This window comes from Chenopodium album, chromosome 3, assembly GCF_948465745.1.
Source record: "Chenopodium album chromosome 3, dcCheAlbu1.1, whole genome shotgun sequence".
Taxonomy (NCBI): domain Eukaryota; kingdom Viridiplantae; phylum Streptophyta; class Magnoliopsida; order Caryophyllales; family Amaranthaceae; genus Chenopodium; species Chenopodium album.
The window spans coordinates 82,626,652-82,769,695 of record NC_137836.1 but is presented as its reverse complement, the minus strand read 5'-3'; the positions used below and the strand labels follow the sequence as shown (position 1 = coordinate 82,769,695).

At 33.6% G+C, this 143,044-nt stretch overlaps 16 protein-coding genes and 1 pseudogene across 23 annotated transcripts; 8 read left to right on the top strand and 9 right to left on the bottom strand.

Moving 5' to 3' along the window:
- The window catches only part of LOC145625527 (putative xyloglucan endotransglucosylase/hydrolase protein 28 pseudogene), an 891-nt pseudogene extending 726 nt beyond the window's left edge, over positions 1-165 (bottom strand).
- Positions 166-4,546: 4,381 nt separating this feature from the next.
- Positions 4,547-5,203, top strand: LOC145620153 (17.4 kDa class I heat shock protein-like). The gene has a single exon (XM_081674793.1). It carries the CDS (start codon positions 4,547-4,549, stop codon positions 5,024-5,026), a length of 480 nt encoding a protein of 159 aa, XP_081530919.1. The 3' UTR covers positions 5,027-5,203.
- Positions 5,204-14,072: 8,869 nt separating this feature from the next.
- On the bottom strand, positions 14,073-17,323 carry LOC145620136 (uncharacterized). 2 transcript variants are annotated; one of them, XM_081674784.1, is made up of 12 exons: positions 17,130-17,323; positions 16,902-17,036; positions 16,228-16,294; positions 16,060-16,147; positions 15,936-15,986; positions 15,600-15,696; positions 15,330-15,413; positions 15,093-15,133; positions 14,880-14,939; positions 14,724-14,783; positions 14,426-14,477; positions 14,073-14,269 (listed from the first exon to the last, which is right to left on the bottom strand). In XM_081674784.1, the coding sequence occupies exons 1-12, from the start codon at positions 17,287-17,289 to the stop codon at positions 14,202-14,204; spliced, it is 963 nt and encodes a 320-aa protein (XP_081530910.1). In that variant the 5' UTR covers positions 17,290-17,323; the 3' UTR covers positions 14,073-14,201. The 2 variants fall into 2 exon arrangements, with proteins under 2 accessions (XP_081530910.1, XP_081530907.1); XM_081674781.1 differs by having other exon boundaries at positions 14,074-14,284.
- Positions 17,324-25,832: 8,509 nt separating this feature from the next.
- On the top strand, positions 25,833-30,718 carry LOC145624549 (U-box domain-containing protein 13-like). The gene is made up of 4 exons (XM_081677600.1): positions 25,833-26,302; positions 27,572-27,688; positions 28,202-28,657; positions 29,182-30,718. Exons 1-4 carry the CDS (start codon positions 26,030-26,032, stop codon positions 30,307-30,309), a joined length of 1,974 nt encoding a protein of 657 aa, XP_081533726.1. The 5' UTR covers positions 25,833-26,029; the 3' UTR covers positions 30,310-30,718.
- Positions 30,719-36,818: 6,100 nt separating this feature from the next.
- On the bottom strand, positions 36,819-39,188 carry LOC145624548 (uncharacterized). Its single transcript, XM_081677599.1, has 2 exons — positions 38,916-39,188; positions 36,819-38,611 (listed from the first exon to the last, which is right to left on the bottom strand). Exons 1-2 carry the CDS (start codon positions 38,964-38,966, stop codon positions 37,367-37,369), a joined length of 1,296 nt encoding a protein of 431 aa, XP_081533725.1. The 5' UTR covers positions 38,967-39,188; the 3' UTR covers positions 36,819-37,366.
- A 15,725-nt stretch (positions 39,189-54,913) lies between these two features.
- LOC145620126 (uncharacterized) lies at positions 54,914-57,351 on the bottom strand. The gene is made up of 3 exons (XM_081674773.1): positions 57,220-57,351; positions 55,405-55,594; positions 54,914-55,292 (listed from the first exon to the last, which is right to left on the bottom strand). Exons 2-3 carry the CDS (start codon positions 55,573-55,575, stop codon positions 55,221-55,223), a joined length of 243 nt encoding a protein of 80 aa, XP_081530899.1. The 5' UTR covers positions 55,576-55,594; positions 57,220-57,351; the 3' UTR covers positions 54,914-55,220.
- A 5,853-nt stretch (positions 57,352-63,204) lies between these two features.
- LOC145620118 (uncharacterized) lies at positions 63,205-64,926 on the bottom strand. Its single transcript, XM_081674766.1, has one exon. It carries the CDS (start codon positions 64,450-64,452, stop codon positions 63,613-63,615), a length of 840 nt encoding a protein of 279 aa, XP_081530892.1. The 5' UTR covers positions 64,453-64,926; the 3' UTR covers positions 63,205-63,612.
- A 15,519-nt stretch (positions 64,927-80,445) lies between these two features.
- LOC145624547 (uncharacterized) lies at positions 80,446-83,301 on the top strand. 6 transcript variants are annotated; one of them, XR_014110445.1, is made up of 3 exons: positions 80,446-82,380; positions 82,532-82,584; positions 82,958-83,301. XR_014110445.1 is itself a non-coding variant. In XM_081677598.1 (2 exons), the coding sequence occupies exon 1, from the start codon at positions 80,812-80,814 to the stop codon at positions 82,357-82,359; it is 1,548 nt and encodes a 515-aa protein (XP_081533724.1). In that variant the 5' UTR covers positions 80,446-80,811; the 3' UTR covers positions 82,360-82,380; positions 82,532-83,301. The 6 variants fall into 6 exon arrangements, 1 of the variants encoding a protein (XP_081533724.1); XR_014110446.1 differs by having other exon boundaries at positions 82,955-83,301; XR_014110447.1 differs by having other exon boundaries at positions 82,929-83,301.
- Positions 83,302-87,817: 4,516 nt separating this feature from the next.
- LOC145624546 (heat shock 70 kDa protein 4-like) lies at positions 87,818-91,045 on the bottom strand. Its single transcript, XM_081677597.1, has 2 exons — positions 90,773-91,045; positions 87,818-89,871 (listed from the first exon to the last, which is right to left on the bottom strand). Exons 1-2 carry the CDS (start codon positions 90,987-90,989, stop codon positions 88,130-88,132), a joined length of 1,959 nt encoding a protein of 652 aa, XP_081533723.1. The 5' UTR covers positions 90,990-91,045; the 3' UTR covers positions 87,818-88,129.
- Positions 91,046-93,849: 2,804 nt separating this feature from the next.
- On the top strand, positions 93,850-103,947 carry LOC145624545 (inner membrane protein PPF-1, chloroplastic-like). The gene is made up of 11 exons (XM_081677596.1): positions 93,850-94,332; positions 95,775-95,885; positions 96,332-96,406; positions 97,078-97,138; positions 99,029-99,102; positions 99,208-99,312; positions 101,638-101,745; positions 101,858-101,958; positions 102,273-102,422; positions 102,514-102,628; positions 103,641-103,947. Exons 1-11 carry the CDS (start codon positions 94,012-94,014, stop codon positions 103,740-103,742), a joined length of 1,323 nt encoding a protein of 440 aa, XP_081533722.1. The 5' UTR covers positions 93,850-94,011; the 3' UTR covers positions 103,743-103,947.
- A 593-nt stretch (positions 103,948-104,540) lies between these two features.
- LOC145620106 (CLAVATA3/ESR (CLE)-related protein 46-like) lies at positions 104,541-105,691 on the bottom strand. Its single transcript, XM_081674756.1, has 3 exons — positions 105,161-105,691; positions 104,925-104,992; positions 104,541-104,814 (listed from the first exon to the last, which is right to left on the bottom strand). The coding sequence occupies exons 1-3, from the start codon at positions 105,261-105,263 to the stop codon at positions 104,737-104,739; spliced, it is 249 nt and encodes an 82-aa protein (XP_081530882.1). The 5' UTR covers positions 105,264-105,691; the 3' UTR covers positions 104,541-104,736.
- A 5,056-nt stretch (positions 105,692-110,747) lies between these two features.
- Positions 110,748-111,685, top strand: LOC145620096 (osmotin-like protein). The gene has a single exon (XM_081674745.1). It carries the CDS (start codon positions 110,788-110,790, stop codon positions 111,529-111,531), a length of 744 nt encoding a protein of 247 aa, XP_081530871.1. The 5' UTR covers positions 110,748-110,787; the 3' UTR covers positions 111,532-111,685.
- A 2,549-nt stretch (positions 111,686-114,234) lies between these two features.
- Positions 114,235-117,342, top strand: LOC145624542 (ubiquitin-conjugating enzyme E2 7). Its single transcript, XM_081677595.1, has 6 exons — positions 114,235-114,462; positions 114,611-114,713; positions 115,229-115,326; positions 115,427-115,527; positions 116,205-116,282; positions 116,853-117,342. Exons 1-6 carry the CDS (start codon positions 114,414-114,416, stop codon positions 116,928-116,930), a joined length of 507 nt encoding a protein of 168 aa, XP_081533721.1. The 5' UTR covers positions 114,235-114,413; the 3' UTR covers positions 116,931-117,342.
- A 1,190-nt stretch (positions 117,343-118,532) lies between these two features.
- LOC145624541 (ubiquitin-conjugating enzyme E2 7-like) lies at positions 118,533-121,073 on the top strand. The gene is made up of 6 exons (XM_081677594.1): positions 118,533-118,689; positions 118,799-118,901; positions 119,384-119,481; positions 119,773-119,873; positions 120,409-120,486; positions 120,771-121,073. The coding sequence occupies exons 1-6, from the start codon at positions 118,641-118,643 to the stop codon at positions 120,846-120,848; spliced, it is 507 nt and encodes a 168-aa protein (XP_081533720.1). The 5' UTR covers positions 118,533-118,640; the 3' UTR covers positions 120,849-121,073.
- Positions 121,074-121,454: 381 nt separating this feature from the next.
- Positions 121,455-122,772, bottom strand: LOC145624540 (jasmonate-induced protein homolog). 2 transcript variants are annotated; one of them, XM_081677592.1, is made up of 3 exons: positions 122,568-122,772; positions 122,037-122,428; positions 121,455-121,789 (listed from the first exon to the last, which is right to left on the bottom strand). In XM_081677592.1, the coding sequence occupies exons 2-3, from the start codon at positions 122,415-122,417 to the stop codon at positions 121,604-121,606; spliced, it is 567 nt and encodes a 188-aa protein (XP_081533718.1). In that variant the 5' UTR covers positions 122,418-122,428; positions 122,568-122,772; the 3' UTR covers positions 121,455-121,603. The 2 variants fall into 2 exon arrangements, with proteins under 2 accessions (XP_081533718.1, XP_081533719.1); XM_081677593.1 differs by lacking the exon at positions 122,568-122,772 and having other exon boundaries at positions 122,037-122,546.
- Positions 122,773-125,287: 2,515 nt separating this feature from the next.
- On the bottom strand, positions 125,288-126,446 carry LOC145620086 (uncharacterized). Its single transcript, XM_081674736.1, has 3 exons — positions 126,232-126,446; positions 125,552-125,714; positions 125,288-125,426 (listed from the first exon to the last, which is right to left on the bottom strand). The coding sequence occupies exons 1-3, from the start codon at positions 126,354-126,356 to the stop codon at positions 125,292-125,294; spliced, it is 423 nt and encodes a 140-aa protein (XP_081530862.1). The 5' UTR covers positions 126,357-126,446; the 3' UTR covers positions 125,288-125,291.
- A 2,065-nt stretch (positions 126,447-128,511) lies between these two features.
- On the top strand, positions 128,512-133,988 carry LOC145620075 (phosphatidylinositol/phosphatidylcholine transfer protein SFH8-like). The gene is made up of 7 exons (XM_081674728.1): positions 128,512-128,640; positions 129,908-130,509; positions 130,675-130,826; positions 131,036-131,131; positions 131,539-131,795; positions 132,646-132,866; positions 132,961-133,988. The coding sequence occupies exons 2-7, from the start codon at positions 130,174-130,176 to the stop codon at positions 133,324-133,326; spliced, it is 1,428 nt and encodes a 475-aa protein (XP_081530854.1). The 5' UTR covers positions 128,512-128,640; positions 129,908-130,173; the 3' UTR covers positions 133,327-133,988.
- Positions 133,989-143,044: the final 9,056 nt, after the last annotated feature.

The following is a 143,044-nucleotide window of genomic DNA, read 5'->3' as shown; positions in this document are numbered from 1 at the left end:
GGATAAATAAACGGTGTTTCCATCATCTTCAATGACTATGTTTTCTTCTCCATAGAGCTTCTTTAACCCTTCATCGAAACTCGTTGTTGTAAAGTTTTGGACACAACCATAGCAGTACGAAATTAGCGTGCAGATCAACAAGAAATTCAACATGAATTGATGCATTTTTCTCTAATTTGTTGTTGTTGTAGCCTTTGATTGAGAGGTCGGTCTAGGTGACCTGTAAATTTGAAAAACAATGTTAAATGAATAAAAAATGTATGTACATGTACATCTATGAAATTGACAATGAATATAGTGAGATTATTTTTTGTATTGCTAATATCAAAATATATGTTACATTTACTTTTTGATGGGGAGATATATGTTACTTGAATGCTTCTTCAATATTCATAATCTTAAATATTACAGTAATAAAAAGTCATTAATGTATGTTATTACAATGCTAGTACAATTGGCACGAGTGGAATTAGTGTCTAATTGCACACATGAATGTATTTCAATTAGTATATAGACAGACAAGGATACTAGAATTAATTTTAGTCTAGCGCATGGGTGAGACCAGGGTACAATCGAGCTTGAACCGGTATAGGGGTGGGTGGTACGTTAGCCAAAATCTGTGCCGGAGTTGAGTAATTTTTTCAGTTTTGCCGGTTTGAATTGGGCATGTAAAAGTGATTCCGCTAATTAACTCAACTAGCAGAATCACATACAATATATATATTACACAGTAAAATTGACAAAACACTAGAATTGGTGCGAAATTACAAACTTTGCCAACATTATATAACTATAACTATAACACACTCCGCGCTTTAGAAAACATCAAATATTATGTGCATTGGTGCATGTAACGATTTATTCATGAACATGGATGTATAATTTAAATAGATTGAAGCATTATTATTAATATAAAGCACAATGAAATTAAAGTATAATAAACACCTTTCATAACTCTACTTACGTACAAATGTGCATTTATAATTACGGAGTATAATTCATTATAAAGTAAAATAAAATTCCAAGATAAAGTAGAATATGAAATTTACCTGAAAATTGAATTGGGTGTTTGATCAAATCAATATGTCTTCTTAGTTACTTGCACTGCTCTAATGGTGTTCCGGCTATTAGACAAGGAGTTTAGAGATAGATTGAGTGTGGAAAGAAAAAATTTAAAAAGAATTTAAAGAATAATTAAGATTATATTTGTATACTAATATAGCTAAATACAGAATTTATATAGGCAAATGAGTCATCAATTATGCAACCAAGGAATTAGGACAATTGATATTTTTTCTTTTATTGACTAAGGTAAACATGATTCTAACAGCCAATATATTATAATTATAAAATGATTTTTATTGATACTCTATCTTTATTTCCATATATATATGTATGTAACAATAATTGTATAGATAGAGCTTATAATGGACCAATACAAAAATATAATGAAAAGATTTTTCAAATTTACACCTAAGTTCCTCCATTGCTACAGCGTTGAGCTAGTTGGAATACACGAGAGAATCTCCAGTTTCCTTCTTCATAATATTTGCACACCTAAAAAAAAAATTCTAGAGAATATACTTTAATCCATCCAGCCTTAGGATTTATAATAATTAAGGATTGAATTAGATTGATGGTGCCTTGAATAATGACTAAGCTAAGGAAAGTCTTCACAAAAAAAAAAAAAAAAAAAAAAAAAGGTCTTTCACAAGATCAAGTTAATGAAATAGAGTTTTGCGTTGTAAAATTCGATTTGGTAATTGAACATTATGGAGTAAATTTGTACAAGTATATAAAAGCCACTAGTCTTTTGGCCCGTATAATGTGCGGGCTTGTTATTAGTGTTTTTCTTTAGGTGCATGTATGATTTAATTATTATGGAGACGACTGAGACGTGGTTATTTTTTGTTCGTGAGTTATCTTATGTGCCTCTTTGACTTTTTTTATTTACATTTTATATCAAATATGACATTAAAATGTATTTCTGAAAGAGAATATGCATGGTCTTTTGGAAGATAGATTTGCAAAATATAATTTAATATGTCTAATAAAGTAACTAAGTTTACATAGGATATATGGGGTATGAGATGTCATTCTTCATTGTGTCGCATCCACATTTGTATGTTCTTTTTGGACTCCATTTTCATGTTGTGCATTTTGCGTTATGTAGTATTAATGTCTTGAATTTCTCCGGGCTATTTTTGGGATTGTGTCGTCATTCCTGTGAAATAATATAAATATGAGTAAGGATTTTTTTTTACTGCTATTAAAAAACATTAACTTTGACTCACTATCAATCAAATATTATGAGACTACAACCACAACCGATTATTCACTCAATTATTTGTTAGTTAGCTTGCCAAAGTTCAAAATTCAAGATTTATGCATGACTTTGTAGTTTTGTACAACCAGACACACTATCAATTTGGGGCCTATTTTCAAATTTTAAAATACTTTAATCATATTAGATCCATCCAAAGATAATTGCAATTATAATTAGCAAAAGGGGTTTGCGCTACTGCAGTGACTTGTTTTCTGGCAAGGAAACGGAGCTAACATGGGTAGCACCTAAGATGTTTCAAATATTCAAATACCAAGCTAGTGTGAAATTGAGGTATAATGAGCTTATGCAACAAACAATCTCAGTTCAATGGTATGGTATTTGTATAAACTTTGGATTGATTTAAACAAAATCCCAAACAAAACTGATTTAAAATGCACACACAACTTCAATTCCCAAAAATGTTAAAGCTTATACCAAAATTAGAATAATTAACCAAAGAGCTTTACCTCAAGCTACCACCTTCAATTTGCATCAAGCTCTCTACAAAGCCTACAACAATTTCTCAATTTTGTTAATTGGGGTTTCAATATAAATTCTACAATAATAAGAAAAATTAATATAAATTATTAAAAAAAAAACACAAGATAATAATAAGTTTTAATTAATTAATATTCTGTCAAAAAATGTTAATATTAATATTATTATTATTATTATTATTATTATTATTATTATTATTATTATTATTATTATTATTATTATTATTATTATTATTATTATTATTATTATTATTATTATTATTGGTTTTTTTTAAAAAAAATGTAGTATTATTATTATTTATTTTAAATGTTTAATTCTTAACTACACATTCCTTTTAATACTGATATGAATAATTAAATGAATATGTGAATTGAAAACAGAATATTGAACATGTGGCACATTTGATTAGAATAGTGAACACTTGGCACATTGAATTGGAAAAAGTGAACACTTGACACATTGAATTGGAAAAAGTGAACATAGGATAAAGACACGTGTGTATCATGGTTAGAGTTTTTAAATTCTAAGTATAGATTTGTGAACATTGGGCCTTTCCCTTTCCATTTCGTACTGTAATATACTCCGTATGAAGTTATACTAATATAAAATATTTTTCCGTTCATTCTTTTTCCAGGTTTTTTTTGGTGCAACAGAGGGGCAAGCCCCTAAGGCCCTAAACAAAGAACAAAACACAATGAAAATAAAGAAGCAAGAAAACTAAAACTAAGCTACTGGCCATAGGTTAAGAAACCTAAGGCTTTATTCTATTCTTTGCCACCATCCGAGGTAAAGACAAGCCATCAAGTCCTCTAATAAAAGGCTATTCTATTCTCCGCCACCATCCGAGGTAAAGCCTAGCCATCAAGTCCTCCAATATGTCTTAAGATCCCTTGGGACCGCTTCAAAGAGAACAAGTTTTTGATCCGAAGTAACACCATAGTTGGCAATCAATGGCTAGTAACACCATATTTTTCCGTTCATGGGTACAAGTAACTTTTACTAATGTTTAAACATCAATAAACTGTGGATCCTTAATGTTGTATCATATTATTAAAAAAAAAAAAAAAAAAAAAAAAAAAAAAAAAAAGTAGGATGAACAAGGTGCATCCAAATCTCCAATTTTCACCTCTAAACTTAAAAAAAAAGGACTAAGACATTAATATCTTGTGTATTAACATGTGTAAATTTTAGTACTACAAACTACAGCGTGCATATGAAAAAACATGAGAAATCATTTTAAATCTTGTTTTTACAAAGGAAACTTATACCTTGTATAAATTTTTGGTCCATTCTAGACTAAACATCTGCTGTAAGATATTTTTACGCATTATTAAGCTAGTGAATAAGTTTGTATTTTTATTTTTTTCGAGTCTGTAAGGTCGTAGAATGTTGTAGAACAGGATACAGGAAACAATCATCATAATGAACTAGGCATTGATGGAAAATCAGGATAAAGAAGCTTTCAGAAGATTGTAGAAAAGAGAGCTGCACTATCACTAACTGGGTCCCTCGAAATTGATTTAACAAAAACATCATAGTATTAAACTATTGGAGGAAATGCCCAGAAACTCCGAGATATCTCATTAAAATCATGTATAAATATATATGCAATGCACTTTCAGTTCTATCATCAACGTAGAAAACACACTTAAGAAGTTCAATCCCAATCTCAATTCAATAAACTCTTAATCACCCGTGCACAGCTCAAACAATCTTCCAAAAATGTCGCTTATTCCAAGCTTCTTTGGTAACCGAAAAACCAATGTCTTTGATCCATTTTCCCTAGACACTTGGGATCCATTTGATGGCATTCTCACTTCAGCCCTAGCCAATGTACCCAGCTCAGCTCGTGAAATGTCTCAATTCGCAAGCACAAGGGTGGATTGGAAGGAAACACCAGAGGCACATGTTTTCAAAGTTGATCTTCCTGGGCTGAAGAAGGAAGAAGTGAAGGTCGAGGTCGAAGAAGGCAGGATCCTGCAGATAAGTGGAGAAAGAAGCAAGGAGCAAGAAGAGAAGAACGACAAGTGGCACCGTGTTGAGAGGAGCAGTGGGAAGTTCCTTCGCCGCTTCAGGCTACCTGAAAACACAAAGATGGATGAAGTTAAGGCTAACTTGGAAAATGGAGTGCTTACTGTGACTATTCCAAAGGTGGAAGAGAAGAAACCTGAGGTCAAGAGCATCGACATCTCTTCTGCTTAAAAAGGTCCCAATATCTGTCAGGAGTGTGCTCAATGTTAATTCCCGTCATTTCGATTGAATAAGTTTGTTGTTGTGTCTAGGTAATTTGCTTGTTTGGAAGTGAATCCTGTGATGGAATGAGCACATGTAACTGATGTAAGATGGTGTTTTTGTGCAATTAAATTCTGTGTTTATTAATTGCAGTTGTATACATGCATTCTTGCAAACCATTATACTACTCGCAACAAATAGCCATAGATCCAAGGCGATAGGCCAAGCACATTTCCTTTGAGAATCTTAGAACAAAACTTCGTAAGTAGAACAGTCCAGATACATGAATAGATTCGATAATCATAATAAAGCATCACAAAAAAATGGATACGGATAATGTCACATGGAAAACACAAAGGGATATAGTTAGGGCAGATAGCAGTTGCTCCAGTACTCCACAAACTCAGAATACATAGAAGAAAAATACAGGTATAAATAGATTCAGTATGAAGTGTAGCTACAGAATTCGATCTATGACATATATCTAAACATTTATGAAAATGCAATACATGCAATATTGTCATGGACATAATGCGTTAAATAACTATTCTGAAAGGTATAAATTGAAAAGGCATCCTGCAATGCTGCAAATTCACATCTGAGCTCATAATGAATTTAGCTGAAAGAACCATAAGAGCCACTAGCTACGAATACAGAAATACCAGAATATCTAGAATAGACAAAAAGATGATCCGGAAAGACGGCTTACTAAATAAATATAGAATTTAGGTGTCATACATATATGAGTAGAGCTGTAAATTCGGGTAAATGGGTCGGGTTTGGGTCCGGTCAACTCGGATTAGGTCAATTCAGATTAATTCCATAACCTATGCGGGTCAGGTCGGGTTTGGGTTGGGTCATGCTTGAGCCGGGTCATGTCGGTTCATACTTCTTATCAACTTTGGGTCGGGTTAAGGTCAGGTTACATTCGGGTCGGGTGAACAATAGGTCGGGTTTAATTCGGGTTTTCACGGGTTAAAACGAGATAGGGTAATTCTCGGGTTCGAGTTGGGTTCGGTTCAAGTCAATAATTTGCGGGTTAGAATCAGGTCAGGTCATTCTCGGATTTGAGTCGGGTTCAGTTCAAGTCAATAATTTGCAGATTATAATCCAGTCGGGTCATTTTCAAGTCGGGTCATTCTCGGGTTCAAGTCAGGTTCGGTTCAAGTCAATAATTTGCGGATTATAATCAGGTTGGGTCTTTTCCAAGTCGAGTCATTCTCGGATTCAAGTCGGGTTATGTTCAAGTCAATAATTTGCAGGTTACAATCAGGTCGGGTCATTCACGTCATATTCGGGTTCAACTAACTATAAATTGATAATTATCAGTTTTATCAAGCTAAATATTTCCTTTGACTATAATATATATGACAATATACTAGGGAACTATAGTCTATAATTTAATAAGATAATTATCTCCTTTGACCATACAACAAATATATACTATGTTTAACTCTTAAATTTGAGGATGATGCTCCTTTCTTTTGCTCGCCAGGATCGACTTGGTTTCCCTAAACAAAATGTTTTGATCAACAATAATAAGATGGTCTAAATTGCATTTAAGGTGATTTTAAATCAGGTCAAGAACGATTTGGGTTGAATTTAGGTCCGATCAATAATAAGTCGTGTTAATTTCGAGTCGGGTTAGAAACAGGTCGAGTTGAATTTTTGGGTCGGGTAAGTAATACGTGTGGTAAAATTCGGGTCAGGTCAATAACAAGTCGGGTTGAATTTGGGACAGGTTAATAAAAAGTCGGGCTGATTTCGGGTCGGGTTTGTAACAAGTCGGGTTGATTTCAGGTCGGGTTTGTAACAAGTTGGGTTAAATTCGGGTCATGTTAAGAACAGGCCAGGCTGAATTCAGTCAGGTTAGTAACAAATCGGAATAAATTCGGGTTTTGACGGGTAAAAACGGGTTAAGGTCAATTTCGGTTCAAGTCGGATTCGGTACAAGTTAATTAAATTGGTCGTTGTAAACCGGTAAATCAGTGCAACTTGTAAACCGGTAAATTAGTCGTTTAACACAAATTGGATGGTTTCACACACCCAATTGGACTCCCATAGGGTATTAAGAACCATGGTAAAGATTTCGACAATTTTTATTTGCGAGCAAAAAAAAAATCAAAATATTCCAAAATTGAAGCCTAATATCCACGTTTTTTGAGAAATTATGGAGGTTTCGGAGCTCGGTGTCGAAAAATCATGAAATTCTATGGGATACATCTCGGGGTTATATAATGCCGCTTGGAACCATATATGATCATTATTTGTTGTCATAAATGTTCGTGGTAGGCTTGAATTAATGAAATCGGTGCAAGTTATAAACAGGTAAATTGGTCGTTTAACAACATATTGGATGGTTCCATACACCCAATTGAACTCCCGGAATGTATTAAGGACCATGGTAAACATTTCGGCAATTTTTATTTTCGGGCGAAAAAAAGTCAAAAAATTCCAAATTTGAAGGCTAACATCCACGTTTTTTGAAAAATTTTGGAGGTTTCAGGAACCATATATAATTTTTATATGTTATCATAAATGTTTGTGGTAGGGTTGAATTAATGAAATCGGTGCAAGATATAAAAGGGTAAATTGGTCGTTTAAAGGATAATAGGATGGTTCCACCGACCTAATTGGAATCCCGGAGAGTATAAGAGACCATGGTAAACATTTCGGCAATTTTTATTTCCGGGAGAAAAATAGTCAAAAAATACAAAAATTGAAGGCTAGTATCCATGATTTTTGAGAAATTTGGAGTCTTCGTGGCCCGGTGTCTAAAAGTCTTGAAATTCTAGGGAATACATCTCGTGGTCATATAATGTCGTTTGGACCCATATATGATCATTTTTTGTTGTCATAAATGTTCATGGTAGGATTTAGTTAATGAAATCAGTGCAAGTAATATACCGATAAATTGGTCGTTTAAAAGCAAATTAGATGGTTCCATCGACCCAATTGGACTCCCGGAGGATGTTCAGGACCATGGTAAACAATTCACAATTTTTATCTCCGGGCGAAAAAAAAGTCAAAAAATTAAAAAATTGAAGTCTAATATCCACACTTTTGAGAAATTTTGGAGGTTTTGAGGCCCGTTGACGAAAAGACTCGAGATTTTAGGAGATACATTTCGGGGTCATATAATGCCGCTTGGAACCAGATATAATGATTATATGTTGTCATAAATGTTCTTGGTATGCTTGAATTAATGAAATTGGTGCAAGTTGTAAATTGGTCGTTTAAAGACAAATAGGATGGTCCCACCCACCCAATTGGACTTTGGCAGGGTATTAGGGATCATTGTAAACATTTCGGCAATTTTTATTTGCAGGAGAAAAAAAATCAAAAAATTCAGAAATTAAAGGCTAATATCCATGCTTTTTGAGAAATTTTGGAATGTTCGGGGCCCGGTGTCTAAAAGATTTGAAATTCTAGGGAATACATCTCGTGGTCATATAACGTCGCTTGGACACATATATGATCATTATTTGTTATCATAAATGTTCGTGGTAGGCTTAAGTTCATGAAATCGGTGCAAATTGTAAAGCGGTAAATTGGTCGTTTAAAGGAAAATGGGATGGTTCCACCAACCCAATTGCACTCCTGGAGAGTATTAGGGACCATGGTAAATATTTCGACAATTTTTATTACCGTGCGAAAAAAAGTCAAAAAAATTCAAAATTTGAAGGCTAATATCCATGCTTTTTGTGAAACTTTGGAGCCTTCGGGTCCGGTATCTAAAAGTCTTGAAATTCTAGGGAATACATCTCGTGGTCATATATAGTCATTTGGACCCGTATATGATCATTATTTGTTGTCATAAATGTTCGTGGTAGGCTTTAGTTACTGAAATCGGTGCAAATTGTAAACTAGTAAATTGGTCGTTTAAAGAAAAAATTGGATGGTTCCACCCACCCAATTGGAGTCCCGGGGGTCTTACGGACCATCGTAAACATTTCGCAAATTTTTAGTTCCGTGTAAAAAAAAAGTCAAAAAATTCCAAAATAAAAGTCTAATATCCACGTTTTTTGAGAAATTTGGAGGTTCGAGGCCATTTGACGGAATGACTCGAGATTTTAGGGGATACATCTCAGAGTCATATAATGCCGTTTTGCGGGTTATAATCAGGTTGGGTCATTTTCAAGTCGGGTCATTCTTAGGTTCAAGTCAGGTTCGATTCAAGTCAATAATTTGCGTGTTATAATCAGGTTGGGTCATTTCCAAGTTGGGTCATTCTCGGATTCAAGTCGGGTTATGTTCAATTCAATAATTTGCATGTTACAATCAGGTCGGGTCATTTTCGAGTCACGTCATATTCGGGTTCAACTAACTATAAATAGATAATTATCATTTTATCAAGTATTTATTTCATTCTTAGGTTCAAGTCGGGTTCAATTCAAGTCAATAATTTGCGTTTGGAACCATATAAAATCATTATATGTTGACATAAATGTTCGTGGTAGGCTTGAATTAATGAAATCGGTGCAAGTTGTAAATCGGTAAATTGGTCGTTCAAATTTGCGTGTTATAATCAGGTTGGGTCATTTCCAAGTCGGGTCATGCTCAGATTCAAGTCAGGTTATGTTCAATTCAATAATTTGCATGTTACAATCAGGTCGGGTCATTTTCGAGTCACGTCATATTCGGGTTTAACTAACTATAAATAGATAATTATCATTTTATCAAGCTAATTATTTCATTCTTAGGTTCAAGTCGGGTTCGATTCAAGTCAATAATTTGCGTTTGGAACCATATATAATCATTATATGTTGACATAAATGTTCGTGGTAGGCTTGAATTAATGAAATCGGTGAAAGTTGTAAATCGGTAAATTGGTCGTTCAAAGGCAAATAGAATGGTTCCACCCACCCAATTGGACTCCGGGGGGTATTAGGGACCATGGTAAACATTTCTGCAATTTTTATTTCCGGGCGAAAAAAAGTCAAAAAATTCAAAAATTGAAGGTAATATCCATGCTTTTTGAGAAATTTTGGAGTGTTCGGGCCCAGTGTCTAAAAATCTTGAAATTTTAAGGAATACATCTCGTGGTCAAATAATGTCGTTTGGATCCATATATGATCATTATTTGTAGTCATAAAAGTTCGTGGTAGGCTTCATTAATTCATTAAATCAGTGCAAATTGTAAACTGGTGAATTGGTCTTTTAAAAGAAAATTGGATGATTCTTCCTACCTAATTGGACTCCTAGGGGTATTAGGGACCATGGAAAACATTTCGACAATTTTTATTTCCGTACGAAAAAAAGTCAAAAAATTCCAAAATTGAAGGCTAATATCAACGCTTTTTGACAAATTTTTGAAGTTTCGGGGCCCGGTGTTGAAAAGAGTTGAGATTTTTGGAGATACATCTCGAGGTCATATAATGCCGTTTGGAACCATATATGATCATTATTTGTTGTCATAAATGTTCGTGGTAGGCTTGAGTAAATGAAATCGGTGCAAGTTGTAACCCGATAAATTGGTCGTTAAAAGGCAAATTGGATGGTTCCACCCACCCAATTGGACTCTCGGAGGGTATTAGAGGCCATGATAAACATTTCGTCAATTTTTATTTCCGGGCGAAAAAAAAGTCAAAAAATTGCAAAATTGAAGTCTTAATATCCACGCTTTATGAACAATTTTGGAGGTTTCGGGGCCCGTTGACGAAAAGAATCGAGATTTTAAGAGATACATCGGGGTCATATAATGTCGTTTGGAACTATATATAATCATTATATGTTGTCATAAATGCTCGTGATAGGCTTTATTTCATGAAATTGGTGCAAGTTGTAAATCGGTAAATTGGTCGTTTAAAGACAAATAGGATAGTTCCACCCACCCAATTGGACTCCCGGAGGATATTAGGGACCATGGTAAACATTTTGGCAATTTTTATTTCCGGGCGAAAAAAAGTCAAAAAAATTTAAAAATTAAAAGCTAATATCCATGCTTTTTGAGAAATTTTTGAGTTTTCAGGGGCCCGGTGTCTAAAAGTTTTGAAATTTTAGGTAATACATCTCGTGGTTATATAATGTCGTTTGGACCCATATATGATCATTATTTGTTGTCATAAATGTTCGTGGTAGACTTTATTTCATGAATTCGGTGCAAATTGTAAACTGGTAAATTGGTCGTTTAAAGGAAAATTGGATGGTTCCACCAACCCAATTGGACTCCCGGGAGGTCTTAGGGACCATCGTAAACATTTCGGCAATTTTTATTTCCGTGTGAAAAAAAGTCAAAAAATTCCAAAATTGAAGGCTAATATATCCACGCTTTTTCACAAATTTTTGAAGTTTTTGGGCCTGGTGTTGAAAAGGCCTGAGATTTTAGGAGACACATCTCGGGGTTATATTATGCCGTTTGGAACTATATATGATCATTATTTGTTGTCATAAATGTTTGTGGTAGGTTTGAGTTAATGAAATCGGTGCAAATTGTAAACCGATAAATTGGTCGTTTAAAGGAAAATTGAATGGTTCCACCCACCCAATTGGACTCGCGGGAGGTCTTAGGGACCATCGTAAACATTTCGGCAATTTTTATTTCCGTGTCAAAAAAAAGTCAAAAAATTCCAAAATTGAAGGCTAATATCCACGCTTTTTCACAAATTTTTGAAGTTTTTGGGCCCGGTGTTGAAAAGGCTTGAGATTTTAGGAGACACATTTCGGGGTTATATAATGCCGTTTGGAACTATATATGATCATTATTTGTTGTCATAAATGTTCGTGGTAGGTTTGAGTTAATGAAATCGGTGCAAATTGTAAACCGGTAAATTGGTTGTTCAAAGGAAAATTGGATGGTTCCACCCACCCAATTGGACTCGCGGGAGCTCTTAGGGACCATCGTAAACATTTCGGCAATTTTTATTTCCGTTCGAAAAAAAGTCAAAAAATTCCAAAATTAAAGGCTAATATTCACGCTTTTTCACAAATTTTTGAAGTTTTTGGGCCCGGTGTTGAAAAGGCTTGAGATTTTAGGAGACACATCTCGGGGTTATATAATGCCGTTTGGAGCTATATATGATCATTATTTGTTGTCATAAATGTTCGTGGTAGGTTTGAGTTAATGAAATCGATGCAAATTGTAAATCAGTAAATTGGTCGTTTAAAGGAAAATTGGATGGTTCCACCCACCCAATTAGACTCGCGGGAGGTCTTAGGGACCATCGTAAACATTTCGGCAATTTTTATTTCCGTGCAAAAAAAAGTTTAAAAATCCCAAAATTGAAGGCTAATATCCACACTTTTTCACAAATTTTTGAAGTTTTTGGGCCCGGTGATGAAAAGGCTTGAGATTTTAGGAGATACATCTCGGGGTCATATAATGCCGTTTGGAACCATATATGATCATTATTTGTTGTCATAAATGTTCGTGGTAGGTTTGAGTTAATGAAATCGGTGCAAATTGTAAACCGGTAAATTGATTGTTTAAAGGCAAATTGGATGGTTCCACCCAGCCAATTAGACTCTCGGAGGGTATTAGGGACAATGGTAAACATTTCGGCAATTTTTATTGACGGGTAAAAAAAGTCAGAAAAATCCAAAATTGTAGACTAATATCCACGCTTTTTGAGAAATTTTGGAGTTTTCGGGTAGTGCTATCAATTCGGGTAAATAGGGCGGGTTTGGGTCGGTTAAACTTGCGTTGAGTCAATTTGGATTAATTCCATAACCTATACGGGTCGAGTTTGGGTTGGGTCATGCGTTGGTCGGGTCACTTCGAGTCATACTTCTTATCGGGTTTGGGTCGAGTTAATAACAGGTCGGGTTACATTTGGGTCCAGTGAACAATAGGTCGGGTTTAATTCGGGTTTTTACGGGTTAAAACGGGTTAGGGTAATTCTCGAGTTCAAGTCGGGTTCGATTCAAGTCAATAATTTGCGGATTAGAATCAGGTCGGGTCATTCTTGGGTTCAAGTCGGGTTTGGTTCAAGTCAATAATTTGCGGGTTATAATCAGGTTGGGTCATTTTCAAGTCGGGTCATTCTTAGGTTCAAGTCGGGTTCGATTCAAGTCAATAATTTGCGTGTTATAATCAAGTTGGGTCATTTCCAAGTCGAGTCATTCTCGGATTCAAGTTGGGTTATGTTCAAGTCAATAATTTGCATGTTACAATCAGGTCGGGTCATTTTCGAGTAACGTCATATTCGGGTTCAACTAACTATAAATAGAAAATTATCATTTTATCAAGCTAATTATTTCATTTGTCTATAATATATATGACAATATACTAGGGAACTATAGTCTATAATTAAGGAAAATAATTATCTCTTTTGACCATATAACAAATATATATACTATATATTTAACTCTTAAATTTGAGGATGATGCTCCTTTCTTTTGCTGCTAGACCGACTTGGTCTCCTTAGACAAAATGCTTTGATCAACAATAATAAGGTGGTCTAAATTGCATTTAAGGTGATTTGAAATCGGGTCAGGAATAATTTGGGTTGAATTTAGGTCGGGTCAATAACAAGTCGTGTTGATTTCAAGTCGGGTTAGTAACAGATCGGGTTGAATTTTTGGGTCGGGTTAGTAATAGGTCTGGTAAAGTTCGGGTCGGGTCAATAACAAGTCGGGTTGATTTCGAGTCGGGATAAAAAGGTTGGGTTAAATTCGGGTCGGGTGAGGTTGAATTCAGGTTAGGTTAGTAACAAGTCGGGTTAAATTCGGGTTAAAACGGGTTTGGGTCAATTTCGGTTCAGGTCAATAATTTACGGATTACATTCGGATCGGGTCATCTCCAAGTCAGTTCATGTTTGGGTTCGGGTCTCACATACTCGGGTCAACTCGGGTCTAGGGTTGGTTTTGGTCGGGTTTGGGTCACCACTTTTTCGGGTTCAGATGGGTTGGTTAACAATCGAGTTTGAGTCGGTATTTCGGGTTGGGTCAACTTTTGACAGCTCTATATATGAGAATCTACAAGTTTACAATTGCTGAACAATTAACAATAATATATACATGAGAACTCATTGATAGCAGAGTTATAGGGACCCTCAGACAACCTCAACACATGCAAGTAACTAGACAGAATTCAAATTTAAGACTTAAGGTTTGATATATCCACAATCAAAACCATTGTCAGGCCACTAAACCAGAACAGGACGTAACTTACCTAAGAGACTGTGTGAGTAGTGAACCATTGGTCTCAACTCAGCAAGAACTCCTTCAAGTTGCAGAAAAGTCCTTTATCATACGGATTCTTGAACCTCGTATCTGACAAAGATTGATCTATTTAATAGTATAATAACTACATTAGGCAGATGTGATATACGTAGTATACTAGTATGTATGAAGACAAGAATTACATCATCAAATGGAAGCAGGAGGCAGAACTCACAGAACATAACAAGAATCAGACTTTTAAATTACCTGACATAGGCTGAACAATGACATGGAACTCCGGGTATCTTCTCCAATTTATCTACATACACATAAGCATGCAAATTATAGACAATGTTAGCAAATTACAAAAATTGCTAGCCAGTTCATTTACCAAATCTCTTGCATGTAAAGTGTCAGCTCTCTGCTAAAATTCCAAGCAAATCTTTCGAATTTTAATCTTTTTACCATGAATACAACAATTTTTGTCTTTTAAGTTGTGCTGTTGTGCTTATGATAATTGATAAGATGTCTACTTATTGATCCACATGTTACATACAAAACTTACCCATTCTTCAGTTCTTATATTGAAGCAAACACAATATACATGCCATGCAAAAAAAGCCACCTGTACAATAATCAGAGTTAATCATGAGTAAAGTCAACTAGTAATTCAATTCTTTTCCCATCACTGAATCCACTATTCGCCATGAACTGCACAAACCTGCCAAAGCACTTGAAGCAAAGAAAAGTTCATCGTGCTCAGGACCAAGCTGTATTGAATCTGCAACAAAAGAAAATTCCACCAGCAAAGCTACATTAGAAGAACATGTGAATAATATGTCAGGGAAAATACCTGCCCTGAAGTTCCACTTATACATAGATGATTTTAAATAAATAAGATTCTCTAAACGGTGGGAAACAAGGAAAGATTTACCTTGGAGGCCCTCTCTGTCAAGATCAGATTTCTGTTGATCCCTGGAATCCAGGCAAACTTGATGCTCAGTACTTAGTATTGGAAGGGGAGGGGGGTATTCAAAATACCAAATGGAATTATGGAATTCAGCGCTAATTCCTCTAATTACTGTAACACTCACATGTTAATTCTATTGAAAGAGAGAAAGAGATTATGCAACAGATTAAGAAAATCATTCAAAAGGAAAATAAAGCTTACACTGATGAGAAAGCATTGTATAGGAGGCCTCGATCATTATGAATATAATTAAAAGTGACATGAAAAGCCTATGATTTCTCTGGCCTGCAGACAAGTACATGATCAGACATAAATATTCTGATTTCTGAAGCTGAAGCAAAAATGAGTAGGAATAAAAAATGGTACATACACCACATTCTAAAAATACAAAATCTAGTGTAGTGTAAAACGTCATTCAATTTTGAGCAGCATGTTTAAGGTCTAATTTTTAAACTCATGCTCTGTTGTTACCTATGCAATTTCCAAAAGCAGGGCAGTGGTGATCAAATCCAATAACATAGGCTTTGCAAATTCTACAATAGCGCGTCCTTCTTGAAGATAACGAAGTCTAAAAAGGGAAAAAGGCAACATGAACCATCTTCTTACATGATAGTTTAAGACTTAAAGTCAAGGTTGATCTTAAATTTGCAATTGAAATCCGGAGAAGATATAAAAAGGACTGAATTTTACGTTCTTAATGAGCAAAAGAAATGGATCGAAGACACTAGGATAGCATATATAAGTAACAGAAAGTATTAAAACAAGGCATAATAGCCCTCAAACAGAATATGGCATACGTAAATTTACCATATCACTTGAGTTGTGCAAGCTTGTGCTTCTTGTTGTAGATGATACTTCCTGTAAACATTCAACATCAAGCTCATTAAGCATATTATAACCAGAACAATAAGCGTTGTTCCTAATTCACAACCTCCAGATGATGCCCATCTTCTGAATTTGAACCCTCAACTGAACTGGGAGAGTCATGGCAAACAAAACCAGGATCACTTGATAAGATCCTGAAGCCAAGCAAGTATTTGCTAGTGTTAGGAGCACATCATTGGTGCTTCAAAAGCAGAAGAGTGATAATTAACTTCACCTCAAAAACCCAATAAGAAGAATTGCTAGCTCTGCATTGAATACAACATTTGACAGAATTGAAACAGCTGCAAACCAAGCAAACCAAAAGTCGAGTGATGATCAAAAGAAGACAAGCCTTAATAAACTTAATACATTTACATTTGCACCAGTGATTATTTTTCAAATGAACATGCAATGCCTATTTTCTGAACAATGTGATAAAGCAGGCATCAAAACAAGCTCCAATGGTAAGCAACATTAGATTACCACCTAGCATCGAACACAAAACGTACCCAACCAGGTATTTGAGGTTTCAGCATAGTATTTACTCTCTAGATTGCATAATCAATCCAATTAACAAAACAAAATTTTCCTACTCTATAATTACCTCGTAAATTACTAATACGTGTGCATAACCTTAAAAGATACGAGCACTTGATTTGAAATGGGAGAGAATGATATCGTTTAGTTATCCAGGTAAAACTGATCATGCATTAAAACATAGCAACACGAGAACGAACTAAACTTAAATCTGATAATCAAGCAGAAAGACTAGTAAAATTTCACCCAATTATCAATTATGCAAATCATATTAAAAAATAATCATCAACAATAATAATCTTCCCAATTATTAATTAACTTGCTTAAAGCAAATGTTAATCACACATTCAAAGTACGATGAATCAAAATTACCTTGACTAATCACGCTAATATAAACAATCCAAAAGAAGATCGTGTGAAAAAATACAAAAGCCGGGGCTGAAGCATGAATTCTAAGCAAAAGCTTGATAAACTGGCATAATCCAATAGCAATTGCAAGAACTGCAGCTGCAATTAATGATTAAATATGAATAATCAAATAATTATAAAAACCCTAGAAATTGATTGAGCTTCTTATTAATGGAAGTAGGGCTAAATTACCTGAGAGGAGGAATTGAAGTAGGAGAGAGAATTGTGGGAAGAAATAAGGTATGAAAAGTAGGGAAAATTGAGTGATGATGCCGGAAATACAGGAAACAATACACCGGAATGTTAGGCCCGGCGACTTTTTCCGGCCATTTTCGTCTTTTAAACCCGCCATTTTGGTCGCCGATTCAACGAGTATTCTTTGAATAAGGAAATCAGAAATTAATGTGACGGCCCAAAGGCTGGGAAAAAAGTAAAGGTATAAGATGCGGCCCAAAAGTTAGCAATTGTTCGACCCAAACAAAGTACTCCCTCAGTCCCTCCGTCCCTAAAACTTCGACCATTTTGGGTTGATTTCGCGATTATTAAGAAACTTAAACGTACATGAAAAGTAGAGAGAAAGAATTAAACGTACATGAAAAAATAAAATTTTATATGGAGAAGCTAATTTTGCACAAATATTGTTGTACATTGGTGGGTATTTTAATGCAAATGGATAGATTATTTTGGGACTAAAAGTAGGCCAAAAGGGTCGAAGTTTTGGGGACGGAGAGAGTACAATTTTTAAAAAATAATGTTTTATCTGTCTTCTTAAAAAAAAAAAAAAAAAATCTATGGTAGAATTAATAGTTAGATAAAATCTTGTTTGATTCGCCTTAACATATACTTTTAAAATATTAAAATTAAACTCATGGTATAAAATGTGCACATGCAATTATGAAAATACGAGTACCAACTTTGCAATAAAAAATAAAGGAAGTACCTTGTATTTCAGTACGACTATAAAAAAAAAACAGATAAAATAACATTTGAATCATTAGATTGATAGATGTTGGTTTGGCTAAACAAACCCAACACGATTTTTTTAATATGTAACCATAATGGTTACATCATAATTAACCTAAGGCCCCAATAAAAAACGGACTATACTCAAAGCAATCTTGTTAAAACACTTAAAAGTGCTCAATCAACCATGAGTCCATGACAATACACTATGTAATGAAATACTTGAGAGTTGCCTAATTTAAACTTGAAATAATTTTTAAATATATCACATAGTCTTGTTGCCACAGTTAAGTAGTAAATATATCACATAGTCTTGTTGCCATAGTTAGTAGATGGTGAAAAATAAACTCTCCTTTCAAAGTTAATAAAAGTCCAACATAGTCTTGTTGCCATAGTTAGTAGATGGTGAAAAATAAACTCTCCTTTCAAAGTTAATAAAAGTCCACTTGTAATTGTGTTTGTATTTTCAAATGACCTGAATCAAAACATCACTATTGTGATTCAATATTCAATACCAATGTAGTTGTAATGTTTCAATTTTTAATTGTTTGCCAAATCTATACTTCATATTAAATAAATCATATCATATCATTCATATAACTAATATATAAAGCTAAACTTTTAGCCAGGTCACGAGACAGCGACACTTGGCGTTCCAACTTTTCGCCAAGTGTCGCGCCACGTTGGATAGATTAAAATAAACTTCATAAGATAAAAAAAAAAAAAAAAGTTAGTATAGAATTCTATTTGGATAGAATTTTAGGATAAAATTGTTAGTTTATAGTTTTATTTTCGATAAAATACCAATATCAAATTGAATTATAATTTTATTCAAAATATTACTATTAGTTTTTATTACGTACCTACTACATAATGTAAATAAAAATTATCTTAAATTCAATAAATACCCGGGCATCGCACATGACACCAAACTAATTAAAATAATAAAGTGATCTATTTAAAACGAGGCTTTAATATAAAAGATGGATCTTCAACACTGGCTCTAGATCCAATCAGATGGATCTCTTTTCCCTCTTTTGAATATCGTCAAGTAATTCAATGACAAATTTTTCATTAGCTACTATTCAAATACGAAATACAGAGTATAAGAATTGGAAATTTGAAACTTTAATTTGCCAAAAAATCTTGCGTGGACCTGGTCCACAATAATATTCAACATAGTGTCCTTAATTTTAATATAGTAACCTTATTTTTAACATAGTAACCTTTTTAAAAACTTGTGCGACCTTTAATGTTATCATGAAATTAAAGTACGACATTATGTTGATAGTAACTTAATTTTAACATAGAGGTGTTTATTATTCATATTGACCATTGAATTAAAAATTTCATTAAAAAAATTAATTAACCTCTTATAGCTTATGACACAGTACCTTTTATTTCAACATAATAACCTTTATTTTAATATAGTGACTTTTTTTTTATTAACAAAACAATCATATTGTCTCTAATATTGGTGGTCCACAATAAATTAGTGTGAACCAGGTTCATTTAAGAATTTGTATTAATTTGCATGTTATATTACTATTGTTATGGATCATGGCAAAAGACAATAGAGACTTCACATAATTTCTTTGGCTCTCTTTGTATTAATGCAATGTCCCACCTTATACTACATTATCATTATTGTATTTTGGCAATTTTATTTTTGATGACAAATTCAATTATTAAGGTTATAAGATTTTTTGGATTGAATAAAGGCAAGAAGCCAATTCAAGGATGGGCTTAAGGAAATCTATTCGTATAATCCATTAAGCTCCCAAGTTGGGTGTCAAATAGAGCAATATCAAAACACAATCCCAATGACTAATGAGTTGTCAAATACGTCACTAGGGCTCACTACATCTTTTTCTTCAACGGATTCCACCTCAACAATCCTAATCTTTTTATTTATTTTGGATTATCCTTATTTTAGATTTTAAGGAGGATTCTTAAAAAATATCATTCAATGAATATTCAATGACGGATGATACAAGCTAAGTTACAACCATTACACTATTTGAAAATGTTCAATATCGTTACATTATCGAAACCTCAATAAATATTTTAGCTACTATGATGTGTCTAAACCTTACATTATTCTTTTTAACTGACTTAATATGTATAATTTTACGGTTAAATTTCAACTATTAATAGTATACATGTATATAACCTAATATGTGCAATTTCAAACTTCAAATGTTAATTTTAAAGTATGTACATAGTTTGGGAAAATGTTAAAGAAAAACATTTCTTAATCTCATTCTACATTAGTTCACATGAACTTGCATTTTTTCATAAGAACTGCTAGACTTTTGGCTATGGATGTATTAATAATTTATTTATAGAAATTTATTAACAATGTTAAGTACTCCGTATCTTTATTTTGTTTAGTCCTGTACTAATTTTTTTTAAGAAGTAGATATTCAAATTTGGTACCCAACACCCCTCAAAAAAAAAGAAAAAAAAAAAAAAAAAAAAAAAAAAGAGAAGGTAATTTGGCATTTTAGCTGGGCCCTGGTTAATCCATAATCAAGGTGTGTGGCCCATCCAAAGTCAAAAACCATGGGATGGCTTTAGCTAAATTAAGCCAATTATCACGAATATGTGATGGGCCCACCTCGATTTAGGAAAAAGAAAACTCATTTCCATGTGGGCCACGTGTATGCTTACGATGAAAGTCCAGGTTCAAGGATATTCTTAATCCTTGTTTAAATTACCTAAACAATATAAAAATCTTGATTTGGTGTATAAAATTTAGCCCATAGTATAAAAAGGCTTTTTAACAGATTATAGTTGCTAATTAGCTGTACTCAAATTAACATGCACCACCTGTATAAAATCAACTCTAATCACTCCTTGATGTTTTGCTTGCTTAATTTACATTTTACACGTATTTTATTATAATTAAGTTTGAATTAATCATTACAATTTACGTAATACAATGTCGTTTAGTGAGACATGCTAAATGTGTCTATTGAAAAGGGCTTTTGAACCTACCATACTTTATTCTTGTGAAATATCAAGTACGTTTAAACATAGTTAAACCTTGTTGTGGGTTCACATGTCTTCTAAAGATAATCCACTATAAGTTGGACTCGTAGTAGAGAAAGTTACGATAATGATCATAAATCATAATCATATGCATTGTTGCCAATGTAATTTCTCTTTGATAATTTTATGATAAGTGTAAAAGTAGCATTAAGCTTATTTAGGCCCAATGACTATTACCGTGCGCGTTGGATTATGGACCATGCATAAATCACTTTTTTATTTTTCTTTTCAGAAAATAACATGATACGATATGATAAACACTACGTAAAACAAATGAAATTTGACATACTACATGTTATGTGTGTATAGCCTAAAAACTTATGTGTTTAAAATTGTTTGACACTATAATTTAAATATGATTTAACTTACTAATCGCAAACATTAAATAACAACTGCGATAATAAACTAATAAATCAAACAATAATCGAGAACGGAAGGGATAAATGTTAGAGACTTAAATACTCCGTGATAAATGTTATTAGGATATTTGTAACAATTTGTTATTGTGTAAGTTTCGCAAACCATCCTAACTGAAAGATAAAATGTACAGCTTGTAGCCTTGTACAAGTGGTACTACAGCTAGAAGTCTAGAACATACTCGTACATACAATTGCTGTAGACAGATCCTTGAAGTTATACTAGATTAACATAACACATACTATTATATGGTGGGTTGATTATCCACGATAGAAAAGTCTGTAAGGTTGAGTAGTTGGGGATGCAATACAATTCATAAAATATACTTGTAGAAAAAAATAATAATGTAGTTGTAATAACGCGCAGATAGATGTTCGAAAACCGCTATTTTCTGGTAGGAGTGCAACATTTATGCGCGTATATATATATTATTGTTATCTTAATTTTCTTATTATACTAATTAATTTGCTATTAAAAAATATAATTACCAAAAGAGGAAGGAAGTTTATAATCCACAATATAAAAAGGCTGTAAGGTTGACTGACTAGTTTGAGATGCACTACATACAGATCATTATCTGTCTTTTGCTTTACAAAAGTAGAATTGTACGATTGTTTACCTTAATTACCGATTTTAATAAAAGAAAGAATAATCTTATTAAGGTAATGATTGTTTTTTTATTTTTTTTGCAATGATCTTAAATGAATCTGATGCTTTTTCTTTTTACTTATTTCTATTCAATTTCTATTGGACCAGAATATTGAATTAATTAATTTATTGTTCCACTTGGGCAAAGTCTTAGTAATAAAAGGCTAAAAGCTTAAATTAATATTTGAAGTATCAAAATCAATTTTTGGTTATGTAAAGGTACAAAAACTATTTTTTCAACGAAGAAGAATATATTACTAGAGGCAGACCATTTTTTTTTTTTTTTTCATGGTAGAAAGAGAAGTCACATTTTCTCACCTTCCATCCATTATTTCCTTTAAAACTCAATTCATTTTTATTCTCTCTTTTTGTTTTCTCAGAAGGAACCAGCCAAGGACAAATAATTTTAAATTGTGTTCTCCTTTTAAAACATGTTTTTCATATATAAAAAAATAAAAAATTACGAAAGCTAAATCGTAACCTAAAGCTGTGATACCATGTTAGATAAAACTTCTTCCATTCGAGTGAATTCCATTGATACGTATATAAAGGGTAACAACCGAGAGACCTAATCTTGTTAGGAAATCTCCCAAGATATTTAAATAAATACAATAATATATCCTTCCATACATAACAATACTAGAATATTTATCATATTTTATCAAAAAGTACATTTTAATCATTTTATACTAATGTTTGCTATTGATCTAAAAATTGCGTGGTCTCATTACTCTCATGGAATCTTGGGTAGTAGTGCTCAATAAAAAATTTACCAATAAATATCATGGTGTATTAGGAATGTAGGATTCTTATGAATGATCTGACTGTATAAAATAATGATTAAAAATTTTTAAATGTCTAAAAACTGCCTATAATTTGCAATTGTTGCAAGTGTTTACTCCAAATACCAGAGTATTATTTTTTAAAAGTTTTGGTTATAAGATATGATGCATATCTTGAGACACAACTTTGTTATTATCAATTCGATTCTGATTGCCTCCTTCAATCATGTTCTGTCTGTCTTCAAGATTCCGTCTTCTATTTCTGATCGTATTGATGGTCTCTTGTCTCGATTTTGGTGGCGCTCTTCTTCCTCTTCTAAAGGCCTGGCTTTTCGTTCTGCTTCACTGTTGCACCTTCCTAAAGGTATGGGAGGCTTAGGCTTCGAAGTGTTTCTTTGTTAAACTCGGCTCTGTTAGCCAAACAGTGTTGGCGTATTCATCTTCATCCCCAGCTTCTAGTTTCAATAGTCCTTCTCTCTAAATACCCTTCTCTTACTCCGTTCCGAACGGAAGGTATTTCTAGATCCTCATGGGGGTGTCGAGGACTTATGGATGGTATGTCAGTTTTGTCCGCAGGCCTGGCTTGGAAGGTAGGTTCTGGCACTAAAATTTGTATCCTGGAGAATAATTGGGCTCCAGGGGGTTCTATCTCTTTTAAAGCTTCGGCTGTTGGGTCGTCTTTGTCGACCCATGTTTCATCTATTATTGATCCGCGTACACACGCGTGGGACACTTCCTTAGTTCATCGTTTGTTCGATTCATCGTCTGCTCAGCGTATCCTTTCGCTTGAAAGGCCCCATTGTGTCATGGACGATTTTGTTTACTGGAAATTTACTAGGGATGGTCAGTTTTCTACTAAGACGGCTTACGCCCTTTTGGTTCGCCGTTCCTTGGCCTCTGTGGTCAGCTCTCCGGCTTCAGATTTATGGTGGAAACAGTTTTGGGGAATTTCTATTCTCCCTCGGCTGAAATTTTTTGTTTGGAAGCTGTTACACGATGCTTTACCTCTAACGAGTCATCTTAGTCAGCGGGGCATTCCTGTAGCTCCTGTTTGTGTTTTCTGTCATCAAAATTGCGAAACAACTGCTCACTTATTCCGGGATTGCGGCTTTACTTCAGGATTGCTGGTTCAGGGTCCGTTGTCCTTCACCCAGGCTACTCTGCAAGTTACTCCCTTTCATGCTTGGTTCACTGACATAGTCACTTCATTCAAAGAGACTAAGCTATGGGATGATCTGTCATATTTCATCTCCTTAATGTGGGCCATCTGGTTGTCTCGTAATCACAAAGTCTTTCGCCACGCAGTTATTTCTCCATCTTTGGTCCTTAGTTCGGCTGAAGAATGGGTTTCTAGGGGTTCGGAGGCATTGGCCTGCCTTCAACGTCTGCTTCCTACTAGTCAAGATCATAGAGTTAATCGTACCCCTCTGAGTTCAGGTTGGATACGAGGTTCTGACTCGGATACTCTGGATTGTTGTCTTATCCTGGATGGGGCCTGGAATGCTCAGGATAATACTGCTGGCATAGGTTGGGTTTTCCGAGATCTCTTCTCAGATCAGGTGTTGGGAGGTGGTCTTCGTGCTCTGAGAACGGCTTCCGCTCTTCAAGCGGAACTTCATGCTTGTTTATGGGCGTTTCGGTCTACTAAGCATAGAGGGTTTGTTCGACTTCAGATATTTATCGATTGTGCCCAGATGGTCTCTCTTCTTACCCAAGCTAGTTCGGATGATATTTCCTGTTTTTGGTTACTAAGGTCAATTCGGGAGGAAGTTCAGGATCTTACAGCTTGCAGGATTCGGAAGGTTCCTCGTTCTTGGGTTTCGCCGGCTCACTGGCTTGCAACTCAGGCTCGCAGCCGTAATTTTATTTCTTGGTCTTTTTAGTTGTCTTGTTTATTTGTTAGGTATCTTTGTCAAAAAAAAAAAAAAAAAACTTTGTTTATTAGTTTCTATAATTATGTAAAGGATATTGCTAACGAATGCCCCCGAGGCGTCGGATAAGCATTTAAAATCTTACCTAAATTGGTATTAATTTGGGAAAGCATGACAAAATCACACGTCGATCAGTGTTATTAATGTTAGTTTTAATTTAATCTTTCTACTTTTACCTAGCTTATCTAACGCCGCCGGGGCGTTCGTCAACATTTGTCTTAGGGCATGTTCACATTTACTGAATTGAACTGATTGGAGTTTATCTGAACTGAACTGAACTGAATTGATTGGAGCTGAGCTGAAATAAATATTTTATGAGAGAGGGAAATTAAGGGCTAAAGTGAACCGAACTGAACTGAATTAAACTGATTGGACCTGAACTGAAATTAAGTAAATGTGAACAGAACCTTATATGAAAATTGATATTATGAAAGTTATACACTATCATCAACATAATACGAGTATACAATATTGTTTATCTATGTATTACTCTGTTATTATATAAATAGTGAAAAAAGTTACCATAACACTTACAAGGATGGAGAGATTAGTTAAATTAGAGAAAATACCAAGTTTATCTTCATGATAAACAAAAACGTTTATATAGTAACATTTTTATAAATAAACCAACAAATTTTTATTAAATGAAGGTTCACTAATGTTGACTTTTTAATTTTATGTTAATTACAGAAATGTCATGAGTAAACGTTTTTCTGTTTATCACAAAGATAAATTGAGGCTCCCTCGTTAAATCAACTTAGGGGATATTCTGATTTACTGAACTGATTGGAGCTTAACTAAACTAAATAGAGGTGAAATTCTGAAACAAATATATTTTATAAGAAAAGGAAATCAGAATCTGAACAGAACTGAACTGAATTAAAATTAAGCTAAAGAGAAGAGACCTTTAAAGAGTTCAAATGTTCAAGTCTTCAAGGCTCCAAAACGGCAAAACCCCCAACTCCAACTCACCAACTTCACAACCAAAGTCAAGTGGTTATCCTTAACCATAGTTAAACCTGCAAAAAAAAAAAAAAAAAAAAAAAAAAAGAAAGAAAAAAAAAAGGTTGTAGTAATAAAAATTTGAGCGCGTATGTCTGAATCTCCATCCTTCTTCTTCTTCTTCATTTTCTGCTTTCTCTCTCTTTCATGGAGCCTACCTTCTCTACTTCCTCTTCTTTTCTTCTTCCAATCACTCTCACCTAAATTTCTACTTCCATTTTCTCTCTCCTCAACTTCTGCTAAAGTCTGCGCTGATTTTTTTTCGCCATTTTTGTTCCCCATTTTTTCTTCTTCAATGGAGGATGAAAACGAAGCTCAGTTGCTCAACAATTTAATTGATAGAATCAATGAAATTGCTTCTATTTCAGATTATCGTCCTCCTGTTAAGAAACAATACTGTAATTTAGCTCGTAGGTTGAAGCTTTTGACCCCAATGTTCGAGGAATTGAAGGAGAGTCAATTGCCGTTAGATAACGATGTTGTTATTAATCTCGTTGCTTTTCTCGATTCGCTTGTTCAAGCTCTTGATTTGCTCCGATTTGGTTCTCTAGGCAGCAAAATTTATCTGGTTTGGATCTGCTCATTATATACTGTTAATTACTCTCTATTTACACCAATTTTGCTTATATATTTGAAGTTTTAGTTTGATTATTGAGTTCTGAGTAATTTTCCCCAAATTTGGTTGATTTGAGATTGTCCGTTGAAATTGTAGGGTTTGAAGATATTAGGCTAAGAGTATTGATTTGTTTGTGTAAATTGACTGTATTACGGTAGTTTTCAGAATTTGAGATAGAGATTTTAGGGAAATTCCAGGATTGCAGGGGATTGTTGATGGAATATGAGGAATTAAGTGAAAGACTTTTATATTTTAAGCACTGATGATTTATGATCAAATTTATCTTTTTGGGTTGTTGTTATGTGTAATTATTAGTGTTTGTTACTAAGATTTAGGTGATTCATAGCTCGATTAAGCGGTACTTGTCATGTTTAAGTAATACAGTAGCATGGATAAGCGTTGCTTGTCCCCAAATTTATTGAAGTAAATTTAGAATCAGAATAGTACTTGTGTGCTGCTAGAGGAAGAATTGTAGTGGCTATTGGGGATGTTGAGAGTTGAACTTTACTTGAGGAACGATAAGCAAGTTAGATATGGATCAAGATTTTAGTTTTTGACAGCCAATGGCATAATAGCCTGTAGGCAAACACGTTACGGATGTTGAATTGATTGAATGATATGAACACATAATTGTTGTATTAGGTTGGATGAATGACCATGTCGATCTTGACTATTTACAAAATTCTGTGCGCATAAGTGTTAGCAGTGTTGTGTGTAGTAGAATCACTGGTCCTGATCAGATCATCTGGTGTTTGCAATGGAGGAGCAGGGCCTAGGAGAAAAATTACAATCTTATACTGATCAAAATAATGGTTTGCACATCATGGAATAGCTCTTTTTGGAGGTGTCCTGTTAATGGCTGTAATTGACATGGAACATTATGTATGTATTCGTATTGATTGTAAATGTATAATTTGTGAGCTGTATAGCCTGCTTTGGCTATGTTGGTTGATAGACCATATTATGGCTCACAAACTGAAAAACTGATAAAGTATTATTTGATCGAGGCTTTAAACTATTATGTTGGGGGACAACAAAATTGTTTACTAATAGCATTAGTTTCTTGGGTATTCCTTTTGATTTGTACTTTTGTTATGCATGTCAGTCAAGTGCGATGAATACTCTTCCAAAATTTCCTATGACAATATATTATCTAACCATTTGATGTATGATAATCCCTTGCTGATGTTTCATTGTTCACATTTGTCATGGTAATGGCAGGCCCTTGAGAGAGAGCAGATTATGATGAAGTTTTATGAAGTGACATCTAATTTGGAGCAAGCCCTGGATGGAATTTCCTTTGAAAAACTTGACATTTCTGACGAAGTAAAGGAACAGGTAGAATTGTGTTGCATGCCCATGATGATCGTTTGACTAACTGAGTGAGTTTTTAAGAAAATGTAACTTACTGGAGGGATTTTGTATTTTCAATGCTATACTCCTCCTGGCCTCTGTTTCCATTTGATGTACCCATTTACTGTAGACTGTTGTTTCTAGGAGAGTTGAGTGGGTTTAATGTGGATATAGGAAGAGAAATTTAGTGAAAAGGTGGATGGGTTTCATAAATACTTGGATAAAGTAAGAGAGAAAGAGGGGAAAGGTGTAACTATTGTGGGGTAAAGCCGCAAGGGAATAGTAAAATATGTTTGCCAATAATAGAATAACATAGAAGTATAAATAATAACACCTCAAGTAAGATTAGGTACATCATTAAAAAATCAGAGGGGAGTAGTATATCTTGCGGTATTGCACCATGCCCTTAACTTCCCCCTCCCCACTCTCTAGTGAAACAAGGTAAGTAAAAGAAATACGGCCAAGTATAAGTTAATGATGCAAACTTTATTCTTTCAGGTTGAGCTTGTTGCTTCTCAGTTTAGAAGAGCCAAGGAAAGAGTTGATGCACCTGATGCAGAGCTCTATGAAGATCTTTTATCTCTATACAGCATCAGCAGTGATACAGCTATGGACCCTGACGTAATGAAGAGAGTTGCTGAAAAGTTGCAGTTAACGAGAATTGATGATCTGACACAAGAGTCTGTGGTTCTCACTGAGATGGTTTCTGCAACTGATGGAGATGCTGACGAGAGAATAGAGAAGATGTGCAATCTACTAAAGAAAATCAAGGATTTTGTTCAAACGGAAAACCCTGATTTGGGAACTTCTGCAGGAGAGAAAAATTTGTCATCAAGTTGTAGTGCGCAAACATCTACTGATGGGAGCCCCAAGTCTGTTGTTATACCAGATGATTTTCGCTGCCCAATCTCATTAGAGTTGATGAAAGATCCGGTTATTGTCTCAACTGGGCAGGTATTACCAAGTAAATTATGTTGTAGTAACTTGTTTTCTGCAGCTCTTTTCCATCCAGCTTAAGGTCATAATACATACCTTACACTTAAGGTGTAGAGTTTCGTGTACAGTTTGTTGAAACTTCTCAAATGGCAGTATTCTTCTGGGTGTGTACTGAGGGTTGGGGAGAGGGGGGGGGGGGGGGGAGAGAGCAACTGTACTTGTTGGTATCTTAGTATGGAGTAACAATTTCCATAGCACATTGGCTACTTCCTAATGACATGCTCTTTAAACTTGGGTTTACTAGTATCCAATTTGTTAAAAATATTCATTTTTTGGGTTGTTTAGCTCTTGCTTTGAATCATACTTTTTTCCAGATAAGCAGCAGTTTTGTCATACTCAGCTGCTGCTGATATAAAAGAGCTCTCTCTTTTTGTTTTTTCTTTTCACACATCATCATTATCTAATACACATTACACAGTATATTCTTTTCTAATATTATTCTACTTTCACTTCTTAACTAACCGAAATTATCTCTCTTACAGACCTATGAACGTTCATGCATTGAAAAATGGATAGGAGCAGGTCATAATACATGCCCAAAGACACAGCAGTCTCTCCAAAATTCCTCTCTCACCCCCAACTATGTTTTGCGAAGCCTTATAGCCCAGTGGTGTGAAGCAAATGGAGTGGAACTTCCCAAGCGACCAGGCACTTCCAACCCCACCAAAACAGCGTCTGCTTGTTCATCTGCAGAACATTCTAAGATTGATGAACTCCTCCGCAAGCTTCATTCAGGCTACCCTGACGATCAGCGATCTGCTGCCGGTGAAATCCGGCTTCTCGCAAAGCGTAATGCTGATAATCGTGTAGCCATTGCTGAAGCGGGGGCTATCCCACTTCTCGTGGACCTACTATTAACGACAGATTTACGTACTCAAGAGCATGCTGTGACCGCTCTTCTTAACCTCTCTATATGTGATGATAACAAAGGAAGCATCATAAACTCTGGGGCGGTGCCTGGTATAGTTCACGTGCTGAAGAAGGGTAGCATGGAAGCAAGAGAAAATGCTGCTGCTACCCTTTTTAGTCTCTCAGTTGTGGATGAAAATAAGGTAACAATTGGTGCGTCAGGTGCTATACCTCCTCTTGTTATGTTGCTGAGTGAGGGTACTCAAAGAGGGAAGAAAGACGCTGCTACTGCACTTTTCAACCTTTGCATATACCAAGGTAATAAAGGCAAGGCAGTTAGAGCTGGTATCGTGCCCACACTAATGAGGCTATTGACAGAGCCTGGAGCTGGCATGTTGGATGAGGCGCTGGCTATTCTCGCTATACTAGCTAGCCATCCCGAAGGTAAAGCAGCCATTGGATCTGCAGATGCATTACCCTTTTTGGTAGACGTTATTGCAAATGGATCACCCAGGAATAAAGAAAACGCAGCTGCAGTTTTAGTACATCTTTGTTCAGGGGATCCAAACTACCTAGCAGCAGCACAGGAGATAGGAATTATGAGCCCATTGCTTGAGATGGTACAAAATGGCACCGAGAGAGGGAAGAGAAAGGCCCAGCAATTATTGGACAGAATGAATCGGTTGCTTGAGCAGCAAAAGCAGGCCCAGGCACAAGCCGAGGCTCAAGTACTTGAACCTCCGAATGTCGATGAGGACTGATAGGGTCTTTGTTTTTCTTGATTTTCCAATCCTATATTTTTAAATATATATAATTTATTTCTTATTTTAATTAAAGGGAAGGAGGGTGGGAGAGGGCCTTCTGTTGATTCACAGGGAGGCCGGAGGTGGAAGGTCATAACCCTACGGGTGAAATTCGTTGTTTTTGGCATTCGGGTGAGTGTTTTTGGAATGGGACTGAGGATAGATCTTATAATTCTCACAGGGGGCACGAAAGGCATACAAGAAAAGAAGAAATTGGCGTCAGTAGTCATGTTTATCGAAATGTAACTTTGTAAAATTTGTATCAACGCTAATCATCCTCAATTTTTACTGAAGGATACATTCTTCTGTACTTCGATCCTCCTCTGCGTTATTTTCGGATTCATCTATTCAAGGCCTTTTACTAGTACTTCGTTTCTCAAAGTACGGGAACTGGGAAGCCATATGAGAACTTGAAACCATCACATTTAATTACCTACAACCTAAGGACTTTTTCAGCCATTAAGAGAACTTGTTACTTACCATACACTGGCTTTCTTATTGTTGGTTTTTATGGTAGTTTGCTCTTCTTTCTTGCCAAAATTAGGAATAGTTTTTACGATGGCCAAATCTACGAATACGCCTTTATTTTAAAGGCACGCCTTTTACTGCTAACCATTGGCCAACAGTTTGATCAGGAGTAGTTTACATAGAACTATAGAAGTATCTTGACAAAACTGATCCAATTCGAATTATCTTGATCTGAATTACAAAGTACTTGAGTTGAACAATACCCTAAAGTGAATCGAACAAAATCAAAATTGCTTATATATTGGCTAGTTTTCCATAGGCCATAATTAGCTAGATGGAAAGACCTAAAATTGACCCCAACTCGACCCATTCCTTAATCCTTATACCCAAGTGAAAATATCACTCGAATATTATCCAATCCAAACATGAATAGACATGACAATTTTTATTAGAAATTTAAGGGTGTGATGTATACTTATTATGCACTTATATTTTCCGAGTGTATAATTTTAAGTCTCGTTCAAATAGTAAGAAGCCTATTATCAATCATAGGGCATAATAATTCAAAACAAGTCTCCAAATCAATTTTCTTGTAAGTAGGTTGGGGTTTTACAATCTCACACACAACTGTCACTTAGATTTTACATGTGCATTGGATTTTGTAGGACCTCAATCACCACTCTATAATTGATAATTAGATATTCGTTAGAGAAACGTATATTTTTTTAATATTAGATTTTGGGGTTTTATATGAAAATTTATTTATCCTCAAATTTAAATTGCATTATGAAGTAGACATAATTTGTACTTTGTAGGGACTCTACCAAATTGCGTTAAGGGAGCGTTGACACTTAATGCTGTCGAACATTTATCCTTTAAAGCTGATGTTTCCATTGGGCTTAGCCGTTTCAAATTTAGGCCCACTTATTGACCTGTTTACTTCCTAATTGGGCCCATTGTTCATATTTGATGGTACGGTTCTTGTTAACCTGTTGTCACTGTTGGGGTGACCCGTTTTGGTTTGGAATATCCTCTGGGCTCCATATATGGCCTGAGATGTAAGGAAAAATAAAAAATAAAAAAAAACCCTTGGAGACTGTAAAAGAAAAGGGTTAGGTTACCAGTGTTTAAATTGTCCGTTTATCTTCTCTTATCGACTAGAAATTGTTATGTATATGCTTCCAAGGGTATTGCTTGTTCATTTCGATAATTATTGTTAATTTTATCATCAAATGAGTAAACAAATACGTTTGGGTGCACCGTGCACCCGGGTGTATATAACAATTTTATCATCATATAACATGTTATGAACATAGAAAAAGACGGGAGGTTTTTAAAGTAAAATATGATCTACTAATCAGTTATTTAGACTATATATGGATTAAAGGATATGTATGCATAATTTAGGGGTGTAATCAGCCTTACTTAAAGCTTAAACATAGGTAGGCATCAATTACTATCCAATAGTAATTTACATGTGGTCAAATTATGTTGGTGCTACATGTCACTAACATTACACGTCCTCATCTATCCTCATGTATTTCACTATCGAACCCCTAATTCTTTTCTAGTTAGGGCTCACTATGCTCTATGCACGTTTTTGTCGGCAAATTCTAATTGGCAAAATTCGGAAATTTAAAAATTAATATAAACTGTTTTATTTTGTAAACAAATTATTTTATATTTGTTGTTTTAAAATATTATTTATGTTTGTAATTCTATGAGGATATTGGATATATATAAGTTTTAGTCTCAAAGAGCTATTACATGATTCAATTATAGATACAGTGAAACAAATAATAATATTTTCGTATAACGGAGGACAAGGAAATGATATAGATTCTAATATGATGTTCATAAAGCAACATGAGTGACTAGAAAAATCGATTGATAACTAAGACGAGTTTATATATTACTCCGTATATATAAGCTAAAAAGTTTTATAATTTCATGATCTCAAATTATATGATATATAGTTTTAAAAAAAATACCAGAACTCCAGAAGGGTGTACTTAAAGCTGGAATTAGATATTAATCCTTCAATTCGTATATAATATGGTTTGAAGGCATATTGAACCCGTTAGTCCATTACTCGAATAATATATACTCGAATTAGTTAGTGAAAAATGGCTGAGAAACTGTATACTTAGGGCAGGCTTTTGATGTTTATCATAAGGTAAATAGGGAAATATATAATCGCATAAGATTGATTAGTGACTTTTAAAGTTATGGACACGGATTAAGAATTGACATGTATACATAGTAATCACATTATCATTTGAGATAACAAGTAGTAGTAGTGCATTAAGCATAATTGTCATTAGAAGTGATAAAAAAAAGTAGACGGGATAACATGAAATAGATAAGAATAGACATTTTTATATTTGTTCATTATTTGCATGAAAGATGTGTGTAATGTCAAAACTATAAATCAATTACATGATAAAATTAAACTCAATTATGGCGAAAATATTCCTTAACATAAAACGTATACAAAATAATATATTCCATATATGCACTCCCGACCTTCACATATACATGTAGAGCAAGAAGGATACACCAAGCAAAGCTTAATTTAGTCGTATGGTTTGCATCTCCCAACTTTGAGCTTGTGGGATCAAACCCTACTAATTACATTTTGGGGTAGGAATTCCCTTACCCTTTCCCCCAATCCCGAAGTGTCTAGCCCGCTAACTTGGACCGAAAAGACTTGTGAGAGATTCCGACTTAGTAGGGCCTTTCTCCTTACTAGCGCCAAAAAAAAAAAAAAAAAAATGCAAGAAGGATACTAGTCATTCACTTTCTTTAAGAGTGGATAGGGTCGGACTTTAAGCTTAATTTAGTTGTATGGTTTGCATCTCTCAACTTTGAGCTTGTGGAATCAAACCCTACTAGTTACACTTTGGGGTGAGAATTCCCTTACCCCCCCCCCCCCCCCCAAAGTGTTTAGCCTGCTAACTTGAACCGGAAGGACTTGTAAGAGTATCCGACTTAGTAGGGCCTTTCTCCTCAGCTCACTAACCAAAAAAAAAAAAAAATATTGCAAGAAGGATACTAGTCATTCACTTTATTTAAGAGTGGATAGGGTCGGACTTTAAGCTTAAGGGACAATATTTTTTAAAGCCTTTTTTTATAAAGCACTCTCTACATGCAATTTTAATTTTTTTTTTTTTGAAAACTCTACATGCAGAGTCATGAAATTAAAGATCTTGAAACGCCTATAGAAATCTGCCAAAGCTTCTCAAAAATGTTGAAACAGCACAATCCAGTGACTCCACTGCCAGACATCGTAAAACATCTGGATTGAAATGTACTTAATTATACTGGACCTTATTAATCTAATTTAATACTATAACTATGTAAGTGTATAAATTGCTACTCGTACTATACTATACTATACCAAATTAAATCTGAGTCACCCAAACATACACATGCTCCTTTTACATACAAATAACAAAAAGCGAAAGCTGCATACATAGGGCGACTATGATGCGTACATACGATCTCAGAATGAAGAACATTTTCACGCCTACCTATGCCCATGTGTTGATGTGTATATCTCTGCCATCAACATTAAACTAAGCAACAAGACAATCTACGTGACTAAAAAAGCTGTATAAAACAAGTATATTCACGGAGCTTATAGTAAGCAAGGTTAATTATCAGTTATCATAAACTCCGTAAAAAAATCTAAATGTACCAAACTGAACTTGTTACATACAAGTACGTGGTAACTTAAACCAACATAAAAGTACCGAGTGTAACATTAGCATAACGTACATAACATAGATTTCCGCACCCCATTGGTTTTGGTGCTCTCTACATGAGTACCCTCCACTTTCATTCAACATATATAGCAACCATAATAATAGAGTAATATGAATCAACAACGACATTTACGTTCACTTTATTTTTCTTTAGTTACCTCATATTCTTCTCTTCTTTCACTATCCCTTTTTATAGACCATTTACGTCTTTCTCTAAATTTAGCATCCCATATTATTTTTAACAGTTAAGGTTCACCCTATTCAATTCATTCATCACAAAAGAGAGAAAGAGAGAGAGAGATGGTACATACTACTGTCTTGGTCCTCGTAAAAGCAAAGCAAAATCCAAGATTCCTCTTCTCTCCCTTTTTAGACCATATAATAGACATAGCCACCCATATTTTTTTTTCAAAAAAAAATAATAATAATAATAATTGTGTAATTATCAACTTTTTAAATACTATTTCAATGAAGAGGGTGTCTTTAAATATTAACAAAAATAAAAATAATTAAAAATGTATTAATTGGATGCATATCTTTTTATGTTTTACCCCTAGAAACTAACTTTCCCAAAGTTTGAAAAAGATTGAGTCAAGTTTGAACAGCAATGTGGGAAACATTGCAATAATTAGCCCATTAGAGAATAGAGATCAAGTGAGATTTTTTTTAAAAATAGAAAAATAATAATAGAGTAGGATTGCAATGAGCAATTTTGAAGCTTTAGGTCCCAGTAGCAACCATAAGAGAAAACTTAATAATGAAGTATATGCCCTTTTTTGACGAGAAATTAATTTATAGGATTCTCCCTGTCAACTCGTCACCATTGCTTACTACTCTAAGTAACGATTTATATGTCTCGTGTTTTTACATTAACCCGTCCTAATTAAGTTCATATCACTTTTAAACACTGTAATTCGAAACGCAATTATGACAGTCAAATTATTCGAATGGAGACAACGATTCTTTATTCTCATAATTAACGAGTTGAACATCCTAAAGTAACATGTGGTCATTCATGAATGACTAGTCCAGGTAAATTAGACCGTTAATTAATCATCATACAGTCATACACCCATCTCATACCAGAATTACAAAACGCCGAGTAATATAATTTAACTTTTAATTTTTACCCTCCCATCATCCTCCTCTATCAAAGCCGCTAAATCATTGAACATTTCATGACATTAATTTACTATTAGTTTGAAATGAGGATGCCCTATTTTCTCATGGTGAGAAACAAATTTTGTTTCTCACATGACATTTTTGTAAATAAATCAACAACTTTATTCAACTTTATTCAATTGTAGAGCCCACAATAATGAAAAAGTTGTTGATTTATTCACGAAAATACCATTATGAGAAACAAATTTGTTTCTCACCATGAGAAATAGAGAATTTCCCGTTTGAAATAATAGTTGGAGTAGAAGTCTCTCCACAGTCAACACACTGATTACTACTCACTGCATACTAGACAGTTAAGAAAGAGAAAGAGAAAGAAGAAAGATTTTATGTTGCATGGTTTTGAGTGGAAATTTGGCGTTTTTCACATAATCTTGTTCAAATCCTTGGCTTTCACACTCAACAACAAACAAAGTACTTGACCTTAAAATAAGTATCATCAAATCTTCCTTATTATAACGAAATTATGAGTTTATGACACTTCTGCCAATTTTGCTTCTCTAGTTAGTTGCAATAACTACTTACCTACTGTCCTTACAATCTTCCGTACAACATGATTTCGATCTTATTATCTTGCATTGGAATCATCTCTACGTCGTCGTCTTAACAACCATACTCTCTTCTCTTTGCTACTCTATCTCTGTGAAAATTACCCTTGAACTGTGTGTAACTATCTGTTTTCTCGGGTTTCGGAATTTCTATATAAAGCAAACGTGATGAAATCCCGTTCTTAAAAAAAGCTCCAATTTTGTACTTCAAAGCCATGACTTTGTTGAATCAGTATCTTTATTCATTATAGTATGAGTTGTAGTGTTGTACATACAATTTACCAACGTAATAAATACTGTTATAATTATATTATCTCTTACATCTGAGTAATGTACTTATGATCATATTATTATTGCAGTTCTTACTTCTTAGGCAAAACACGAGAAATATTGCCTTAGAAGTCCACTAAATTACACTATCAACTTGACAACTAGATAATTTCGAGTGAACATAATACAATGGAGATCGGAGTAGGACTAGTTAGTTTTACAAATTAAGAAGAAATTAATTAATTTAATTAATAATTATAAATTTATAATCAAAAGCTAAGTTTAAAGGTTTGATTCAAAACTCTTACACACCCCACAATCAAAATACAAGTACCATACATCCAACAAGAAATTGAAGGAAGGATAAAGAAAAAAAAAACAAAGTAATAGAACATTAAAAGAGCTTAGAGTATATAGATCACTAACTTCTAGTAGTAGTACGTATTATCTCATCATCATGGCATTGAGAGATTGAGGAAGACCGCGATACACATCTCAACCCTAGCTAGCTGCAGTAGTCATGATGAAAGATTGGTGACGATCATTGATCACCTATATGTCGGTCATCTTGAAATTCTTGGATGGAACAATGACTTTCATACACTTAATCATCTTCTTCCCAAGATCGAAGCCAAATATTATTTAGTCAGATGAACAAATTAGCTAGACGAACAAGCTAAGTTGGAGAGCTAGCTTAGCTAAAATATACATATACATATATATATATATATATATATATATATAGCTAGCTACTACCGACGAACCAATAAGTTACGAAACAATTCATAAAAGATGGCTAGTAGAAGATGAATTAAGCCCGGAGAGATCAGTCCACATGCTAGTAGGAGTAGCCGAGTTGTTACCAATGTTATTACCACCCCAAAATTGATGACCCGTTGCATTGTTATTGTTATTGATATTGATATTGTTATTATTGTGATCGGAAGATGAAATTCCCATGAATTGTTTGGCTAAATTTAGTCTTTGACCATCACCTTCCATCTTCACTGGCGCGAGCTGTGATGTCATAGTTGATGAGCAACTCTTGAGAAGATTACTATTGACTTGATCATCATCTTGGTCATGATGATGTTGATCATCACTACCACCACCGTCGATTCCTTGATGATCATTTTGAAAAGATGAGGTGTATAACCCAGCACCAGCTGAAGAGCCACCAGGGATTTCGAAACCCCCTAAGAAGTTAGGGAATTGATGATGATGTACTTGTTGTTGTTGATTATTACTCGGATTCGGGTTAAGTTGATGAGGATATTCCATTTGATGATGATGAGGAGGATGTTCACTACCAGACAACCCTCCTAACCCTCCTAGAGGGTGAGGAGGAGGTGTGTTGAGGCCCCCACCAAAGTTGAGACCTAAATTTCCCATCCCTAATTGAGCTATGTTTTGTAAGGAGGCCATGAAGGACGACATCCCGGTCCCACCCCCGGCCGAGGGCATGCCGGGGAAACTAGGGCCGAGACCACTTGTGCTTACTAAATCCATATGTAGAGGTAATCTCTCCCCTCCAATCATCCCGGTTGGAGAGGAGAGAGAGGACTTAGAAGACGACGAACCACCACCACCACCACCACCTCCTCCTCCAGAGGACTTACTGGAGGACCTTTTGTTCCTCCGACATCCTCCACCTACCGGAACATTCCTAAGAGCCCCGCCACGTGTCCAATACCGTCTACAAGCCTTACAAAAGTGGCGGGGCTGTGATAGGCTATAGTTGTTGAAGTAACAAAACTTGGTGTTTGAAGAATCACACCTAGGGCACTTTAGTGGAGCTTCCGGTGGGGGGATCTTCGCTTGGCGGGCTCTCTCTGCCATCGAGTTAGGGCGCATAGGCTGAGCCCCCGGTCCTCCGCCACCACCACCCATCCCCATCTGGGGCTGGCCCGGCTGTTGGCCGGGCATCGGTGGTGGTGAAAGAAGGTGTTGTTGATGATTTTGGTGATCGTGTTGATTACCACCAGAACCATTATTATTACCTTGGAGAAGTTGTTGATGATTAGGGTGCTGCAATAAAATGATGAAAAAACAAGTAGCACCATATATTAGTACAAACCAACAAATTTAATTAAAGCTAGAAAAAAATAAAAATAAATAAAGAATCACCCAACTTTAAATGGTTTGAGGTATATTCAGAAATGAATGAAAGTTATTTATCATAAGAAGATCGAATAGGGAATAGGGAATAATAATCTCTCATCAACTTTTATTTTTTGTTCTTCCTTGAAATAGAAGCTGAATTAAAATTAAGTAGGAAGATGTAAAAAAGACGAACTAACAAAGTCGAAAAATAAAACCATGAATAAATTACCTGTTGCCAATTGGGAGGATCTAAATAGTGTGGAACTGAAGAGAAAACCATAGTCTCTCTTTTATTAAGGTATTTTTTTGATATCTATCTTTAATTCTTTCTATCTTTTTTTTTTTTTTTTTAGGTTCTTTCTTTTATAAAAGTTTGATGGAAGAAGAGGAAGGTGGGTTCTTTGGGGATATGGTGGAGAATCAAAGTATATGATGAAAGAAGAGATATAATCAGATAACAATTTCAAAGGAAAGCTAAGATAGAAAGGGAGAGGAGCAAGAGTAAAGCTTTTTTGCTAGCTTCACAAGGGTTTTTTGAGTGTGTGTTTTCCCCTTTTTATTCTCCCTCTTTTTGTTTTTATTATAAATAATACTATACATTTTTTTATATTAGGGTTTTTTTTTTTTCCTTTTTTATTTTATTATTATTGTTTACTTCCTTAACCCCGAAGCTTATTAGTGTTGCTTTGAACTGTCAACATGTACTACAGTATTATGTTGTAGTAGTAGTAGTTTTAGCTAGTGGCGCTCCTACTAGTGCTTTTTTGTTTTTTTATTTTTATTTTTGTAGGGTATCTCATCCCTTGATGTTTTAATGCCTATTAAACTCCGACTAATTTGGTTTAGGTTTCATCAGACACTTCATATACATCTTAATTTGAAAAATAATATAGAAAGCTTTCTGAACAAATGTTGTTGCATGCATTCATTCTTAAGATTTATATTTTAAATCTCTGATTAAGTTGGAACAACTCTCTTATCAGATCGATGAACCGATTAATGGTTGTGATAGATATATAGTTAGACTAGTAGTACGTGTGCTTGGTGATGAGCTTAAGAAAAAAAAGGTGAAATGATGAGAGAGAAAGGGGGAGAGGGGCTGGTTTTGCCTCCTCGTGCATGCAAGGAAGAGAGAGAAAGTGAAAAATGAAGAGAGATATTATTAAGATGATAATGAATGTCTTGATGTGTCCCCCATTGGCTATTATTGGTGGGATCATCTCACGTAATCAAAAAACACCTTACAAAATTATTGTTATAATGTAAAAAAAATTTAACAGTGGTGTAATCTGTAAATATTATAATGTGGATTACCTTTTTTCTTTTCAACTTTTTATAAGCTAAGACAATTATGGTTATTGGTTAGTAATAAAATTAATATAATTAACTTACCAAGATTATATTATATAGTATAATATTAATTGCTCTTTACTGACTAGGAATATGTTTTTATGCTGCAAAGTCCCATGCATTTTGTGACCACATACCCCACATTACTCAGGACACAAATTAGCTTTTATAAAATTAAAGCAATGCAAACAAGTAAGGGTCTTCAAATTAAAGCAAGGAATTACAAAAAAATTTGCAAAGTGAAAAGTAGAATGAAGAATGAACAATAAGGGAAGTTGAATAAAAACAAAAATAACCCTTAATTTTTATTTTATTTTTTTTTTTCCAAAGTTTTGAATGAACTTTAAGAATCAGCATTTTTTTCTTCTCCATAAAAGCTAATTAGGAGCTGAGAGAATATCATAGGACAAAGATTTAGTACTATATATGCACTGGTTAGATAAGCTAGCTAGCTCAGAATTCTGTTGGCTGAGCATGAATTTACTTCATTTTAGTAAAATTTTGAAGATCGATCAAAGAATGTTTTCATAGCTTAGAATATTTCCAACCTTTTTTTTTTTCTGACAAAAATTTCCATCTATAGAGTCTTTGAACTTGAATAGGTTAATAAATAATACTGAATAACAATTAAGGTCAATTTATTGAATTTTGATGTTCGAAATACATACTACTTCGTATTTATGATCGATGAAATTTACGCACTAATTTTTTTATTTTTATTTTTCGCCTTTTAATATCTATAAATAGCCCGGCCATTAAGCTTTTTTCCAAAGGATCCGTATGTTATAAAAAATACTTCTTATATTTCAATTTTTGTTTATGAAAGATACCACGTAGACAGGTTGTATGTAAAATGATTAAAAGGCCAGGGATTTTTTTTTAACTTGTAATAATCAATTAACTTTTTTTTTTTTTTTTTTAAATGGAAATAGAAAATGAAATTACTTTTTAATAATAAAGGGACCATGCAAAAGTAATTGCATATTCCGTACCTCCTAAGCTAGGATAGTGATTTTAGATTATTTATTTCAACTCCAAATATTTACGAAGTATAATTAAACTCTCATACTTATATTTTTCTCCTGTGTTTTTTTTAAGGAATACAGATCATTTCTTTTAGGGGAAAAAGTGATTAAGTGTATCAAGTAAAAACATTTAATTAAACTTGTTGTAAATAAATGAAGAAATAATCATGCATATGGCGGCTATCATGCCCTAGTTCTTACCAGCATGTATCTTCATCAGAAAGAAAATTAAGATTAATCAGAGCTTAAATAAAGTAATTAGCACCAACGAACGTGTGGCGTTATCTCTGGTTGTCCATACTAGGGAGAGGGTTGGGCCGATGATGGAGAATGTTCTTTAGGTATGTAGAAAATGTTTGCTTTCATATAATTGCTTCTTTTAATCTGCACTTTTGATGCTACATACTTTTCTCCTCTTTTCTTTTTTCGGCTTACAGTTGATGATGATGCAAAGGATAAACTAATGGTTTTTCGGCTTACAGTTGATGATGATGCAAAGGATAAACTAATGGAATTGACTACATAAACTTTAATCAACAAAGTCTATAAACATTACATGTACCCCAAAATTAAATTACATGTACCTTAGCTTGTCTATTTCAGTGTTTAATTTATGGTATCTGGTGTATATTTGTTTAAGAAGGAACTAAAAAAAAAAATCAAACACATATATGATATATATGATGCATGGGGATTGATAATTAATTTCTAAATTGTCTTAATTAATTCATAATATTGAGAATGAAAGAGAACGGGAAAACAGTTTCATCTTATCATCTTATGACCAAACAAAAAATTAACTTAAATCGTTATATATATATCTAGCTCACACAATATTTAAAAAAAAAAAAACAACTAATTAATTTTTTGGTACCCTAATACAAATAAATCCTATTGTATATAGGTTGCTCACAACCGTTGTATAGAAAATCTTCCACATGCATTGATTACCACCTCCACGTTTAAATTTGCATGCTAATACAACAAGTCACAAGTGGACTTAATATACATGATTGAGTTATCATTGAGTAAGAATTTAGGTACGCTTTTGGGGGAGTTTCATTTATTTCGCATGCACGTAAAATCTTAATTTTTGGATGCATGGTTAATTGCCTTATGTAACCCTCGAACGGACAAATGAGAGAAAAAAAGGAAAAAAAAAAAAAATTAACTAAATAAAAAGGGTTTGTGGAGAAGATGGACCTGATGTTGCCATCTAAGACGGGGTACGGCCATAAATAAGGACCACTACATGAAAATGAGTTAATGACGTTCAAAACACAGGTTGAAAGAAGCTGCTTCAAGATATATTCATATATCACTTATATTACATTACATGCATGCACATCAGCTTTTCTTATTACTTATCATTGCAAAGATAGATACGAATCCCTCAATCATCCATCCATCAACATTATGTGAATTTTACAATAACCGTGATTATACTACGTTACCACCCCTTTTGCATTATTGTTTCGTTGATAAGTCTGTTACGTTACGAATCAAGTTGAAGCTTAAAATGGCCAACAAATGTATGTTACACCTAGGAGTGTTCAGAATGATGCTCTCCCTCCAGCATTTTCACATTAGGTCTTGTTCTTTTGAGTTGAGCTGAATTGAACTTAACTAACTGAATTGAAGTAGCATGCATAATGAGTTGAGTTAGTTGAGTTGAATTGAACATAAATGAGTTGGATTGAAATAAAATAATGAGCTAAGCTGAACTAAATAAGTCTAATAGAACACATCAGGGCCTAACCATGCATGCATGACTGTATGTTGTACTCTTGGTCTTGGATACATGAAATAAGGAAATGCACTTTATATATGTCATGCTTTAGTTTAGATAATCAAAAACCTAAACATGTTTTTTTTTTTTTTTTTTTTTTTTTTTTTTTTTTTTTTTTTAATTTCAGAATACCTTTGATTCTCGCTCTAATATATATTGATAAAATTATTGATTATAATGTAGCATACATGCGTTCTTTTTAATGATAAGACAAACTATATATGTTTCGCCCTCCTGTGAGTTCATGATAATTAGTGATGATCACTGAGCTCGGAGTTTTAATAATAATTGTATTGCTCTTAAAGATAAATTATAAAGAATTTTATATGGAGTACTAATTAAATGTTTTTTTTACACTAATTAGGCTAATGTCTTTCTTGGAAAAAAAATTAGCTTCTTAATCACTTATTAAGACAAATCCTTTTAGTTGAAAGTTTTACATCTTAATGAGTGGACGGTGGATATTGGTTCTTGAATGAGTAAATAAAGTTATATAGTATGACTTAGGGTTTTCAACAAAGCTATTAGATATTGGTCATCAAATCGAACGAAACGATACAAAAATAAAGTATCCTACAATAGAATTGTAGATCTTTCCACTAAGGAGGTTACGACGGACAAAAATATCGTTGTCTTAGCCATCACTATTGTTAATATTATAATATATCATGCAACAGCCGTATCTTAGATTAATCTACTTTTGCTTATTAATTTACCTGAATTATTCAATGCACATGCATGGTGGAACCAATTATATTTTCAATAATCTCAAATTTTAGTACATGTATGTCTTTTATATGATTACCACAATTTCTCGTTAATTAAGCAATTGTAAGAGGTGTGATTGTGTGTAATACTAATTGATAAATAAGGAAATGTTGGGCATATGTATTATTGAGGCTTACCTAGTTAATTCCCCAGATAAACAAAATTTGTTTATGTTGGGGTATAATTGTCTTTTTAAGTACTAGTGGAGGGGTATATGCGTCTTTTCATGTACTAGTTGAGGGGTACATGTGTAATTTCCCCATCAAACAGTAAAAGCAAGTTGCAAACAGTACTTGGACAGCTCACCAAAAGTACTGAATAAATGACCCTGTTTTTTCAATATATTTACAAAAATGTCATCGGATTAACAAAAATTTGTTTATTTGGCAGATTAACGTGTATTTTCCCTATATTATTTATAGATAATATAATCGACTATAACTCTATAAGTTTTTGTAAATTTACCTTTTTTTTTTGTTTAATACATGTGAATTTACCATTTATCATATGATGAAGACTACAATTCTATTTTAACTTTTAAATTTCTTTTGTTTTTTTAATTTATCCCATGTATCATGTATAGGAGTATTTTTTTTTTTTTTTTAGGTTTGAAAGATAATAACACCCATTGTAGAGCTTTAATTTCCTATTCTAAAACTGCGTGATTCCCTATATATCTTTTAAAAAGTTTGAGGTAACTCGATCTTATAATTAGTGTTTGGATGATTATACCCTTTAAAATGTTTATCTACTTATATTATTTGCTTAATAATGTTAGTTGACTCTTTTACATACTGAACTCTTAAAAATAGTGTGTGTGGAAATTTGTATCCTAATTTTTTTTTTACATAATTTCCCTCAATAATAATACCAACTACTAATGTCGTAACCTAAAACTAAACTGAAAGAAATTTTCGAACAGGCTAGCTATGTGCACACATTAGCTACCCTAGTAAAATATATAATGAAAAAAAAAAAAAAAAAAAAAAAAAAAAAAAGAGGAAAGCTACATAATACTCCGTAATATGTAACCACCGCGTTAAAAACTTAACTTTACAATTTATAAAATTGTCTTTCCAATCCAAATACACAGTATAGAAAATTAGGGCAGTTTTTTTCAAGTTATGAGATTATAAAAAGAAAATTGCAATAAATTTTTTTCCAAGTTTCCCCAATGTTCCAACTTTGACTAAATTATCTGATCTACTAATTGAATCAAATAAATAGTTGTTATCATACGTTATTGAAATTATTTCAATGTGTATTTTCAAAATATATTTATTTATACAGTACATCTTCAAAAATTTAAATAAGAAGATTATTTATAGACGGGAGAATGTAATAAGGATTGGATAATGTATAAAAACAAGGTTGACATCTGCCTAAGTAGTAAAATTTAATACAAATAATTTGTTTATTTGTCATTCCGTCACGACATAGATAAAGAGGAAATGAGGAAATGGAGGAGAGTAAGGAAAATTAGGAACGCCAAAAACGCATTAGATTCACTTTTTAAGAGGAGAGCAAGTGAAAGTCGCATCAATCCAAATCATGAGATGCTAACGGTCGGCTAAATCATGGTGCCAACCTTAACAAGATATACCCGCTGCGTCTGGTTTTTGGCCCCACCTTTTCATTCATTACTCTATTTTCATCATACTATCGAGTACTACTACTTATTAATTATTATCAAAGAAACCCTTTACTTAGCCATGGCTATCTCAATTCCATCACACCGTCGAGTTTTTACTCTACTTATTAAACTCTACTTATTTTAAAATTAGTTGTCACGTTGTTTCAAGTCATTATCTACTTATTTTAAAATTAGTTGTCACGTTGTCTCAAGTCATCATCACATATTTAAAACAATAATAATATGACAAAATTTTTAAAAAAATAATCATTTTTTTTTTAATAATTGATCATTTCTTTTCTTTTATTTCTTACTCTCTTCAATCAAGTAATTATTGACATATTGAGATATTTAACCATAAGTCATTAACACAATTGATTGGAAAGTGTCAACTTTTCCATTACATGCATACTAATTTAATATATGCGACTAAGAATGCTACTTCGGGACAAAATAAGTATATAGTTTTTTTTTAGTGAATGCTAATTGGCTTAGAGCCTGTTTACATTTACTGAAATGAGCTAAACTGAACTGAACTGAACTGATTGGAGCTTAACTGAATTAAGTTGAAATGAATATTTTATAAGAGAAGGAAAGTAAGAGCTGAACTGAACTGGACTGATTGGAGTTGAACTGAACTGAAATTAAGCTGAAACGAACAGGTAATTAGTTGATAAAGCTTTCAAATGTATAGTAATACCCTACACGTGAAAAGTAAAGTCGATTATGTCTAATCATTCAATTCATTATCTTTTGAATTTTGACTCCCTACTCTATATGTTGCCTCTCTCTATAGAGAAAAAAAAATGTCTTTTTACTACTATAGCAAGAGAGCTAGAGTTCAAGTCTTCTGAAAGAAGTAAAGAGTGAGCAATTTATAATTAAGCTTCAAGCTAATTCTTCTACTCTTTATATTTCCTTTTTGGTTTATTTGGAACCATAACAACTAAGACAAACACTATGTGAGAAAGGAGACTCAAATTTTGGAACTAACACACCAAATATCACAATTATATTTTAAAATGTTTCTTTAATTGGTAACCCTAATTCTATATAGTGGAAAGTATGTAAGAAGTCATTGATAATATATGAAGATATTTAATTTTTTACAGACTGCATAATAATTTAGCTCTTATCCTCAATAAGATCCAAAAAAAAAGGTACAGTACTAATCAAATTGCTTAGTTATTGATCAAGTTACTCCAACAAGGTCTTTATTATTTATATATGTGAAATGATCTCTTTAGACTGACTTGAATTGCATAATAGAAAATGAATTTTCCTTGCAATTGATTGTTTAAATTTGGCTATATTTTGATTCTGCCAAATGATTTATTCGTCTTGGATTTGAATATGAGTCAGTCATTTAGTTCATTCTATACAATACTTTGTAGATATTTCATGTTTAGTTCAGTCTAAATACATAAGAGTTTAATTTAACTTATTTGTACTTCAAATTTTCAATAAGACTTTGGATAATTTAACTCTAGATTAAACTTGGAACCCACTTCAATTTTTTTTATTATGGCCAGAAAATAAGTTTTGAACAGTTTTTTTTACTTATATTTTATTATTAAAATTATACTTAATTTGCTAATTACATCAACCTGCTAATTTAGAAGTACAAGTATGTAGTAGTATCTTGAGTATATGTAAAAAAAGTGCAGTGGAAAGATATAGAATTGGCCAGTCCCCAATTTTAATATATCATAGTTTTTCCTTTAATTTTGAAAATTTCACCATTCATACCAAAAGAAGAAATTCATAATATGGTGTGAGATCTTACAACAAACTTATTAATCAAAACTTGCAAGACATCATCCATCAAACTTTTACATTTGGTTTTGCTTGAAGAGGAAAATCTAAAATTAAATAAGTAAAAAAACAGAAATTCTCATCATAAAGGTTACAAATAAATATTCTCCTTAAGAGATATAACATGCATAATGCATTATTATTGATCTCATTTAGCATTGAGCACGTGAAAAAGGAACAAAGTTTAACAATTTTCAAAGCACCTACATACACTGGAAAAAGAAGAAAAAAATCAACAAAAATGCTTAATTAATAAATGTTCCAAGGTGATTATGCAGCAGCTAGGGAATATGAACTATAAGGTATACTTATACAATCGTTAAAAAGCTAAATGATCGAATCATTGTCATGTCATGTCGTGTGTTACTACTCTTTCAATTCATGTTATCATGTACTACCTCCGTTACATATTATTTGCAACGATTAGACATTTTTGCTCTCTACTTTATGTCAAATCGTTGCAAATAATATGTAACGGAGGTAGTATATCAGTTCAGATTTAGTTATCGCATCACTAATTAAATTAATACATAATAAATCGCGTTCACGTGTTGATGATGGATCCATCATGCAATCAACGTACACACAAGTGATCCTAATATAATGGTTGTTAGAAAACAAAAATAGTAACAAAGACATAATAAGTTAAGAAGAGGAATGAAGGGATTGGTTGAGTGGCGTAGGAATCTAATTCCCTGACAGATGGAGCCATGATGTTCTTTTGCAAATTTTCATGCAAAAATGAAAAAAGCAGTCCTTCTCTCTAAATATTTTTAGTTGGAAAGTTGAGCTTACTGCAGCTTTAACTCATTTCCCTTGACCCCTCCACATCTAATATGGGTCCATTTTATTGCATACCCTTTTTCATTCTTAATTTAATTTATTAATCTACTGTATCAATTACTAACATGCAATTAATTTGATTGTATGCTTTGACATATTTTATGTATTGTTATAGTATTATTTCAGGTCAATAATTAATTAAGTATATTGCTGAATTTTAGTCATGTTAGGTTATTCTGTTTACATTGAAATTTATTTTTGCTAAAGATAAGATGAGTAGAATGATGAACCTATCTTACTTTATACAATTACTACGAGTAAATGCAACAATAAAATCATATGTATTGTTATGACATATTTACAACAATAACAGTGCAATATGATTTACCATATTATAATTACAAGCAATTATCTTCATAAATTCTCTATCCAATAACCTCAATATACTCTGCCTTTAAGTGGTTATATTAATCGGAGTTAAGATAAGAATAACTTTTAGAGACAGAGGGAGTAACTAGCTAGTTTCGAGAGAAGTGATAGATGTGTTTGTTGTAGCATAGCAGGCCGGGTTCCCACAAACTGGCAATAGAAGGTACCTTTGTCTGAGTGATATGGGCTCTTGTACATAGTAGCTACCACTATTACTGAGAGACTGCGCATTATTTTCTGATCCTAAATAAAGAAGATTCACTGTTTTTTTACCAACATATTCAACTCCACATGTTTTTCTGACCTTTTTTGATTTTGATGAATCCACGCTCAATCGACATGTAAATGTATATTCAACCACCTACATATTCCTACAGATTACCAATATATACCCTAACTTTAATTTGATTGATTTTATTTGTTTTACAACATAATTTTCTGCAAGTTTGGTTCATCATATACTTTGATATATGAACACCAAATCAGAACAAGATATCATTACCAATGCGCTTAATTGTAAGGTGATCTTGTAAAATTCTTCCCAAAAAAAAAAAAAAAAAAAAAAAAAAAAAAAAGAAGGTGATCTTGTAAAACATTTTATTGGACTAATCACATGTTCTATTTTTAAGAGCCAGAACATCTCACAGGTTAGCAGGCTAGATACTTTGGGTTTTGATCCCAAAGCCTCTTGGTTGTGAGATGCAAACTTGATCACTAGACCAAGCTATGCTTGGTAATTAATTGTTCTATACATTGATAATCGGTTTTCCACTACTATAAACGCTAATATAGTTTGACAATCATAGTATTCATGTTCAACAAATACAACTCTACAAAGAGATCGAATAATGAGAAAATAAGGAACTGGAAAAGATGTCAAATGTGATTAGGGTTTTAAAAATGAACCATGAATATACTTTAAATGTGTTTGATTTCATATTTAAACAAGGAAATTTGATTTCATACTACTCTTGTACTATCACACCAAAAACCAAACTAAATTTTATCATATATTTTTTTTTCTTCTCCCTAAATATATTCTTGACATAAACACAACACTTTTTGAATGACAAAATGTTTTCCCTTTAAGAAGTTATACACAATCAAAATTGCATAAACGCGTATATTCAGCTTCCCATAATTTGCTCTTAAAAAAAAAGGGTAACCTTTACACTGTATAAGTGGCTGAAACACGGGAACTTGGTACCTGCTTGAAGATCATTCATCATCATCTAAAAATGTGCTGTCTCAAAATAAAGCTATACATCCCAATTTTATTTTATAAAACTCAGCTAAAAAGTGAATTTGATGCTACCTTCAATATACACTAATTAATTACACCTTACAATAATGTATTTAATCAAATTAAACATAGTATATACGCCTCATTTTGTCCTTAAGCATAAATTATATACATAATTAAATACGAAAGCATCTTCTTTTTTATAGCGCGACGAATTTAATAAAATAGATTGTTATCCTTTGATTGGTAATGACTATTCGTCTGAAAGAGAAGGCGAAGAAAAAAGTTAGACAAGAAGAACCAAGGATAAGATGGTGGACCCTAAGGGATGCAAAAGCTAAGGTTTTTACAGAAAAGGTAATTGAAGAAGCGGATTGGGATGGAGAGGTGGATCCGGACATGACCTGGTTACGAATGAAGAACTGTTCCCTAAGAGTGGCCAAAGAGGTCTTAGGGGAAGTAAGGGGAAGAACTTCGGTACAGAGAGATACTTCGTGGTGGAATGAAGAGGTGAAAGCAGTAATTAAGCAAAAAAGGGAATGCTATCAAGCCTTAGGAAAATGTAGGAGTGATGAAACCTTTGCAGCGTATAAGGAGGCTAAGAGTAAGGCAAAGGCAGCTGTTCGCCAAGCAAAAGAAAAGGCATATCAGGAGGTTTATGAAAAGCTTGATTCCAAGGAGGGAGAAAGGATCATTTATAAGATGGCAAAGAGAAGACAAGAGGCAAGGAAGGATATTGGCATGGTGAAGTGTGTCAAAGATAAGAACCAAATGGTCCTAGTGCAAGAGGAGGGCATCAAGGACAGGTGGAAGGGGTACTTCGATGAATTATTTAATGGAAGTAATGGAGTTGTGATAGGAGATACCTCTATGAGTGATGAAGAAATCAACATGGAGTATGTGCGAAGGATTAGGAGAGTAGAGGTGGAGATTGCACTGAGGAAGATGAAACCTAAGAAGGCGGTTGGCCCTGATGGGGTACCGATAGAGGTGTGGAGGTGTTTGGGTAAGATTGGTATTGATTGGTTAACAAACCTTTTCAACAAGATATGGACGGCTACAAGGATCCCACAAGATTGGAGGAAGAGCACCTTGGTCCCGGTTTATAAAAACAAAGGAGACGCTCAAGATTGTTCTAACTATCGAGGAATTAAGCTTATGAGCCATACTATGAAGTTGTGGGAAAGGGTGATTGAACAAAGGTTGAGGGCATGCACAAGCATTTCAGATAACCAATTTGGTTTTATGCCTGGGAGATCTACTATGGAGGCAATCCATTTGATAAGACAAATGATGGAGTTTTATAGGGTAAAGAAGAAAGATCTTCATATGGTCTTTATTGATTTAGAGAAGGCATATGACAAGGTGCCAAGAGAGATACTTTGGTGGGCAATGTTGAAGAAAGGTATCCCACGAAGGTATGTAGACCTAGTTAAGGATATGTATCGGGATGTGTCAACAAATGTGAGGACATGCGGAGGGTTGACAAAAGATTTCCCTATTACAATCGGATTGCATCAAGGGTCTGCATTAAGCCCTTTTCTTTTTGCAACGGTTCTAGATGAATTAACTAGACCAATTCAAGATGAGGTTCCATGGTGTATGCTGTTCGCAGATGATATCGTTTTGGTGGATGAGACTAAGGATGGGGTTAATGTCAAGTTGGAGCAATGGAGGCAAAGGTTGGAATCTAGAGGGTTTAAGCTAAGTCGGAGTAAGACTGAATATTTGGTATGTCGTTTTGGCACTCAGAGGGGGACAAGCAATGAAGTGGTGAGTTTGGATGGAAAGGATTTGACCATGAGTGAATGTTTTAAGTACCTAGGGTCGATCATCCAGAAGAATGGTGACATTGATCAAGACGTGACCCACAGGATTAAGTCAGGGTGGCTTAAATGGAGAGCGGCCACGGGAGTGTTATGCGACCGCAGCATTCCCTTAAAGTTGAAGGGAAAATTCTACAGGACTGCCATAAGACCAGTGTTGCTCTATGGTACAGAATGTTGGGCTTCTAAGAAAGAGCATATTAAAAAGATGGAGGTTACGGAAATGCGCATGTTAAGGTGGATGTGTGGAAACACTTTAAGAGATAGAATCAGAAATGAGGTTATTCGCAAGAAAGTAGGTGTGGCGGGCATTGTAGATAAATTAAGGGAAAATCGTCTGCGTTGGTTTGGACATGTAAGACGGAGACCCGAGGGTGCACCGGTGCGAAGAGTGGAAGAGTGGGACCATGGAGGGATTAAACGAGGAAGAGGGAGACCAAAGATGACTTGGTTGGAAGGAGTGAGGAAGGATATGAAGTGCATGGATTTACGTGAGGATGAAGTTTTGGATCGTAAGGGATGGAGGAGAAAGATTTATGTTGATGACTACACGGAATAATCAAATTTGGTTCATGTTAGCCGACCCCACTTTTGGGATTAAGGCTTTGATTGATTGATTGATTGATCCTTTGAGATCGGACAGCTAAATTTATGCCATGCAGAAACTTCTGGGATTTCGGCCATGCTATTTTTTTGATACTTAAAAATTGGATATTGTTTTTGTACGACAATGCAAGTGCGTGTTTTATAGACCGGAATCTGGAATACTTCATCAATACTCCACCTTTCTTAATTAGTTTTGCTGACTAATTCAGGATTTTTATCAAGAATTAACATTACACGAGGTTCGTTACTTTTGCTATTAATAATGTAAAGTATATATAGAAAGCTGATTGTTTTATAATGTTTAATTTTTAACCTTAATGGGATATTGGGGTGAGAGTGGAAATGTTGTGGAAAAGATCAAGATTAAAGGTGATCGATGTATGCATTTCAATTAGGGTCGTACTCTTAATTAGGTCATGGTTTTATCACAATCGATTTTACAGTGTACGTAGTTAATTAATGTGTATGTAGCTTAATTAATTAGTATAAGATTGAAGCGCGATTATTGGATTATTACCTAGTTCAATGAGATAAATGTTAAAGATGCAATTAGGATTAAAAGGCTTAATTCGAAATGTGTTTAGGATATTGCATGTACATGTAGAAAGTTGTGCTTATGAATATTCATCAAGAGTTCTTATTTTAGTGACAGCTTATGAAGATATCGCGTGTACATGTACAATTCATCTGGTTTTTCTTGGTAGCTAGTTGTAATTGTGCATGAACCCCTTGATTGGTATTTGGTAATGTGAAAGGTAGCTTGGTTTTCCTACAAAAGGGAATCCTTCCTTGTAGAAGTAGGGTCTCTCCTCTTTACTGATTGGAATCAATGCATCATGTCAACTTTTTTGCTTCATGATTTACGTTAATGTTATGTAGTTGGTTGAAATCGTGAATGATGTGGTAGTTAGAAATTATATTTATCAAGTATCTAGAAGCAATAATTATACATACGGTTATATCTTGCACCCAAAAGCACTAAATTAATCATGTTGCTCTTAGCTAGATCCATATATAGTCACACGCGCAACACAATTGTGCTGAAAGAGTCGTGTAGTGTGAGGTGCACATTCCTCCATCAGCTCGTGCACATACAATCAATTTGCTCAATGTTCATAAGGTGCCCTAGGAACACTAGGCTTTGTGGTTTCATCAGATCAAGTGCATCTTAAAGGTAGCCACATATAGGTGCATAATGTGTCATGATGGGCTATATATTGCAATAGGGATGGATAGTAACACTAATTAATTAATTGAATACTACTATGTAAGAAGTATAAAAACATACTTCATTCGTATAGTGGAAATATAGATCAATAATTTAAAGCTATAAATTTGTAAGTTTTGACTCACAAATGTTGTAGATAGTTTTACCACGTACTACAAATAATACCACAATATGCAATATATAAGGTGTAGCACATAGTTTGATTTATTAAGAAATGATTTTAAGAATGACAAAAATAGGTAACTCTTAATTCTATATAATACCCCAATAAATTACTTTCACATAATATGAAATCTACTGAATTTTTTATGGTGTTAAGACCATGGACCACATTGAAGTTAGAGCATATTTCAAGTTTCAACTGATGTAATTTGAGCAGTTAGCCTTGCCAAGCAACTTTTTGATGGGATCCTATGTCACTATGTTTAAAGTGAGAAAATGATCTCTTTGCTAGCTTCATTTAATTCGAAGCCCTACTGCGTACATACATAAAGTTTCAAATTTTATATCACTGTGATAAAATGTTTGAAGCGAATAAAAAGGTAATAAGAAAATTATTTAAAAGTGTTTAAACGAGTAAAAAGGTAATAAAAAAAATTATTTAAAAGTGTCTTTAGTGGAATTTGATTCCACAACCTTTGTTTCTATTGAAGCAAGTATTGAGAAAGGTATGAAAATCCCGAATTGAAGCCTCGATTTTCATAGTGAGACTAATAGACTATGATAACATCTTATTATTGTTATAACTGATAGAGTATAAAACATATTCATGGGTCTCAACCATCAACTTAAGATTTTGGTTGAGTTGATCCTCTAACATGGTATCGGAACCAGCGTGACACAAAGATCACGGGTTCGAATTATGAAATTATTGATCTAATTGCAGGAGAATAATGTAATTTGTAAATAGCTAAGTACATACGAATGCTTTGGCGAATATTGGAAATTTAGACAGATTTTAGGGCCTTGTTTGTCTAAATGAACCCTTCTCAACTAGTTCTAAGTTCTTCAACCTTAACCATAAAATAGGGCCTAAAGTTGGCCCATTAAGCACTGCTAACTAGTAGTCAGCGCCCACCACTGTAAATTGTTATTAAACCATTCGAGGTGTCAAATTCTCCTCGCTGAACATAATTCCTGTCCCGAGGTATTTCGTACTATAATGAAGAATTTAAAATGGAAAATTCTTGACTCCCTATTACTCAAATGGTAACATATGGATTGAATTTTCAGTAGCGTCGGATATTGCCCTGTTTTTTTGAGCTTTGAATCAGAGTAGATTATTAATGCTTAGCAGAGCAGAGAAAACCACAACAGTTCAAATTAATAGGACCTACTTGTATCATGTTAACTCGGTAAACACTACCACAAGACTGAAATTACATTACCATACTTCCTCGGTAACGAGTATATGTCATGCATGAAGAAGTCCTAAGCCCCAGTTACCATGAAGGTCCTTCAAAAGATTATCCACAGTGTGATGTACCCTGTTTTCGACTTTGCTCCTGCCTATATAGTAAGGCTCCTAAGTTATACTCCAAAGTACTTTGACCTCCTAATCTTTTTCCGAGACTTATCTCAATTACAGTAGACAGTGTCATCTCTACGAAGACCAGCAATAAATTATCATCTCGCCATAAAATCACTATCCCCTGGTCTGTTAGCCTATTAGAGTCAACAATGGGATTATGCAAGAACTAGAGTATTGCAATATTGCATTTGGGAAGATGGATGATACATGAGTTGAAGCATTTATTTCCAATAATAAGGATCAGTTGGCATATTATCATTCTACATAATACATGCTATCTTGTACACTAAAATAATAAAGGCGGTCTGATTAGTCCAGAAATCATCTGGATGGATGAATGTCAAACAAAAATGATAGCATGCCGGAGAATTTGGACAATCTTTCTGCAATAAAGCTTACATAATGCATATTGGTTCATCTTCCACAACGTGCTGATGTAAAGCTGCAGCAGTATAGTGTGATCTATCCGGAATTACAGGGGAAATAAATTCATTCTGCCAAAATAATACTACTTCCTTCCCCTATTAAGCCTCTGCAAGTGATAATTGATGCTTCCCCAAGGCTTTTTATTCTTACCCGCCTGTAATATGAAGAATATTTGTCATCATACATCAGCATAAACATGATTGTAGCAACACAAAACTAGAAAAAGCTTGAAAAAAATTATATCAAAGCAAAGGTTTCACAATAACCTGAGCTTCCATGCACGTGCCCAGAAGTTGCTTTTGACGAACACATTTTTCATCGTTGTTGTGGCAGAGACCTAAGCAATTAAGTAATGATATCATTTCCTTCATGCAAGGTTTCTGCAGAGAGCCAAATTTCTTTGGATTGATGCGTAATATACCAACCTTTCTCCCCATTCTGCTTCCCTAGCTTGGACTGCAGTTAACAAACAGCTACATTAGTCAAAATACTTGACAGTCTAGTATCACATCGAAGGAATTGAAGAAAAAGCTAATCAAAACTTGTAAAAAAAAAAAATAGAGGTGAATTCATCACAAAAGGAACCAAAAAGTAGAGTAGCTATTAAATAAAATGGCAAAGAAAATAATAACCGTGGCCAAACTTGTCATAATTTTATAATTAGGAATTCAACACGGTCACACTAAATTATGGCTTGTACTAGCAGCGACTATTTTACTATTGATCCCTCATTTCAAGAGAGTTATCATGTAGAAACCATTCATAACATCAACTGCTAGTCTGCTAATTTAGGAGACATGACTACAATTTCCTTTGAAGCGAGTTTAAGTTTAAAACCCCTTCTGTTTAAGTACATAACCACACTGACCGACAAATGCAACATTGCATTTCAAAGCCAGCACAATACAAACATAATGAATGCAGAGATCCCCCCCCCCCCCCCCCCCCTCTCTCTCCTCTCCTCCAACCGCCCCAAAATCAACCACCAACAATGTGCTAGTAGTTGATCAAATTTGAACACAAATTAATTGATCAAATACTATATACCTACAGCATTTTCACTAAATTGTGAATAGTTTGAGAGGGAATGCATCAGAGCTAACAACAAATTAGCAAGCACACAATATGAACAAGAACAACAGACTATGAATCTCACCCTCTAAGAAATATACTGTTACAATGTTAATCTTACAACCTAACTAGGCTCCTCAAGTAAGTAGCTTAATGGAGCCCAGCAAAATTAATAAGAATAATAACTAAACCTAACTAGGCTCCTTAACAGCATCCATCCATGAATTCATAACTCGACAAAACACAACTTTTTGCTTCCCTCCAATGTTTTCACATTCATGATTCATCCTAACTCAAGAACAATGGACTATGAATCTCTCCCTTAATAAGATATGGGAGTAATAGACTGTTGCAATGTTAATCCAGTGAATCTCTCCTTAAGAAAATCCTGCTTCCCTCCAATATTATCACATTGATTCATGATTCATCCCAGCTCAAGAAGCTAACACGATTCGAACATCATATTAACATCATACAAAAATACTTCCAATTTCCACAAAATAAACCTAAACTATCTCCCAAAATTTAAAAACATGAAGAAATTTCACCCTTCATCAGAGTACTTTTATCAAACAGATGGTGTGCATTCCTCACTAGGTTCACTACTTATGCCCACGAAAACATACTACCAACAAACGAAACGATTCAAATCATAATCAAGTTTCAGAATTTCTATAACAACTAGAAAATCCAAACACATCAGAAGATCAACTGAATCAATTTCTATGCATTTCAATAATTTCACAAAATGGAACCAAAAAAATGCATTCAATTCCCAGATGTAAAAATTAAAACATTTCTGCGCAGAAATCTGTTATAATTGACTCAGAGTAAAAAATTAAATTCATAAACCCTATAAATCTTTAACCTTTAAATTCTTAGATCATAAATCATGAAATAAAAATAAAAAATAAAAAATAAAAAATAAAAATAAAAATAAAAAAAAACTTCATTTTTACTCGATTATCTAAATCAAAAAATGAAAATTAAGTAAGAGGAGAGAGAAAAACCTGATTCCCGGCGATAGTGAAGCGAGGTGGTAGCGGCGCACAGTTGGGCGGAGCTTCGTCTGCAATTTTCTGGAAAATAGAAGAATGTTAGAAGAAAGGGGAAAAAGTCTTTGGGCTCAAATTGAGTTATTTTGGGCTTTTGTTTACCTGATAAAATGGGCCTTATTGTTATTGGGCTGAGCAGTTTGATACCTTTGGGCCCTATAAGATTAGCGCGATTAACGGCGTAATGAAGTATTTTTCGTACAGAAATTATTGATCATCATTAATTTAACAGCCTGCCATACTTTGTTGATTTGGGTCCACCTTGGTAATTGATTGCGAACAGCCCAATGTTGATATTGTTCTGTAACATTATCTTTATTGAGTTTAAGCTTAGTAATCATGGACAGATCATAGAAATTTGAACTAATCCCTTAATCAGTAATTAGCCAGTCTAGTATAGTTAAATTTCATCTTTATTTTGTCGAGTGTAGACGAGAATTAGATCAAGTACATCAACACGTATGAGTAATTGAGTACGGACTACGGAGTAGTCAATATTATTGTTAGATACTCCGTATATTGAACAGCTATTGCTCGGTGATTTTGTATTGTTAGTTGTAACTTAGTAGTCATCAATATATCAACCAAAGTGCACATCATACACTCAATGCAGAGAATATTGTACATCGATAAGAGATTGATGACTTAAATCATGTGTTTAGTTAAATTTTCGAAAAAACTTTTTGCTTCATAATTAGAGGGCCAGCATTGCATGCGAAAATTCCTACCAAAAGTAGCATATTTCCGCCCAACCCAGCTGGCCTTAAGCACATTTTGGGGGTAAGACTTTGGCTATTTAGTAAATTGATTAGTTTGTTCAACATTACGGAGAAGAATTTTCTCACTCAACTAGTGTTATAACTGTTATTAGTGACTTGTGTTACCAACTTTATCGGAGGATCGGAGAATGAAGTGTATATATCCCTTCAAAGTGAGCATTGTAAGATTCGACCTTTGGCCTCTTGTAGTAAAAAACTGTAATGTTAGTCAACTTACTATAGTATCCTATTGTAAGTAACTCATCGAATATATTTGGAAAATATTATGTATGAATATTACGGAGTAATAATTATTTCAATAGATTCAAGATAATATGCATATCAATGTAATTTATTTGTAAAATAAAAATATAATAAGGCTTACAGAGTTACGGCAAATCATAGTCACATCTAAAATTTGGGTGAGAATTTATCAAGTCTAGCTTACGAATGAAATTACTTCATACTCTATTAATACCATGCTATGCTTCTTTTTTTTTTTTTTTTTTAAACCAACCAGTCTTAAGTCAATGTACAAAGTACGATTTGTAAATATAATTCTCTAATTGGTGGATACCTCAATTTATAGTACATATATATGCCTCCCCTTAATTACCTGACACATTTAAGTAGTTAATTAACTACTTCGTACTTTGTATAATCCAACTTTGGACAATTCTACATTTTATATTGCTAATCCTAGTTAGTTCGGCTGTCACCCAGTCATCAATTGATGTTAACTTGTAATCAGTAATATTAATTTATAATTTTATTCTACCTACTACACTACTAATTTGAGATTGGGATTGACAGTACTTGACGAACTTGGTTATGTTAGCATGTTTAATATAATTGTATATTTGTATCTGACTCTAATAATCCAAAACCTCTAGAATTAGCATTACAAATATACAAACAAAAGCATTCTCGAGCTGACAACATGCCACTTCTAAACAATGACTCTATAAGGATTTTTTTTTTTTTTTGCATATGCTTAATAATCAAGAGTAAGGATTACAAACGATGAAATACATTCGCTATGCTACTTAGAAGAGCTTTACTAGCTCTAGCTCTAACATTATATAGAGTACTAATAAAAACATAAGTACAAGACTCTATAAGGATTGAGTTCATCCTATTTCGGCAATCTCATTTAGTGAATTTCTATGTCCTAATTCATCTAGGAAAAGAAAATAAGAAAATTTATTATCAGTAAAACAATCAATATCTCAATCAATGATAATGTGTTTAATTCATGTAGTTATATAAACCTGTACACAAACTATAATAACATTAATTTGATATGTCCTCTCAAATAGGATTGTCTTTATGAATTTTGAGGATACTCACAACAATCAGAACTCACAAATCATAATTCATGCAAAGATAAAGAGACACTAATAGCTTTATATCCAAGTATACAATATTTGTAGAACTATATTAGGAAAAGATTAAATCAACTAATCAAGTGTTGGCCTAATGGTTAGAAAATAATCTTACAACTTTAAAATTGAAAATATCCTAACTAGACAGACTTTGAGGATGGAGATCCATTTGCCCTGTTATCCTCTTTCTCCCCCCTCCCACGCCTCCACTCTCAAAGCACCTAACCTTGCTTTTATTCTAGCTAGGTTGATCTGATCTACGGAAGGTTGCGATTAGTAAGACAATTAGGTATTATTTGTTCAAACCTCCTTTAATTTGTCTCTTATATGCATATAAACTGTGCGAGTAACTTGAGCCTCAAACTCAAATACACCTACAACATGTATTGTTCCTATCACTAAACTTAGTTAAACTTATGCAAAATTCTTGATCATCAAGTCATTGCCTAAATAAATAAAACAAAGGATTGAATTTAAATTATTTTGAGTTGTACACCAACTTTAGCTCTCGGTTGGAGCTTAAATTCTAAATATTTAATTATGTGTCATCTCTTTCATAAAGTTGAAAGTGTTGGAACTTTATCCATAGAGCTGGCAAAAAGTCGTGTAGTTTCGTTTTTGTGTTTATTCTCGTGTCAATTTCGTGTTATTCCTAAAATCTATCAAAAACTATGTAAAATGTAAGATAATTGCATAATTTAATTAGTTTATCTAAATGGATCGTGTTAATTTCGAGTAGACTTCGTGTTTTTTCCCAGTAATTTCGTATTTGTGCATGCCGATTTCGATCATGTTGTCATGTCGTGTCAGATTATTGCCAGCTCTATTTATCCCCACTCCCCTATTTACACAAAGGTGTATAATAATTCAAAGTGATTTAATGATTTATGAGAACAATTAATTTGGATGAATAATTTGTGAATTCCATGGTTCAACCCATTCCCAATAAACTCAGAACCTCTTGAATAAATCATTAAATTGCATTGCAGCAAAGTGCACCAATTTAAAGTTTTCGTTATTGTTGTAGGCCACAAAATAAAGTTCCCCCCACATAATTTAATTTGAATTTTTATTGCAGAAAATAGGAAGTATTTCCAACCTAAAGGACAAAATGAAATTGGCTGATTTAAATTAAATTCTAATTTTGTTTGAAATTGCATTAAAAAAAAAAGGTGATAAAAATAATTAAGAGAAAGTACCCTAAAACAATATAGTCCCTACATACAGTTAGCCAAACAAAGGGTTATCTACTCTAGGTAGTTAAATTTTTATAAGAACAGAACACAAAATAGATTGACCCTACATTACTTCCCAAGTGTAAAGTGTTGGACCACTCTGTAACTCTCTTTGTTCTATTCTCTCAGTCTTCCACACTCACATGCACTCATGTTCTCACCCTACCCATACTTATATTAGTCCCCTAATCATATCATTATGTTTTAAATTTTCATACTTGCTTAATTTATATGCATATATGTAAGTTATAGCTAGATATATCTAATGCACTATATAGTATGCATTAATTAACGATCCTGCCATTTGAAGATAATAACTCTCGTAACACAACATTTCGTTTACTTCACGACTCATGTGTTGCACATAACAACGTAATTTGTATTATGTGTTGTCTTATATGAAATATGAGAAATAAATATCATGGTTAAGACGTTATATTTGTTTCGTCGTAGTTAAGATGCCTAGGGAAGGTCTTTCATAAGACATAAGAGTACCAACAATCGATAAAGTTTGTAAAGTCCTAGACCCGCTCTTCATTTTACTTCTCTAAGGAGTATGCATAAAAGGACAGCATATAAATGAATGAATGAATGTATGATACAGATAAACGTGAATGGTCCAAAGTCATTCAAATTTGAAAATAAACAAGAAAAGGCAGAAGAGGATAGTTGAAGTTGAAGGTGGGGCAAAACCCTTTAAATTGGGGAAGATAACTTCAAAAGTCGCGTGAAACTAGTGACATGTCTTCGGATTTAGGTGAAATCCCTCTAATTTTATTTGCCACCCATAAACATCAACTTCCTACTTTGTCATATTTTCATTTCTTTTCAATTTTAATTAAGGTGACAAAGACGCCAACTTTTATTTAATTATAAATTTATTTTTCATACTCACATAATCAAAAATAAATATTCAAGGCGCCACTTCTTGAACTCTTTTTATCTTTTTAAATTAGTGGCCGTTCTTACCAATAGTTAAATTAGTTCTAAATTCACTCCCAACATTGTTCTACAACTTTTGACCCAAGCATTATTACAAATTCACTTTCAATATAATTTAAAACAAAAAAACACAAATAATGTAAGTAAACCGTTCATACTTATTAGGCTCCAACATCAGAATGATGACTAAAATTAAGATGATGACTCATTAATTAACTCATCTAGTAATTAAGTTTAAAATATCATGTGTTACACGGATTAACACTTATAAGTGTTTTACATGGAACATATCTATTAAGGACATGACAAAATATAAAATTCCTTTAATTAGTTGCCGTATTATCTAAACAAATCCACATAGAAGACACACACACTATTTTGTGTACTCATAAAGTTCAAAGGTAACTCTAAGCCAACTTTTCTTGTGTGTACTAGTACTAGACTACTAGTGTATTCACAGCTATTTAATGAGAAAATGAGCATGAGTTAAGTATGATTTCAACTAACTCTAGAAATAAGGTAAACAACTTCGAAATTATGACAGCAGCATATATCTACTGCCAAAAATCTTCTTATCTACTAAGATAGAATGTATGGCAGCTTTTCAGTTGACCTAAAACAAAGATTCTTCCAAACGATGAACAATTTAAACGTGGGTGCTAAAAAGGCGGATATTTCGTATAAGCGCTTTCTTTTTCTGTTTTATAAGGTTTAATCTATACCTTACAAACTTGTAGAAGAAGGGTTTTATTCAATATATTTCTATCTTATTCACTTTTTTCTTTGCCCTAAATTTTATACAAAAACAGCTGCTTTAACAAGAGGAAATTGTACATCAAGAGAACAATTCTTGGTGTATTTTCCTACAATAATTGCGTGTCAAATCGATCATTATGCACATGCTTTGTTTGGACTGTTTCATTCATACCAATATATTACACTATACACAATTTGGCTACATCTACCAACACTAATCAATCACTAGTATCAAGAATTAGAGTGTAAATCTAAGCATATTATAGTTAGTGTCATTAGGAAGAAGCATCTTAACAACTTTTAAATTCAAACATTATGACAATCATATCAACTATGATCAAACTCTTGCTTATAGAACTTCAAAACATTGTACAACTCGAGGAAATCTTGCCCACTCTTCCCTTAGGTCTTTTAATTTCAAACTTGTCTCCTATTTCGTTAAGAAAGCACCAAAATTTTCTTGGATAACGCCCAAAAAATTAGCCACTACATACCAATTTCAAAGAGTGGTCGAAAATGAAAACATATCTAGTTTAACATTGTACAACTCCGAGTAAATCTTGCCCATTCTTTCACGAACTCATTTGATTGCAAAAATTGTCTCCTATTAGCCAAGAAAACACCAACATCTCTCTTTCTAACGCCCAAATACCAAAAATTTTGCCACTATAGACTTGTATATCAATAAACTGATTTTGAAGAGTTGTCGATCATACCTCGATGTTAGAAGTACACTCTCATAGATAATGTCATTACAACTCCGTGCATTCTGGTTCTAGTTGCACTTGGGATTGTACAAGAGTTTGACAAATTAAAAGAAATTCTCGAACCATGGACAATTAAAGCAGTGTCAAGAATATAAATTAAAAGCATATATAGTACTCCGTACTTTGTATTTACTTATTTACACATGAAATTGTACATCTAATACAACCAATTTTGCTATAACAGAACAATTTTCCCAATTAACATGCAGGAAAATAAAACATTGTGTCAACTATTTGAACAAAAACACACTGAAATAGCAGTAGTATCAGAATCTCTGTTTCAGGAAATCCCAAAACTCTTCCATATTGATTGGATAACAAGGAGGTTATCTTACAGGAATCCTTTTTTTTTTTTTTTTTCTCCTAATAAATTAAGAAACAGAATTTCCAAAAAAATAAAAACCAAAAATAAAAAGGAAGAAAAAAAAAGGCTTAATTAATTAATTAAGTAATTCACACTATCACTAATTTCTTCTTAACAAGATCTAATAATTCAAACAGAGTGTTATTTTTGAAGTACCTGAGAAGTGCAATGAATCTCCTTCTCTTCTTCTTCATCTGAGTGGTAATTTGAAGGAAGTGAATTCTCCAAAATAACCTCCTGAAAAATCCCACTTTTTTGTGCTTCTTCAACCAACCTTCTATACAATTTCTCCTCAGCATCTCTCAAAAACTTAAACTTAGGAGGTGGAGAAGATCTCAACCTATTAATTTCAGCTTCAACAACAGTTGCTGAAGTTTCAAACAACGGGTTGTTGTAGTTATTATTATTGGTTGACAACAGCAACTTTGATTTTGGAGAAGATGATGACATTGGACTTAGATTATTATAAGGTGTATGCGTTTCAATGGCCATGATTAAATCACTCAAACTCCTTGTTCTTGATCCTTTTCTACTAGCCTTTGATTTCCCATCTTCAGATTCTAAATCTTCCTTTGTTTCTTCCTTAATTGTGAACAAGAATCTTGGATGCCCTGCTAACCGAACGATGTCTGAGTCCACACCTTCTTCTCCTAGAGCTTTTAGTAGGAGATCTTTTCGGGTTTCTAAACCCATTTCAATATCTCCTTCAGTGTTTTCAGCAACGTTGTTGTTGCTTGAATTTGGGTTTACAACTGTGTTGTTGATTGTTGTGGGTTTATCCCAACAAAAGAGGTAGAACATCTCTTTTGCATGATTACTGTAATCCTGCTGAATTCTGTTGTTGCTGCTGTTGTTGTTTGTGTTGCTCGTAATTCTCTGCTTCTTCCACCAAAGTAGATAGTAAAGCTCTGCAACAAGTGCTAATAGTAAGCAACCAAATACTATACTTAACACTATCCCTAAACCACTCAAAATTGTCATCTTTGTGTTTCTCTCTCCAAATAAATCAACACCACCTTAGAAATATGGAAGAATTGATTGAATTATCAACTGGGTATTCTTTGTTTTTGTGTAAAGATCACATCTTTAGTACAAAGAATCAAGCTTTTAATTTCTTTCCCAGGAAAAAAAAAAGTGAACCGAAAGCCTATTTCTTTCAGATTGTCATATTCACCACCTGTTCGATGAAATGCCTCAATGAAAAAAAAAAAAAGAAGAGAAGAGCTTTTCTTTTCAGCTAATGAAAGATTCCCATTGCTTAATGTAGGCGGGTGAGCAGCGAGAATGAGAAGGTATTTTTGGTTTAAGGAAAAAAAGAATTTGGGAATTTTGGAATAATATGGAAATTTTGTTTAAGAGGAGTAAAAATCTTTTCTTACCTTAAAAGCCTACAAATACAATGCATGTTTGGAGTAAAATTCAACTTTTTAAATTTAGGAGAGAGAAAATGGTTTAGGACAGAAGTTAGGGAAATATTTGAGTCCAAAAAGAGGCAGCTCACATGGGTTAAGCAAAAGCGTGTGTCAAAAACTTACAAGAATTTAATTTTAAAAATTAAAATAGTTTAAGGAAACTAAACTAACAGAAAAATAAAATAAAAAATGGTTTATACAAGTAAGAAAATAAATAATTAAGGGGGAACAAAGGTGATTAACTGGTAATCACTAATAAGTAATCACAGAAGGTTGACAGCAGGGAAGAAATTGATTGAATAACCCATGCGAGGAGGATGATTAGAAGTAATGTTACAAGACAAAAAACACACTGACCCATTTTTCCCTCTATTCTGTTGTGTACTTGGCTGGCTTTATTATGTTTTTGTTTTTTTTGATGGAATTATGGTTTTATGTCATCTTCAAATTGAAGCACTTTTACAATTGTAGGGTATGCCGGATTTTCGGCTTGATTAGGATCGACCATTGGCTTAACCCATTAGCTACTTCTCGTGCTAAAATTTTTTTAAGAGTGGTTTTCGTGCTTTTTAATGTGGCTTAAACCCAACAAAATAACATATACAATATATGTCAAGTTGTGATTTGCATTTTCATGTTGGGTTGTGTTATATTAAGGATTGACCGCATATAATGTCATCTTTACTTTTGTCTACTCCATAATCAGTGTATAAAGTAACTTCATTCAATTCAAATTAGTTGCAACATTTACTTATTTGCAATCTCTAATACACTAGTTTGACCATAAACCTAATAAATTATGTGTTGGTAAAAAATTAAATTTTAAACATATGTTAAGGCTTCAAACAATAACAAATTTGACTATGCTATCTATCTCTATACTGAGACTTTGCGGTCAAAGTATTTAAATTTTTTAACTAAGCTACTCCTTTCCCTCAAAAAAAAAAGTATTTAAATTTTTTTTATTTTCAAAATAGAAATGGAGCAATTTTTGGAATCAATGAAGGCATTATGTAAAAGGTAAACCAACAATAAGAGGTTGTAGACCCAGACCATTGATCGAAATTCAACTAAGTAATCATTCAATATACTGTCACTTACTCACTTAATATAAATTCTTTATAAATCACCAAGAGACAGTATTTAGAAATCACCATATTACCATCAGTCCCACTCCAGTAGAGGTATCCTTTGATATTATTTAAGGTGTGTTATAGTGCTAAGCTTCTACTACCAAAAATAATGTTACATACCTTGCCTCTGATCTTCTCAGCACATCTTCCTTTTACCAGAGCATGGAGGTCTGCTACTACTATCTGAAAGACATCTGATGGCACAGGAACCAAAGCTATAGACAACGCGATTTCATCAATACACTTCGAAGTACCTGTAATTGGTGTACCTATAGGCAACCTGGCAGAAATCCTCCCATGTACTTGAAGCGAAACAAGCCTACACTTTGGCTGGAACTGCATCCACGAAGATGGTACATTTCACTGCGCGCAGCAAAACCACATTTGAATTGCCTGCAATAGCTGAAGAGATTTGCCTGTCATGCTATCGGTAACCTGCGGTGTAATTCCATGCCAAAGACCCTTGAATTTGCTAATTTTCGCGGTCTTCTCCATCCTTGAAAATCAAAGCCATCACCTGTGTAGCAATGACGAGGTGATAAAGGAAGTACATTGCCACAAGGGTCATCCAAGAGTGTGCTTCAAATACGCCTATTTCCGACATGAAGAATAAATGGTACCACCTAATTCCTCACATAAGTCTTCACTTCCAACACTGTGTATGCCACATTGGCTAGTCCATGCCCTTTGAAATTGCACTAGTGTTGCACTTAATTGTACTCAACATCACCACTGAAATCCACAAGAAAAATTAGAGAGCCACAAGGGCAGAGATGAGAATCGATACTAAGATCTCTTGGAACACTTAAACTATCCCTCACTCACTTGGTAGATTATTATGTTACACATACCAATATACGGAGTACCATACATGATACGTGTCCATCTACAAAATGAGACATACTTCATGATCATTATTTCATACTATAAGAATTAATTTGGATTATTGGTGTGCTACGTGTCGGATTCATAATACTTCTAAGAAATCTTCTTAGAAATCATATATACTAGTAAGTTGGAAAAAAAAAAAAAAAATTCCAAATAAAAAAAGAAATCTCCAAATAATTACAAATGTTAATTATCTTCAATGTAATACGTAAAATGCAACACATTAGCAATAATATTTGACTTAAATATCAAATTAGGCTTTGAAAAATCACATAAATTCTTCTCCATTAAGAATATCAACGTAAACAGCACATTAAAAAAACCTAAATTGACTATACAGCCAATTAAAATCACCGATAGCGTGAAATTAAACAATATATTCTGAAATTGAAAATCGATGATTACTAAAGAGGACATCTTACTTCACTTCGATGAAGAACTCAAGTACGGAGTACGTTTCAAGGAGAAAGAGAGAGCCGGAGAAGTTAGGCGTAACGACGTAAAAGTGAAAAACAAAATAAAAAATGAATAATGGGTACTCTCAAATCTCAATGATCGGCCCGCTAAAATAATGGGCATCGACTGCTTTGCCAAAGTTTTATACATCTGGCCCATTTATGAATACTAGAAATATATTTTTTAGGGTTCGTTTGGCACCGCTGTGCTTTTCTGTTTTTTGGTTTTTGTTTTCTAAAAGTATATGATATGTGTCCCATAATGAATCAAAAATTATATAAACTTGTTAAAATTATGATAATTTTGAAAACTGACAACAGAAAAGTGGAAACACCTTTTTCTTGTTTCCTGTTTTTGGTTTTTAGTTTTCAAAAAAACAGAAAACTGAAAACCAAAACTGATGCCAAACAAGCCCTTAGTTGCTACATTCTTATTTTTATTACTAGTTGGATCGGCGCGTGCTACGCACGCATCAACCAACTTTAAATGCAAATCTGAATCAACTTAAGATTAAAAGAATGACTAATCACCTGAAAAAAATATTTTAGACAACATTAATATATAATAATATTATATATAGACAAATTAGAGTTATAAGTTAAATCACAACATTACACTTTCTCCGTTTTTTATAATCACAGCATTTCTTTCTTTCTTTCTTTTTTTTTTTTTTTTTTTTTTGACAACGATCCATATATATATATATATATATATATATATATATATATATATATATATATATATATATATATATATACAACAATCCAAATAGGGAATTAATCCCCAGGGTTCCTGTAAAAATAACAACATATACAATGAAAAAACGGAAAAGACTCTCTTAGTCTTTTTAAGATGTTAAATCATGTTTTCAAAAAAAAAAAAAAAAAAAAAAAAAAAAAAAAAAAGAAAGAAAGATGTAAAATCACAACATTTACAAAACATAATTTTGCACACACTGCACTCTTTTGACCGTCTTTTGTAATTTATACATTAAAAAATATAACAGTAAAATTGTGTGGGATCTTGTTAGATTTTCCCGAAATATATTTATATAATATCAAATTTTTTAATTTTTTTTATTATAACACAACTAAAAATATGTAAATCATAAGATGTATATACACACATGCAAGTGATCATGAATATTATGATTATTTATTTAACTTTTTTTATAAGCTCAATTTTACAGATTAGAGTGTGTCGACCCTTCTACCACACCCTTTTTTTTAAGAATAATTAGTTAGAACAGAAAGATAGTTTAAACTAAACGTTATTAAAACTAAGAATAATAATAAAAAAACTTTTAGTAAATGAAATTAACCCTTAAAATTTGAAATGAACTCCATATAAACAAAAATAAACTCAACTAATGAAGATAAACCTAAACGAAATGAAAAATAAGTAAAATAAACAATTAAAACCCTGAATAACGAAGATAAAAAAATAAAAAAATAAACAAAATCCACCACAATAAAAGAAATTTTTTTGTGTGTGTTTAGAGAGCCACACAAGGGCGGGGTGAGAAATGATCCCAGGATCACTTGAGACCAAAAAGGAAGCTCTAACCACTTGAGCTATCTCTCACTCTCTAACAAAAAAAGGGCCGGGGAAAATTTGAGCACTTCTTTGTTCCTATTTTGTTGCTCCTTTGCAAAAATACGGGCCAAATTAAACATTAAATTCTTTGACGATAAAATACTCTAAATCTATATATGAGACAATATATTTTGGATTTGTCTCATTGTATATTTTATCAATATCTATTGTATTTTTATAATTTTTACACGCCAAATGGAGATAAGACCGTGAAGCCCCAAAAAGTTAAAGGAAAAATTGTTAAAAATAATATAACCTTTGACACATTCTTTTTTAATAACACAACTTTTTGATTATTTTGTAATAATACAACCTTAAGGGAAAGTTCATATTAAACAAGACAAAATCGAATTTTCGGTTGGAAAAAATGGAGCAAAATATTAGATTATTAGTGAATGAGAATGTATAACATGCACTAATTTCTACTCCGTACCATAGCTTTTAATATTTCATACTCTTTCCGTGTTTTAATAAGTACGTATTACATTTTTTTGGCCAGCACAAAATTTTAGGCACTTTTATTAACTCAAATAAAATAAGAGGTAAGTGGGATAATTAGAGTATTAAAAAAATTGTATAAGAAAGATAATAGGTTTAATAGTTTATTGAAAAGTAACGAATGTGAGGGAAAAAAAAGAATAAAAAAAAAAAGAAGAAGTATTGAGTTTGAGGGAGGACCATGATAAGAGAGAGATATATATATTATTAAAGTGTAAACTTTTTACCAAAATAATGTAATACTTATTAAAACACGTCCGCATTTGATAAGTGTAAACTTATTAAAATATGGAAAGTGTAATGAGTAATATGTAATTTATACTTATTAATAATTAAATATATTATTGGTCAACATTTTACATCGATATATATATGTGTACCAAGTTATCAAAAAATTACAATCGAAATACGTAAATAGAAAGATTTTTGTAAAACGGATGAAGTAATATATAGTGTATATTAAGGTGTCCTATAGTCTATACGGTTATACCTATAATGTCTATATACTCCCTCCGTATTTAATTACTTGCTCCATTTCTCTTGGGCACGTATGGCGATGCTAATCTTTGATCAATTATATGTTTAATTATCAGTAAGTATAAATTCTAACAATTAAAATTAATCATCTATTCATTGAGACAATTCCAACAAATACCCACAAGACTATATTTTTTCTTATGTATAAATCACAAATATTAGTCAAAGTAGGACAAATGAATAGTGTAAAAAATAGAAATGGAGCAAGTATTTAAAAACGGAGGGAGTATATAAAATAACTATCCATGTAATATAAAGGAGAATACTTCAAAAAAAAAAAAATGTAGTTTATCACTTCATATTAGTAGGACATGTTTGGTAGATAAACTCTAACCTACAAAAGTCACCAAGGTAAGCAAAAAAAAAAAAAAAAAAGTAAGAAGCAGCAAACTCAGTAGGACATAAATGGAATTGTGCAATATCTTTGTACTGTACAACTACCCTTTAACAGCAAACCATCAATTCTCTTTTTATATAGTATATAGATTTTTGTTAATGCATAATTTTAAGTTCAATTGTTAATGACTTTAATTAGTGTATGGTCCTTGCAATGCTCTAGGTTGCTAGTTTGTATTTCTTTATTTTGATAATTAAGTTTAATTGTTTGTATAGCTAGTGTGTGGTCCGAACCTTGCCTCGGGTGTTACTTTTTTTTTTTTTTACCTCATAATCATATATATTTATTTTCTAAATAAGTTATATAACATCTAATATACTTGATAAATGAAAGGAATATATCATCTTATGTGAAATTTAAAACATTAATAAAAGTTGGTTGAGATGGTAAATGTGTGACTTACTACCTCCGTTACACATTATTTGCAACGATTAGACATTTTTCTTTTCTACTTTATGTCAAATCGTTGCAAATAATGTGTAACGGAAGTAGTATATATGTTGGAGGTTGCGGGTTCTATCTAGCTCAAAACATAATTTATTTTGTTAAATAAAGTGGCAAACTTACGTGGTGCATATACTTTAGTGTGTAGAACATGATGATACCGTGGCGTGCCAACTAGAACGGATCGGTGACTGGACTTAGGCATGGATAGGTTTCTTTGGACATCAATTTTTGGGCCTTAGGAGAGATGTAAATATTGGGCTTCTAAATGGACCATTAAAATATTAAATAGATCAACCCAAATAAAGTTTTTTTTTTTTGGACCTAAACAGATTTTATTCGGAATTTAATATTTTTCTTTTACTGAATAGCGGAAGGTTAGACGTATTTTGATCTGTTCTTCAATATCAATGAAATATGGAACATACCAATAGCCCGTCCCAAAATATGGATTATAATTTTTAATGTCTATAATTATACCATTTGTACACATACATAGCAAGATAAAATACAATAAGGCAATAATAAACCAATAATTTCGTTTAAAAAAAAACGTAAATTCTAAAATAATATGCATTCTCTTATCATGCATTAATAGGTGACTTGTGAGGTGTATGCATGTATGATGTATCTCCCTTTCATCATACTATTATTATTACGGAGTACTCCGTATTATATTGCCTCATAAGTCATATCTACCACAACTCTTTGTGGATGAATCAAACAAGCAAAATGTGAAAATAAAGGATCTTGATACTCCACAATATAGAAATTCTCTTGATGTTGCCAAACAATTTTTGTTGTTGTGCTGTAGTTGCTGTATTGGAAAATTAATTGTGATGGAATTAAACTTTTGAGACACGAGCCAAACAACCACGCTTATCATAAAGATGATGCATATTTATGAAATTAAAGAGTTTTATAAGTAACTAATTCAATGTCCCCCCTTTTTTTGTGGATTTATGATAACTAGGAGTGCTCCAATTTTACTTAGATTAATCTCCTTTATTATCCTAATTACTTGATTGGTCATTTCAATTAGCATAACTTTATTATGGCCCAAAACACAAAGACTCATAAATATTTTTCTTCAGTTATATAATTTGAAATTCTTTCTCCCAAAAAAGCTTTTCAATGACTACTTACAAATGACTAATCTAGATACGGAGTATTTTATTACAGAGTATATTTTTTTTTATATAAATCAATAAAAATAAAGTCGAACAATAACAAAACTCCACAATCTTGGTTAAAAAAAAAATTAAAAAAAATAAAATTAAATCCACAATCTTTATTTTACTACAAAATCTTGAATTTTCATCTTTGCAAATACTAGCAAATTATCCGAAGCAAGTTACATTAAAATTACCCTAATCAATGTAACATAAAAATTAGGCTAAAATAAAGCATTGTGTTAATGTGATTGTATTAGGCTTGGTGCACCCAAAAGCTTCCCTAAAATTAAAATCTAGCAAAATGCTAAAGGCTAACAGTTCATATTGGTTATCATAAAACTTCTCAATACGAGTATTTCAACCGAAAACAAATCCCAAAATCTTCAATTTACCCCTCATACAAAATCTAACACTGATTTGGTTTACAAAAAACAAATTACTCGTATTTTTCACATACTTTTTTAATTTAGCTCAACATGTCTTTATTCATTTGTTCATTAGTAAATGATTTTTCAATTTTTCACAAACTTTTTTTAATTTTTGTGGTTAATTAATCACTTGAATAATGCCCTCAAATTTATTTAAACTTCTCTGTCATCGATCGGATGATAATTCATCTGCAAAGCTTAAATTCCCAAAGCCCTAGACCCCTACTCTACATCACATAACACCTACACTTCTTCCTTTGACAATTATACCCTTTCCTTCTGTCATTCCCAATACACCCTCCCATGCAAATCCAAGGGCATTTTCGTCTTTTCACCCCTCCCTCTCCCATCAGCCGCTAACCTCCATGTTTTCAGAGTAGCATATATACATGCATGCATATCAAAACATTTCAACAACCAAAAACCAACATTTCTTAAATCTTAAAAAAAATAAAATAAAAAATGGAGGAAAATTCTAGAGAGAGAAATAATCATGATCTTGATTATGATGATGACGTGGAAGATCAAGAGGTGGAGGAAAGCTCACCAACATCATCAGGAGTAGGAGGGTCAAGATGGAATCCAACAAAAGAGCAAATAGAAATGTTAGAGAGGATTTACACTAATGAGGGTGTACGAACACCAAGTGCGGAGCAGATACAGCAGATTACAGCTCGGCTTAGAGTGTACGGTCATATTGAAGGCAAGAATGTTTTCTATTGGTTTCAAAATCATAAGGCTAGACAACGTCAGAAACAAAGACATGATCGTTTACTTGCTGCTGCTGCTGCTAATCATATTCATAATGTTAATCAGATTTCTACTCGTTTTATTGGTGCACCGCCTCTTCATTACCACACTAATCATGGTGTTAATAGTGGTGTTAGTCTTAATACAAGGCCTATATTCCCTGCTTCTCATCCTCCTACTTATCATCATCATCATTTTCTTCCTAATCCTAATGGTAAGCATTTTTTTTTAATATACTATTGGTTTTTTTTTTTTTTATTTTGCTTAATATTTTTTTAAAATAATTGTTTTGTAAATTATGGCATATACTTTGTGATTTAATTTATTTGATCATCACTTACGTATAAGATGGTTTAGATTAAAAGAAAAATTATTAGTATTACAAAAATTTATTCACAATGCAAAATTTACGTTGATTAGTCTAGTAATTGTAATTATAAGTACTTTAAATCTTTTATAAACCAATTACTTCTAATCCTAATATTGTTATATGCAAATATCATAGGAATTTAAAATATGTTGTTTGGATTAATGTTTGTGTACATATATCTAAAGCCTATAAATTATTCTGAGTATATGTTTATTTATTTTCTCTAGTTTTTTAATCGAAATTGTCGCAAGTAGGGGTGTTCAAATCCGGGTACCCGGGTTTTCGGGTACCCGAAAACCCGGGTACCCGGAGTTTCGGGTACTTGTTAATTTGTCCCATGTCCCGACCCGAATATCTCGGGTACCCGGGTTCCGGGTACCCGAATTATTCGGGTCTGGGTATAGGGTACCCGGATCTTTTTTTTTTTTTTTTTTAAAGGTTTATTTATCTTTCTGAAAATTAATGTTTATTTCTCTTATACGTATACCAGTATAAAATATCTCGTATAATTATACTAGTATTTCTTGTAAAAAAAACAATATGCTGTATAAAATAAATTAAAAAAAAAACAAATAACAAAACAACTTTCTTATCAGTATAATATAATAAGAACAAGTTATACAACCCCAACAAAAACCCAATTTAAAGAGTACTATCACGTTATTACTATCAAATCCATGAATGACTATACTAATCCAGAATTCCAAACACAATTAAAAATAATTTAGTACTAATTAACTTGTAAAACACTAAAACCCACAATAAAATGGGTATACATATTCATCCCTAATTAATTAACAAACATACTTCATTATTAATATTGGAAACTTGTAATCTTCTTGTAGATCTGAGCATGAATGATGAAAGTGGAGCCGCCACCATATTGAAGCAAGCACATACACCACCGCACCTCCCCTTCGGTGTTGTAGTTGCGGTTGTTGTTACTTCGATTTGCAGAACGTTGTTGCGGTTGTTGTTGCTTCGATTCGCATAACAAAAATAGGGGCGGTGAGAGGCGGAGAAAGATAGGGGAGGAGAGAGAGAGGCGGAGAAAGATAAGGGAGGAGAGAGAGGGGGAGATGAAAGTGGCGTGAAAATTGAAAAGAGAGATCAGGAACCCTAAGTTAATAAACTAGTAAAATATAAATGGGCTGGGCTCATTTTGAAGGAGGGTTTTTTTTTTTTAAAAAAAAAAAAATTAAGTTATTATCGGGTAACGGGTACCCGATAATTAAAAAATTTGCCCCATGTCCCGACCCGGATAAGAGACAATCTTCTCGGGTCGGGTACCCGTCCCGGAAAAATAGATTTTTTCCCCGAATTTCCCATCGGGTACTTACCGGGTCATCGGGAAATCGGGTCGGGACAATCGGGTCGGGTTTTTTTGAACACCCCTAGTCGCAAGTACTGGGAAGGAAATCAAAATCAAAATTGTAGAGTTTCTTTCTTTCTCTCACTTGCTTTTGATTGGTACTTTTTCGAGAAAGAATGTGAAAGAAAAAGAGTTGAAAGTGGGAAGATGATTTTGTGACAACCAAAAAGAAATTGTGAAAAACTAAAAAAACTAACAATTTAATTAATGTATAGATAAACATCATTGTTTATCAAAATAGATGTTCATTATAGACATTTCTAATGATTTGAACGATGAGTAAAAGTTTAAACTTAATGTACAAGAAAAAAGAATTTTAATTTTCAATAACTTTAAAATTTGACTTACATACGGATTATGTAGGTGAGTAATGAGTTATGAGTACTATAAGAAAGGAGAAGGTTTTGTTAAAGAACATAATTACACCATATAATAATCTACTATGTTTCGTTTTTGTTACATGTTTGAAATGTCAAAGTTAATCAACCTCGTAAAATATAGTCGTGTGATATCACGGCGGGTGCCCCAATTTCTCGTGATTTTATTTCTCACATGACATTTTTGTAAATAAATCAACAACTATATTTAACCGTGGAGTCCACAATAATGAAAAAGTTGTTGATTTATTCACGAAAATGCCCCCATGAGAAACAAATTTCGTTTCTCACCATGAGAAATAGGGAATTTCCCGTTATCATGTAAGATGTTATAGCAAAGTATGGACTATTATTGAAATATTGATGACATTGTGCACTTGTACTTGGCAGTTATGTGCAGCCCATATTACCACCATATGCCACAAGCCAACCTTGGGTTTTATAGTCCTCCACAACATCACTACAGTGCACCTGCAACACCTGATAATGATCACCAAGACATGAAGAAGGTATCATCAAAACCTAGCATCAGCAACGCAACAAATCACACTACGACACGTGTTAGTAACAAGGGTGTAGGGGTCCCACCAGGTTCAACACTAAGTGGATATTGTGCTGCGATGATGAATGATAATACTAACTCAAAATCAATTGAACATCATCATAATCAATATGATTATCAAGGAAATTGCATGGGAATGAGAACACTGAATCTTTTCCCAGTGCATCCTACTGGAATATTGGAGCACAAATTAAGTGGAAATAATAATAATAGTAATAATTCAGCTGGGAATTCTTGTGCTACAAGCTCATCATCTGATACAAATATTAATGATTTTGGAGATATTCATCAACATCCTCATTTCATTGATTTCTTTTCTAGTGGTCATGCTTCTAGTGAGAGTGGTTGATAATCTAATTGATTATAACAATGTCATTTTATTGATTTTAATTGGGGTGTAACATGGATTATTGGTATAATGGTATTGAATTGGTATACATCATCATAGGAAGGCTTTTAATATTTGTGTAAGGGAATTGGTTTAATTTTAAAGCAAGGGTAGCTAGAATATATGATCGACAATCAATGTTTGGTTAGTGTTAACAATTTCCTTGATGAATGATTTTAAACAAAGCTTATAATTATTGTTATTCTTTACCTTTGTGGTATGCAAATGATTACGGACTCTATATCTTTGCATCATATTGTATATATGCCTTAGTTATTTAAGTGATGATTTGTATAATTGTTATGTTGATGGTTTATTCAATTACTCTATGGTATTCTTAATTTTGTAGTGGATACATAGTTATTATCATGTAACACAAAATAAAAGAGGTAACAAATCAGACCACAAGACTTGTATACAATTTTCATTCTTTTTATATAAGGGTTATATATTTGTAGTTGCTTGAATAATTTGTGAGCCTCTATATACTAACAATATTAAGCACGACTATTGTATCGTATATTTGTATATATATATATATGTGTGTAAATTCTAATATATATCAATGTATTGTTAATTATTATCATCTATTCACTTTAAGCAAAACTAATACCGTAAAAAAAATCTTTTGAGACCTTAACACCAAAGGAAATTGTGCTACTACGATTTAATTATATAAAAATTAATTAATTTTCTTAACACCAAAAACAAAAACAATGTGCAAGCTTAATTATGTATGTATGAATGTATGATGTGAATGACCTATTCTTTATAATTTCATCATATGTATCACATTTTTTTTAGGGAATCACCAATTCATTGTATCAAACAACTACTAATGATTTTATAAGAAAATTATATTGGAAGAAAGAACTTATGTAATTCCCACATGCTAAATGCTCCTTGATGTATTTTCCTAAACCAAATAATCTCCATAACACCAAAAGTATTGAAAAGAAAACAAAAGAAAAGACAGCTTGACAAAACAAGAGAGTGAGAGACACACCATTTTTAATGTGTGTCTATATTTAATTTATTGTCACAAGTTCACAACACTCATTAGTCATTACACATGCTTACCCCGTACCAATTGGTTATTGATGTAGTGGTGATTGGGACTACACTTGGTAGGGAGCACTCGTGTTCGATCCCCCGCAACAACAATCGGGAAGGGATTGGAACCTAACCACTCAGAACTGATCCCCGAATCCGGATTAGCCAAAAGGGTGAACCGGGTATAACACAAAAAAAAAAAATGCTTACCACTATATGGATGAGATTAGGCACTTTAGGGGTTGTCCAATCTGCTCAGCCTTTGGAAAATGAAGCTACCTACACCTAGCTAGCTTTGCTATCTACCGAGCACAAAAAACTTTTCCTTTTGACGAATTGCAAAGATACCTTCTGAAAGGGAGATACATACTGCAGTCTGTATCCTTGCATGGCATACACTTTAGTTTGGGAAAAACATGCTCTACCCAATTCAATTCATTAACGCTTATTGCACTCGTGATTTAAAGATGGACATAGTTGTGAGTTTGCTACACCAGTTATTAGATTACCCATTATTAATTTGTCACGGAAAAAATACAATTCGTAGTAACATGCAATGAGTCAATTATACTTATTTATACGTACAATACAAAATGTACTTTCATGGCTTCATGCTTATATTACGCGAATAGGAAGTACTTCGTTTGTACGACATGGATGGGTAGATCCGTAGATATATAGACATGTAGTAACCAAGTGGACTTTTAAGCATATATAATCAGGAAATAGAAAAGGGAATGAAGATGAATGGTCAAAAGACATTGAAACACTTAAAATCATATTATGCATGTTCCCAATTCTCTAGGGGCTCTTCTTAAGGAACCAACCAATAATAGGTGAGATTAAAAAGACGAAGAAAGAACTGCAAGATTTTGTTGTGGACGATAAAAATGAGTGAAAACATGTAAAAGTGACAAATATATGCAACCAATTCAAGCAAAATTAAAATCCTAATTGTATAAGCAAAAGCAACCACTATTTTCAGGCTTTACCTAATTGGAAATTGTGTAAGTAGCTGAGACTGATAAAACTCTACCTACACTAATATCTTGCTTTTTTACTTTCTTTCCCCCCTAAATTTTTGCTTCTCTGAATTTTTTTGTGTGACTTTCCCTGTTGAGAAATGATAAGGAACCTCATTTGTCTTGTACTCTTGTCCATAATTGTCAGAATGAAAGAGGAGCGAGCAAATGTTTGTTACATACCTAATCTGATGCTAACATAATTTGACTACAAATCCCAAGGGTTTTTTTTTATAGGTAAATATAGTGTTGTAGGAAATTTCCTATTTTGAAGAATGATGTACAAAAACAAAAATCAAGTAAAGTGTACAAAAATAGAATATAAATTAAAGTGCATGGGCATTGTTAATTTGTTATTGCCATCCTCAAAATTTAGATGTTCAATTATTAAGGTTATTATCTCAAATTTCTAGAAGTGTGAGGTTTGAATAATCATGCTAAATGAGGGGTATTTGGATGTAAATATTCTCTTTTTCTTCCATCTACTCTCAAGTATTTGGCCTGCTAATATATAATTAAAAAAAAAATAATAATAAAAAAAGGTAAGAGTTGAGGCCTAATCAAGTCTTTCTCATCCATAAAAAATATTATTGCCACCCATATTTGTTATTTATGTTTGTTTTCCGAGTTTTGCTACGTATATAAATTTTGGCAATTTCTAATGTAGTAAAAAAAAAAAAAAAAAAAAAAAAAAACAAAGCTTTTCAGTTTATGACTTTTGGTCTTGTAAAATCGGTTGGCATTCTTGTCTAATTTGTGATTTTCAAACTTCAATATACCAAATATATGAAATTTGGCAATTTTTAATTTTGAATAAAATATGGCTTGAGAGATAGAATTTGATCTTGGTTTTCAAGTATCAGAGGGATACTCTTGAAAGAGTGTTAACTGTTAAGTATGTAGATGAATAAATGTTTCATGTGTCTTTTTTTTTAACAATTTAGGATCATATTCTTGAGGAGCATACATATAGACTTTTAATTTCTTTCAAAGGTGATACGGAGTACAAAATTAAATTTATATTTTGTAAAAATTGGTACAATTATAAATTTTTTGTAATTATTTTTTACGGTCAGGAGAAGGCCCGGAGAGGGGCTTTTTAGGGAAATTTCTCGTAGAATGAGCTTCGTAAAATTTGTCTCTTGACCTCACGCCAGGAAGCTAGAGAACTAGTCAATTCCTCTAGTCTTCTATCTCGAGGTATAACTATAATATATACCGAACTTACAGAGTTTCTTAGAATTCGATTTAAACACTTGAAATGTGCAGAACTCCATTGAGTGAATTAAGTTTAATTGAAATTTGTTAGAATCAAATATTACAAAACTTTATCTTCTGATTTTCTCTCTTGAATCTTGCTTAACTAGTGGTTGGTGACAAACTAAAATAATATTTCATGAGCTGAAACAGACATAATAATCACACATTAAAATAATACAGTACAAGTAAAGATATGATTTCTTTGGTCTTCACTCTTGCTCCCTAACCATGCATCAAAAAGTGTGGCTTTAAAAAAAACTAAGTTGGGCTTGGGCTGGACTATATTTTCATATTAAACCACATAATCTCAAACTATGGCCCACATACCACTTTCCAACTAAAATAAAATTTGTGGCCCTAGCCCATCGACTAAGTCTAGAGCCAACCAAATCCACCCATTACCCTTAACAATAACGTCCGCCATCTTATATTGTCACCGTCATTCCTTCAAGATCAACAAACTCCAAACGGTAACTTTTCACCGTTAAAATCCATCAACGTCTAATTAAACAGTGTAAATTAATGCCACTTAATTTAATACGGAGTACTAGTAGAAAGGACAAAATCGTCTTTTTACTACGAGAAGAGAGGAAAGCTCGCCCCTGTTGTTGCCTCTCCCGGTTTCTCCCTCCCTCCTTCCTCCGTCTCTTTCTCTCTCCTCATTTTTGGAGCTGTGAATTTTCTTGTTGAAGATCTCAATTTTTGCTGACCCCAAAAAAAAAAAAAAAAAAAAAAAAAAGAAAAATTCATACTTTTTATTCTTGTAATCTTATAAGGTACTTTCTTGATTTTTCTCTTTCCTGATTTATATTACTATTACCCTTGATTTAAATTTCCTTTTTTTTGGTCGGTCACTTTTTTTTTTTTTTTTTTTTTTTTTTTCTATATTTATATATTTTGGGTCGAGTCAATATTATCAGCTAATTACATATTTCTACTAGGGTTAGGTTTTGACCAATTCTTCTAGTTGGTATTTTAGGTTGAGAAATTTATTGAATTTCTTGTTTATCTGCTGAAAGTGATTATTTGATTGTTAAATTCAATTTTTGTGCAATTAGATATGAGATTGATGTATAGATATAGATAGTGTAGTATGCTAAATATTAAGAATTGGAGGTGAATATGTGTGATTTTATGTAGTGATTAGCTTGAATTGACTTGGGGATTTGTTTGAAAAAATTCTTAAGACCCTTGAATATAGATTGTTGGGGGTGTGGATGATATGGGGGAAGATTTGTTAGCGAGCTTGTCAATGGAGAATCATCACCCATCAACATTGTTGTCAATGGATTCGAGTTCGAAATCTCATGAGGAAAAGGAGAGAGAGATTAGTAGGCATGTAATATTGTCTCGTCCTGGTCCACCTGATATTAATCTACCCTTATCGGCGGAGCGTAGTCCTCCGCCTCCTCAGACTTGGAATCAGGAGGCTTGTGATATGTTAGAGGTTGGGTTAGGGACACAGGTTTATGAATCGGAGACTCATGTGGCAGTTCCTAAGAATGGGAACGGGAATGGGAATGGGAATGGAAATCGAAAGTGTGTTAAGAGGCTTGATAGTGTGTGGGGAGCTTGGTTCTTTTTTAGCTTCTACTTTAAGCCTTCATTGAATGAGAAATTGAAGAGCAAGATTGTGAGGGATGGTAATGGGGTTTCGGGGTTTGAGAAGTCTGATCTTCAGCTGGAGTCTTTCTTGGTACAACATGATATGGAAAATATGTATATGTGGGTTTTTAAGGAGAGGTCAGAGAATGCATTGGGGAAGATGCAATTGAGAAGCTACATGAATGGGCATTCACGGCAAGGGGAAAGGCCGTTCCCTTTTAGTGTTGAAAAGGGTTTTGTTCGGTCTCACAAAATGCAAAGGAAACATTACCGAGGACTCTCTAACCCACAATGCCTTCACGGAATTGAAATTGTTCGACAACCAAATCTTAGTGCTGTTGATGAGGAAGAGCAGAGGAGGTGGATGGAACTCACAGGAAGGGACCTCAGCTTTTCTCTTCCAGAAGAAGCTAGTGAGTTTGCTTCATGGAGGAACCTCCCTAGCACAGAATTTGAACTAGAGAGGTTACTTCCAGCCTTGAAGAGCTCTGCCAATGGTCACTCAAAGAAATTGCTCAATGGCTCTGGTTTGAACCTGTCCACACAGCCATCTAACCATGTAAATGATGTATTTGATCTCTCTGCTGCAACAAGTAAGAAGAGGAAGGATGTCCCTGCTCACGGAAATGATGAAGACTCTTGTCTGCCAGCCAATACACATTCTTCTGATGGAACGCAAGATGCAGTAGAGGTGCATCCAGTTGAACCCATGTGGGCCCCTGAATTCACTGGGGTTATGAGAAATGTCTATGGGCCAGTTACCTGTGCAAAATCTATCTACGAGGACGATGATGGGTACATGATTGTCATTAGTCTGCCGTTCACAGATCTTCAAAAGGTCAAAGTTTCTTGGTGGAATGCAGTATCTCATGGCGTGGTCAAGGTCACATCTACGAGCACAGCGTGCAAGCCCTATATTCATAGGAATGACAGAACGTTTAAGCTTACAGATCCTTCTCCTGAGCACTGCCCCCCTGGTGACTTCAAAAGGGAAATTCCTCTTCCTTCTAGAATTCCTGATGATGCAAAGTTGGAAGCTTATTTTGATAATTCTGGAACAGTTCTCGAAATATCTGTGCCTAAGCCTCGTGTAGGTCGTGAAGAACATGAGGTTCCAATTTGCCTTCGCTCCCATCTTGGTGGGAATGATCTCTTGTTGTCTTGACAGAGGCTTATTTGGACTAAAGTAAGGGCAGCACAAATACTTGACGTTATTATTCTCTTGGTATTCCTAGGCTCCATATATATAGGAATTAGAAAGTCCCACATGTAGTTCATGATTTTTTGCCGTCTGACAAAAATCATAGGTCTGATTTTGTTCTTTTGCATTTGAATAGCTTTGAGTTTTGGGTTTGCTCCCGTCCTTCAAAGTCAAGTTCAGAGATTAATGGTAAGATCTTCCTGCATTGTCCATGTTTTATTTTTTCTTCTATTTGATGGATTTTATGATTTAGCAGTCATTGGATTGGTTATGTTGTGGAGGGTTCTTGCAGTACACAAACAAATGAGTGTGGGAACTGTGTACGAGACATAGCTAAACAGTGCAACTTCTGGTTGAAGTGTTTTCTTGTAGAACCTGGAAATTGTATAGTTGTATTATCTTTCTGAATAATGGATCAGTATTGCAGATTATTTTTTGGCAACTCTCCCAACTCTTTTATACTCTTGCAGCTAAATTTGCAATTTCTGCAGATCAATTGTATATGCCTCACAATGTTACCATATATTGTGCAGCTAACTCATTAAATACTGTTGACCAGCAGGATCTTCAGCTGTCTTTGCTACTTTTGGGCGCCATTCTACCAAGCAGCGTTAAGCTGATAACCCATCTGTGTGTCAAGCCGGACTTCATGCCCCTAATTTATGCAGATGACATGCATTGATTTAAAATTGTACATGTATAGAAATATTAATTTTTTCACATTCTGTAGATATTTTTTTTCACCTCAGTGGCTTCTTTGTCATGATTCATTAATCTGTACGATTATATTCAAATATTAATGGCAAGTCATAGTTTCCATTGATCTTCTGCAGCTGCCATTCTATCTGATTGTTAGTATTGGCTGTGGATTTTTAAATATTTATCACGAATTTTTCATTTTGTTTATTCTGATTCATTGTACAGATTTAGTCATCACTATAATGTACTTCGTAGTATTATTTAACTACTCAGAAAATGTTAAACGGAACAGATATATACTCATATACTTGCTTTCGTCGCATCTTCTTGATGCTGCTAAAGGTCTAATTGGCTGCATTGTACACACCTTCAAATGTTGTTTCTTATATTGAAGAAGTTTTAAGATGTTTCTATACTGTAAATTTATAATAAAACCAGGAAAATTGAGAATATTCCTCAAAAAATTATTTGGGATTTTTTTTTTTTTTTTTTTAACTCACTATTTGAGATTATATGCACGATGAAAATCTGTATAATTGTACAAAAGGAATATTGCTACACCTTGATGTTCCTAAACGTCAGATTGGCAGCATAATACTCAGCTTCAAAAGTTGCTTCTTAGTTCTTATGGTTTAGCTTTAAGCTTTTCATATGATGTAAATTTATGGGAAAATTCTAGGCAAAATTAAAATTATTCCTGACAAATTTATATGAGATCAATTGCAGGATAAACATCTGTACAATTGTACAAAGCAAATGTCACCACACCTTGACTGTTTGTAAAGGACAAATTGGCTGCATTATACATACCTTCAAACTGTATTTTCTTACAGTTTAGAAGTATAAATCGTTTTATAAAAAATCCAGGCAAAATTGAAAATATTCGACAATTTTTTATGAGATTTATTGCATAATGAAAATGTAAAGGATTTATGAAATTAGACGGAAAATAAAAATTATGTGTTTTACGATCGTTACATCGGTAATTAATGTATACACATGATGAATGAGGCTACGTGAAAGATTTTTAAATTATAGTCTTTGGGGTGCTTAATGTGAATTAGTAACCTAGGTGGCTAGGTTATAATGTTTCAGAATTGGACTATGCTCAATTTCAAAAAGTCATGTACTCATGCTGATATAGGAGTTGTATTTAAAAGAAATGTTGAAAATAAGCAAATGTAGGAGTTCTCTTTGATAATGGTAACAATCTGTGTTTTGCAATTTCAGAGCTGCAAGTGTATTTTTAACATCCAAAGTAACTGTAATTGAAAAGAATCATTGCAATTCAAAAGCATGCACTAAGCTTAAAGCAACAGTAATAGGCATATATTAATAATAAATCTTTATACATAAAAGCTTAGATAAACTGCTAAGCATAGTTAGGACATGTTCTGATTTGCCGAACTGAGCTGATTGGAGCTAAACTGAACTGAACCTGAATAGAGTTGAAATGAATTGTTTATGAGAAAACAAAATTAGAAACTAAACTGAACTGATTGGAGCTGAGCTAAACTGAGTTACTGAATTGATTTAGGTTAAGTCAGATAGCCGGGAAATTTTAAACAACGCATACTAATGTATGCCCTTTTAAAACCCCTACAAAAGAAACTGGCCAACTGCACTACTGATTTAACTGTATTTTACAAAAGTAGTTGTAGACTTGAACCATTGCTGGGAGGATCCACTGCAAATGAATCACTGGTGCTAGTGTTGCAGGATGTTTTATTTAGGATAACTGAAATGCATCATTAGGGACTGAGCTACAATAACTGCACCTTTGTAGAAGTGCTTATAGGTAGTGGCAGGTGCCTCACTTACAGGATCATCCCGCTTCGGTGCTGCAGACAAAGATAGTGCTTGGTTGTTGTAGGCTTTGGCTCAGAGAAAAGAGCTGTCTGAAGTTTTTTCCTAGCTGGACCTGTTAGATCAGCAGGCTCAGAAGGTCCTTCAGCATAGAACACAGCAAGTTCTTTGTTTTCCGAGGATTTTTTTTCTTCAGAGTTGTGTACGAGTTCCTTAAGTTCTTCCTCCATTGCTTGCTTCAAGCTGGTTGGTGTGGCTGCAGTTTCAGATTCGCGTTCCAATTCCAGACCTTTCAGTTGCCATTGAAGGACATTGTTTCTTGAGAGGGCTAGTGTTGGCCCAACCTTGATGAGAACAGGTTTAGTTTGCAGTATGTACTGAATGTACCGAAAAGCGTCGTAGTTTACCTGTTTACATAAAACACCCAAATTACATATATAAATAGATACTATTACAGAAATAGGTAAGGAATGTGGATACGAAATGTAATCAATGATATTGATTTTGCTGCAGGACAAGTAACAAAAACAAGTAACCCAGAATATTACTCTTTTACAGCAGATCCTTTATTATACTAAGAAGCTACTCTAAGTTCTAAGAACTGTTTAATAAGCCTTAGAAGCTAACAACCAAATTTTTATATTTATTATAATATTTCAAGGAAAAATAGCATAAACTGCATCATGATGCATCCAACAAAAACAATAAATCAGAGGGTGGCTCACATATTATCATTAATTAAACGAAATAGTGCTTAATTTCTCCAATTAAATTCCTAGTATATAATTGTTCAAGTACACATTCTTTGAGGATTATCCAGAGATGGAATTTCAAGAAAGCTACCTTTACAGACGCCAATTATACGCTTCAAATGCTGACTATTTTTTACAACTTCTTCAAGCAACAGAGAAATTGCTATATTATACAAATGCAACCGTGCAAGAAAGAAATCCAAAACATATCAGATATGGAGTATGTGGCACAAGTACCTCATGATCATCCAAAAGTCTAAGTATACCAGAACTATGATTCAAAAGATCAACTACGGTCTCATTGTAGATCTCCAAAGCAGACATTTTCACATAAAAATTCCTTTCAGCATCAAGAATAGTATAAAGTATCAAAACCAGCCTTCAAAAACAAATTACATTAACATATACTACAAGCTCTGCTGTAAAATCATCAATTGCAGTCATTTTAATTCACAAGATGAAATTATACACCGGAGAAGATGGGTCACCATCCCAGCCACCACCGATGACAAGGTGACTGTGGCAGTAGAGCAACATCAACATTAATTATATGTACCATAAAACAAGAAAAGAAAAGGGATGTGATTTTTTACTCCTTAAATAAAAAGACCTCAGATTGTTGTAGTCCCACTGCAATAAGAAGAAATCAAAATTGTAAAAATATGGAATCAAATCAGAAACTGTTACTCTTAACTAAGTTTAAAATTTTAAACTACAACAAACCACCACAAATTATATAAAACAACAGACTCTAAAATTGCGCACTAAAAATTTCCTAATAAGAAAATAAAAAAACCATTAAGATCCAATGTAAACAACATTATTAAAACCATAATAATACTGTATATATTTAAAAATAAAATCGAAAATCAGACAAACAATTACACAATAAACTCATCAAAAATAAACCATGACTTGATAATACTACTCATCAATAATTGTTTTGTTAATGTAATCTGATAATTCAGTAAGAGTATAGTATAATTAAATACATGATTCTCGTTAGACTGTTAGTAATTCATTAAGAGTATATAACCCAGGCATAGAGCTAAATGTTGTTAGGCTTCTTCTGAGTGTCAAGAGATCAAAAGGAGCCCTCTTCGGAACAAAGAGGATAGCCTTAAACTCAAGACCAGAAAAATTCATAATGAAAGAAAACCAATTTTCAAACATCATAATCCAAATTCATGCATTCAACCCAATCACCCTATCATAAAAACCCAGCAAACTCTCACAGCAACTCAAGTTCCACTTCCACATAGCAAGCCTAGTTATAACAATTCAAGGAAAAAAAAAACAAAAATTCTAATAAGATCAATTACAAACATAGTATGTAGGTTTTAGGGGAGAGAAAATCTTGAACGAAATTAAAAGCTCATGAACAAATTCACAATTTCATTCATCACAGTGGGCTTATATAATGTCATCTATATCAATATGATTCAACATTTTAATTGACAATAATCCAAAATTTTAACAAGAAGAAGAGAAGCTTGAATGGTGGACGTCGGCATTGGCAGCCTATGTTGAATTCCCTTCATTACTCGTAATGAGACTGATCCATACGAACCAACTCCAAAACCTAAAACACATTCTGAGGGAATTCAACATATTTCTGACCAATTGATGAATTAAAGTATGAAACTACTTGAAAAGCAAGGAAAATTGATAAGATTAATTTACCTGTTTTCCACAAAGGAAAATTGTGCAACCATTGCAGCTTGGAGGAACATCTAATAAATAGGTGTTACATAATCATAAATCATAATAATAACTTGAAGAAATAAAATAATACCTTCCAAACATCACTGGAATAGACGCTGCTGTCACAACTTCTCCATATTCGTTAGTGAAATCATACTGTCAATTCCTGCAATGCCTAGCTATCTACACCGCTTTCCATGGTAGAAAGTTAATGAGCCCAATCTTAAAAATATAATAATGCAATTTAAAAAAAAAAAAATACCACAATGAATTGTAAATCCCAAATTCAATTTATTTGCCCAGCTAATTACAAAGCCCCATTGCCACCGCCGTCATTAGGATTCGCAAATTGGGGAAAAGAAAGAGAGAGAAAGTGGGAGGATGGGAAAATGAGCAAAAGGAGAAGAAAGCTCATTAGAACCTAACAGAAGAGAGGGGAAGAAGAGAGAAAAACATGCAACAAATTTAATTGGAGCAAGGGTAGAGATGTAATTTCATATACCAAGGGCAGAAATGAAATTTTATTAAGGGTCTTAGATACTAGTATAATTGTTGATAGAACTAACAGGCAGAACACAATAATCAACTGCCAAAGTAGTCCACAATCTAGATTGTAGACCCAAATCATGACTAAATACTAATACATAGATTGATTAGATTCGAAAACAAGCTTCCCCAAATCTTATACTACTAAGGTACTAACACTACAAGCAATATAAAAGCGATATCAGAATAAAAGCAAATGCTCAGGTAATTATCAAAACAGCAACAACTTAGTCAACCTCCTCAATCTTAGGACCAGGACCGCTTGCACCACCAGCAGCAGGACCATCTTCATCCATGCTTGCACCGCCCATATCAGGGCCAGCACCGCCTTGGTACATTTTTGCAATGATTGGGTTGCAAATACCCTCAAGCTCCTTCATCTTGTCTTCAAACTCATCTGCCTCTGCAAGCTGATTTCCATCCAACCACTGGATGGACTGTTCAATAGCATCCTCAATCTTCTTTTTGTCAGCTTCTGGCAACTTAGAAGCTATCTTGTCATCCTTGATAGTGTTACGCATGTTGTAAGCATAGTTCTCAAGGGCGTTCTTGGCTTCAACCTTCTTCTTGTGCTCTTCATCCTCTGACTTGTATTTCTCGGCCTCTTGCACCATTCTCTCTATCTCTTCCTTGGACAGTCTACCCTTGTCATTTGTAATTGTGATCTTGTTCTTCTGGCCAGTAGTCTTGTCCTCGGCAGAGACATTAAGAATACCATTGGCATCAATGTCGAAACAGACATTGATCTGAGGCACACCTCTTGGTGCAGGAGGAATGCCAGTGAGCTCAAACTTGCCCAATAGGTTGTTATCCCGAGTTCTGGTTCTCTCTCCTTCAAAGACCTGAATCAACACACCCGGTTGGTTGTCTGAGTATGTCGAAAACACCTGTTCCTTCTTTGTGGGGATTGTAGTGTTTCTTGGGATGAGCACTGTCATAACACCACCAGCAGTCTCCAACCCAAGAGACAGAGGAGTAACATCAAGCAACAACAAGTCCTGCACTTTCTCATTACCTTCACCGCTCAAAATTGCAGCCTGAACAGCTGCACCATAAGCAACAGCTTCATCAGGGTTAATGCTCTTGCAGAGCTCCTTCCCGTTGAAGAACTCCTGGAGCAACTGTTGAACCTTCGGAATCCTAGTAGAACCACCAACAAGCACAACATCATCTACCTTAGTCTTATCCATCTTGGCATCCCTCAAACACTTCTCAACTGGCTCCATACACTTCCTGAACAGATCCATGTTCAACTCCTCAAAACGAGCACGAGTAATGGTGGTGTAGAAATCAACTCCCTCGTAAAGAGAATCGATCTCAATGGTGGTCTGAGCAGTTGATGACAAAGTCCTCTTCGCCCTTTCACAAGCTGTCCTCAACCTTCTCAAAGACCTCGGGTTACCACTAATATCCTTCTTGTGCTTCCTCTTAAACTCTTGCACAAAGTGATTCACCATCCTGTTATCAAAATCCTCACCACCAAGGTGAGTGTCACCAGCAGTTGCCTTAACCTCAAAAATCCCTTCTTCAATAGTCAACAATGACACATCAAAAGTACCACCTCCAAGATCAAAAATCAACACATTCTTTTCCCCACTACTGCTAGCCTTCTTGTCAAGACCATATGCAATGGCAGCAGCAGTCGGCTCGTTAATGATACGCATGACATTGAGCCCAGAGATCACACCAGCATCCTTGGTGGCTTGACGTTGGGAGTCATTAAAGTAAGCCGGGACTGTGACCACGGCATTCTTAATGGAAGTACCAAGGAACGCTTCGGCGATTTCCTTCATTTTTGTTAGGACCATAGATGAAATTTCTTCAGCAGAGAATTGCTTCTCCTCACCCTTGTGATTGACAACAATCATGGGCTTGTCAGCTGGGCCAGCAATTACCTTGAATGGCCATAACTTCATATCAGCTTGCACTGATGGATCACTGAATCTCCTTCCAATCAATCGCTTAGCATCTAAAACAATCAAAATTACAAATATTTTATCAGATATTTACCCTCCAGAATATATACAAGTACAGACAGAACAAAAATGGATTACACAAACACATACAATATAAAGTATATCTAAAATTCATAATATATTAATAAAAGCTACAAAAACAAGAAGAGTTCTAGTAATTGTCTGACATTTCAAATAAATTACTTTGTATGATCTGAATATAATATTCAGTTAAATAAATTAATTATTAACATATTTGGATCAAATGCAATTCACACAAAAACCCTAACCATCATCTAATTATTAGCACCAATCAAAACTGTGATTCATGATACCTAATAATACTCTGTTAAATAAAATAATAAAACATTCACTAACTCGTAGTCAAATTCTATACAAAAACATAGATTGTCAGGATCCAGAAATAAAACCACCAACAATTTTCAAACATTGTTCTCTTGCACTTAGCTAACTCATACTGATCATAATTAAGTAAATTAACCCATTAATCAACACATAATTTCAATAAAAATCAAACAAACTGCAATTTGCACAAAACCCTAAATCTTATGCGACTGATAACACCGATCTAAGCCTCATTATACATTGATTGAAATATTAAAATACAGAATTCCGAATAATCTAAACAAATGTATCAAAAAATAACATAAATTCACAAACTCGTATTCAAATTCGATCTCAACAGAAACATAAAGTGCCATGATCCATAAGCATAATCATCAAACAATCTACCAAACATTTATATAAACTAAATCAACTCCTAAAAATCATGTTTAACCATATAATCAACACAAAATAACATACACAACAATAATCCTAACATAAAAGCGAGTAATTACATGCATGATCATAAAAAATAAATCATCAAATAACAGAGAGGAAAAGAAAACATACCGAAAACAGTGTTAGTAGGATTCATGGCGACCTGATTCTTAGCAGCATCACCAATCAAACGCTCAGTATCAGTAAAAGCAACATAAGACGGCGTCGTTCGATTTCCTTGATCATTCGCAATGATCTCAACACGATCGTGCTGCCATACTCCAACACACGAGTATGTCGTGCCGAGATCGATTCCGATCGCCGGACCTTCACCCTTTCCAGACGACATTTCTGTAACTCTAGCAAAACTCAAACAAACAGAGAAGCTTTTCCCTTTCTTTTTTTTTTTGGGTTTTTGAGAGCGTAGGATTTTTTTTTTTTTTTTTTTTTTTTTTTTTTTTTTTGTAAGCTGTGAAAAAATTTGAATGAGAATGAAAGACAAGAAAAGGGGAGTTTTTTTTTTATATAAGACTAAAAGATCATTTCGAGAAGGTTCTGGTTCGTTCGTAAATCCTAAACCCTCTTATCTACTTCCATCTGTCATTTGAAGGGTTTCCCGCTTTTTTTTGGTTTCTCGTTTTTAATGGGGCGAAAAATTTGGATTCGAGAAAATTCTGACTTGGGGTGTTTTAGGGGTTTTGTGTTTTTCGATTTGGTCGGAGAAAGGTGAGCCGTTGGATTTAGATCTACTATTTTTGAGTTGGACTCGTGGATATTACATACTTTTATTACGTTGGGTTGGTTAGTTGGTTCGAAATTTTCCCCTTGGGATCAAGCCAATGAGGAGGAAGTTCTAGATAATACTCAAGCTGATTTAACTGAGTTATTTTCTTTTTGGTCAAAATTAACCTCGTTTTTGTAGGTCCAACATGACGCTTGCTTTAATATGAAACCATTTTTATTACAGCCTGGAATTTTTTTTAAATTTAAAATATAATACAGAGTAATGTTTTTTTTGGGGAAAACATTAGCAGGGATTTTATTTCAAATCAAGTTCCGCCTAGGGTAAACCACCTTGTTGAATAATGTCAATAAAAATAAGCTCTGAACAATTATGAATATCCCATCTTGCTACAAGATGGACTACTGTATTTCCTGCTCTACGAGTCTTCGTACATGATAAAGGTTGAAAATATAAAAAGAGCTAGCGAATAATTGAATATCATGAAAGTGAGGTATAACTCGAGTGGTTAAAGTTTTCCTCTTAGTTCTAAGAAATTCTGGAATCGATTCTCATCCCCACCCTTGTAGCTCTTTTACCAACCACGGCCAAAATGACAAGTAACAAGCTTACAGGATTGTTATAAATAATAGATATCTTAACCGGTTTCAAGATATCTTGGAATTGATTCTCATCACCAGCCTATATGGCTTTGTAAACAAAAAATAAAAAAATACCCCCTCTATGGCTCTATCCCCATTTTTTTTGGCACCATTGCAAATAAATGGGTCAAAGTTCAAAACTTTAAATGTTACTTTTCAGTAATCAATTTTTTTTTAAAATGACTTTTAATTGACACAATCAACCACTTTTAATATTTTTTGTACCAAACATGCACTAGTTATGTTCATAGAGTAAAAGACATTTCCCTTGGATTCTCAGGCTTATAGTAACACAGCAAAAAAGAGTTTTTTCACCAGGAAAAAAAAAAAAAAAAACATTGCATATCTATCAATCAATCAATTAGAGTCTTAATTTCATAAATGGAGTCGACTACATAAACCCATAACATTCACTTTGTGTACTCCCATTCTCTAGATTATTTATGCCATTAAACTCCTTCTTAAAGACTTTAAGAATAACGGTGGTTTTACTTTCTTCAAAATCGCAAGATCAACCTTTGTCATTTCTCGATAATGATAGCAATTCATAGATCATTTGTAGGTTTTGCAGATATTTTCTTTTACTCGTCAGTTGAATTTGGATATGTGGCCGGATTGCTCTAGTAATCTGCAAGTATAATTTATTTAGTCTATATTACAACCTACACAATGAATTATAAGATTTTAAACCGCTACTTATTATAGAGTGTAAATAAAATTTATCAATAATTTAAAAGAAAAATTATCCGGAATAATCCGACCTTTAAATTGGCTCATCCGCCCAAAATAATCTCACATATCAATTATTTTTAAATAATTCGACTTTTAATGTCAATCCGCTTTAAATGGTCTCAAGCCACTCGCAAATTGTAGCCCAACCACTGCCAAATTGCAGCCAACCATCGCCGGATTGCAAAGCGGACCACTGCCACCGAATTGCAGCCCCATCCACTATTGCCGAATTGCAGCCCCATCCACTATTGCCGAATTGCAGCCCCAGCCACCGCAATGTCGACGCTATTGTGGATGTGGTGGCTCTACAATTCACACTCGAAATCTAGGCGGGGGAAGGTGAGGGAGGACGAACTGGAGGCGGGGAAAGGGAGGGAAACTGATATCGAGACTGGAGAAGAATAGGGGCCCGAGATCAAGATGGGAAGGGGATTTCGAGGGTGGGGTGATTTTAGTGGATTTCGTGGGAGAGGGAAGGGGTTGGTGGTTCGAGGGAGGGTAAGGGGGCGACGTCGCTGGGGAAGGGGCCACCGGCGGTCGGATCCATGGCGGTGGGGAGTTAGGCAGGCTGGTCGGCGGGGATGGGCGGAGGTGGCTGGTGGGATTGTTTTTTTAATAATTATTTTTTTAAAAAACTTTTTTCTTTTAAAAAATTTATTTATTTTTTAAAAAAAACTTTGGCCAATTACAGGCCGACACGTGTCATCTAACTGATTATAACAAGTTAGGTAACCGGTTGGGACCATTTAAAGCGGATTGACATTAATAGTCGAATTATTTTAAAATAATCGAAAGTTGGGATTTTTTGGGGCGTATGAGCCAAAAGTTGGATTATTTCGGACAATTTTTTCTAATTCTGAATCTACTGATTCTAGAATTGGCAAATTCAATCCCCATGATCTCAATTCATTACTCGTATTAACTAGCCCTTAGTGCGTTCGTGGATCATAGAATACCTACCATTAATTGGGAGAGAAAGCGAGTGACATTAGCAAGTGCTCAACATTAAAATACTAATAACAAACGTGTCACTCAATCATTGGCCACAATTAAAAAAATCCCCCTCCAAATTCCATAATTTCATCAAATCGGATAATGCGTAGAAATAAAAAACAACGAATAGCAGCCCTTCTTCCACCACCACCACCTCTTCCCAATACACACTGAAACACAATCCAACCCAAATTCCCATTTTCTCTCTCATCATCTCAATATCTCATGATCAATTGAATACTTCCTTCATTCTATCTCCTCTAATGGCGAGAACCCTAATTTCATCCTCGCCATTTTTCGGAACTGTATTACCTTCGAAATCTTATCGTCATGGCATCTACTCTCTTCCTCATCGAAGCAAAATTATCAGTACAACTGTGAAGTTCAGTTTCCAGGAAATTCCTCCAATTTCTTCGATTGATAGTTCGATTGATTTGAGTGCGGTTTTTAGTAGAGCTGAAAGTCTTATTTATACTCTTGCTGATGCTGCTGTTACTGCTTCTCCTGACGCTTCTGGAGCTCCGGTGCAGAAAAGTGGTGGATGGTTCGGGTTTATTTCCGACGCCATGGAAGTCGTTTTGAAGGTATATTCAATTGTTTGTATGAATTTTGTAATTGTGGTGCGAAATTATACGTATAAATTGATTATGTATGATTTTGTTTTTGATTTGTGAAATTGTTGAATTGCCTTGCAAAAGTGCTGATTAAGTAATTAATTAGGATATATAATAAGCATTTTCGATGGTTTTACAATTGATTTTACTAGCTAGTAGTATGGATTTTGTAATTGTTATGTTTTGTTGTGCAAAATTATACGTATAATTGATTATGTATGATTTTGTTTTTGATGTGTGAAATTGTTGAATTGCCTAGCAAAGGTGCTGATTAAGTAATTGAATTAGGATATATAATAAGAATTTTCGATGTTTATTCAATTGATTTTGATTACAATATAGTCTTGTTGTTTTACTAGCTAATAATCATAAGGTGTTGCTTGATTTTAGTAATTGGCGGATTAGTTAGTAATTAATAAAAGATTATTCTGCGGTCATATGAAGTTTTGGAAGGTTTGATTTCAGATGTTTAGGAAAATTTTCTTGTGATTTTGACATATTAAGGTTGAAGTTTGGAAATCTGGACATTAGTTTGTTTAGAAAATTAGATGTATGTTGATTTACGGCTAGTTATGATATTGTTCACATGTATAGTCTTATGTCATAATAACAAAATTTCGTTGATGAGTGGATGGACTCGATGGAGGTGGAATGTGTTGTGATATTTGTGAAGCGAGGTGAAATAGGATTTGTGATGAAGATATTCACGATAGGGTTAGAGTGGAAGTTGAGGCTATTGAGCATAAGGTGAAGGACACCTATAGCGATGGTTTGTACATGTTCGATGTTAATGCCACTATACCAGGAGGTATTGGTCCGGAGAATGAAGTGTTGGGATCATATAGATATTAAAAGGAGTTGAGGATTTTTGTTTATCGTACTCTGGCAACTTTAAGTAAGGCAGGCCTGAATCATCTATTGCCGTCCGCTACTGCTTTCACAGCTTATTACTTCCTCACTTGTAGATTCTACTACTTATTAGGTCATTTTTGATAAAGGGGTTATTCTATGGGTTTGCCTTGGGTATAATTCAACGGGACCCTAGCCCGTCCTGTGATCCTGAACAAACGTTCCTGGAAGGATGGCATGGATGGAAGAGCTACAAAAGGACATTAATGAATTCAGTATCCTGGAATTTATTGCCATAAGAGTAAAAGAAAAGGGTTTACACAAGAAAATCATGAGTATGGCATACCCTGGGAATTAAAGGTTATGATATAATGGTTCTTATTGGTAACACAATTTTTTAGTTTGTTTGGTGTTTAAGGCAAGTTGTGTATTACATGACCTTTACAAAATTGGTATTGTGTAAAGTTCATTAGTTGATTGTTGTTGTATAACTTGTTATTTAAAATATGCACATGTATTTAAATTGTGACCATGACTTTATTTTTATTTTTTTTATTGGATAGGTTATGAAGGATGGGCTCTCAACTTTACATGTGCCTTATTCATATGGATTTGCAATCATATTACTTACCGTCCTCGTGAAAGTAGCAACTTTTCCTTTGACAAAGCAACAGGTTTGTGCTTCACTCCAGATTCTCCCTCTGCACATCTTAATTGGAACCAATGACTTGCTTCTGAAAAGGCTGTTCAAAATGAGTGTACAACACATATCTTGTCCTTCAAATATCTTGACCTATTGCATAATTTCGACATAGTTTTGCACGTTCAAAGAATCCTACTCATTGATCTCTGGTACAGATATTGGCATGGCGTCAACACGTCAAGTTTGAAACCCCCTTTATAATTGAGTGTATGCCTATGCAGCATATGCATCTGCATAAATATACACAGATGTCTGTTTCAGCTTCCCAATTCTCTCAAAGGGAGAAAGTCAAATACAAACTTAGGAAGCTTCCCAGTTGAAACTAGGACAGTGTGATCAGACTGAAATCTGAATAACCTGAATTGCTTGGTGCTTTTATAAAAGTGGATGGCTTGTTGACATCTCTCTTGTTTACAGGTTGAATCAACGATGGCAATGCAAAATCTCCAACCAAAGATAAAAGCCATACAAGAAAGATACAAAGGAAATCAGGTGGTTAGCCTTTCGCCGTATTGTACTATTTTTAATACTCTATATTGGTTGTTGCTTGAGCTGGTTTCGGAACTTTCATGTGTTGCTCGTAGTGCAGCAATAAAAGTTCTTCTGTGATTACATATGTTTTCTGATGTTATTGCACCCTTTATCAAGTTTTACTTTTATAAGAGATTAAGGATCTATCAATCTGAATAATCAAAGCAGGGAACTTATGCAATACATTTGGTTAGGGGCGGAGCCGGGGGGGGGGGGGGGGCTGTTGGAGGCCTGGCCCCAGTGGCCCAACTGGTGATAAATGTATTATTTGTCTTCCCCGAGGAGTTTCTAATAAATGGCAAATATTTATCTCATATACTATGTTGCCACTTGCCAATGATAGCTTAGTAGGTAGTTTGAGCTTTGCATGGTGAGAGAGGTCTCAAGTTTGACTCCTACTTTGAGCGCATTTTTTCTCCCTTCATTTTTTTTTTGTTTTTTAATTTTTTTTTGGGTTAACTTTATTGAGTCTTGGCCCCCGTAGATTTTTATTCCCGGCTTCGCCCTGCATGGCTGCATTTGGTGTGCAGTGTGCTTGTCATATATTGCCAAAGCAATACAATTCTATTATTTTGCCTTATTGTCATATAGGAACATGTTTTGATGAGGCTATTTGTTTTTTATTTTTTCAGGAAAGAATTCAACTTGAGACATCACGTCTTTACAAGCAGGCTGGGGTCAATCCATTGGCAGGTGAATCTTCTCTTATGAATTCATATCTGGAGTATTTTATTTACTTCCAAACTTGTTAACTCCATCAGTTGTTACTATATATTTTCACTTTTATTTGGCGAGGAATGAGGATGTAAAGTAATTTGATTGAATTAGAATAAGAACTAGATAAATCCCGAGCCATGCTCGGTTTTTTAAAATTATTGATGATTAAAATGTAAAAGTTTCTAGAGAAATATACCCAATGGTCAATTATAATATTCTTAAAAAAATTATAATAATAAATAAATATGATGAATATCCTAGGCATTATGCTTCTACCCCCCCACCCCCCCCAAAAAAAGAAAAAAAAGAAAAAAAAAAGAGTTTAGGAGGGAAAATTCCAATTTAGGGCATGCTTGGGTTGGGACTTGGGAGTAATGTGTTACTAGGGTAATAAAAGTCAAACTAAACAAAATGAATGTTAATATAGGGGAGGAGTAGATAGTGATGGAGTGACCGGAAGGAGTTTTATGTAATGGTGATATGGGAACTATTAGGTCTATTATCCTCATTTTGGGGGTAACGGTTACACTAGGGAGAGGGTGGGTAACTATTATCCTCATTATGAGGATAATGATTCCTCCTTCTCTCTCTTTTCCTTATGGCACAAATACCTTATTTGATTTACAACTTATCTCCCTACAACACCACCTCTAATCACTTATGTTTTTCTTAGCTTGACTTTTATTCCCTTTTTATTTTTTGCCCCCAATCCAAGCATGGCCTTAGTATAGAGTAATAGGTAGATGGGATGAGGAATGAAATGGAAGTTGCTTTTCAAGAAATAGTACATTATTGGAAACAACCATTTTGTTTGTAGCTAGGCTTAGATTTTCACAACCCTTTTTAACATGACGATTATAAACACACACACAAGCTTCAAATCTGTATTCCAACTTTGTTATATCATCTATATGCTATTATGAAAATAAAGGATAAGCCTTTTTTTTTTTTTTTTTTTTTTTTTTGATGCTGCTAATTGTAAAAGGTAGCATATTAGTCTTAGCATATGATCTACTACACAACTCGTTACGTAGTTGGAAGAGTCAACAATGAAAGCTTTTTCTTTTTAGCTCAGCCAATTTTATTTAACATCCATTATTCTATTTGGTAAGAAAAAATTGTTAATAGATAATTATAGCTCCAGTGAATCCAGTCTCTTACCATGCAAATTTATTTGTACTAAATGTAGCCAATAACAGGAGGAATATATTTTGGAAAGAACGATGGAAACTAACAATCTAAGAGGTTAATTGAATGCTGACTTACTGGTTCTAGTTCGACATGCCTTTTAATTTTATTTTTTCTTTTAGAATGGGTAGGGAACCTTAAGTCTGGAAGAAGATCTGAATTAATTGGAGCAGCTCACCTTCTGACTTCCTTCAATCTTGTACTTGGTCCTGGATATATGGTCTGAATTTGAGTAGGTTGTCCTACAGGCATCTTTCTGGTTTGTCTTGTGTCTTAGCTGGCCCATTCTCTTAGTTGGTCCTCCACTAGACTACTATGTGGATTATGTTGAGCAACTTAAACGTTGTATGCTTCCCGAGTTCCCTGATTGTGTTTGTCCCTGGTCAATTCAACTCAATTATTATACATAGTATTTTTTTCAAATATAGTGGCAATCACGCAATCTTATCTGCTGTATCTTATAGCTTGGTGATTGCCATGGTCTGCAGTTATATATTGACTGTGACTGTGAGGTATATTATGGTCAGGAACTTTGGCAAAATTCTTTATAATGACTGCTAACCAAATACTGCTTAAACTTAAAACTTTTATCATCTTAACTTTCTCTTGTTACCATCTGTTTTTATGGTACGGAAGATGTACTGATGTCTTTGTTTCTCCTACATTCACATTTGACAGGGTGCTTACCAACTTTGGCAACAATACCAGTCTGGATAGGATTGTATCAAGCTCTTTCGAATGTAGCTAATGAGGTATTTAGCGAGCTATGTGCTGATAGATTTCCTTTTAAAAGTAAACTCAAATACTCACTTTTGCATTTAAGTATTAACTGGTCATCTGAACTTTTGTACTTGAAGGGACTGTTGACAGAAGGGTTTTTTTGGATTCCTTCTTTGGGCGGGCCAACTACAATTGCTGCACGCCAAAGTGGTGCCGGCATCTCCTGGCTCTTTCCTTTTGTGGTACTTTAGCCTTGAAACTAGTGAACTTGTTCTAGCAATAATCTCTTCTCTGTCATGTTTAATTCTTCAATGAACATCATTTGCTAATTTTTTACTTGCTTGATACTTTTGAATTAGACTAAGATTGCAATTTTTAATCATTTTACTTGGACTATTTTTTATGTGCTTCTAAATTGCCAAGGACATGATTTGACTATTTTGGTTAAATGCCTAGATTATTAAGTGCTTGGTTATTGTTTTATTGGTTTAGATTGTAGTGCCTCCCCTTTACAAAGCCCACTTTAAATAGGGTTTGTACTTTTTTGAGGAGACTACAACTTTTTAGATGGGCGAATATGTTGATATTTTTTTTCGTAGAATATTTTTTGGAACTAGTAAATCTGGGAGTTGAGTGTAAGAATACTTTGTATATTCTTAAGCTAGATTCAATTACTGTCAATTAAGGTCTATATTGGGTCCATAATAGTTTTACGCTTTGTTTGGATAGCAAATAAGGAAGGAAAGGAAGGGGAGGGAAATAGGAGGAAGGGAAGGGGAAAGAAAGGGAGGGGGAGGTGAACTCCATTTTCCCTCCAAATCTCTCCAAATTTGGAGGGATTATGCTTATTAAAGAGAGAGGGAAAATGGATCCCTCCCTCTCTTTTCCCTTCCTTCCCTCAATCCTTTACCCAAACAAGAGAGTTTGTCCCCCTCCCATTCTCCTCTCTTCTTTTCCTTCTATCCAAACAAGGTGTTAAAGTTTAGCTATTATCACTTTGAAGTTGGTTAAAGTGTAAAACTTTGAAGAAAAACTGAAGGGAAATTGGGTCACAGTAGAAATGTCTGGAGCCGAACCTGATGTGATGAAAGATAATTCTTAATGAGAGGTCTTCAGTCTGTGATCAGAATGTATGTGTGTATATTTCTAAATGTTTTTCTGTTTTAGGCTTGAAATGGCCACTATCGCTTGAAATGGCCACTATCATTTGCCAATCGTGGCCATATCCTTGTAAAATCAACAAGAACCTTTCATCTTTTATAACTTGTCTTTAGACCCCCTGGAGATTTCATTTTTCTTGGTGGAGAGAAATGACATGGATTTGCTGTAGAGATTGATTTTTAATCTGTATGGTTTGAATTTTATTTAAAGGGATTTGTAAAAATGTAGAGGATGACATTATTATAAAGGAGGTCAAAATGTTTCAGTTAGTTACATTCTATGGAATGGCACAATTGTTAGTGAATCTGGATGGTAAAATGTAGATAATATACAAGGGAATGGAGTGGGAGGCATTGAAATGACTGATTTTGGATCAGAGAGGTTGAATTGTGATTTTAATGATTTTATGTGGAAACTAATTGCGATTGACACCCACAACAACAATGAAGAAAGCAAACAATCAACCCAGAACAAGCAATGAATAAAAAAGCAAATTAAAGGAGATGATGTTACCGTGGGAAAACACGAGAACCGGGAGCAAAATCAAGAATACAAGCATGAGTTGTAGGAAATGTCAATGCTCTTCACAAAGCCTCTCATAAACCCTCAAGTAACGTTTAATTGTTTGTGAATACTCAATAGAAGTGGGCTAAGGCAATATAGTCTCAGGATTAAGAAACAATCCAACGGCTAAGATTAAAACAAACCGCAAACCCGATGAACCGAGCCGCAAAACAGGGTCATGAGGTTCGGGTGAACCATTCCCTGGTTCAGGCAAACCTTTGGTGATTCGGGTGAACTCCTCTTGAGGTTCGGCACTTCGGCCAAACTTTCAGGCAGTGAGTTTGAGCCAAATTTCCAACTTCGCGTTCAGTCAAACCTCCAAGCCATGGGGGCGAACCTTGCAGCACTTCTTCAATCTATTTGCAACTCCTTATCCATCCTTGAATTGATCTATTTGCATACCAATCCTACAGCAATGGAGCTGTTACTTTGTATTTTAGCTTTTTACTCTGGGTTGTTCATCACTTGCATAAGTCACTCTTTTTTTTTTTTTTTTTTTTTTTTAATAATTTCTTCGTCATTGTAATAGCTTCAGCAGCAAATTAATCATCTTTCACTCATATTCTAGCTGGCCAGTCTAACATCTGAGCTGCTGGCCACAAATCATTCAGAAAGTCTGTCCTTAGCTCCCTTCATTTTCCTTTTTCTCTTTGAGTCATTGCTGCTTGCTTATCTGCTTTTTTGTTTGTCTTCTTTCTTATAATATAAGCTTGGGTTCTTGTTTGTTACTCATTGACTTATATTTTCATGTCATGTTCTAAAGGATATATACTTATACATCTTATGAGTGCTGAATTTGTTTATGGTCTTGTGAATCACAATCTTTTCATGTCAACTTGCAGGATGGTCACCCCCCTATTGGCTGGAGTGATACTGCAGCCTATCTTGTTCTGCCCGTTCTGCTAGTTGTCTCGCAATATGTTTCGATGGAGTTGATGAAGCCTCCCCAAGTAATGATATATCTTCTGTTTTTATCCTTCACTTTTCTTTTTTTATTTTCTTTTATTATTTTTTTTAAAAATAAATTAATGTTAATAATTGCTGAAAGATATTCTTGGACAGACTGACCCGTCTCAGAAGAATTCACTTCTCGTTCTGAAGTTCCTTCCTCTTATGATTGGCTATTTTTCCTTATCCGTCCCATCCGGATTATCCATCTACTGGTCTGTTCCCAATTCCTTCTTTCCTTTCCCAATTATCTTAATTTCTGTAGCATCTCATACTACTCGCATATACCTGCACTGGCAGCATTATAATGTTATCATACTATCATGTATAATAGTTCATAGTTTTGGAGGAATATTCCCCTATTAAATCATGATGAAACTTATATTTCTTTAGTTAAAATCAGTGCTAGGAAGTTTATCAGACTTGTTTTTGTTCCATGACTTGAACTATAGTCAACAGTACAAAGGAATGTCAAATATACTTTATCGTAAACGACACATCCTCTAAACTATATAATTTTGGTTGACAGGTTTACAAATAATGTCCTCAGTACTGCACAGCAGGTATGGTTACGCAAATTTGGTGGTGCTAAGCCTGTTGTGAATGAGAACGCCGGTGGAATTATTAGTGCTGGAAAGGCAAAGCGGTCTGTATCCCAACCTGCTCAAATTGACGACAGGTTTGAATCATTTTCAGATGTTATAGCTTTCGTATTTTTGTGTTTCTCTTGACAGCTAACCTAATATTCCTCTTAAAAATATCTAAAATAGGTCTAGACAATTCAAAGGAGAAGTGAGAAGGCAAGAAGTGAGCAAAGCACTGCCAGATGATCAGGCATCTGTTACTGATTCTGAAATAGGGTCAGATGATGAATCGAAAGAAACAGTAAGTAACTGACCATGGATGTATCATATATGAACAGATGTCACTGAGGCTGAGAGTCTTTAACTGTTTGCTAAATTCTCAGAAAGCTTTATGTTGGTGGCAGTCCTGACCCTTGGCATGCTAGTGTTAGGAGATAACATTTCTTCGTGTATAATACTATGCTGTTCATGTTTGTGGGGACTTGGACTGCTCATCTAACTTGGTGCATATGTTGTTGTGTGGCCATGGTATAGAATGATATATAATTAATGTATTACATCAAACTTGAATTGATTTTGAGTCATTTGTATTAGAAGATGTTTAAAGTTTTGAAGCCAGTTGATTGCTAATAAGGCATGTGTTGTTTAAACTTTTAAACATTTCTTAATTAGTATTTTTACGACTGATGGTTATGAAGTGGATTCTGCTCATTCTGGAACCATACCTATCTTATGGTATGTTAGTTTTATGAAACTATCACTTTTAGTGTAACAAATGAAAGGCCTTACAGTTGGCTTGGTAATTATCTTTTTGTTCCACACATCAGTGATTAGCACTGGAGATAGTTTTACTCTTTTGTGTAATTGCATTGATGTGTTGCAGTGTTTATTTGTATAGAAAGTGCTTGTTGCATGTCAAAGAACTGTAATGTGTATATTTTCCTCGACTAATCAAATTACTGTGTTAAATTATGTCTCCAAAGGATAGAGACCTGTAGTTCTTATTTTCTTGAGTGCCATTGTGCATCTTGTGCTCAAGGGGAATGTATGTGTGAGCCACTGTTCTTTTGTTTTGTAGTGGATTTCTGTATAAAATTTAGGAGTGTAACATCATCTTGGTGCTATAATGGCTTGAATATTATTCCTTTGACCTGAAGCTCTCTGATTACTGGTATTTAAAATTAATTCCCTTGTTTGAAAAATTTTCATGTTTCCATTATTCAGCTGTACTTCAAGAGTCAGGTAATTGATATAAAAGTGCTAACTTGGTAGTTTAATGCGGATGATTCATTCTTGTGAGTGTGTTTTGACAGGATGAATTAGAAGAGGCATATGCATCAAGTAGCAGCAAGCAGATTCCCAAGTATTCCACTCCAAAGAAGAGTAAGCGATCAAAGCGGAAGCGTGTGGGTTAATTGTTTTAGTGTATTTAGTTACTATTTAGTTTTGTATATTTACTGAAATCATACCCTAGTCAGTGTCATAGTTGCCGTTTAAATGGCTTGTTTGTTTCCACTTTTTATTCACCATTGCCCTTTTGCATGTATTTTGGGCTGACCACATTTTTGTAAAACTAAAATGTTACAATATTAAATTAGAATTAAAGCAACCATCCTCGTACACCCTATTGTCATTGTTTTCTTGTGCAGTTTTATGTAATAGAAGGTTTGTAGTGCCCAGATTTTACATGAGCTCATTCTAGCAGATATTCTGGTTTTGTTGATTCTTTGCTGGCTGGACTCCATTCTGAAGAGTAATGTCTGGATTGTTGGTAGTCCAATGAGTTGTACTTCTATTCTAGCTGAGTTGAAGTGTAGCCAGAGCCTCCTATCAGTATTTTCACCCCTATCTTTATAAAACATACTGACGGCTCTGTATGTATGATCTTTGGTTATCTATCTAATTCAATTTACTTACGAAGTATCTATTGTGTTTCCACCTTGTATGTTTGGTCTGATTTTCATTTTTCAAGTATACAGCACATGCCTAAATCTAGCAGGGTTGGGCAGTATCAACTTGTTGAGGTAATTGCACAGATCTTATTTATTTCTGCTTGGAATTTAGTGAATCTAACACCAGTGTGTACTTCTGTGCTATTAAATTTGCTTCTAATATTGTATAAAGCCATGAAACGCTGATTTTTATGTAGGGTAAAATTTATATTATTATTTGTTCCCCCACCCCCTTCCCCGAGCAAACCAGTTATTTGCTATGAAACATTATTCTGAAAGTAAATACATGCACTATCCAGTGGGAGTTGAAGTAAGGCTACAACAAAGAAAGAAAATGGAATCGAGACTCTAAATACTTTTGCATATTTGTACATCCATGATATCCTAATTCTCATCTTACAAATAGATGCTCCTGCATTGTCAGCTTCACTCTTCTTGCATAATCATATGCATTCTTTCACGGTCTTGTTGGTGGGCGGTGGTTTCCTACTGGATTTGGCCCAGATGGAGATTTATGGATTTTTTTCAGGTCATCCTGCCACAACAAACTTCAATTGGTTAGACAAGTGCTTATAAATCTTTAAATGATGATGGTTTACCTTGAATTATCTGTTTATCATAATGAAGGTACATTTCAGCACCTACCCAAGCAGGAATATGATGTTTGGTTGGCCACAATGAGCTGGACTGTAAAGATCGTAGCTTGAAATTGACTGCAAGAAAAAAAATAAAAGAAAAAGGTAATTCCTTCATGGTTTGTATGTCAGTGTGTCCCTTTTAAACAGAATAGAAGTATGTGTTTTGCTTTAGCAATTTGCACTATCCAATATGAATATTATCTTCTAAAGTTTGATTAATAGGAGAGATTAGCAGTAGCTTGCCTGATTTAGTAGCTTGATCCTTGATAAATGGGCGATTGGATTGAAAAGCCGCAAAGAGAAACCATGCTAAGAGGAGGAGGATGAGTATATGCTTTCTTGCCATCTCTAGTATAAGTTATTGTAATTTGTGAGGTTGAAGTGAATGAACTTGGAAGATGCAGGGAGGCTTTTACAATACTAATACATATTCGGTAATCATTGCACAACTTGAAACTATGTAGGTTGTTGCTCTTGCTGTCTGGGAATCCTATGCCTTTACATGTTGAAGGCATGAAATGACAGGATGACCATTTTGTGAGTTGACTTCTTCTTGGTTATGATTGCTTCCATGATAGTAATTTGTTTGATTCTGGGTTTTAGTTCCATTTCTTTTAAAAGATTTTTTTGGCGCCCAAAACAATGTTGTTGCCATGGATTCTGGGACCCACTAGTGTCTACAGAGGCACTACCAGGTGCAGCAACTCTGATGAAGTAGTGAGCATTTTAGTGATTTCCTGACAAAATGATGGTGCAACAGAATGTGAGAATGTGAAGTGGGCAGATGTTGCCAGTTGCCTCTTTTTTATAACTATTTGCCCACTTTTTTCCCCTCACTGAGCTAGCTGCCCATTATCTGTTATCATGTGTTCTGTTGAATCTGATAAAGTAGCAATCTTTTTTGGTTAAGCACCCACCCCTTATTTTTGCTTGCTCATGAATTCATGATCACAATGAAATATGTGGGATGAGTATGACTAACACTAGTCCGCAACGATATAGTTGATTTTCAGGGCTTTCAGAAACTTGCAGACATTGCTGTCCTGCATTTTATCTTTTTGCTCGATATCATATCATCTGATTTACATTGGTTCTAATTCTGCATGCAGCAGACACCAACTCGAATCATCTTGGGGCACATTAAAAGATTCAGCAACCTCAGTTATCTGGATCTAGAATAAGTATGCACTTTCAGGTAACCTCTCATGCTTAATGTCCTGCTACATCTAGTCTGTTCCAGTGTTCCGTTAATCGTTACATGTTACAATAAAATATCATCACCTGTAAATGGCATAGTCAAGTAAATTGCTTCTGCTGGTGGACCTGGTGGTTAAACCTCTGCTTTTGTAGTTGAGTTAGTCATGTTGGTTCAGTTGTATTTAGTTACGATTACGAAGAAATGTGAATTTCTATACAAATATAGACGGCGGGCTAATTGCCTAATAGTTAGACAACTAATAAGTATTGAAAGTCTATAGTGCTTTCCATCGACTCCCTCTCAACTAAAACCTAATTATAAGGTGGTTAATAAAGGCGTGTTGGTTAAAAAATTTTTGGTGTTAGTTGTCTAGCATGTTAGAGGAATAGACTTTGCTGTACAAACAAGAAAATGTTAATTTTCTCATAAATAGCAGATCTGGAGCTCTGAAAGCCAGAGTTTAAGGCTTTTAGGGTTGAAATAAGTGGAATTTGGATTAAAGTAATAAATCTCCAATTATAAGATGGCAATTGATTTCAACACAACAACTTATGATATCCCTAGTTACCTCTGTAGAGTCAAAAGTGTAATGATTGCTGTCGGTATTAAGTAATGCACACATAGTTGTGTAGCTTGTAATTATCATATGCATGCTTTTAGAATAAAGTTAAAAGAGTTTAACCTTTTGTCCTTGTAGTAATCAATAATCATAGATATGCATCCAACTTTATTTATTGATTAATCATTTTTTATATCCTTTGCTTGATTTCCCAGCCTATATTTTTTTCGTCTGTTTAATATATATTTTTTTTCCCTTAAAGTGTTTATCTGTTTAATACTCCGTGGTTAGAATATGTTGAATGCAGTGCCTCTTCGACCCAAACCAGAAATAATGTAGTCCACTAGTCCTTACTCTTTAGGATCATTTTTCACAAAATAGCACATGATTTCATTTTAACTATAGGTTAGTAAACTTATCTATACTAAGCCAATCATAAGCTATGTTATAAACATGAAAATAAATGTATATATTGATAATCACAAAGTCTAATTAAAGTAGCAACTGGTGCAACGTCCGGGCTACACACTAGTTTTTATGTTGAAAATACGTTCGATCTTTATACATGATTAATCAATCAATAATGGAGTTAATAGGAATAAATTTGTGTTGTACTCCGTAATACGTAATATGCTTATCAACCTCGTATTTTATTTTCTTCATAAATCTAAATTACCATTTTGCAATTTTTATGAATTAAAATACAAGTTTGAGGATGAGATAGCAATCCCAAATTTTCATTAGTCATTTACGCTTTGTTTGTTTTGCTAGAAAACATTTTCCTGAAAAATGATTTTCTTTCATCTTTTTCATTTTTTTTGTTTATTTTGATAAGAGATGGAAAACAATTTTTTAAAGGTGGAAAATAACAATTTAAAAAAGAAAAATTGTATTCCTTTGAAAAATAAGGTATGAGTCATTACTTCTCCTTATACTCTCCTCTCATCCTTCCTTTCCTTTAAATTCATTTTTCCTTTTCTCCTTAAGTTTTCCTCAATGCAAATTAATAAAGGAAAATTTGCTTTTAAATTATGTTTTCCATTGAAAACTGATTTTTTTTTCCATGAATTGTTTTCCTTCAAAACAAACAAAGCTTGTCAACCACTCGTACTAAACAGGCTGTAGCTAATTATTCAACTAATTGTTGTGTTATGCCGAGTAAATACTAATCCCTCCATTTCAAAATTGCTACAATAGTCTTACATTTTACCACTAATGATGTACTCCGTAGTAATGTACTAATGTCATATAGTCATGTATGAAAATTTTAAGGTGCAGGCGGCTGTACCTTGCTTGGTACAGCAAAAAAATGCAAAAAGAACATGTAACTATTTTGTAAAGAGCATACAGTTATTTTGTAAAGAACATATAGTTGTTTTGTAACGAACATTCAATTTTATATATTTTTTTCATATCTAAAAAACATCTGCAATATTAATAAAGAACATGATAATAATATGTAATAAACTTTATCTATATATAACCACCCTAATTTGAAGACAAAATTTAATAAACATTTCACATTAAGCAATGTTCTTTATGTTGCAAATAAAGTACATTATACTGACTGATCAATGAACATAAACATATGTTCTTTTTATGTATTTTTTTGGTGCAAATATGTTCTTTTCACTCTAGGTATATGTTCATTACATTTTAATAGTATGTTATTTTTACTTTAGGTATATGCTCATTACATTTTAATAGTATGTTCTTTTCACTATAACTATATGTTCATTACTTTTATATATCATGTTCTTTCCTACAAAACGACTGTACGTTGCACCGTACAGGCGCCTGTAGGAACCAGCTATTGAGTCATGTACTCTATCCTTCTGTAGAACATTTGATAATGGTCATGACTATTCCATAGATTGATGGGTAGAACTGTAGAAGTCGTAGGACCTCAGGAGCCTTAAGCCCTCTTTCTCCTTTAAAATACAGCACATCTGATGATCTGAATTAAGCTTCTTACTGGATATTGGCCCAATGAAGTGGCTTAATGGACATATTACTTGGGCTTTTCCATTACTCAATCCATAAAAAGCGAGTCGCTTTCTGTTTGGACTCCTTTATGATATGGGCTTCCAAATCTGGTCCCACTATCAAACATCCATCTCTCAATATGTTTTTCCTTTTTTTTTTTTTAAGGACAGACAAGAGCAAAAGCACGTACAACAACGTCGGCAATGTGTATTTCGTGGATAGCTAATGTCTTTGTGCTTTTTATCATTTTCCTCGGACCTCACGTCCTCAAACAAGTGTGTCTGCTTTTTTTTCATGCATTTTTATTTTATTTTTTTAAGCATCTTTTTGCATGGATATTCGCCTCTTTTTGTCCCCTTTTCTGTTCCTTTCCACCTCTAAATTATTTCATAGTTTTCCCTCCATTTTAAGTTAATCTATTGATCTTCCTCTAATTATATACGGAGTAGTAGAGTACTACGTATGGAGTTTACATTAAACTATTTGTACCAACTTCTACCTTCTCAAATAATAATTAATTTATACAACATGCCTTTTCAATCTCTCCCCTAAGAAGTTTTAAGGTTTCCTTAGGCATTAAGCACAATAGTAAGATTAAAGTCACTTTCCGACTTTTTTCTTTTCTATTGGAATATATTTTAACTATAATCAACTAATTAAAAATAAGACATTTTGTTACAATACGCTTATCATTAGCTATAAACCATTATTTCCGAAATAAAAAGATTATTGTTGAATGCGGGGATGCGGTTGTGTAATTTGTAGGGTTGCTAGATATCATACTTTATTTGAGTTCAAAACTCATTTCATTCATTCATTGATTGGCCTACATCCATTTGTTTTATGTTGCTCGTACTGTACAATGTTGCTCATTTTATTTGGTTGCAATAAATAACCTAAGGAATATTTTTTTTTGGGTGTTCGATGTTTAAACATTGGATGCTCTTTTATCTAGGGTATTGCACGAGTGAAAAGGGCTGTTGTAATTTGCTATTGCAATTTGCAAAGACACTGTTTCTTTCCTTCCTAGTCTATGTTCCAGAATTTTACCGAATCTTAATTAATGGGTTGGGTAATTGGATGGGTCGATACCATTTACCACAGTTTATTAAATTAAATTACTTGGGGTTCCCCTAGTTAAGCGCCAAGCTCTTTGTCGGAACTCAAGGCTTCAAAATTCAATGCTCATTGTACTCTCTTATTTTAACCTATAGAAGTACTCAAACTAGCAACTTTCTTTATGAATTACTGGTATTTTAATAGTGTCTTCTTTATGTAATCCAACTTGTGTTCCGAAGATGAACGCCATCAATGTGGGCTGATTTGCTTACTTATCAGACTTATTGCTTTTTCAAAAAAAGTCCAAATCTTTTTTGTTGTTTTGCCCATTGGTTTATTCTCAATGTTCTTTTCCAATGGGAATATGGAGTGATCTTATCAATTTATGATCTACGGATAATTTAAATTTTAAATTCTAAATTAATTATCACGTTTAATTTTGAATATCCTCAATTAATTGCCACATTTTACGTGAATAGTAAGAGTTTATCCCTAATTCAATATTGTAACATAATCTTAAATCCGTTTTACTCACTTTTTTTCCTCTACCTTTTCATTTAAGTACTTGGCATCAAAGTTTATAGAGCAATAATGTTACAAAACACACATGGTTTTCTTTTGGATAATGTTTGATTGATGCAGTATTTCAAAGAAAAGAAAATATCTTTCTCACTAATCTATGACCCGTATTATTCAACTCTATATGGAGTAAGTTATGTCGTATTAGCTTGGTTTGTCTTTAGTCTTCATCAATTGCCTGGATGATGAAACTACGCACCCTGAACTTTTGCAGTGTGTTGTTTTGGATTAACTCAAAACCAGTCTTTGTCATCTTTAACTCTGTCATTTACATGTGGATGCAATTATACAAAGTTCTTTTCTAGGTTACCCTAGCAAGGTTATTTAAGTCTTTTTTACACATTCTTACAAGGTTATCCCTTCACCTTCCAAACTTTTATTTTTTAATTTTTTTTACCATAAGCTCCAACCTTTATATCTCCCTCCTATAAATACCACCCTCAAACACTTTCATTTCATCCAAATCAATATCTAATCTAAACCAAAAAAATGGCATTTATTTCTTCTCTCTCTCTCTTCTGTTTCCTAGCCATCCTGAGCTTGGCCCAAGCCCAATCTGAGCTTATGCTTACTGTTGTCAACAACTGCCCATTCACAATCTGGCCAGCTATCCTACCCAACCATGGCTTCCCAGTCCTTGAAAAAGGTGGTTTCCCCCTCTCCTCCCTAACCCACCGCTCCTTCCCAGTCCCAAACACTCACTGGGCTGGCCGTATTTGGGGCAGAACTGGGTGCACCTACGCTAACGGACGTTTCAGTTGCGCAACCGGAGACTGTGGTAGCCGCCTAGAATGCAATGGGCTAGGTGGGCAGATCCCCGCCACACTAGCCCAGTTCAGCATCCACCACGGCAACAGGGATCACTCTGCTTACGGAGTGAGCCTTGTTGACGGGTTCAACCTGCCCATGACCATAACCCCCCACGAAGGCAAGGGAGTTTGCCCTGTGGTGGGGTGCAAGAAGAACTTGCTAGAAGGGTGCCCTGAACAACTTCAGTTCAGAGGCCCACATGGTAATGGGCCGGTTGTGGGCTGCAAGAGTGGATGTGCAGCCTTTAACACTGACCAACTTTGTTGTAGGAATCAGTATAACAGCCCAAAAACATGTCACGCGTCATCTTACTCAGAGTACTTCAAGCATGGTTGTCCTGCTTCCTTTACTTATGCTCATGACACTTCGCTCATGCATGACTGTGCTGCCCCACGTGAGCTCAAAGTCATTTTCTGTCATTAGAAGAGAGGATTAAGAAATAATTAAGAATATTTGGGAATTAGTAGTAATTTAAATCTTGCTACTTTTTTCTTTCTTTATTTCTCAGTTTCTTGTATGTCTAATTTGCTCTCTAAATGAAGAATCAATGGACAAATGAAAGTCTTTTGCTTTGAAATTATAGTCTTATTTTGTGTTATTATTTCCTCAGTTTTTTTCTTGGTTAAGTTGTTTGTATGTGTGTTAATGTGTAGTTTAGCCAGCTAATAAGAATGCTCACTTTTGTTACGTGGTGATAGTGATGTGTAATTTTAGTCCTAATTACCTTGGCTTGTAAACTTGTACTTTTGTACGTGTCTTCTTCTTTTCTCTCTTTCTTCTTGAAGTGTCTTATACTGTGTTATATTGTCACGTAACTCACGTTGTTATTATTTGAACCACATACTTTCACTAATGTTTAATTTGGACCGATATAATAAAATACTCCGTAAAATTTCTTTCTATGTTAAAAATTACACTCTGCACTCCATAGCATTTAGTAGCCAAAAGAGAAACAAATAAATGAAGAGAGATGTGAAGGAAAGGAGTACATTATTGGACATACTCCTAGAAAATTAGAAAACCAGAGGACGAAAGAAAGAAATATGGTGATGACAGATGAGTGATAAGATGGAAATTGGATTGGGTGAAAGGAATCTTTGTGCAGTTTCTGGGAAAAGCGTATTAGGAAAAGTAGACTAGTACTCGTAGTCGTAGAGTCATAGTACAATAATACAGCGTCAGCAGGATTATAGGGCGGACTCACGAGTGATCTAATCTCTAAAGCCCACTCAAAGGCCTCAACCCAATTATTATGTACCCAAACTGTGTGTTACCCTTTACCCAAAACCAATTTCTGTGGCCTAAAATATAATTATCTATAGCTTTAGGCTAATAATTTCACACACATTATGTGAAATGTTGCTGGATTCGTCTTAAAATGAATTTATAGAATTGTTACTCAAATTACATTAAATATATGTGGTATAAGAAATGTATTGGAGGTCAATTTCAACAAATATTGTTTAAAACTTATTTATAATATTGTTTGGTCTAATTTTATCACGAAAAATTATGTTACATTTAATGTGATTTTTGTTAGATTGATTAACTCAAATAATCGTAAATGTATAGTTTCACTCCAGATCAATCAATGATATGATATGATGAGTTGTTATGAATTTACATGGACGATTATATGTGTTTGGAAAAAAATAAATTAGAGATGTTATAATCATCGACAATCTACAAAATACCAAAAACACAATCAACTATGCGTTTGTCCCAATTAATGAACTATTGGCTATTATTGGAGCAATTATTGGGCGATGTAACGATTCTCTAATACAATTTTCATGCAATGACTAATGATACTCCTCTTAAAAAAAAAATTACACTTTAAATTAGTTCTTTTTTTCCCCTATTAATCATTAGTGATCTAATCTCTAAAGCCCACTCAAAGGCCTCAACCTGATTATTATGTACCCAAAGTGTGTGTTACCCTTTACCCAAAACCAATTTCTGTGGCCCAAAATCTAATTTTTTTGGTGTTTAGAAAGCCACGAGGGCGTGGTGAGAATCGATCTCAGGATCTCCTGGAATCGGGAGGGTAGCTCTAACCACTTGAGCTATCCATCACTCTCGCCCAAAATCTAATTTATCTATAGCTTTAGGCTAATAATTTCACACACATTATTTCTTTTAATTTATATTATGTGATCCCTCAAAAAAAAAAAAAAAAAATTATATTATGTGAAATGTTGCTGGATCCGTCTTAAAATGGATTTATAAAATTGTTACTCAAATTACATTAAATATATGTGGCATAAGAAATGCATTGGAGGTCAATTTCAACAATTATTGTTTAAAACTTATTTATAATATTGTTTGGTCCAAGCTGGTCACGAAAAATTATGTTACATTTAATGTGATTTTTGTTAGATTGATTAACTCAAATAATCGTAAATGTATAGATTCACTCCAGATCGATCAATGATATGATATGATATGATATGATAAGTTGTTATGAATTTACGTGGATGATTATATGTGTTTGGAAAAAAAAATAAAAATTAGAGATGTTATAATCATCGACAATCTACAAAATACCAAAAACACAATCAACTATGCGTTTATCCCAATTAATGAACTATTGGCTATTATTGGAGCAATTATTGGGCGATGTAACAATTCTCTAATACAATTTTCATGCAATGACTAATGATACTCCTCTTAAAAAAATTACACTTTAATATTGTTTTTTTTTCCCCTTTAATCATTAGAGATTTATATATTTTTTTATTATTTGATTCCCTAATTTTTTTTTAACAAATTAATTGTTATCAATATTTGAGGTTGTTTTCAAATTTAGATCTCACCTAAAAAATGTGTTTGGTTAAAATTCTTATAAGATATCATTGAAAAAAAAAAATCTTACAAGTAAAAGATATTTGTCAATGTTCATCCATCTATTAAATCAAAAGAACAAGGACAATTGAATTTTCCATCAATCCATGTACCAAATTAAAATTGTTCCCTTCAAAAAAAAAAAAAAAAATTAAAATTGTTTTTTTGGAATGAAAAATAGGGTTTTGAAAAAAAAAAAAAAGAAGCGATAAATATAAATACCAAATTATTCTCTAGTAGCTGGTTCCTTTGGCCCATGCAATATTTAAAGCTAATATTTGCAGAGGCAGAAAAAAAATTAGTGGGAGAGAGAGAAGAGAAGGAGAGAGAAAGAAAGAGCAAAGTTGCGGATTCTCAAGCAACTCTCTCTTCTGGAATCTTCTATTTGAGCAAATCCCTTCTTCTTCTTCTTATCGTCAAATCTTACTCGGCTTTTCTTCTTTCTCTCTCCTCCTCCTTCCATGTCGTCACCATCTCAAGCTTCGCTTCTGCTCCAAAAGCAGCTTAAAGGTTTTTATCCCAATTCAATTTTCAATTGATCTCTCTGATATTTTTAGATTTGATTGCTGTTTGATTGAATTGTTTTTTTTTTTTTTTTTGAATTTTGGAATTTCAAATTGTTTGTGGAATTATTGATTGATTTTCTGTTTTTTTGCAGATCTTTGCAAAAACCCTGTTGATGGGTTTTCAGCTGGATTGGTTGATGAAAATAATCTTTTTGAATGGAGTGTTACGGTGATTGGGCCTCCTGATACCCTTTAGTATGTTTCTTTTATTCTGTAATTTCGCTGTTTTTATTTTTTATTTTTTTGGGGTTTAATTGGTATACTAGGATTCTAGGGTTTTAAGTTTATGTGAATTTAGCGATGAATTTGATGAATTTTTAGGATGATCTTTGGTTTATAACGTTTGGTTCATCTCAATTTTTGATTGGTATTTGCAATTTGATTTGTTGTCTTGTTTTGCTGTTGAATTTTGTGCTGACGATCCTTTTTTGATCTTTGCTGAGAAGATGTTTGATTCTTGTCGATGATCCAATGTGTTTTTGCCTGTTTGTTTGAAGTGGGGATTAGATTGTTAATTTTGATTTGATGGTTCAATTGGTGGTTCTTGATGATTCATCTGTCAGATTTTTGTATCTCGGATATGAAATTGGATAATAAATCTTGGGTGCTATTGGAATCAGTAATTCTTTGGAACAAGTAACCTTCTTGATGCATTAGTTATCGTTCGTAGTTGTTTTATACTTACAAGTTTCAAACCTACTGCTTTGCAGCGAAGGGGGATTTTTCAATGCCATTATGTCATTTCCGCCGAATTATCCAAATAGCCCCCCTCAAGTGAGGTTTACATCGGATATATGGCATCCAAACGGTTGGTTGATTCTTGACTGTCGTTGGCTTGATTATTGATATTTCTATATCACTGTAATATCGTGTGTTTCTCAAAGATGTTCATTGGTGAATTTTCACAGTTTATACTGATGGCCGGGTTTGCATATCAATTCTTCATCCGCCTGGCGATGACCCAAATGGCTATGAACTTGCAAGTGAGCGATGGAGTCCAGTTCATACAGTGAGTGTTCATTACTCTGAGAACTAGTCAGATTTTGTTTGATGACTTTGAAATGTGAAGTTTTTGTTAATCTTGTGACGTTTGACTGTTTCTGTTAAAAAAAATGTATCTGCAAACGTATATGCGCAGTATTATGGAGTATCTAATACAGTAATAACCTATGCAGCTATTTCTCCAAAAAAAAATCTGGATTAGAAGGAAAAATGTACTTGTTGCCATCGACAATTTATACCTATATTATCTTGTCAATGTGATATAATCGATTCATGAGTATAGCCAATTGGTAGTAGTTGTGGTTGTATATTACTTTATTATACTTAAGAGATTGATTTCCCTAGTCATATAGATTTGGTTGGTGTAATTTCAAGTTTTTTTTTTTCCTCCTCCTGGACATTCAATGGATCTTGTGAGTTTGTAGTGTTGCTAGACTTAGCTGAACTGAGGGCATAATGCATGGTTAGTTGTGGCATTTATGATTGAATGGCAATTTTGAAGTTCTGTACCTAAAGTTTAAGTTTGCCTAAGGATTATTTGTAAATGATGAATTAGATTGTTTGGCTGGTTACTATAAGATTGCCTCTCTTGTTTCTGTTGCCTATCTCAATATTAACTATTGATTTATTTTATTTTATTGCTAAGACTGCTCATATGCTTACACTTGTTTATGTTTCTGTCAGGTTGAAAGCATAGTTCTTAGTATCATATCAATGCTTTCCAGTCCTAATGACGAATCTCCAGCAAATGTTGAAGCTGCGGTACGTTGCATGTATTTTTGCTGTTTTGGAAATTCTTACTCATATTTGTAAAAGATTTAATATGCTTTGTCTGCTGGATTCATAATTTGTTCATACTATGTTAGCTTTTTAAGGTCCGGTTGTTATCAAGAATTCTATCTCTAGTAGCTAAGCCCTTTCGTCACAAACTCTCTCACTACAGCTAGAGATATTCATGTATATACCCATAATCACTTTTTGGAATTTAAATCTTTCACCTTAAAACTATGGACCTACTGGCTACTATTGTCAAGTGCTTTTGGGGTTTTCAGGGTGGAATTATGGTCTCATAGATTCACTTCTGGTTGAGGGTTCTCTGTACAGTTATTTATTTAGAATGTTGAGTGATAGGTTAAATAATAGGACGTCTGTGTGCACATGCACCCTCTTTTGCTACTTGCAGGATAATTTTGATTTTTTTTTTTCTACGTTTGCGTTCTCAATCATCTGACATAATTAAAAACAATCCAAAATGCTGTATTTGTTTTTGTAATCTGAAATCTAGATGTTGTTTCTGTCAGAGGATTGAACTATATTTTTAAAATTTTGCAGAAGGAATGGAGGGAAGATAGAGATGGATTCAGGAAAAAGGTCAGCCGGTGTGTAAGAAAATCGCAAGAGATGCTATGATTCACCTACATGGCTACATATCTCTCAAGTGTTCTCACCTGCTTTGGCCTTCATTAGATGTTGCCATTGTGCTCCCGTGCGATAGGAAATTTGAAAAACAATCTAATGGGAGAACTGTTTTTATAGAATTATTTTGGGGAATTAGGTGGGATCAGATTAGTTATTGCAGGAGTTTTGACTGGGATTGAATAAGATTTCTGTCAAAATTCCCTCATGCCCGTTGTTAGATTATTAACTTTTGATTGTGCTTGCTGCGTTATTTTGAGTCGAAATGACAGTATGTGTTTCAATATGTGGAATTTCTGCGTTTATAGCTGGGCAAAAAATTGCTGGATGCGCAATCAGCTGTTAAAGAGTTCATGCTTCTTTTTTAGCCAAATTGGCGAATGCAATTGATTTATCGTTTGTTATATGTGACAAATCTTGCAGATAAGCTCTCCTAAGTTCTATTTACATGGGTATGGTTTACTCTTGTTAGTTGACCTAATACGTCACATTAATGTTGCATGCCTGTGTCTGGTTTGGACTCTCAATTTCTTAATTAAGGTTGATATAGTATTGGATTCCATTTACGTACATATTCTATTTCTATTGCACATTAAATTAAAATAATACTACTGTGATTCTGATGTGTAGTAGTTCAGTATGTAATATTAATTGTTCTACACAATGGCAATAGCTATTTGGAAACTGAACTCTTAGTGAGCATCAATGCATCATTACATTCAAACCTATCTGTAATATGTCATATCTCCCATGGTCGTCTGGTTGATGATTCCGGTTATCCCTTGAACTCCATTGATGTATGGCTATAAGGAGATGGAGTTTCTGTCTTATTTTTACCCCTAACTAATGTGCGAATTAAGAACAAATTAGCCTTTTTTTTGGAGGAGCAATTCTCACAATTTCTCGAATTTTATCTGTGAAAAAAATTACCATGTTTTCAACTAAAAATTCTTAGATCTAAAGAAAGACCACTACTCTTAACACTTAAACATCCTGTGATTTTAACTTCCTTGTAAAAGTAAGAATACTTTAGAATTCAACGAGTAGATTATTAATGGTACAACCTATTTTTTGTTACTTGTTGCACTTGATATTTTTAGTCATGAACCAAGCGACCAACCGACTATTCATCGAATTGAGCTTTTCTTCAAAAAAGGCAATGAAAGTTACTAATTGATATCACCAACTTGGCCCCACACATGCCGACACTTGGGCAATTGGACCCTATTTTTTGAAGGATGCCATCTAATTAAGTTAATTGGCCAGTTGCGTTTTAGTCTTTCCTTTTTTTGGATGTAAGTTGAATAGATTTTAGGGTAACCTACTAATTATTCCTAAGTTACCAAATTAAGTCCGACTACGTACATCTAATGGAAAGATTACATATTTAGCGAGTAGAGATTTACGAGTAAATTATAATTTCATTTATCAATTAAATAATCCAACTTGAGTCGCATTAGATAATCCAACTTGAGTCGCACCTGTATTAATACATATCTCTAACGAAGTAACGAGTTATCTACTGCACCAAGGGGAAAGTATTCCATATATATTTACGGAGTAATAATTTTAGACAAGAAGAATCATAAGCTTAAAAAAGTATAAATATAAGCAGCTAAGAACCCAAACTCATAATTCTGTACTATCGCCGTCATCACTATTGAAAAAAAAAAGTCCAAATTCGAAAAACTTTCTCTCTCCTTCATGGGTTCTCCTTCTCAAGCTTCTCTCCTCCTCCAAAAGCAGCTTAAAGGTATCAATTGATTCGACAAAATAAAAGCTAATTTCTTCAATTATTCTGTTGAATTTGTATTTTTTTCTGATTTTTTATGCGATTTTGTTTTTGTTTGGTGAATTTTCAGATCTTTGCAAACATCCAGTTGATGGGTTTTCAGCAGGTTTATCAGAGGAGAACAATTTGTTTGAATGGAGTGTAACTATTATCGGTCCTCCTGATACTATGTAGTAAGATTTTTACTCTTATTAATTTTAATTTATTTTCTGAATTAATTTTGTTGAATTTCAATTTCTGATTTCATTTTTTTTTTTTTTTTTTTTTTTTTTTTTTTTTTTTTGATTACGAATATTGGGGATTTTTAAACGATTACCTTTTCCCACCTTAAAAAAAAAAAAAAGTAAAATAGTATTGTGTGAGAATATAATTTTGGCTTTAATTTCACGCGATGTTGAATTGGGAGATTTATGATTGTTAATAATAGGTATACCAAATTGGCTGCTAGTACTGTTCATATGTAAAATTAAAATGGACTTATATTGTGATTTTAGGTTTTTTTTTTTAGGTTTTCTCTTGATTGAGTTCTTTTTTTTTTTTATTCCTGTGTAAATATCTGGTATTATATGCAGTAAATTATCAAATACTTTGTATTAGCATGTTCATGCTGAGAAATAATAGTTAATAACATTTTCAAAACTTGTATTGTATACAGTGAAGGAGGATTTTTCAATGCAATAATGAAATTTCCGAAGAATTATCCCAACAGCCCGCCATCAGTAACGTTTACATCCGAAATGTGGCATCCCAATGGTAAAATACTAAAATTCAATTATAAACTACTGTATATGATCTTATGAAAGATGATAACTTTAATTGGATGTCTTGAATTTTTGCAATTAGTTTAAACTCTAGTTGAATCATAGCTTTAGAAAAGCTTGTTGCTAATGGTATAATCCAATTATAAACTCTTTGATCTTAAGAAAGATGACAAATTTTATTAGACGTTGTGAATTTGCATCAAGTTTGAACGCTTCTTGATTCATTGCGTTTAGAAAAGCTTCTTGCTAATGGTATTTTTTTTTTTTTGCTTAAATATAACAGTTTATAGTGATGGAAAAGTTTGCATATCGATACTTCATCCTCCTGGTGATGATCCGAATGGATATGAGCTTTCAAGTGAACGATGGACTCCTGTCCATACGGTATTATCCTTACTTTTTACTTTTTCTGTTGCATAGTTTTGGGCAAGTTATTTAGAGAATCTAAATCTCATGTAGAAGGATTCAACTTTATAATGTTTCAATCTGCAAGTAATTCTTATTCTTATAAGTGTCCTGAATTAAGTTATTTGGATTCAACTTTATAATTTATATCTGCAAGTAATTCTTATTCTTATAAGTTGTGTATGTGGTTTGTCCTGTGTCAAGTTACAAGGATTTAACTTATTTGCAAATTTGTTCATTAATGGTGAAAGTAATTTGTAAGCAAATTTAGCATCACCGAGTTGGTAACAAATCCAATCTTGTAAATGTACGCATATGCATCTGTACATTAATTATACAAGATTTGCCCCCTTCATTCTTTCGTGTACTATGCATTTCATGCAAAAGAATTTCAAGGATGAGTTAATATGGCTTTGTGTGAGGAAGTCTGCCTATGTTTTTCACTTTCTGACAACAAAAGAAAAAGAAATTCTTTGATTATGTATTGCTAATACTTCATATGCTTTCTTAATAGGTTGAAAGTATACTTCTAAGTATCATATCGATGCTTGCTAGTCCTAACGACGAATCTCCAGCCAATGTTGAAGCTGCGGTAAACCCTACTGCCTTTTCTGTTAGTTATAGTAGTATGGCTTGTTTAAATGAAATTTCCTTACTGCAAGGCTTTGCTGATTGAGTTTCACCTGTATTGCAATCTATGATGACCATTTCTCTGGACCAATTATCAAGCTCTTTATTTAACTTAACACTGATATTCCTTTGATTTATTTGAGTTTTGCAAATTTAAGCTGCATTACATTTTTGATATTGATGAGAAGATTGAGAACACAGCTCAATGCAACAAGCTAAACGTAATCTTGTTATATATACTTGCAGAAGCAATGGAGGGACGATAGAAATGGTTTCAGGAAAAGGGTCAGCCGTTGCATAAGGCTGTCTCAAGAGATGTTATGATCTTCCAATCCTCCAAAGATCAACTGGAAAATCACATTTATTTTCTGTCCTGTTTTTGTTGTGTCTTTAATATCTATTCTTTGTCCTGAAGCTTAGGAGTTTGCATTCCCAGTACAAACAAGGGATGATTCTTTCTCATTATAGTTTATTTGTAACCCTTTTACTTGTATTTATGAATACATTGCATATCAAATTAATGATATCAGGTTCTCATTCTAATTGTTAGTTTCATAATTGCTGCTTTTAGTTTCCACTCAAACAAGATCTTCTTTCCAATTCTTATATTTCTTGGTGTTTCTGCGTGATGAGCTAACCATTAAGGTAGGGATGTGTTCAGATCTTCAAACAAATAGAGCCTTCCGTCGTGGTTCTGTATGTCTGTATGTGGTTGATGCATTATTGTGAAGTTCTCTCTTGGATATCTCTGAGCAAAACCAAACTAATGAATTACTCTACCCATTAGCAATAGCCTGTATAAAAACTCGATGTGTTTGGGTTGTATGAGGTCGGATTCTTCTTTGATGTGTACACTGCATGTTAGGAAAGGCCATCATAAGAAGTTACTGATCTTCATAGTATATAGGCAAGTAACGTAGTTCATAATAGTTTGCAATAACATCAAGATCATCTTCATTATTACTTATTTATATAAACAGAGCCTTTATTTATATAGTTCAAGGTCTACTCTTGAACATGGCTCTGGACTAATAACAGCATACAATTACACCACCAACAAGATTTAACATTCTAGCCAGTCATCCATTGAGAAACATAGCGCCAAGTTTAACCTTTTTGCCATCACCATTAAGCTCTGCAATGGACTTGCATCTTGTGGACGTGTTTTCATAAACACTCGTGTTGCCTGATGCTTCCAGTTTTCTTTCTATTTCATACCAATCTATGACGTTATAGTTTTCTTTTGGTCCATCTTCAACATATACCTACAAACAATCCATAGAAAATCGCGTTAAAGCATCAAATTCAGTTCAATCATACGTATTGCCTCAACTGGCTTTAAAAATATGAATTGCAATCCTCATCGTATATGACTATATGTGATATACTAACCTTTGTGACTTTACTAATTTTGACATAACCTTTACACATCTTTAGGGACTCCTCTCTATGACAATTAGCCTATATTAGAACGTTTTAGCTTAATCTATAGCATGGAAGTTAAAAACATACCTTGTTAGGCTCATCGCCGAAGGGTACATACCAAGCCAAGAGCCATGCACAATCGACACTAGCATACACCACGGCAGCCTTGGAGCCTTTTGAAGGAGCTCCATAGTGTACAAACTTCGCCGTCCCTCCTATTGGAATTTCTGCAGGAAACTCAGCTCGAAAGCTTACTTGGCCACTCCAATCATGTTTACTATGAATATGTAATCGGCTTCCCTTGGTTATGTTTAATATGCAACCAGCAATTTGAAGTTGCATTTTCTCAACGTTAGGATTGTCTGAGAGTAGAATTTTTTCTGCCTCTTTCATCATCTGCTCCACAACTGCTCTGTCCTCATTTTGCAGTATTGATGTTGAAGCTGGCAGCTGTTGAGAGGAAGCCATAATACCCTACTCTGTATGATCAATCAAATAATTAATCATCACGAAAAATGAAAATTAGTACCCTTTGAAATTTCATGCATTAAAACAAAGTTTATATTGAAATCTACATGTTTTATAACATTATGGAGAGAAATTGAAGAGGAAAAATACTTGAGTACGTTTAGATGCTGTAATTGACTGCTATAGACCTCCTTAGCAATTACGTATTTTTCTTATTTCTTCGAGATTTTAGATAAAATTGGAACGATACAGGAAAACAGTGCGTATTGTAAACGCAATACACAAGAAATGTGATACAAGAATATTGTAATCGAATCCGAAAGTTTTAGGTTCTTGTCATAGCATAAGAATGTTTTCATAGATAAAAGTGACACTACCTACCAAGTGCAATAAAGAGAAGGTACCAAGAAATTGGGCATAAAGTGGTGAAATGCATTCCTGTGATTCTGTTTCAAAGATACATCAGTGAACTACTATTCTTGGCTGTTATTGAGTAACTACTAACTAGTTATACACTTGTACTGATTCTCCTATCAATTTGTAGGTCCGATTTATATGATCGACATAGGGAATAATATACCACGGAGTACTATCTATTATAGTTTCCTTTTTCTTCTTTTGATAAATGGAATCTGCAATTTTCATACTTATATGTACACAAGCCAAAGATGTATAATTTGCTAGTTTTCTTATTAGTTTTAGATTTACCAACAAACCGAAATCAAAACCAAAACCAAGAAACCAAAATTCCCTAGAGCGCCTCCAAAAAATACAATAATAGTCATGCATAATTGCATACTAATTTATAACGTTTATCCTATTTTTTAAAAAATAAAATATGTCCCCATTTTCATATGAAGTGATCGTAAATTAAAGATACTCGTATAATTTAGTGACTTCAAATGAATCTAAGTTAAACTTTTCATGTTTAAAAAGATTAACTATCTAAACTTCAAAATGGAAGAGCATCGACCATCTAAGTGAAAGGAATATATACATCTACGACCACATTAGTCCGTTAATTACCAATACATACAAAGGGAGTACATAGATATACATTTATTTTCTAGTTAATTTTTAGGAGGGAGCCCCACTTAATCCCTGAGATTAATCTCCTCTCACAACTTTATGCATATGTTTTCGTGCCACTTTACTATTTCACTTTTATTATTTAAAAAATAAAAGTAAAATAATATACTCTCTCTGTCCCTAATTGTTTGCTCCACTTTCCTTTTTAAGGCGTTCCCAAAAGATTGCTCTATACTATTTTTGGTATGTTTTTGTTAGAGATAATATCGGAAAATATATGTGATATATTTTCTGTATTGATCTTATTAGGAGAATAATATATTTAGGTTATAAGATATTATTAAAGTATATCTTTTAGGAGATTGTTTCCTATCTTATGTTCTTAGGTTTTGTATAAATACTCTACCCATTGATAATAATAATAATAAAGCCATTCTATTCTCTTCTCCCTAATTTGTCATGGTATCAAGAGCAGGTTAAATTTTGGGACCGCTCACAAAAATTTTTCCCCCTGCCGGTGGGTTAGAAAGTTAAACCCACCGGTGGGATTCAAAATTTTGCTTCCGCTATGCAATATTAATACTCTTTAAATTTTTTTTTTTTTGGGTTGGTACACGTTAATCATATGTGTATGTGAATTTTTTTTTTTTTGGGAGAATTTTTTTTTGTGTGGGAGTATGTGAGTGGACTTCCTCCACTATAACACATCTTTGGAGATGAAGACATTAAATAGCGTTATGCTTCTTGTGTCGTGAGACAAGATATATTTGGTTCTCCTTGTGCCGTGAGACAAGGTTTGTGACTTGATTCGAGCATGATTTTGCTCCTTTGGATATGAGCGTGGTTTACTCTGAAAAACCAATAAGAAATTTGAGTGTGGTTTACTCTCACAAACCAATATTTGATTGGAGCTCGGTTTTGCTCTGGAAAAACCAAAATTATTATATTTGCAGGTTCGAAAAGAATGACGTTCCTGTTTGATTGATTGATGACTGATGAGTTCGAAAAGATGAACGTTCTCATCGTTGAATGAAAAAGAAGAAAAAAAAAATTTGAAGGCGACATCACAATAGTGTGCATCTCGGCTTCAACAATTTGAAGTATTTCCAATCGTAACATTCGTGTTATTGCCGTTACGATTGCGGGAGGGTGTTAGAGATAATATCGGAAAATATATGTGTGATATATTTTCTGTATTGATCTTATTAGGAGAATAATATATTTAGGTTATAAGATATTATTAAAGTATATCTTTTAGGAGATTGTTTCCTATCTTATGTTCTTAGGTTTTGTATAAATACTCTACCCATTGATAATAATAATAATAAAGCCATTCTATTCTCCTCCCTAATTTGTCAAGATCAATACAGAAAATATATGACACATATATTTTCCGATATTATCTCTAACAGTTTTCCCACTTGCACTCTCTCTATCTCTCTCCTCATTGATAATTGTGTCAACCCATGTGCATCATTTTTTACCCAAAGCCTTAATAAAGTAGATTTATGGTTTGGGGCAAACAATTGGGGACAAAGGGAGTACTAGATTAACTTTTCATGTCAATCTCAGAGATTAACTTGAATTCTCCAATTTTTAGCTATTACATAACCAAACAAAGGATGGCAATATGGCATACATTGATACATGTACATTTATTCTCAAGGCAGTAAAATTTTGCCCGTACCGCTACATAAACTAACACAATATATATAATCTATCTAATGTTGTTTAGGGGGAGTGACATTGATACATGTACATTTATTTATTCTCAAGGTAGTAAATTCTTGTGGTTCGTACCATTGCATAACTAAACTAATACTTCGTACTAAAAAGGCCATCTATCTAATGTTGTGGGGGAGTGACATTGCTGCCAAGCCTAACAACCATGCCATCGATATCACGAACGTATCCAACCTTCTGGTTCCATTCCTTTTGTTCAGGTGGACTCACTGCTTCTGCGCCATTCTCCAAAGCCCTCTGTTCAAAAACATAACATGTGTTGAAAAAGAAAATCCTTACCTCCGTTTCTTATTATGTGCAACAAATGAGTATTAAATAAAAACAAAGGCAACATTCACTTGTGATGCATCATCAATACAAACCTTGTAAGCAGCATCCACATCGGCGTAATCGAAGCACACCTCGATTGGTCCTCGTTCGCGTTTGGATTGAAATGTATGGACCTCACCTGTTACCTCATCGGTCTCGTGTTGATGGATTGGGGTGAATGCTATTGTGGTCTGTCCACTCTCCAACTCTCCCCATCTACACATCATACCACAATCAATCAAATTACAATTTAATTAAAAAATGACAATCTATTAAAAACACACGGAAAGTAATTAGAGTAATGTGGTTGGAGTATTCATCAATTTTAAATTCTATTGTAGATGTCGTATGATCTTTCATACCATTGATGAATTAGTATTACTTTAAATTTCCTACTACGACAATTTAATAATAATAGTTCTTGTATATACCATGTACAACATGATGCTCCATATTTGTGGTAGAATATAATCGTGAACATATTGCTCCTCAATATATGGAGTCATGAAGAGTCTGTCTAGTACATTCGGGATTATTTGCTCATTTATAAACGAGCAAAAATATTTTTAATATTAAGACGTAAATGATAACATGATACTCAACAGTCGATATATATAGATCGATCTTTTTTTTTTTTTTTTTTTTTTTTTTGAAGACCATGGGAAATTAGTTTATCAAATCAAGCTGCGCCAAAATTTATAGACACAAAAGCTTATTTACGTGATTATTTTACCTGCGAGAATTGTCTAAACGGCGAATGTTGATGCCAAAAGCTTTGGAATAAAATGCAACGGCTTTTTCAACGTCTTTAACATACAAAACTGTATAAGCATACGCTGGGTTCAACTTTGAAGCCATTTTTTCCCCAAATTCAAGTTGATTTGATTGAGTTTATGAAATATTATAAAAGATCCAATTTTTTTTATATATATATTTCTGAATTCTGATTGTAATTTCATCGGTTTATAACTTTTTTCTTGTCATGCAATTTTTTGCATCAATCCTCAATTCCAACACGTGTTGGGTGCATGAGCAAGGTGTGAGAGGTATGGAGATGCCACCCGTTTGCATGCACTCGTTAATCTAATTTTGTTTTGTTTTTTTTGGATAGGAATAACATTGTTGATTTCAGTGACTATATTAAAACAATAAAACATCGATTTATTTATTATTTAACAAATGTTTGGCTCAGAAGATAATAAATTAATATTCTATATTTGGTTGAATTTGTAAGGTTCTAGTTGATAAAATTTTAATGGTTTATGTCTTAGCTCTAAAAATATCCAAAATTTTCGTATTTCATATTTTCATATATGAATTCGTATTCTACATATCATTATCATTTGTGATACTTTTTACACTTAAAATAACATTATAAATATCAACTTTCCTACTTTATCGATAATATTTTTCACAAATATAGAAATACTTATGCTTCGTAGTAATCACTAGTTCACTACTTCCCCAGTGATTGATCTGAGTAATTTGGTTATTAATTAATAAGGCATAAAGGGGTCACGATTTACTCCTGAAAATGAAATACAATACGCATAGGACAGCTAGATTGTTGTTACACCTAATTTCTCGGCTAATTATGATGCACTCCGTTATAATTTAAAAATAAAATTAAAAATAATAATAATAATAATAATTTTTTAAAAAAAAAATATTATGTACAAAATTTGCATACGAGAAAAAGGAATCTATGCAAAATGCAATCTACTCTAACTTTACTCCAATAAAATGTTTGTGTAAATTTGGAGTACAAGCTCAATAAGTCTCTTAAAAAGATATATTTTCAATCACTCTAAATTTAAAGAATTTAATGGTATCTTAATGAAAATCTTCAAAGTATATGTAGAGTAAATTTTAAATTTCATAAGATTTATAATAACCCATTTAGGGGACGTTTGGTTCGCGGATTATAGGTATTAGGTATGGGTTTAGAATGACCAAAACCCATACCATATGCTTGGTTGTCAAAAATATGATTTTTAAACCCATACCTCAAACCCATGAGGTATGGGGTTTAGAAACCTTGGGGGGAGGGTGGGTTTGGCTCATTCCATTCCTTTAGGTATTAAATATATGAAATTAAGGGGATGATATTTCATTTCAGAATTGAACCAAACACATGGTATTAAGTATCAAGTTCCAACCCGATACCACCTTAACCCTATACCTGATTCCAAACCTATACCACTCTGCGAACCAAACGCCCCCTTATAACTTTTTTTTTTATTACGATAACCCATTTATAACTTATTGTTACATATACTCCCTAAATATAAATACTCATTATGTTTCAAAGATTGTCTCGTATCTTATTTGATTTAAAAAAAAAAAAAAAAAACTTTTAGGCCCATTCACGCTGAATGAAATTATTTTTGATTTTTTTTTTAAAAAGGGGAATAATTAACTACCTGTTGGGCTCGGGTCATCCACTTGACGGGTCACACGCACACCCCACTCCACATTAGTATGATATTGTCCGTTTGGGCCTAGCCCACACAGCTTTGTTCAAACGACCTTATACTATTGGAGTGTCACCACAATCGCAATATCACACATTTGAGGGAGTGTCCCACAAACATAACGCCCGGGTCGCACGCACACTGCACTCCACATTAATATGATATTTGTCTGCTTTGAATCTAGTCCGCACGAATTTGTTTTGGCCACCTTTTCAAAAGGCCTCTACTATTGGAGTGTGCTTCCACTTATATGGAGCTCTTTACTTAATCTTTTGACTTTTCACTTTTCACTTTTCACTTTTCACTTTTCACGTGGGATCTAGGATGAACAAACCCAACACTGAGTAATGTGATTTGATTCATTTGAATATAGTATCACGCCATCAACTAATGGTACGATACATAAATAATTTTCCTAATTAACACAATTTTAAACAATCTTCACCTTAAAAAAATCAAATGCTACGTATAAAACGACATGGTTTGACGAACGGAGAAATGAAAAAGCCGCGACTTTTTAGATATTTTTTTCGCAATATTTATTCCCTTGTCCGGTCTCTGTTGTTTTCCAAACATCCTACTTGGTCCTACAAATAATCCGTGTTTTTCAATCATTTTCTGAAATCTCCGATCTCTTTGGACTTCTACTTTGAAGCTGCCTTCTTCAGGTAAATTCAATTGTTTCCTTTTCTTTAATTGAAATTTCTCACCTAATCTCGATTTATTGATTTAAATTAATTGTTTGTTGTTGAATATGATCTTGCATTGTTGTCTTAATTTGCATTCGCATACGAAATCGCATGTTTTTAGCATTTTGTTGAGAAATTAATTGTTAGGACTAATTTGTTGCGAATTTTGTCGAAGGAATTATTTGGTGGAAATTGTGTTAAATTTGGAAAAAGTAGTTTAAATCATGATATCTAAGGGTTTAGTGATGATTGATTTTCAGTTCGAAATTGCAACTTGAGGTTGAGTTTTGCGATTTTTTTAGAGGAATGTAATGGAAGCTTTGAATTTGACAGAATTGTGCTGCTAAAATCTGGAAATTAGTCTAATTTGATTTTTGGACACTTTGATATATGCGTGAATTTGGATATGGGAGCATATTTTACTAGATATATGGCGGAATTAGGGCTGTACTGTAAGTTTATGATTTGCGTAATAGGATTTCGTTAAGTGGAATATATGTTACTCTAACACGGAGACCGTGTGTTGAAATTTCACAATTTTAGCCGAAAATGAAGTGTGTTGAAGAGTCTATTAATCTATTTCATTGCCGGAGTGTCAAGGATTCTCACGGGCACTTGAGTTGAGATGAAGAGTCCGAGTAACATGAGGTGGAAACTTTTTGTTTAATGTGCGCGAGAATTTATGTCCCAAGATTTTTTTATTGAAAACTTATTTTCCTACTTAATTACATATCTAATTTTGCAAAACATATCTTGATCACTATGACATCTGAAATTGTCCCATATATTCCAATACATTTCGTAATTCCATGTTGAATGGACTGTGAAGAATTTTCCTCTAGAAAATGATAAGGTATGAGGAATCAGAAAGTGATGTAGGAACTGAGATCTGATGACAGCCTCTACTCTCTAGCAGGTGAGCTCAAAACAGAAGAGTGAATTAGTTTAAGACAGAGGGTTAGAGATTTGATACTGAGTGCATATTACTAAGTCATTTGTGCTGAGTTTAATCTTTAGCTATTAAGATATATTGTTGGTGCTTGGGAGGTGGGAAAAGTGGAGGGTTTGGGAAATACTCTCTGATATCTTTATTAATAGAAATGTATACATGCTTTCTAAGATGATCCGACCATCTGAGTACAAATTTAAAAGAAGGAATTATTAGGAATTAGATTGTATATTCCTGTTCATATGGTTCTTGAATCTTAAAAATTATTCTGTTTGAGATGGATAAATGTTGTTGCAGCTTCGTTAACTACACTTGTGTAAGATAACAACGAAATCTGCCTCAACAAAAATTGGGAGCTGCAGTAGCAGGGGTCCTGCACACTTTGTTCTTCCGTCCTCTTTAGCTATTTGTAAGCAGAAAAATGACAAGATTTTGTATCCTAGTGTCATGGATCACTGCTTGAGGCAGGAACACATGGTCCTCTTCGTTTACTTTTCTTACTAGAAGAAAATAATTTGGAAAACAGTGAATTTCTGAGTTGAAAGGTTTCTCAAGCTTAGTAGATGGAGGATCGGCAGAGTGGCTCTGGTCTGAGAAGTAATTCTAAATTGGCTAGTGTTACCTCTCAGAAAATTACAGCCAAGGTTGCTTCCGTTCCAAAGACTTTGACACGGAAGTCTCTTGATCATATTGCTTTTAAAGATCGTGCAGTAAGAGGAGTTGCTGCTGATTTAGGCTTTTTTCTGCTAAAAGTTGCTGTTCTGGAAACTACAAGGAGGTTTTCAAGCGCTAAGTGTCCATTTGCTTGGCGTAGTCTTCAGGCATTCCAAATGCTATGCTATCCACCATTTAAATGGATCAAATGGGCACCCTTCAAGGGCTTGGTGCATGGTATGCAGGTACTACTTAGTTCTGCCATTCTTTTAAGCTGTGTTCCTTGTTGAAGGTTAATGGTACATAGTTCAGTCTCTTTTCATCATTATGCAGTTTGGATCATGGTTTCCTTTTTTTTTTCTTCTTTGAAACCCCCCTTTCTAAGAGATTTTGTAAATAATTATTGTCAGATGTTGTCACGACCATTGTTAGTCCTCTCCATAGCAACAGCTTTCTCTGAAAAATCAGATCAGGTGAGCTCTACAGATGATCACCATGATTCTCATGTACTTGAGAATTTGGATGAAGACTTACCTTCTGTACAGCCCCATGTTGATGTAAGGTAAACCAATAGCATTCACTTTACATTATTGATTTGACCAATTGGTTGTATAAGTTCAGATGAATGACTTCGTTGAAATTTGATTTTGTGTGTCACTGAAATTAGCTCTTTAGCAGTTTCTGGTGCAGGATCCTTTTTATGTGATTAAAAATGTGTCCTTTTGTTACTGTTATGCTACCCGTCATTTATAAGCTGGTATTCTGTTTCAGGAACAATGATGAATCTTCTATTAGTCCATCATCAGAAGATTGGATTCTAAAACTCTACAAAGAGCTAGAAAATCAAGGGATCAACTTACCAGACAGGTAATCATGTACAATGGAAACAATAAATAGTATGAAAATTAGAAATATTTAGTGCAAATGTCCTAAATAGTTTTTGTTCTATCCTTTTCTTTTTTTCATTAAGAACATATCCTAAATACTCCATAATTGCTTGCTGTTAATACTTAATACTGTTGCTTTTTTATCCTATCTATCCTCCCAATCAAATCAGAGTATTAAAAAACTAAGCTTGTATTAAGAACCTGATTAGGAAAGATGAAACCAAAATTACAAATCAGTGCATGTGCTGTTTAATGGTATACTACTACCTATCTTGCTGCTCAATGAAAAGGAAATTTTTTATTTTTATTTTTTATTTTTAGTTATGAGAGGGTGGATAAGAATAAGAAGAAATAAATGGCCGAATTTTATGGGATGCAACATTGTAGGATCAATGAGAGTGAGCTACGAAGATTTTACAGCTCTGCCAATGGTGACTTTTCAAGCCTGCTTTCATCAATTAAGAAGACAATTCGTTGGAGAGAAACATATCACATTCTATCGGAACCAGAACTTAAGGGGTGGTCTGACATAGTCTTCTGGCATGGCTATGATCTGAGACAAAGACCTTGCTTGATTGTACGACTTGGTGTAGCTTGCACCAATATGCCAACTCGGGATAGACCTCGAATTGCTCAGGCGATTGGTAAGTCTTTATACCTTGGAAAGGCTTTATTGAAATTTCCATCTTTGCGGATGTAGTACTCAATCTTCGTGGAGAACCGTCTTGGAGTTCCCTTGTCTTCTTCTTTTTCTTCTTTTTTTTTTTTATTTTATGTTTTTGTTTATATATTTTTTAATTTTTTTTTGGTTGGGAGTGTTATGGGGTAGGGGGTGAAGGGGAATAAAATGAACTGTATCTTTCATTGACAGAGTATCAATCACCAATTTATCAATAAGTAGTTGCAGTGTGAGCTATCTCTATGATGATTCCTCACAGACCATTTACAGCAAGTCATTTACAAAGCTAAATTCATTAACTTAGCTACTTGCTTTCGGAGTTCTTAAATTCAGGCCTCTCAATAGGTTTGAAGAAGAGTTAACTCAAAAATTAGGAAACATGTATTATCTCTAATGCTTTTCATTTAAATTTGAATTTTATAAGAGGCACTAATTCTACACTTCAACCAGAGAATAATTAGATTCAAGTGCTATCCCTTTCCTTTTCAAGCCCTATGGGTTACTTTAACTGCATAGAGGCCCTAGACCAACAGCACTAAATTTTACACGTGTATTCTTGTTCTGAGAACTATACAATGTGTCACTGCTTGCCTTGTGTACACGAACACATTTCCTACTGTCAAGTGAAGATACAATTTTCTCATATGCATGCACTCAACCACACAAGATGAGGCTACCTTTAGTTAGCTTTACTAAGCTATGGTGTAAAAAAAAAATTAAAAAAAAAAAAAAAGCTTACTTAGCTATGGAAATATCTTTAGTGTCTTTAGTGAGGAGTTAGGCGCATGCTGAGTGGATATTGGCTGTTGATGTAGTTTCTCAGATGGAGCATGGTATCCTGCATTTGGCTGATCGTGAAAGTCCTGGAATTATGGTAGTGGTAGATTGCAAAGGTTTATCCCCTTTTAGACTTCCAGTGCAGATGATAAGATCCTGCTCTCTGCTCTTTCAAGATCACTTTCCACACTGTCTTGGTGGTTTATATGTCATTCGGCTTCCTCCTGTAATTCGGGTGATGGCACAAACTGTTATGAAAGTGAGTTCCTTGCCTTAATACTGTTGGCCATTGTGTCATTTCATTTTTCTTCTCTTGCAGTTTCACTAAGCAGTTGAATATGGATTTCTTTCAGGTTCTAAAACCAGTCACTCAACAAAAGTTGAAATTTTTTGGGGAACAGTACCACGAGATTCTTTTTGAGTTTTTTAAGGAAATTCCAGCGTGTCTTGATGGTGAATGCAAATGCTCAGTGTGCTCAAGTGCAATTTCCCACAACATTCAGCGCTATCCTTCTATAGAAGTGGCAAGTCAACTGCTTGCAGATGGACTTAATGGCGAAAGTGTTGATCTTGATTTTCTCAGATCTGAAATTGATGTTCGTCATAGCTTTGATCAGGTGCTAAGAACTGGTATGATTGGTTTTCTTATGTTATGCGTGCTTGTTGCTTTGCTTGCGGGATTATATGACTCTGATAGCCGTCCAAACATACTCTTGTGAGGTAAGAGTGAGCTTTATGTTTTGGATCTGCCAAGCCGATTCTATTTCTAGAAGATATCTAATATGCCCATTATTGCTTTCAAATTTCAACCATGAGGCACTGGAGCGTTAGCTTGTTGAACATTTTGTCAGAAAAGCTGGGTTGTATATTATATATTTATATACTTGTGAGACAGTGAGAGAGACAAATACCAAGGACCCTGGTGAATTAGCGTGGCTTTCATAGTAAATGAAATCCCCTTCCTCTACTCCAAACCTAAGTGGGATCCTCTAGTTAAGCATAGCTGCATAGGGAATATTATTTGAGTGAATACTCGTATATGTTAAAAGGGAGTTTGTACTCCAAACCTAAGCGGGATCCTCTAGTTAAGCATAGCTGCATAGGGAACATTATTTGAGTGAAATACTCGTATATGTTAAAAGGGAGTTTGTAGGAAGTCCAAAGTTAGCATATCTGACTTTCAGATGATGTTTATATTTTCTGAAGTCTGAACCATTATGATTAGAGGGGTGTATATCATGTATTCCTGTGAAGGTGCTGTTTTCATACTTGAATAATTTCACCCTGGAAGAATTAGAGACGGCAGATGTGCCATTTTCATATACTTCGTATGAATTACTTTAGTACTTGGGAGTGTATAGCAGTATATATTTTTATTGAACTTATCTGTGTCTATTTACGAAGTATATTCCCTCTCTTTCATAAATTCCTCAGTAGAAAGGGAATATACTTCGTATCACTCAAGTTTATAAGAAGTTTGCCTATTGTTGACTCTCACTGCCTCTGCCATGAGACTTGTTATATTCAACTTATTTTAATCTCTATTACTTATTCTTGTTAGCTTAAACAAATATGGAGTAATACTTCTATCTATATCATAATTGTGTATTAATAAATCCTTTAAAAATTTAATATTTGAAAAATACAAATGGGTATGATTCAAATGAATCTATAATACGGTTAAAGTTAGTCAATTCAGTATATTAGATCACACAAGGTGAAGAGGACAAGTTTTTAAAAAGAGGTGAGAATCAAACCACTCTTACAATATTTTATACTCGATTCTTGATGTCCCTTGCAACTTTGTAATTGGGAACCCCTTTTGACGGGTGAGAATCGAATCACTCTCATATGGGTAAGCTAAAAACCTCTAACCATTGGGTCAACTTTGATTCTCAATTTTATTTTATTTTTTAAAATCATATTAAATATTATTTTGGAGTATACGGTCCTTATCTTATAGCATGTACACACCTCTTTTCTTTCACAATTAATTTTTTAATGGGTCATTTGTCAAGAGTTTCTCATTTAGCATTGTACATCGCCAAAACAATTAAGTGGGTTGCATAGCCATGCCAATGACTATTTGAGTATCTGACCACTAAAAAGGTTTTTTTTTTTTTTTTTTTTTTTTTTTTTTAGTGGTAAGGAGAATAACCCCAATCGAACTTCAACCCTCACGGTTTTTTTGGTCCGGTATTTGCGGGTTAAACACTTTGAGAATGAGAGGGAAAGGGTGGGGATTCTCACCCTCAAAATGTCTCTAGTGGGGTTTGAACCCCCAGCCTCAAAGTTGGAAGGTACAATCTTTCTCACTAGACCAAGCATAGCTTGATAGAGTTATGGTTGTTTGTTATGTTGCAATAAAATGAATATACACATTATACATGTATACAAAAATGGCATCTTAAAATAAAGGACACAAACACAACATTAATAATAAAAGTATACAAATTAACTTTAAAAAAAAGTACATCGTTAATTTTTTATCAAAAACTTTTTCCTTGTAACAACTTTTAACTAAGTAAATAAGGTTATGCTAAACAAATTGAAGGTGCCAGTTTAAGGCAGTTTTCTGAGAGAAAATACTGTCTTATATATACTCAAAATGTTTTCTCTGCTTGATTTGTGTTTTCACGTTCAATAATTTCTGAAGGTTTACATCAAAGTTCAGGTCAAATCGTGTCCTTGTAATAATATGATTAACTATAGTACTAAGCAATCACTGCGGCGAATTGCACGAGTTCAATGTGTCAAGGAATATGATTCCTTTCTTTGATATAGTGTTGCATCACTTCAAAGAAAAATAAACATGGGAGTCAAAAATTAACGACGAAACACTTGCTAATCTATATTATTCATCTACTTGCTAATTGTTTAAGAATATGCTTTATGAATCAACATATAATTCCTTTTCAAACCTTTTGCTCTCCAAGTTCTTTCTGCCGATCGAGGCGGCAGGATCAGCAGATAAAGAAAATAAAAAAAGAGTACTTCTTGTTGAATAGATTAATGTCTTTAGATTAATGAAGGTGCATTTCAATTGTGTCATTGACGAATCAATTGTACTTCCTGTTAAATGTGTTATTCCACTTGCTATACATATCAAGTTATTCTTTAATGTTTACCTCATTAAACTAATATCTCTGGCATGCATGTTAGTTTGTCATTATCTTCATGATTTCCATATCTTAAAAAGAAAAGCAAAGGTTTCCAATGGTAAAATACTAAAAAGGTTATGAATTGAAGATGAACCCAGCTGGTTTATTTTAAGCAGTTGAATATATTCAATGGGTCAAAAGTAGATCTTAGGTTGTACTATAATTTATACAATATTTTTAGTAGAAATGTGTGTTTGTGTTTGTGTTTATTTGCCCCTTCATTATAGAAATAATTGACTTATAGTAGAAAGATTTTGGCTTTTCGCTTTGTGACTATTACTTGAATTAGAATTATTATTGTTGTTGGTGCAACTTTTTGTGTGATTTTTCAAACGCATTAGAAGTAGTTAGTTAGTGTTGGGTATGGGTAGGAGGTGATAGTGAGTCGACCATATTTGGCTTAAACGAACGTTACTTAGCTTGATGAGCCTTTTCTTTTTTTAAACTAGCTTGATGTCTTGATGAGCCTCGTGAGCTTTTCGAGTTCAAAACGATTTCTACTAAGATTTACCATAAGAGTCAATTTGCCGATTTAAGGCAGTAGCATTCTGTTACCAAAACCTTTGCTCAATAGAAACTCCACCACATCTTTTCGTATTTGAGAGCCTGATCATAAGCATTGCATGCATGAACTCAATAGAAACTCCAATTCAATTGGGTATTGCAAACTTGTTTACAAAACTCTTGAGTCAAGCTTAGGTATGCTTGATCAATTCAATGAGGATCTCGTGCTGAAGATGAGTAGATCACGAGCTAGTTAGACTCACTATCACCCCTGCCTAAGCTAGTCACTAGCGTACGAGGGTGCATTCTTAACTTATAAGGCTTTTTTTTCTTTTTTTTTTAAATTGTACTGTTAGCCTTATTTCGATGGATCACGCCTGAATATTTATGCCAAATTTATATGTCATCCGATCCCATAACTATTATGTGTAGTAAAATTTGTACTTCATATTGATTTTTTTTTTTTTTTGAATAGTACTTCATATTGATTTAGTTTCTCTTTATAATTTACAAATTTCAGATCTTAATGATCCTACGTAAAACAACTCTGGTTATGACTTTATTAAGTAGTTAAAAAGACGGATTGTGTAATAATGTGGGTTGTTGAGTTGGAGACCAGACTCAAAACAAAGACATGATTCCACGATATATGTTCTGTTCTTGAATAATTAATCCGCACATCAAAATTGAATTTAGAAAAGAAAAAAAAAAGTAAATTTTGTAATAAAATTAGGTATTTGTGGATTTCTTTGACAAGCTGCATAATGCGTAAATACAGCTTTTCGTGCTTGTAGATAAAGCATGCACATGCCTTAATCTAATAATCTGTATAAATTAATAAAATTGGTTCATTAATTTTCATTAATTTTATCATAAAGTTATAAAATTTCATGTACATTGAGCTACATGTTTACAATTTCATATAATTAATAAAGTGTATAGGAAGATTCTAGTTGCTGTCTGCTAACACGAAAGGATGGATATGTACTTTTTATTTATTCTATTGATTAAATTCTCAAAGTTTTTATTATTCTTCTAGTATAATTCAATCTTACAAATAAAAACCATGTAAAAATGGTGTTTGTAAATGGTAAATCAATGGTGACCCTTCATATACTGAACAGATAATATGAATCTTATTGTTTATGAATGCAAGGATTCATTGTCAAAAAAAAAAAAAAAAAAAAGAATGCAAGGATTTAGGAGCAAGCTTACGTGGGCCACTTTCGGCTAATATGTGATCAAAACTTCTCCACTTACTCTTCACTTTTATGTACAACAAGCTTTGTTACTAGCAGTGTTACGTGCACTAATTTTGATTCAGAAGTCTATTTACAAAGTTACTAGTAACTTAGTAAGTAGTAATAGTGTTTTTTGTCTCTTTTTTTTAGACGGTGGGTTGATTTTGGGTATAAGTGTATAACAACTAGACATGTTTAAGCCTAAAGTCTTCCTTTTCCAAAAATTTGTGTGAACTAACATTGACGGGCCGTTTCATAATTGATGATAGTCTGATAGACGAGTAAGATGACTGTTGTGGAAATGACAACATTTCATCACCGACTGGCCGGCCAATAGCCCATTATCGGGTAGTAATAGAAATTAGTACTTGGTACAGTATATGACTATTGAACTCGTACTAAAAGGGCCGGGTAAAATTGTTGCTAATAAGAAACAATTTAACTTGACACACTTGAAATTACCATAATCTAAACCCGAAATGGGTTACAAGTAGGTTAACAGATGATTGATCCACGTAAATGATTATGATTCGAAGTACTACCTCCGTTTCATATTACTCGCAACAAAGGGGTATTATTTGTGAGACATAAAATATTCATTTGTTGCGAGTAATATGAAACGGAAGTAGTATAAGATTTGGGTGGAATTCTGGTTGTGAATTAAGAAAATATTCCTGATGAGTATGCAGAGAACCGTAACAAGTTATCTGACATTCTATAGGCAGGCCAACCTGCCCATAAGTTTAAACAAACTAAAGAATATTATCTGACTAGATTTTGCTTAAACTTAAACTAATCTTATCAGTTATTGATCATAATCTTGATTAAGATTAAGATAAGAGCTCACGTGCAGGCCATTGGTGGTTGGTAATTAGAAAAGCTGCTTGCTTACTTTTCATTAATTAATAATTTGATGACCAAGAACTCCTTAGTAGATTAGATTAGCTATTACTAGTAGTATACGTTAATTAATTAATTACCATGATTAATACAAAGTACGGATTATTATCTTGGTTACGGCATTATTCTAGCTGGGACGAAATACATGCCGAAGACATGGACCGTCTATTGGGTTGTTAAATTGTTGTTAAAGCGTTGTACTTTAGTCAAGGATATATTGATATGAGCATTGCATTATCTATCTTTGATTATTATTACTATTAAACTTCATAGAATTTTGATATTAGCGTATACTATTACCGTGTTTTGGTCGCTCGATAATCAGAATCAACTTTAGCATGTTCCACGTTATTACTAATTACAACTAGTGAAATATTGCATGCCCGACAGCCTTAGTTATTTTCAAATTTGGTAATAATTGAATATTTGTATGGTAGTGTCATATCTTATTTTGATTATGTAATATTTATTGAAAATACAAATAAATAAATAATCAAATTCAAAACTATATACCCTTCAAAAAAAAATTCAAAACTATATATGTGCACACTCGTTCCTAAAATTTTTGATACAACTAGTCTTGGACGGTATTTTGTTTGATTGATGAATGATTGTTACGGCGTATATATATGTACTATCAATGGGTGACTTATGCTTCTTATTACTTAATGATGAGGGGTGATTTATTTGACTACATTAGTAATAAGTTCGTTAATTTTTCTATATTATTGAGAGGTTATTTGTTATGCGATTCATAAATGTACTCTCATTCACCCATCAACAGCTTCAAAGTGCAAGTGATCTTACTGCACTGGATGGGTTGATATTGAATCTTGAATATACAAACAAACACGTAATTAAGCTCAGCCACAAGCAAGTTTTAGCCTAAAGAATAAAGATTGATTTTCCTTAGAAAAGATGTGGTGTGGTACAGTCCACATGTTATATGCATATATAATTAGGGCATACATCTTTGATACCTTTAAAGTTGATTATTTATAGAAAAGTATGGGTGTATTTGGTCTCAAAAGGTAGAATTAAGGTGACACATTGCGTTATTTTGTTGCAAATTATGGTAAGAGGGGTAGCTTTCTAAAAATCGAGGGGACAATGTTCATTTTGTTTGTATATGAGAATTAAGAGCTAGTAGTAGTGCATTTGTGCATAGTTTAAAATTCCATTCCTAAATAAAAAGTTAAAAACCTTCATCTGCCTTTAACACACTTACTTGTATGTAGGAATTAATAAAGGTTTTAGTTGATTGTGAGAAAAAATTAGATAGTAGGATTTAGTTTATTAAAAATGAATAAAAAATAATAATAAAGGTGAAATGATATTTCAACTTATTTACATACAAAATTTGTAAGCAAAATGAAACTACTACGTATTATATTATTTGAGGAAGAAATCAAATATTATTTTTCTTCTTGGTGATTTTCTTTTTCTTTGTCACTTTTTAGTATTTTGGGATAATGTAAGACAAACTATTACTGTATGATTAAAATCGTTCATGTATGCCAAAGTTTGTGCATAAACTGTGGAAACTTTATCTATTGTCCTTTTCACATTTTTACCAATACTTTTCATTCGAATTTTAGCAAAGCATAATAAAACAAAATAAATAAAATCTCATCAATAGATTCATCTAGACGTACGGCAACAATGCTATTTTCAGCTTGAAATACAGCTTAGTACTTAGTATAAATGTACATATTGTACAATAAGCTAGTGAAAGCACTCTTGCAATCTTGTATTGATCCTTGTTTTTCTCCTTGAAGATATTGCTTGAAAAGTGCAATGTATATAAATCATCCATTAGATAACATTTACTGCATAATTTTCAATTGTATAGATTAGAAATGCATAACTAAATTACACGTGAATTCTTGTTATTAGTGTACTCGTATAATTTATGCCTAAGATTTTCAATTTTAGCTCTTTTTTTTTATATTCTAGTGAGTCATTTTCTTATCAATGCCACCATGCTATAATTATCATTGATTTGATCACAAATAGCTTGATAATAATTAGTGATGTAACAAATATTATAATGCTCCACAAAAAAGCATCTTTATCAGATACAAACAAATGAAACCAGAAAATATCTTCAACAGTAATATATAGCTTGTTAATAGTCACAGAAATTGATTCAGGTAGAATTCTGGAAATAAAAATCGTTAGATAAGTACAGTATACCGCAATTCAGATTCATGGTAACACAGTATAAAACAGTGACTAACAACAAGCTTAGTTGCCATTTTCAACTTGCACAAGAACTCTAGTACGTTCTTTCTAGTCATCCTAAGAAAAACAACTTTACAGTAGTAATAGTATTCCGAGACAAAAAGCTATTTTAAATAAAGATATGGTTATTATAAGAAAAATCTATGAGTATTGAATGGATGGCCAATATAAAATCAACTATGTTATGTATTACGTACTATTACTAAATATCAACTTAGATATTGTAACTAAGGATCGTGGTGTACATAAGGTAGATCCTTGGCTTCCCTTGGTCAAAAACTGCACAGCTCATGAGGGGTCTGTTCACTTTAGCTTAATTTCAGTTGAGTTTAGGTCCTAATTTCCTTCTCTCATAAAATATTCATTTCAGTTCAGTTTAGCTCAATTCAATAAATGTGAACAGGCGAGATGGATCGAGCGCAAACGATCAAACCAATATACATACTTGAATAAAATGTGCGAGATTTCAACTAGTAGTCATAAAAAGGGATAACAAACATACATACATTTTTTTTTTAAGGAACGTTAGTCGGACAATATTATTAAACATACCCTCTATTTTCTAAGTAATACATCATTGTTACTAATAGCATATCTGATAAGTTGCGAATAATGTTACCTGGTATAACAATCACTTTCCTACAGAAACTAAGCCTATGAAGTTTGTTTAGCTTGAAAAGGCGGACGCGACGAAAAAAAATGCGAGAAAGCTTATATATACTGTATGGCCCTTTTGTTTCGTTGCTTCTTTTCTTTTACCCGTAGTACCAACACGTCAATGCGTCATCAATCGGGCCCAATTATCATAATTGATTGTTGATTGCAACTTGTGCGCATAATTTATCCACTAATCTTCCATCTAATCATGTTTTTTTTTTTTTTTTTTTTTTTTTTTTTTTACCTTAGGCAATAAATTTAACAGAGTAATAAAAGCAAATTAGAAAAAATGATACAATATGTACGTAAATTAATTATGTAGAAATGATTATACCTATAATAGACGCGCATTTTTTTTCTATTTATATTAACAATAATACTAACTCTTTTTTTTTTCCTATTTTTTACCGTATAAAAAGAAAAGTGGTGGGAACCAATAAAATGTGTTTATGATGCTAATTGGGGAATTTTCTATCAATTTTTTTTTTTTTCTTCATGCTGATAGTTGAAGTTGGTACGTTAAAATTAATGTTAACAAAGTTGACAGTTTGTTGACTAGAACGTCTAATTTTTGGTGTTATGTTAAGATCACAGTCACACCAACTTCCTTGGATTATGTTCTCTCATATCTCTTTTAAAATAAAGCCAAAGATATAAATAAAAAAGATACAAAAATTGTAAATAAATACAATTAGAATATATATATTCTTGGATTCTCATATGAATTAATATATGAATAATAATATATCTAAGGTACCACCTTGTCTAATCGTTTTTATTATCATAAAAATCTTTGAGGTGATAGTCAAACATGTGAATAATCTTTTTATATACTTTGTATCTATTTAACTTTAAAAGAAAAAAAAAAAGAAAAAAAATCAAAGAATCATTCCTTATGATCAAGTTTAACAAATAATCGATCAAAATTGTTGATCTTATATTCTGTATTCATGTTGAGCACACTTTATTTTTAAATAAGGTCGTGTAGTTTTCATATCGATTTATATATTGGAATTAAATTTATTGATTCGATCTCTTTATATAACCCTCTACATCTTGAGCAGACTCATCATTCATATGCTAATTAGTTAATTTATAGATGGCATGAAAAAAAAAAAGGGGGAGGGAGTAATATGTTAGTGGCTGGGGCTCACCAATACACGGATATAAGGATATTAGTGTTGGGGAAATGGGAGTTAGGTCTTAGCTCATTCATTCTCCAATATGCTAATAGCGTAAGCTTCTACTCATTAGTCATTACACTGCTCACTGAATTCGTTTACCAACAAAATGCACCAAAACTACCTAAATTGCACTCTCACTATCAATTTCTCCCAATAATCATTTACGTACATAGTTAAACTCTTGTACTTAATTAAATATATTAGAAGAAATGATTGTTTATTCTTGTTGAAACTCATTCTTATCCACTTGTGAGTGTCTCACATTGGAGAAAGGGGGGAGCGAGGTGGTTCCACTTTATAAGGTAGAGGAGTAACTCCTACTATTGCCAATTGGTTTTAGTAGGGAAGCTCCTAAGCCTAATTTGTGGACCAAACTCTCCTCCTCCTTATTCGGGTTGTTCAAGCCCATTTCACATTGTTTCGAAATTTAACCATTCAGTATTTTATCAGATAACACATCTTAGACAAGCAATAGCCTCTTCATTTTTTTTGACAAAGTGTAAATCTTGGATCTGAATAATTTGGGAAAAAAACTTACTCCTTAAA

Coding starts and splice junctions, on each gene's coding strand:
- LOC145620153 (XM_081674793.1), top strand. CDS start 4,547: ATGTCGCTTATTCCAAGCTTCTTTGGTAACCGAAAAACCAATGTCTTT.
- LOC145620136 (XM_081674781.1), bottom strand. CDS start 17,289: ATGGCGGGTTTAAAAGACGAAAATGGCCGGAAAAAGTCGCCGGGCCTA. Junction 14,478..14,723: donor ATATAAGAACTGAAGAATGG/GTAAGTTTTGTA, acceptor ATGTGTATGTAG/ATAAATTGGAGAAGATACCC. Junction 14,285..14,425: donor CATTGTTCAGCCTATGTCAG/GTAATTTAAAAG, acceptor ACTATTAAATAG/ATCAATCTTTGTCAGATACG.
- LOC145624549 (XM_081677600.1), top strand. CDS start 26,030: ATGGAGGATGAAAACGAAGCTCAGTTGCTCAACAATTTAATTGATAGA. Junction 26,303..27,571: donor TAGGCAGCAAAATTTATCTG/GTTTGGATCTGC, acceptor TGGTAATGGCAG/GCCCTTGAGAGAGAGCAGAT. Junction 27,689..28,201: donor CTGACGAAGTAAAGGAACAG/GTAGAATTGTGT, acceptor TTATTCTTTCAG/GTTGAGCTTGTTGCTTCTCA.
- LOC145624548 (XM_081677599.1), bottom strand. CDS start 38,966: ATGGTTTTCTCTTCAGTTCCACACTATTTAGATCCTCCCAATTGGCAA. Junction 38,612..38,915: donor ATCCTCCCAATTGGCAACAG/GTAATTTATTCA, acceptor ATTTTATTGCAG/CACCCTAATCATCAACAACT.
- LOC145620126 (XM_081674773.1), bottom strand. CDS start 55,575: ATGGGGAGAAAGGTTGGTATATTACGCATCAATCCAAAGAAATTTGGC. Junction 55,293..55,404: donor GCACGTGCATGGAAGCTCAG/GTTATTGTGAAA, acceptor TTCATATTACAG/GCGGGTAAGAATAAAAAGCC.
- LOC145620118 (XM_081674766.1), bottom strand. CDS start 64,452: ATGACAATTTTGAGTGGTTTAGGGATAGTGTTAAGTATAGTATTTGGT.
- LOC145624547 (XM_081677598.1), top strand. CDS start 80,812: ATGGGGGAAGATTTGTTAGCGAGCTTGTCAATGGAGAATCATCACCCA.
- LOC145624546 (XM_081677597.1), bottom strand. CDS start 90,989: ATGTCGTCTGGAAAGGGTGAAGGTCCGGCGATCGGAATCGATCTCGGC. Junction 89,872..90,772: donor TCCTACTAACACTGTTTTCG/GTATGTTTTCTT, acceptor TGATTGTTTTAG/ATGCTAAGCGATTGATTGGA.
- LOC145624545 (XM_081677596.1), top strand. CDS start 94,012: ATGGCGAGAACCCTAATTTCATCCTCGCCATTTTTCGGAACTGTATTA. Junction 99,103..99,207: donor TTTCGAATGTAGCTAATGAG/GTATTTAGCGAG, acceptor TTGTACTTGAAG/GGACTGTTGACAGAAGGGTT. Junction 99,313..101,637: donor CCTGGCTCTTTCCTTTTGTG/GTACTTTAGCCT, acceptor GTCAACTTGCAG/GATGGTCACCCCCCTATTGG.
- LOC145620106 (XM_081674756.1), bottom strand. CDS start 105,263: ATGGCAAGAAAGCATATACTCATCCTCCTCCTCTTAGCATGGTTTCTC. Junction 104,993..105,160: donor GGATCAAGCTACTAAATCAG/GCAAGCTACTGC, acceptor TTTTTCTTGCAG/TCAATTTCAAGCTACGATCT. Junction 104,815..104,924: donor AACATCATATTCCTGCTTGG/GTAGGTGCTGAA, acceptor TTGTTGTGGCAG/GATGACCTGAAAAAAATCCA.
- LOC145620096 (XM_081674745.1), top strand. CDS start 110,788: ATGGCATTTATTTCTTCTCTCTCTCTCTTCTGTTTCCTAGCCATCCTG.
- LOC145624542 (XM_081677595.1), top strand. CDS start 114,414: ATGTCGTCACCATCTCAAGCTTCGCTTCTGCTCCAAAAGCAGCTTAAA. Junction 114,463..114,610: donor GCTCCAAAAGCAGCTTAAAG/GTTTTTATCCCA, acceptor GTTTTTTTGCAG/ATCTTTGCAAAAACCCTGTT. Junction 116,283..116,852: donor CAGCAAATGTTGAAGCTGCG/GTACGTTGCATG, acceptor AAAATTTTGCAG/AAGGAATGGAGGGAAGATAG.
- LOC145624541 (XM_081677594.1), top strand. CDS start 118,641: ATGGGTTCTCCTTCTCAAGCTTCTCTCCTCCTCCAAAAGCAGCTTAAA. Junction 118,690..118,798: donor CCTCCAAAAGCAGCTTAAAG/GTATCAATTGAT, acceptor GTGAATTTTCAG/ATCTTTGCAAACATCCAGTT. Junction 120,487..120,770: donor CAGCCAATGTTGAAGCTGCG/GTAAACCCTACT, acceptor ATATACTTGCAG/AAGCAATGGAGGGACGATAG.
- LOC145624540 (XM_081677592.1), bottom strand. CDS start 122,417: ATGGCTTCCTCTCAACAGCTGCCAGCTTCAACATCAATACTGCAAAAT. Junction 121,790..122,036: donor TCGGCGATGAGCCTAACAAG/GTATGTTTTTAA, acceptor GATTGTTTGTAG/GTATATGTTGAAGATGGACC.
- LOC145620086 (XM_081674736.1), bottom strand. CDS start 126,356: ATGGCTTCAAAGTTGAACCCAGCGTATGCTTATACAGTTTTGTATGTT. Junction 125,715..126,231: donor CGTTTAGACAATTCTCGCAG/GTAAAATAATCA, acceptor TATGATGTGTAG/ATGGGGAGAGTTGGAGAGTG. Junction 125,427..125,551: donor ATGTGGATGCTGCTTACAAG/GTTTGTATTGAT, acceptor GTTTTTGAACAG/AGGGCTTTGGAGAATGGCGC.
- LOC145620075 (XM_081674728.1), top strand. CDS start 130,174: ATGGAGGATCGGCAGAGTGGCTCTGGTCTGAGAAGTAATTCTAAATTG. Junction 130,510..130,674: donor GCTTGGTGCATGGTATGCAG/GTACTACTTAGT, acceptor AATTATTGTCAG/ATGTTGTCACGACCATTGTT. Junction 131,796..132,645: donor TCGAATTGCTCAGGCGATTG/GTAAGTCTTTAT, acceptor CTGTTGATGTAG/TTTCTCAGATGGAGCATGGT.